General features: G+C 44.3%; 2 protein-coding genes across 3 annotated transcripts; both read left to right on the top strand.

Moving 5' to 3' along the window:
* The first annotated feature begins 39544 nt into the window (after nucleotides 1–39544).
* Nucleotides 39545–44975, top strand: tnfaip1 (tumor necrosis factor, alpha-induced protein 1 (endothelial)). The gene is made up of 7 exons (XM_030109354.1): nucleotides 39545–39798; nucleotides 41234–41565; nucleotides 41819–41988; nucleotides 43016–43099; nucleotides 43428–43480; nucleotides 43571–43766; nucleotides 43873–44975. Exons 2-7 carry the CDS (start codon nucleotides 41343–41345, stop codon nucleotides 44107–44109), a joined length of 963 nt encoding a protein of 320 aa, XP_029965214.1. The 5' UTR covers nucleotides 39545–39798; nucleotides 41234–41342; the 3' UTR covers nucleotides 44110–44975.
* Nucleotides 44976–47223: 2248 nt separating this feature from the next.
* On the top strand, nucleotides 47224–120256 carry sgsm2 (small G protein signaling modulator 2). Of its 2 annotated transcripts, XM_030109342.1 has the most exons (24): nucleotides 47224–47429; nucleotides 61290–61365; nucleotides 85542–85710; nucleotides 93185–93352; nucleotides 94791–94858; nucleotides 96951–97099; nucleotides 97187–97321; nucleotides 98193–98317; nucleotides 98421–98488; nucleotides 98581–98744; nucleotides 98847–98979; nucleotides 99218–99352; nucleotides 103316–103493; nucleotides 104000–104064; nucleotides 105634–105779; nucleotides 106719–106847; nucleotides 107017–107199; nucleotides 114137–114514; nucleotides 115225–115349; nucleotides 115439–115521; nucleotides 117256–117365; nucleotides 117495–117591; nucleotides 118088–118255; nucleotides 119099–120256. In XM_030109342.1, exons 1-24 carry the CDS (start codon nucleotides 47370–47372, stop codon nucleotides 119185–119187), a joined length of 3201 nt encoding a protein of 1066 aa, XP_029965202.1. In that variant the 5' UTR covers nucleotides 47224–47369; the 3' UTR covers nucleotides 119188–120256. The 2 variants fall into 2 exon arrangements, with proteins under 2 accessions (XP_029965202.1, XP_029965203.1); XM_030109343.1 differs by lacking the exon at nucleotides 99218–99352.
* The last annotated feature ends 23923 nt before the right edge of the window (nucleotides 120257–144179 follow it).

The following is a 144179-nucleotide window of genomic DNA, read 5'->3' as shown; positions in this document are numbered from 1 at the left end:
ACCTGACCTGACCTTGTAGCAAAGCTTTAAACTGTTGCTACAATGCACCAAAGTCAGAGGTGCTTGCTGTGGAAAACAAAAGACAAGAAAAAACAAACAATACAATACAGTAACGTAAAACAAACAAAAAACATTGTGACGAATACGCAACTGTCCACAAACGGGACAGAGGATTTTCTGTCTGGTTTCACATAAGTTACAGGGATGCCATCACATCTATCCGACAGTTAAAAATAAACTTCAAACCTGCATTTTCCTAGGAAAATTAAGCAAAATGAAATCTCCAATCATTGGGGAGGGGGGAGGAAACAAACAAAAAAACCACATAAGCTCAGACACCTGAAAGTATGCTTGAAGCATTGCAGCAAAGGTTTAAACTGTTGCTGCAATGCGCCAAAGTCAGAGGCGCTTGCTGTGCAAAACACAGGACAAAACCAAACAAACAAAACAACAAAATAACCTAAAACAATTGAAAAACATTTTCCCGTTTGTTTACAGTTAAGCATCCATCACAGAGGATTTTCTGTCTGGGTTCTCTCCCATATCTAGATGGCTGTCAACGACTCACCTGAACCTCAAGCCTTTGACGAATCTTTCTTTTAAACTTTCGTCAGGACGACCAGCCGCCCACCTCCACAGCCCAGTGTATTCACTGTCTGGGGGAGTACCAGTTTAGTCGCCGGTAACTCGACCCTGAAGCAGGTAGTACTGGATTACAGGTTAACCAGTAGCAGATTTAACAACCTGACCTGACCTTGTAGCAAAGCTTTAAACTGTTGCTACAATGCACCAAAGTCAGAGGTGCTTGCTGTGGAAAACAAAAGACAAGAAAAAACAAACAATACAAGACAGTAACGTAAAACAAACGAAAAACATGGTGACGGATACGCAACTGTCCACAAACGGGACAGAGGATTTTCTGTCTGGGTTCTCTCCCATATCTAGATGGCTGTCAACGGCTCAACCTGAACCTCAAGCCTTTGACGAATCTTTCTTTTAAACTTTCGTCAGGACGACCAGCCGCCCACCTCCACAGCCCAGTGTATTCACTGTCTGGGGGAGTACCAGTTTAGTCGCCGGTAACTCGACCCTGAAGCAGGTAGTACTGGATTACAGGTTAACCAGTAGCAGATTTAACAACCTGACCTGACCTTGTAGCAAAGCTTTAAACTGTTGCTACAATGCACCAAAGTCAGAGGTGCTTGCTGTGGAAAACAAAAGACAAGAAAAAACAAACAATACAATACAGTAACGTAAAACAAACGAAAAACACTGTGACGGATACGCAACTGTCCACAAACGGGACAGAGGATTTTCTGTCTGGGTTCTCTCCCATATCTAGATGGCTGTCAACGGCTCAACCTGAACCTCAAGCCTTTGACGAGTCTTTCTTTTAAACTTTCGTCAGGACGACCAGCCGCCCACCTCCACAGCCCAGTGTATTCACTGTCTGGGGGAGTACCAGTTTAGTCGCCGGTAACTCGACCCTGAAGCAGGTAGTACTGGATTACAGGTTAACCAGTAGCAGATTTAACAACCTGACCTGACTGCCTGAGGGGGAAAAGAATGCAATGGCAAAAAAAACCCAACAACCATTGAATTAACACAGTCAGCAACATTTGCCACGGAACACCCGTCTTAACATTCAGACACATCATGAAGACAAATGTCAACAAAGAAAAGAAAAACAAAGTGGACTGTCATTGACATCAAACAAGACTGAAGACAGCTCCATATCAAAAAAACTAAGTTGAAAAAAAAAAAACGATTGGTCTATGAAATAAAACACACAAAAGAAAAATTCAATAAAATCACATTCAATCTATTGAGGAATACCAACTAAATTCAACAAGCTGCTTTCCAGTTAGGCCTAATTTATGTAACATACACAATAACACAACTAAAGAATCGGCAACGCCGAGGAACCTCAAACCTTTAACCCCTTGCTTAACAGAAAGTACCACGACAACCGAGAAACGAGGAAAAAAATGTGCAAGAAAAAGAGATAACATAAGTTACAGGGATGCCATCACATCTATCCGACAGTTAAAAATAAACTTCAAACCTGCATTTTCCTAGGAAAATTAAGCAAAATGAAATCTCCAATCATTGGGGAGGGGGGAGGAAACAAACAAAAAAACCACATAAGCTCAGACACCTGAAAGTATGCTTGAAGCATTGCAGCAAAGGTTTAAACTGTTGCTGCAATGCGCCAAAGTCAGAGGCGCTTGCTGTGCAAAACACAGGACAAAACCAAACAAACAAAACAACAAAATAACCTAAAACAATTGAAAAACATTTTCCCGTTTGTTTACAGTTAAGTATCCATCACAGAGGATTTTCTGTCTGGGTTCTCTCCCATATCTAGATGGCTGTCAACGACTCACCTGAACCTCAAGCCTTTGACGAATCTTTCTTTTAAACTTTCGTCAGGACGACCAGCCGCCCACCTCCACAGCCCAGTGTATTCACTGTCTGGGGGAGTACCAGTTTAGTCGCCGGTAACTCGACCCTGAAGCAGGTAGTACTGGATTACAGGTTAACCAGTAGCAGATTTAACAACCTGACCTGACCTTGTAGCAAAGCTTTAAACTGTTGCTACAATGCACCAAAGTCAGAGGTGCTTGCTGTGGAAAACAAAAGACAAGAAAAAACAAACAATACAAGACAGTAACGTAAAACAAACGAAAAACATGGTGACGGATACGCAACTGTCCACAAACGGGACAGAGGATTTTCTGTCTGGGTTCTCTCCCATATCTAGATGGCTGTCAACGGCTCAACCTGAACCTCAAGCCTTTGACGAATCTTTCTTTTAAACTTTCGTCAGGACGACCAGCCGCCCACCTCCACAGCCCAGTGTATTCACTGTCTGGGGGAGTACCAGTTTAGTCGCCGGTAACTCGACCCTGAAGCAGGTAGTACTGGATTACAGGTTAACCAGTAGCAGATTTAACAACCTGACCTGACCTTGTAGCAAAGCTTTAAACTGTTGCTACAATGCACCAAAGTCAGAGGTGCTTGCTGTGGAAAACAAAAGACAAGAAAAAACAAACAATACAATACAGTAACGTAAAACAAACGAAAAACACTGTGACGGATACGCAACTGTCCACAAACGGGACAGAGGATTTTCTGTCTGGGTTCTCTCCCATATCTAGATGGCTGTCAACGGCTCAACCTGAACCTCAAGCCTTTGACGAGTCTTTCTTTTAAACTTTCGTCAGGACGACCAGCCGCCCACCTCCACAGCCCAGTGTATTCACTGTCTGGGGGAGTACCAGTTTAGTCGCCGGTAACTCGACCCTGAAGCAGGTAGTACTGGATTACAGGTTAACCAGTAGCAGATTTAACAACCTGACCTGACTGCCTGAGGGGGAAAAGAATGCAATGGCAAAAAAAAACCAACAACCATTGAATTAACACAGTCAGCAACATTTGCCACGGAACACCCGTCTTAACATTCAGACACATCATGAAGACAAATGTCAACAAAGAAAAGAAAAACAAAGTGGACTGTCATTGACATCAAACAAGACTGAAGACAGCTCCATATCAAAAAAACTAAGTTGAAAAAAAAAAAAACGATTGGTCTATGAAATAAAACACACAAAAGAAAAATTCAATAAAATCACATTCAATCTATTGAGGAATACCAACTAAATTCAACAAGCTGCTTTCCAGTTAGGCCTAATTTATGTAACATACACAATAACACAACTAAAGAATCGGCAACGCCGAGGAACCTCAAACCTTTAACCCCTTGCTTAACAGAAAGTACCACGACAACCGAGAAACGAGGAAAAAAATGTGCAAGAAAAAGAGATAACATAAGTTACAGGGATGCCATCACATCTATCCTACAGTTAAAAATAAACTTCAAACCTGCATTTTCCTAGGAAAATTAAGCAAAATGAAATCTCCAATCATTGGGGTGGGGGAAAAAAACAAACAAAAAAACCACATAAGCTCAGACACCTGAAAGTATGCTTGAAGCATTGCAGCAAAGGTTTAAACTGTTGCTGCAATGCGCCAAAGTCAGAGGCGCTTGCTGTGCAAAACACAGGACAAAACGAAACAAACAAAACAACAAAATAACCTAAAACAATTGAAAAACATTTTCCCGTTTGTTTACAGTTAAGTATCCGTCACAGAGGATTTTCTGTCTGGGTTCTCTCCCATATCTAGATGGCTGTCAACAGCTCAACCTGAACCTCAAGCCTTTGACGAATCTTTCTTTTAAACTTTCGTCAGGACGACCAGCCGCCCACCTCCACAGCCCAGTGTATTCACTGTCTGGGGGAGTACCAGTTTAGTCGCCGGTAACTCGACCCTGAAGCAGGTAGTACTGGATTACAGGTTAACCAGTAGCAGATTTAACAACCTGACCTGACCTTGTAGCAAAGCTTTAAACTGTTGCTACAATGCACCAAAGTCAGAGGTGCTTGCTGTGGAAAACAAAAGACAAGAAAAAACAAACAATACAATACAGTAACGTAAAACAAACGAAAAACACTGTGACGGATACGCAACTGTCCACAAACGGGACAGAGGATTTTCTGTCTGGGTTCTCTCCCATATCTAGATGGCTGTCAACGGCTCAACCTGAACCTCAAGCCTTTGACGAATCTTTCTTTTAAACTTTCGTCAGGACGACCAGCCGCCCACCTCCACAGCCCAGTGTATTCACTGTCTGGGGGAGTACCAGTTTAGTCGCCGGTAACTCGACCCTGAAGCAGGTAGTACTGGATTACAGGTTAACCAGTAGCAGATTTAACAACCTGACCTGACTGCCTGAGGGGGAAAAGAATGCAATGGCAAAAAAACCCAACAACCATTGAATTAACACAGTCAGCAACATTTGCCACGGAACACCCGTCTTAACATTCAGACACATCATGAAGACAAATGTCAACAAAGAAAAGAAAAACAAAGTGGACTGTCATTGACATCAAACAAGACTGAAGACAGCTCCATATCAAAAAAACTAAGTTGAAAAAAAAAAACGATTGGTCTATGAAATAAAACACACAAAAGAAAAATTCAATAAAATCACATTCAACCTATTGAGGAATACCAACTAAATTCAACAAGCTGCTTTCCAGTTAGGCCTAATTTATGTAACATACACAATAACACAACTAAAGAATCGGCAACGCCGAGGAACCTCAAACCTTTAACCCCTTGCTTAACAGCAAGTACCACGACAACCGAGAAACGAGGAAAAAAATGTGCAAGAAAAAGAGATAACATAAGTTACAGGGATGCCATCACATCTATCCTACAGTTAAAAATAAACTTCAAACCTGCATTTTCCTAGGAAAATTAAGCAAAATGAAATCTCCAATAATTGGGGTGGGGGAAAAAAACAAACAAAAAAACCACATAAGCTCAGACACCTGAAAGTATGCTTGAAGCATTGCAGCAAAGGTTTAAACTGTTGCTGCAATGCGCCAAAGTCAGAGGCGCTTGCTGTGCAAAACACAGGACAAAACCAAACAAACAAAACAACAAAATAACCTAAAACAATTGAAAAACATTTTCCCGTTTGTTTACAGTTAAGTATCCGTCACAGAGGATTTTCTGTCTGGGTTCTCTCCCATATCTAGATGGCTGTCAACTGCTCAACCTGAACCTCAAGCCTTTGACGAATCCTTCTTTTAAACTTTCGTCAGGACGACCAGCCGCCCACCTCCACAGCCCAGTGTATTCACTGTCTGGGGGAGTACCAGTTTAGTCGCCGGTAACTCGACCCTGAAGCAGGTAGTACTGGATTACAGGTTAACCAGTAGCAGATTTAACAACCTGACCTGACCTTGTAGCAAAGCTTTAAACTGTTGCTACAATGCACCAAAGTCAGAGGTGCTTGCTGTGGAAAACAAAAGACAAGAAAAAACAAACAATACAATACAGTAACGTAAAACAAATGAAAAACACTGTGACGGATACGCAACTGTCCACAAACGGGACAGAGGATTTTCTGTCTGGGTTCTCTCCCATATCTAGATGGCTGTCAACGGCTCAACCTGAACCTCAAGCCTTTGACGAATCTTTCTTTTAAACTTTCGTCAGGACGACCAGCCGCCCACCTCCACAGCCCAGTGTATTCACTGTCTGGGGGAGTACCAGTTTAGTCGCCGGTAACTCGACCCTGAAGCAGGTAGTACTGGATTACAGGTTAACCAGTAGCAGATTTAACAACCTGACCTGACTGCCTGAGGGGGAAAAGAATGCAATGGCAAAAAAAAACCAACAACCATTGAATTAACACAGTCAGCAACATTTGCCACGGAACACCCGTCTTAACATTCAGACACATCATGAAGACAAATGTCAACAAAGAAAAGAAAAACAAAGTGGACTGTCATTGACATCAAACAAGACTGAAGACAGCTCCATATCAAAAAAACTAAGTTGAAAAAAAAAACGATTGGTCTATGAAATAAAACACACAAAAGAAAAATTCAATAAAATCACATTCAATCTATTGAGGAATACCAACTAAATTCAACAAGCTGCTTTCCAGTTAGGCCTGATTTATGTAACATACACAATAACACAACTAAAGAATCGGCAACGCCGAGGAACCTCAAACCTTTAACCCCTTGCTTCACAGGAAGTACCACGACAACCGAGAAACGAGGAAAAAAATGTGCAAGAAAAAGAGATAACATAAGTTACAGGGATGCCATCACATCTATCCTACAGTTAAAAATAAACTTCAAACCTGCATTTTCCTAGGAAAATTAAGCAAAATGAAATCTCCAATAATTGGGGTGGGGGAAAAAAACAAACAAAAAAACCACATAAGCTCAGACACCTGAAAGTATGCTTGAAGCATTGCAGCAAAGGTTTAAACTGTTGCTGCAATGCGCCAAAGTCAGAGGCGCTTGCTGTGCAAAACACAGGACAAAACGAAACAAACAAAACAACAAAATAACCTAAAACAATTGAAAAACATTTTCCCGTTTGTTTACAGTTAAGTATCCGTCACAGAGGATTTTCTGTCTGGGTTCTCTCCCATATCTAGATGGCTGTCAACAGCTCAACCTGAACCTCAAGCCTTTGACGAATCTTTCTTTTAAACTTTCGTCAGGACGACCAGCCGCCCACCTCCACAGCCCAGTGTATTCACTGTCTGGGGGAGTACCAGTTTAGTCGCCGGTAACTCGACCCTGAAGCAGGTAGTACTGGATCACAGGTTAACCAGTAGCAGATTTAACAACCTGACCTGACCTTGTAGCAAAGCTTTAAACTGTTGCTACAATGCACCAAAGTCAGAGGTGCTTGCTGTGGAAAACAAAAGACAAGAAAAAACAAACAATACAAGACAGTAACGTAAAACAAACGAAAAACATGGTGACGGATACGCAACTGTCCACAAACGGGACAGAGGATTTTCTGTCTGGGTTCTCTCCCATATCTAGATGGCTGTCAACGGCTCAACCTGAACCTCAAGCCTTTGACGAATCTTTCTTTTAAACTTTCGTCAGGACGACCAGCCGCCCACCTCCACAGCCCAGTGTATTCACTGTCTGGGGGAGTACCAGTTTAGTCGCCGGTAACTCGACCCTGAAGCAGGTAGTACTGGATTACAGGTTAACCAGTAGCAGATTTAACAACCTGACCTGACCTTGTAGCAAAGCTTTAAACTGTTGCTACAATGCACCAAAGTCAGAGGTGCTTGCTGTGGAAAACAAAAGACAAGAAAAAACAAACAATACAATACAGTAACGTAAAACAAACGAAAAACACTGTGACGGATACGCAACTGTCCACAAACGGGACAGAGGATTTTCTGTCTGGGTTCTCTCCCATATCTAGATGGCTGTCAACGGCTCAACCTGAACCTCAAGCCTTTGACGAGTCTTTCTTTTAAACTTTCGTCAGGACGACCAGCCGCCCACCTCCACAGCCCAGTGTATTCACTGTCTGGGGGAGTACCAGTTTAGTCGCCGGTAACTCGACCCTGAAGCAGGTAGTACTGGATTACAGGTTAACCAGTAGCAGATTTAACAACCTGACCTGACTGCCTGAGGGGGAAAAGAATGCAATGGCAAAAAAAAAACCAACAACCATTGAATTAACACAGTCAGCAACATTTGCCACGGAACACCCGTCTTAACATTCAGACACATCATGAAGACAAATGTCAACAAAGAAAAGAAAAACAAAGTGGACTGTCATTGACATCAAACAAGACTGAAGACAGCTCCATATCAAAAAAACTAAGTTGAAAAAAAAAAAACGATTGGTCTATGAAATAAAACACACAAAAGAAAAATTCAATAAAATCACATTCAATCTATTGAGGAATACCAACTAAATTCAACAAGCTGCTTTCCAGTTAGGCCTAATTTATGTAACATACACAATAACACAACTAAAGAATCGGCAACGCCGAGGAACCTCAAACCTTTAACCCCTTGCTTAACAGAAAGTACCACGACAACCGAGAAACGAGGAAAAAAATGTGCAAGAAAAAGAGATAACATAAGTTACAGGGATGCCATCACATCTATCCTACAGTTAAAAATAAACTTCAAACCTGCATTTTCCTAGGAAAATTAAGCAAAATGAAATCTCCAATCATTGGGGTGGGGGAAAAAAACAAACAAAAAAACCACATAAGCTCAGACACCTGAAAGTATGCTTGAAGCATTGCAGCAAAGGTTTAAACTGTTGCTGCAATGCGCCAAAGTCAGAGGCGCTTGCTGTGCAAAACACAGGACAAAACGAAACAAACAAAACAACAAAATAACCTAAAACAATTGAAAAACATTTTCCCGTTTGTTTACAGTTAAGTATCCGTCACAGAGGATTTTCTGTCTGGGTTCTCTCCCATATCTAGATGGCTGTCAACAGCTCAACCTGAACCTCAAGCCTTTGACGAATCTTTCTTTTAAACTTTCGTCAGGACGACCAGCCGCCCACCTCCACAGCCCAGTGTATTCACTGTCTGGGGGAGTACCAGTTTAGTCGCCGGTAACTCGACCCTGAAGCAGGTAGTACTGGATTACAGGTTAACCAGTAGCAGATTTAACAACCTGACCTGACCTTGTAGCAAAGCTTTAAACTGTTGCTACAATGCACCAAAGTCAGAGGTGCTTGCTGTGGAAAACAAAAGACAAGAAAAAACAAACAATACAATACAGTAACGTAAAACAAACGAAAAACACTGTGACGGATACGCAACTGTCCACAAACGGGACAGAGGATTTTCTGTCTGGGTTCTCTCCCATATCTAGATGGCTGTCAACGGCTCAACCTGAACCTCAAGCCTTTGACGAATCTTTCTTTTAAACTTTCGTCAGGACGACCAGCCGCCCACCTCCACAGCCCAGTGTATTCACTGTCTGGGGGAGTACCAGTTTAGTCGCCGGTAACTCGACCCTGAAGCAGGTAGTACTGGATTACAGGTTAACCAGTAGCAGATTTAACAACCTGACCTGACTGCCTGAGGGGGAAAAGAATGCAATGGCAAAAAAACCCAACAACCATTGAATTAACACAGTCAGCAACATTTGCCACGGAACACCCGTCTTAACATTCAGACACATCATGAAGACAAATGTCAACAAAGAAAAGAAAAACAAAGTGGACTGTCATTGACATCAAACAAGACTGAAGACAGCTCCATATCAAAAAAACTAAGTTGAAAAAAAAAAACGATTGGTCTATGAAATAAAACACACAAAAGAAAAATTCAATAAAATCACATTCAACCTATTGAGGAATACCAACTAAATTCAACAAGCTGCTTTCCAGTTAGGCCTAATTTATGTAACATACACAATAACACAACTAAAGAATCGGCAACGCCGAGGAACCTCAAACCTTTAACCCCTTGCTTAACAGCAAGTACCACGACAACCGAGAAACGAGGAAAAAAATGTGCAAGAAAAAGAGATAACATAAGTTACAGGGATGCCATCACATCTATCCTACAGTTAAAAATAAACTTCAAACCTGCATTTTCCTAGGAAAATTAAGCAAAATGAAATCTCCAATAATTGGGGTGGGGGAAAAAAACAAACAAAAAAACCACATAAGCTCAGACACCTGAAAGTATGCTTGAAGCATTGCAGCAAAGGTTTAAACTGTTGCTGCAATGCGCCAAAGTCAGAGGCGCTTGCTGTGCAAAACACAGGACAAAACCAAACAAACAAAACAACAAAATAACCTAAAACAATTGAAAAACATTTTCCCGTTTGTTTACAGTTAAGTATCCGTCACAGAGGATTTTCTGTCTGGGTTCTCTCCCATATCTAGATGGCTGTCAACTGCTCAACCTGAACCTCAAGCCTTTGACGAATCTTTCTTTTAAACTTTCGTCAGGACGACCAGCCGCCCACCTCCACAGCCCAGTGTATTCACTGTCTGGGGGAGTACCAGTTTAGTCGCCGGTAACTCGACCCTGAAGCAGGTAGTACTGGATTACAGGTTAACCAGTAGCAGATTTAACAACCTGACCTGACCTTGTAGCAAAGCTTTAAACTGTTGCTACAATGCACCAAAGTCAGAGGTGCTTGCTGTGGAAAACAAAAGACAAGAAAAAACAAACAATACAATACAGTAACGTAAAACAAATGAAAAACACTGTGACGGATACGCAACTGTCCACAAACGGGACAGAGGATTTTCTGTCTGGGTTCTCTCCCATATCTAGATGGCTGTCAACGGCTCAACCTGAACCTCAAGCCTTTGACGAATCTTTCTTTTAAACTTTCGTCAGGACGACCAGCCGCCCACCTCCACAGCCCAGTGTATTCACTGTCTGGGGGAGTACCAGTTTAGTCGCCGGTAACTCGACCCTGAAGCAGGTAGTACTGGATTACAGGTTAACCAGTAGCAGATTTAACAACCTGACCTGACTGCCTGAGGGGGAAAAGAATGCAATGGCAAAAAAAACCAACAACCATTGAATTAACACAGTCAGCAACATTTGCCACGGAACACCCGTCTTAACATTCAGACACATCATGAAGACAAATGTCAACAAAGAAAAGAAAAACAAAGTGGACTGTCATTGACATCAAACAAGACTGAAGACAGCTCCATATCAAAAAAACTAAGTTGAAAAAAAAAACGATTGGTCTATGAAATAAAACACACAAAAGAAAAATTCAATAAAATCACATTCAATCTATTGAGGAATACCAACTAAATTCAACAAGCTGCTTTCCAGTTAGGCCTGATTTATGTAACATACACAATAACACAACTAAAGAATCGGCAACGCCGAGGAACCTCAAACCTTTAACCCCTTGCTTCACAGGAAGTACCACGACAACCGAGAAACGAGGAAAAAAATGTGCAAGAAAAAGAGATAACATAAGTTACAGGGATGCCATCACATCTATCCTACAGTTAAAAATAAACTTCAAACCTGCATTTTCCTAGGAAAATTAAGCAAAATGAAATCTCCAATAATTGGGGTGGGGGAAAAAAACAAACAAAAAAACCACATAAGCTCAGACACCTGAAAGTATGCTTGAAGCATTGCAGCAAAGGTTTAAACTGTTGCTGCAATGCGCCAAAGTCAGAGGCGCTTGCTGTGCAAAACACAGGACAAAACGAAACAAACAAAACAACAAAATAACCTAAAACAATTGAAAAACATTTTCCCGTTTGTTTACAGTTAAGTATCCGTCACAGAGGATTTTCTGTCTGGGTTCTCTCCCATATCTAGATGGCTGTCAACAGCTCAACCTGAACCTCAAGCCTTTGACGAATCTTTCTTTTAAACTTTCGTCAGGACGACCAGCCGCCCACCTCCACAGCCCAGTGTATTCACTGTCTGGGGGAGTACCAGTTTAGTCGCCGGTAACTCGACCCTGAAGCAGGTAGTACTGGATTACAGGTTAACCAGTAGCAGATTTAACAACCTGACCTGACCTTGTAGCAAAGCTTTAAACTGTTGCTACAATGCACCAAAGTCAGAGGTGCTTGCTGTGGAAAACAAAAGACAAGAAAAAACAAACAATACAATACAGTAACGTAAAACAAACGAAAAACACTGTGACGGATACGCAACTGTCCACAAACGGGACAGAGGATTTTCTGTCTGGGTTCTCTCCCATATCTAGATGGCTGTCAACGGCTCAACCTGAACCTCAAGCCTTTGACGAATCTTTCTTTTAAACTTTCGTCAGGACGACCAGCCGCCCACCTCCACAGCCCAGTGTATTCACTGTCTGGGGGAGTACCAGTTTAGTCGCCGGTAACTCGACCCTGAAGCAGGTAGTACTGGATTACAGGTTAACCAGTAGCAGATTTAACAACCTGACCTGACTGCCTGAGGGGGAAAAGAATGCAATGGCAAAAAAACCCAACAACCATTGAATTAACACAGTCAGCAACATTTGCCACGGAACACCCGTCTTAACATTCAGACACATCATGAAGACAAATGTCAACAAAGAAAAGAAAAACAAAGTGGACTGTCATTGACATCAAACAAGACTGAAGACAGCTCCATATCAAAAAAACTAAGTTGAAAAAAAAAACGATTGGTCTATGAAATAAAACACACAAAAGAAAAATTCAATAAAATCACATTCAACCTTTTGAGGAATACCAACTAAATTCAACAAGCTGCTTTCCAGTTAGGCCTGATTTATGTAACATACACAATAACACAACTAAAGAATCGGCAACGCCGAGGAACCTCAAACCTTTAACCCCTTGCTTAACAGCAAGTACCACGACAACCGAGAAACGAGGAAAAAAATGTGCAAGAAAAAGAGATAACATAAGTTACAGGGATGCCATCACATCTATCCTACAGTTAAAAATAAACTTCAAACCTGCATTTCCCTAGGAAAATTAAGCAAAATGAAATCTCCAATAATTGGGGTGGGGGAAAAAAACAAACAAAAAAACCACATAAGCTCAGACACCTGAAAGTATGCTTGAAGCATTGCAGCAAAGGTTTAAACTGTTGCTGCAATGCGCCAAAGTCAGAGGCGCTTGCTGTGCAAAACACAGGACAAAACCAAACAAACAAAACAACAAAATAACCTAAAACAATTGAAAAACATTTTCCCGTTTGTTTACAGTTAAGTATCCGTCACAGAGGATTTTCTGTCTGGGTTCTCTCCCATATCTAGATGGCTGTCAACTGCTCAACCTGAACCTCAAGCCTTTGACGAATCTTTCTTTTAAACTTTCGTCAGGACGACCAGCCGCCCACCTCCACAGCCCAGTGTATTCACTGTCTGGGGGAGTACCAGTTTAGTCGCCGGTAACTCGACCCTGAAGCAGGTAGTACTGGATTACAGGTTAACCAGTAGCAGATTTAACAACCTGACCTGACCTTGTAGCAAAGCTTTAAACTGTTGCTACAATGCACCAAAGTCAGAGGTGCTTGCTGTGGAAAACAAAAGACAAGAAAAAACAAACAATACAATACAGTAACGTAAAACAAACGAAAAACACTGTGACGGATACGCAACTGTCCACAAACGGGACAGAGGATTTTCTGTCTGGGTTCTCTCCCATATCTAGATGGCTGTCAACGGCTCAACCTGAACCTCAAGCCTTTGACGAATCTTTCTTTTAAACTTTCGTCAGGACGACCAGCCGCCCACCTCCACAGCCCAGTGTATTCACTGTCTGGGGGAGTACCAGTTTAGTCGCCGGTAACTCGACCCTGAAGCAGGTAGTACTGGATTACAGGTTAACCAGTAGCAGATTTAACAACCTGACCTGACCTTGTAGCAAAGCTTTAAACTGTTGCTACAATCCACCAAAGTCAGAGGTGCTTGCTGTGGAAAACAAAAGACAAGAAAAAACAAACAATACAATACAGTAACGTAAAACAAACGAAAAACACTGTGACGGATACGCAACTGTCCACAAACGGGACAGAGGATTTTCTGTCTGGGTTCTCTCCCATATCTAGATGGCTGTCAACGGCTCAACCTGAACCTCAAGCCTTTGACGAATCTTTCTTTTAAACTTTCGTCAGGACGACCAGCCGCCCACCTCCACAGCCCAGTGTATTCACTGTCTGGGGGAGTACCAGTTTAGTCGCCGGTAACTCGACCCTGAAGCAGGTAGTACTGGATTACAGGTTAACCAGTAGCAGATTTAACAACCTGACCTGACTGCCTGAGGGGGAAAAGAATGCAATGGCAAAAAAACCCAACAACCATTGAATTAACACAGTCAGCAACATTTGCCACGGAACACCCGTCTTAACATTCAGACACATCATGAAGACAAATGTCAACAAAGAAAAGAAAAACAAAGTGGACTGTCATTGACATCAAACAAGACTGAAGACAGCTCCATATCAAAAAAACTAAGTTGAAAAAAAAAACGATTGGTCTATGAAATAAAACACACAAAAGAAAAATTCAATAAAATCACATTCAATCTATTGAGGAATACCAACTAAATTCAACAAGCTGCTTTCCAGTTAGGCCTAATTTATGTAACATACACAATAACACAACTAAAGAATCGGCAACGCCGAGGAACCTCAAACCTTTAACCCCTTGCTTAACAGAAAGTACCACGACAACCGAGAAACGAGGAAAAAAATGTGCAAGAAAAAGAGATAACATAAGTTACAGGGATGCCATCACATCTATCCGACAGTTAAAAATAAACTTCAAACCTGCATTTTCCTAGGAAAATTAAGCAAAATGAAATCTCCAATAATTGGGGTGGGGGAAAAAAACAAACAAAAAAACCACATAAGCTCAGACACCTGAAAGTATGCTTGAAGCATTGCAGCAAAGGTTTAAACTGTTGCTGCAATGCGCCAAAGTCAGAGGCGCTTGCTGTGCAAAACACAGGACAAAACCAAACAAACAAAACAACAAAATAACCTAAAACAATTGAAAAACATTTTCCCGTTTGTTTACAGTTAAGTATCCGTCACAGAGGATTTTCTGTCTGGGTTCTCTCCCATATCTAGATGGCTGTCAACAGCTCAACCTGAACCTCAAGCCTTTGACGAATCTTTCTTTTAAACTTTCGTCAGGACGACCAGCCGCCCACCTCCACAGCCCAGTGTATTCACTGTCTAGGGGAGTACCAGTTTAGTCGCCGGTAACTCGACCCTGAAGCAGGTAGTACTGGATTACAGGTTAACCAGTAGCAGATTTAACAACCTGACCTGACCTTGTAGCAAAGCTTTAAACTGTTGCTACAATGCACCAAAGTCAGAGGTGCTTGCTGTGGAAAACAAAAGACAAGAAAAAACAAACAATACAATACAGTAACGTAAAACAAACGAAAAACACTGTGACGGATACGCAACTGTCCACAAACGGGACAGAGGATTTTCTGTCTGGGTTCTCTCCCATATCTAGATGGCTGTCAACGGCTCAACCTGAACCTCAAGCCTTTGACGAATCTTTCTTTTAAACTTTCGTCAGGACGACCAGCCGCCCACCTCCACAGCCCAGTGTATTCACTGTCTGGGGGAGTACCAGTTTAGTCGCCGGTAACTCGACCCTGAAGCAGGTAGTACTGGATTACAGGTTAACCAGTAGCAGATTTAACAACCTGACCTGACTGCCTGAGGGGGAAAAGAATGCAATGGCAAAAAAACCCAACAACCATTGAATTAACACAGTCAGCAACATTTGCCACGGAACACCCGTCTTAACATTCAGACACATCATGAAGACAAATGTCAACAAAGAAAAGAAAAACAAAGTGGACTGTCATTGACATCAAACAAGACTGAAGACAGCTCCATATCAAAAAAACTAAGTTGAAAAAAAAAAACGATTGGTCTATGAAATAAAACACACAAAAGAAAAATTCAATAAAATCACATTCAACCTATTGAGGAATACCAACTAAATTCAACAAGCTGCTTTCCAGTTAGGCCTAATTTATGTAACATACACAATAACACAACTAAAGAATCGGCAACGCCGAGGAACCTCAAACCTTTAACCCCTTGCTTAACAGCAAGTACCACGACAACCGAGAAACGAGGAAAAAAATGTGCAAGAAAAAGAGATAACATAAGTTACAGGGATGCCATCACATCTATCCTACAGTTAAAAATAAACTTCAAACCTGCATTTTCCTAGGAAAATTAAGCAAAATGAAATCTCCAATAATTGGGGTGGGGGAAAAAAACAAACAAAAAAAACACATAAGCTCAGACACCTGAAAGTATGCTTGAAGCATTGCAGCAAAGGTTTAAACTGTTGCTGCAATGCGCCAAAGTCAGAGGCGCTTGCTGTGCAAAACACAGGACAAAACGAAACAAACAAAACAACAAAATAACCTAAAACAATTGAAAAACATTTTCCCGTTTGTTTACAGTTAAGTATCCGTCACAGAGGATTTTCTGTCTGGGTTCTCTCCCATATCTAGATGGCTGTCAACTGCTCAACCTGAACCTCAAGCCTTTGACGAATCTTTCTTTTAAACTTTTGTCAGGACGACCAGCCGCCCACCTCCACAGCCCAGTGTATTCACTGTCTGGGGGAGTACCAGTTTAGTCGCCGGTAACTCGACCCTGAAGCAGGTAGTACTGGATTACAGGTTAACCAGTAGCAGATTTAACAACCTGACCTGACCTTGTAGCAAAGCTTTAAACTGTTGCTACAATGCACCAAAGTCAGAGGTGCTTGCTGTGGAAAACAAAAGACAAGAAAAAACAAACAATACAATACAGTAACGTAAAACAAACGAAAAACACTGTGACGGATACGCAACTGTCCACAAACGGGACAGAGGATTTTCTGTCTGGGTTCTCTCCCATATCTAGATGGCTGTCAACGGCTCAACCTGAACCTCAAGCCTTTGACGAATCTTTCTTTTAAACTTTCGTCAGGACGACCAGCCGCCCACCTCCACAGCCCAGTGTATTCACTGTCTGGGGGAGTACCAGTTTAGTCGCCGGTAACTCGACCCTGAAGCAGGTAGTACTGGATTACAGGTTAACCAGTAGCAGATTTAACAACCTGACCTGACTGCCTGAGGGGGAAAAGAATGCAATGGCAAAAAAAACCAACAACCATTGAATTAACACAGTCAGCAACATTTGCCACGGAACACCCGTCTTAACATTCAAACACATCATGAAGACAAATGTCAACAAAGAAAAGAAAAACAAAGTGGACTGTCATTGACATCAAACAAGACTGAAGACAGCTCCATATCAAAAAAACTAAGTTGAAAAAAAAACGATTGGTCTATGAAATAAAACACACAAAAGAAAAATTCAATAAAATCACATTCAATCTATTGAGGAATACCAACTAAATTCAACAAGCTGCTTTCCAGTTAGGCCTGATTTATGTAACATACACAATAACACAACTAAAGAATCGGCAACGCCGAGGAACCTCAAACCTTTAACCCCTTGCTTCACAGGAAGTACCACGACAACCGAGAAACGAGGAAAAAAATGTGCAAGAAAAAGAGATAACATAAGTTACAGGGATGCCATCACATCTATCCTACAGTTAAAAATAAACTTCAAACCTGCATTTTCCTAGGAAAATTAAGCAAAATGAAATCTCCAATAATTGGGGTGGGGGAAAAAAACAAACAAAAAAACCACATAAGCTCAGACACCTGAAAGTATGCTTGAAGCATTGCAGCAAAGGTTTAAACTGTTGCTGCAATGCGCCAAAGTCAGAGGCGCTTGCTGTGCAAAACACAGGACAAAACGAAACAAACAAAACAACAAAATAACCTAAAACAATTGAAAAACATTTTCCCGTTTGTTTACAGTTAAGTATCCGTCACAGAGGATTTTCTGTCTGGGTTCTCTCCCATATCTAGATGGCTGTCAACAGCTCAACCTGAACCTCAAGCCTTTGACGAATCTTTCTTTTAAACTTTCGTCAGGACGACCAGCCGCCCACCTCCACAGCCCAGTGTATTCACTGTCTGGGGGAGTACCAGTTTAGTCGCCGGTAACTCGACCCTGAAGCAGGTAGTACTGGATTACAGGTTAACCAGTAGCAGATTTAACAACCTGACCTGACCTTGTAGCAAAGCTTTAAACTGTTGCTACAATGCACCAAAGTCAGAGGTGCTTGCTGTGGAAAACAAAAGACAAGAAAAAACAAACAATACAATACAGTAACGTAAAACAAACGAAAAACACTGTGACGGATACGCAACTGTCCACAAACGGGACAGAGGATTTTCTGTCTGGGTTCTCTCCCATATCTAGATGGCTGTCAACGGCTCAACCTGAACCTCAAGCCTTTGACGAATCTTTCTTTTAAACTTTCGTCAGGACGACCAGCCGCCCACCTCCACAGCCCAGTGTATTCACTGTCTGGGGGAGTACCAGTTTAGTCGCCGGTAACTCGACCCTGAAGCAGGTAGTACTGGATTACAGGTTAACCAGTAGCAGATTTAACAACCTGACCTGACTGCCTGAGGGGGAAAAGAATGCAATGGCAAAAAAACCCAACAACCATTGAATTAACACAGTCAGCAACATTTGCCACGGAACACCCGTCTTAACATTCAGACACATCATGAAGACAAATGTCAACAAAGAAAAGAAAAACAAAGTGGACTGTCATTGACATCAAACAAGACTGAAGACAGCTCCATATAAAAAAAAACTAAGTTGAAAAAAAAAACCGATTGGTCTATGAAATAAAACACACAAAAGAAAAATTCAATAAAATCACATTCAACCTATTGAGGAATACCAACTAAATTCAACAAGCTGCTTTCCAGTTAGGCCTGATTTATGTAACATACACAATAACACAACTAAAGAATCGGCAACGCCGAGGAACCTCAAACCTTTAACCCCTTGCTTAACAGCAAGTACCACGACAACCGAGAAACGAGGAAAAAAATGTGCAAGAAAAAGAGATAACATAAGTTACAGGGATGCCATCACATCTATCCGACAGTTAAAAATAAACTTCAAACCTGCATTTTCCTAGGAAAATTAAGCAAAATGAAATCTCCAATCATTGGGGTGGGGGAAAAAAACAAACAAAAAAACCACATAAGCTCAGACACCTGAAAGTATGCTTGAAGCATTGCAGCAAAGGTTTAAACTGTTGCTGCAATGCGCCAAAGTCAGAGGCGCTTGCTGTGCAAAACACAGGACAAAACGAAACAAACAAAACAACAAAATAACCTAAAACAATTGAAAAACATTTTCCCGTTTGTTTACAGTTAAGTATCCGTCACAGAGGATTTTCTGTCTGGGTTCTCTCCCATATCTAGATGGCTGTCAACTGCTCAACCTGAACCTCAAGCCTTTGACGAATCTTTCTTTTAAACTTTCGTCAGGACGACCAGCCGCCCACCTCCACAGCCCAGTGTATTCACTGTCTGGGGGAGTACCAGTTTAGTCGCCGGTAACTCGACCCTGAAGCAGGTAGTACTGGATTACAGGTTAACCAGTAGCAGATTTAACAACCTGACCTGACCTTGTAGCAAAGCTTTAAACTGTTGCTACAATGCACCAAAGTCAGAGGTGCTTGCTGTGGAAAACAAAAGACAAGAAAAAACAAACAATACAATACAGTAACGTAAAACAAACGAAAAACACTGTGACGGATACGCAACTGTCCACAAACGGGACAGAGGATTTTCTGTCTGGGTTCTCTCCCATATCTAGATGGCTGTCAACGGCTCAACCTGAACCTCAAGCCTTTGACGAATCTTTCTTTTAAACTTTCGTCAGGACGACCAGCCGCCCACCTCCACAGCCCAGTGTATTCACTGTCTGGGGGAGTACCAGTTTAGTCGCCGGTAACTCGACCCTGAAGCAGGTAGTACTGGATTACAGGTTAACCAGTAGCAGATTTAACAACCTGACCTGACCTTGTAGCAAAGCTTTAAACTGTTGCTACAATCCACCAAAGTCAGAGGTGCTTGCTGTGGAAAACAAAAGACAAGAAAAAACAAACAATACAATACAGTAACGTAAAACAAACGAAAAACACTGTGACGGATACGCAACTGTCCACAAACGGGACAGAGGATTTTCTGTCTGGGTTCTCTCCCATATCTAGATGGCTGTCAACGGCTCAACCTGAACCTCAAGCCTTTGACGAATCTTTCTTTTAAACTTTCGTCAGGACGACCAGCCGCCCACCTCCACAGCCCAGTGTATTCACTGTCTGGGGGAGTACCAGTTTAGTCGCCGGTAACTCGACCCTGAAGCAGGTAGTACTGGATTACAGGTTAACCAGTAGCAGATTTAACAACCTGACCTGACCTTGTAGCAAAGCTTTAAACTGTTGCTACAATGCACCAAAGTCAGAGGTGCTTGCTGTGGAAAACAAAAGACAAGAAAAAACAAACAATACAATACAGTAACGTAAAACAAACGAAAAACACTGTGACGGATACGCAACTGTCCACAAACGGGACAGAGGATTTTCTGTCTGGGTTCTCTCCCATATCTAGATGGCTGTCAACGGCTCAACCTGAACCTCAAGCCTTTGACGAATCTTTCTTTCAAACTTTCGTCAGGACGACCAGCCGCCCACCTCCACAGCCCAGTGTATTCACTGTCTGGGGGAGTACCAGTTTAGTCGCCGGTAACTCGACCCTGAAGCAGGTAGTACTGGATTACAGGTTAACCAGTAGCAGATTTAACAACCTGACCTGACTGCCTGAGGGGGAAAAGAATGCAATGGCATAAAAACAACAACCATTGAATTAACACAGTCAGCAACATTTGCCACGGAACACCCGTCTTAACATTCAGACACATCATGAAGACAAATGTCAACAAAGAAAAGAAAAACAAAGTGGACTGTCATTGACATCAAACAAGACTGAAGACAGCTCCATATCAAAAAAACTAAGTTGAAAAAAAAAAACGATTGGTCTATGAAATAAAACACACAAAAGAAAAATTCAATAAAATCACATTCAATCTATTGAGGAATACCAACTAAATTCAACAAGCTGCTTTCCAGTTAGGCCTGATTTATGTAACATACACAATAACACAACTAAAGAATCGGCAACGCCGAGGAACCTCAAACCTTTAACCCCTTGCTTCACAGGAAGTACCACGACAACCGAGAAACGAGGAAAAAAATGTGCAAGAAAAAGAGATAACATAAGTTACAGGGATGCCATCACATCTATCCGACAGTTAAAAATAAACTTCAAACCTGCATTTTCCTAGGAAAATTAAGCAAAATGAAATCTCCAATAATTGGGGTGGGGGAAAAAAACAAACAAAAAAACCACATAAGCTCAGACACCTGAAAGTATGCTTGAAGCATTGCAGCAAAGGTTTAAACTGTTGCTGCAATGCGCCAAAGTCAGAGGCGCTTGCTGTGCAAAACACAGGACAAAACGAAACAAACAAAACAACAAAATAACCTAAAACAATTGAAAAACATTTTCCCGTTTGTTTACAGTTAAGTATCCGTCACAGAGGATTTTCTGTCTGGGTTCTCTCCCATATCTAGATGGCTGTCAACGGCTCAACCTGAACCTCAAGCCTTTGACGAATCTTTCTTTTAAACTTTCGTCAGGACGACCAGCCGCCCACCTCCACAGCCCAGTGTATTCACTGTCTGGGGGAGTACCAGTTTAGTCGCCGGTAACTCGACCCTGAAGCAGGTAGTACTGGATTACAGGTTAACCAGTAGCAGATTTAACAACCTGACCTGACCTTGTAGCAAAGCTTTAAACTGTTGCTACAATGCACCAAAGTCAGAGGTGCTTGCTGTGGAAAACAAAAGACAAGAAAAAACAAACAATACAATACAGTAACGTAAAACAAACGAAAAACACTGTGACGGATACGCAACTGTCCACAAACGGGACAGAGGATTTTCTGTCTGGGTTCTCTCCCATATCTAGATGGCTGTCAACGGCTCAACCTGAACCTCAAGCCTTTGACGAATCTTTCTTTTAAACTTTCGTCAGGACGACCAGCCGCCCACCTCCACAGCCCAGTGTATTCACTGTCTGGGGGACTACCAGTTTAGTCGCCGGTAACTCGACCCTGAAGCAGGTAGTACTGGATTACAGGTTAACCAGTAGCAGATTTAACAACCTGACCTGACTGCCTGAGGGGGAAAAGAATGCAATGGCAAAAAAAACAGAACAACCATTGAATTAACACAGTCAGCAACATTTGCCACGGAACACCCGTCTTAACATTCAGACACATCATGAAGACAAATGTCAACAAAGAAAAGAAAAACAAAGTGGACTGTCATTGACATCAAACAAGACTGAAGACAGCTCCATATCAAAAAAACTAAGTTGAAAAAAAAAACGATTGGTCTATGAAATAAAACACACAAAAGAAAAATTCAATAAAATCACATTCAATCTATTGAGGAATACCAACTAAATTCAACAAGCTGCTTTCCAGTTAGGCCTAATTTATGTAACATACACAATAACACAACTAAAGAATCGGCAACGCCGAGGAACCTCAAACCTTTAACCCCTTGCTTAACAGAAAGTACCACGACAACCGAGAAACGAGGAAAAAAATGTGCAAGAAAAAGAGATAACATAAGTTACAGGGATGCCATCACATCTATCCGACAGTTAAAAATAAACTTCAAACCTGCATTTTCCTAGGAAAATTAAGCAAAATGAAATCTCCAATCATTGGGGTGGGGGAAAAAAACAAACAAAAAAACCACATAAGCTCAGACACCTGAAAGTATGCTTGAAGCATTGCAGCAAAGGTTTAAACTGTTGCTGCAATGCGCCAAAGTCAGAGGCGCTTGCTGTGCAAAACACAGGACAAAACCAAACAAACAAAACAACAAAATAACCTAAAACAATTGAAAAACATTTTCCCGTTTGTTTACAGTTAAGTATCCGTCACAGAGGATTTTCTGTCTGGGTTCTCTCCCATATCTAGATGGCTGTCAACTGCTCAACCTGAACCTCAAGCCTTTGACGAATCTTTCTTTTAAACTTTCGTCAGGACGACCAGCCGCCCACCTCCACAGCCCAGTGTATTCACTGTCTGGGGGAGTACCAGTTTAGTCGCCGGTAACTCGACCCTGAAGCAGGTAGTACTGGATTACAGGTTAACCAGTAGCAGATTTAACAACCTGACCTGACCTTGTAGCAAAGCTTTAAACTGTTGCTACAATGCACCAAAGTCAGAGGTGCTTGCTGTGGAAAACAAAAGACAAGAAAAAACAAACAATACAATACAGTAACGTAAAACAAACGAAAAACACTGTGACGGATACGCAACTGTCCACAAACGGGACAGAGGATTTTCTGTCTGGGTTCTCTCCCATATCTAGATGGCTGTCAACGGCTCAACCTGAACCTCAAGCCTTTGACGAATCTTTCTTTTAAACTTTCGTCAGGACGACCAGCCGCCCACCTCCACAGCCCAGTGTATTCACTGTCTGGGGGAGTACCAGTTTAGTCGCCGGTAACTCGACCCTGAAGCAGGTAGTACTGGATTACAGGTTAACCAGTAGCAGATTTAACAACCTGACCTGACCTTGTAGCAAAGCTTTAAACTGTTGCTACAATCCACCAAAGTCAGAGGTGCTTGCTGTGGAAAACAAAAGACAAGAAAAAACAAACAATACAATACAGTAACGTAAAACAAACGAAAAACACTGTGACGGATACGCAACTGTCCACAAACGGGACAGAGGATTTTCTGTCTGGGTTCTCTCCCATATCTAGATGGCTGTCAACGGCTCAACCTGAACCTCAAGCCTTTGACGAATCTTTCTTTTAAACTTTCGTCAGGACGACCAGCCGCCCACCTCCACAGCCCAGTGTATTCACTGTCTGGGGGAGTACCAGTTTAGTCGCCGGTAACTCGACCCTGAAGCAGGTAGTACTGGATTACAGGTTAACCACTAGCAGATTTAACAACCTGACCTGACTTTGTAGCAAAGCTTTAAACTGTTGCTACAATGCACCAAAGTCAGAGGTGCTTGCTGTGGAAAACAAAAGACAAGAAAAAACAAACAATACAATACAGCAACGTAAAACAAACGAAAAACACTGTGACGGATACGCAACTGTCCACAAACGGGACAGAGGATTTTCTGTCTGGGTTCTCTCCCATATCTAGATGGCTGTCAACGGCTCAACCTGAACCTCAAGCCTTTGACGAATCTTTCTTTTAAACTTTCGTCAGGACGACCAGCCGCCCACCTCCACAGCCCAGTGTATTCACTGTCTGGGGGAGTACCAGTTTAGTCGCCGGTAACTCGACCCTGAAGCAGGTAGTACTGGATTACAGGTTAACCAGTAGCAGATTTAACAACCTGACCTGACTGCCTGAGGGGGAAAAGAATGCAATGGCAAAAAAAACCAACAACCATTGAATTAACACAGTCAGCAACATTTGCCACGGAACACCCGTCTTAACATTCAGACACATCATGAGGACAAATGTCAACAAAGAAAAGAAAAACAAAGTGGACTGTCATTGACATCAAACAAGACTGAAGACGGCTCCATATCAAAAAAACTAAGTTGAAAAAAAAAAACGATTGGTCTATGAAATAAAACACACAAAAGAAAAATTCAATAAAATCACATTCAACCTATTGAGGAATACCAACTAAATTCAACAAGCGGCTTTCCAGTTAGGCCTGATTTATGTAACATACACAATAACACAACTAAAGAATCGGCAACGCCGAGGAACCTCAAACCTTTAACCCCTTGCTTAACAGAAAGTACCACGACAACCGAGAAACGAGGAAAAAAATGTGCAAGAAAAAGAGATAACATAAGTTACAGGGATGCCATCACATCTATTCTACAGTTAAAAATAAACTTCAAACCTGCATTTTCCTAGGAAAATTAAGCAAAATGAAATCTCCAATAATTGGGGTGGGGGAAAAAAACAAACAAAAAAAACACATAAGCTCAGACACCTGAAAGTATGCTTGAAGCATTGCAGCAAAGGTTTAAACTGTTGCTGCAATGCGCCAAAGTCAGAGGCGCTTGCTGTGCAAAACACAGGACAAAACCAAACAAACAAAACAACAAAATAACCTAAAACAATTGAAAAACATTTTCCCGTTTGTTTACAGTTAAGTATCCGTCACAGAGGATTTTCTGTCTGGGTTCTCTCCCATATCTAGATGGCTGTCAACGGCTCAACCTGAACCTCAAGCCTTTGACGAATCTTTCTTTTAAACTTTCGTCAGGACGACCAGCCGCCCACCTCCACAGCCCAGTGTATTCACTGTCTGGGGGAGTACCAGTTTAGTCGCCGGTAACTCGACCCTGAAGCAGGTAGTACTGGATTACAGGTTAACCAGTAGCAGATTTAACAACCTGACCTGACCTTGTAGCAAAGCTTTAAACTGTTGCTACAATGCACCAAAGTCAGAGGTGCTTGCTGTGGAAAACAAAAGACAAGAAAAAACAAACAATACAATACAGTAACGTAAAACAAACGAAAAACACTGTGACGGATACGCAACTGTCCACAAACGGGACAGAGGATTTTCTGTCTGGGTTCTCTCCCATATCTAGATGGCTGTCAACGGCTCAACCTGAACCTCAAGCCTTTGACGAATCTTTCTTTTAAACTTTCGTCAGGACGACCAGCCGCCCACCTCCACAGCCCAGTGTATTCACTGTCTGGGGGAGTACCAGTTTAGTCGCCGGTAACTCGACCCTGAAGCAGGTAGTACTGGATTACAGGTTAACCAGTAGCAGATTTAACAACCTGACCTGACTGCCTGAGGGGGAAAAGAAAGTAATGGTAAAAAAACAACCATTGAATTAAAACAGTCAGCAACATTTGCCATGGAACACCCATCTTAACATTCAGACACGTCATAAAAACAAATGTTGACAACGAAAAGAAAAACAAAGTGCACTGTGAAGACAAAAATATTATGAGGCTGTCACTAAGTTTTGCAAAATTTTAGGCTAGGAAAATTCAAAAACAAAATTCAGACGGCACTATTTACAAAATTAAAGATCCAATTCCAAAAACTCTATTATATAAAAGTGAAGACATACAAACAGCTTTTCAAAAATATTATAGTGAACTGTATGCTCAACCACTACGAGAAGAGGACCAAAATATTTAAGCTTTTTTAAATTCTCTCAATCTGCCCACCTTAACAGAGGAACAAAATAAAAAAAAAAGTGGTGGTTGATATCACAGAATACGAACTTGATAAAGCAATTTCTAGGTTAAAAATCAACAAATTGCTAGGACCAGACGGATTGTCATCTGAGTGGTATAAGACATTCATGGCCGGGGGGGGTAGGGCCCCAGAAAACAGTGATACACACCTGGCCTGCACCTAAACAGCCCCTTCTCCGCCTGCAAATGGCTGCGCCACCCGCCGGAACGGGGCTGTGCCCAATACACCAGAAGCATGTAGCGGCTGGGGTACGTGGGGGCGGTGCCTCCTGCGCGCAACACACATCACTGACCAGCCACTCAGCCGAGTCGTGTGCTCGCGGCCACATGCTATCACCTGCCGTGGACCGCGCCCACCGCGGTGGTGGCAGCAACGCCGGTCCCCCAACCGTCCGCCAGCGACGACGTCACCCACCAAAGTGGGGGTGCGCACAACAAAACAGAAAGACACACAGCAGCCGGTTGCAAGAGGCGGCTGGGCTCCTACACTGAAACACACATCACAGGCTGGCTGCTTAGCCGAGCTAGCGGACGTATGCCGCCACCCGCCATGCTCCTTGCCAGCCGCGGCGGCACACTCGTCAATACATTTCCCTTCAACACACAATCTGGCTTAATAAATGTAATTAAGAGGCACAATGCGGTGTGACTGAATTTATCCTGTATTCTCTGGCTGAGGGTCGGAGACATAATGAAGTTTGAGGAAGTGTGCGCTCATAAGAAACTTCCATTTTTCATCTGTTTATGACTTGGTTGTGACTTGGTTTATGACACATGAACACAGAACTGTGTCAATTACCTGTTGGTTATCTGTGATGTCTGCTGATTATTCATGTCTAATTGAATAAACAAACTCGTTCTTGAGGACTTACTTCTGGTCATTATTCATGTAACACACACATTTTGAATGGCCTCGGGAGACTTCAAATGACCCATTTTAATCGCGATTCATCTGGATTAACTCCAGGATTGGGGTGCGATTAATCACAACTTAGAAATTTAATCATTGCCCAGCTCTAGTAAAAACTAACAGGGTTTAAATTTGACGAGTCGCTTCTATTTTACAGGCGCAGCTTTTCTGGATTCTCGTGTCTTTCTAGTATTTGTCAGCTCAGAAAACACATAGACCAATTACGTACGAGTTCAGCCATCCCACGTGACGCTACTCAGCCAATGAAGTCTCTGTATTACAGGTGCTAAACATCGCCGTTCTGTGCATTCCGGCAACAGTTGAGAAGCAATACCGAGAGGAAGACGAAGGGATGTGTGAGCCAGATAGGGATATCTTAAAATCCAGTGAAACTGATGAGCCTTAAACAACACCTGAAAAATTACAAATGGCCCTATCTATAAAAAGAAAAGTGGATGGCGAAAACAAAGCCTTCAACCCGGAGTGGACAGACTCGTTTGTGTTCATTCTGCCCTGTGGGAGCACAAAACTGTGTCTGATATGTTGAGAGACTGTGGCACTCATTAAAAGTGGCAATGTAAAATGCCACTATGAAACAAAACAGAAAGACTTTGACCAATCGTACCCCATCAAGTCTGAACTGAGGGCGCAGAAAATAAGCAGTCTTAGAGCCCAGTATGATCAGTCCACCAGGATCCTGACACAGTCATTCACTTCCCACCAATGTACAAACGAACGTTCCCTCAGAGTTGCTTGGATTCTGGGGCAACACAAAAAACCATTTAGGTTTGGGGAGATTGTCAAGGAGTGCATGAGTGCAGTAGCTAACACCTTACTTGAGGGAAATCTAAAAGAAGACCTTTGCAACAAAATAAAGCAAATACCTCTGTCAGCATCATCAGCTACAAAAAAAAGTGACATATTAACCAAAGATGTACTCGCTCAGCTAGACGAAGCTCTTCATAAAGCACCATGTGTAGCCTTGGCTGTAGATGAGTCCACTGATGTGACCGACAATGCTGAGTTGTTAGTTTATGTCAGTTTCTTTAGCAATGACAAGAACATTTTCTGTGAAGACCTGTTAAGTCTGACTCCCCTTCAGACCAGTACCAGAGGAGCGGACATCTGCCTGGCCATTAAGGAAATGTGAATAAAGAGAGGAATAGAGCCAAAACAAGTGGTTTCAGTGACTACAGATGGAGCCCCTGCCATGATAGGGAGAGAGAAAGGAGCTGTGGTGAGACTGAAGAAAGACAATCCTGAGCTCATTGCTTACCACTGTATGATTCACCAGTCTGTCCTCTGCTCAGCCCTGTCAGATGAGCATGCTGAGGTGATGAACACAATGATGAAAATGATAAACTTTCTCAGGGCGTCTTCGTCCTATCAGCATCACATGCTTAGGGAATTCCTCAGAGAAGTTGAAGCAAATGCTGATGACCTTTTGCTGCACAACAATGTGAGATGGCTCATTAAAAGCAGGTTGTTGGAGCAGTTTTGGTCCATCAGAAGGGAGGCAGCAGCTTATTTGGCAGAGCTGAAGAGTCAAAAGGCAAAACAGTTTTATCTCTTTTTAAAAGATGAGAAAAAGATGGATAATGTGGCCTTTTTGCTTGATATCACCTCACATCTCAGTGAACTGAATTTGAAGTTTCAGAGCAAAGGCAATTCCATTTGTGAACTGATTACAAGTGTCCGCTCCTTTCAGAGGAAACTTGAGGTGTTCAAGGAAGACTTGAAGGGAGACTGTGTCCACTGCTCAGCATTGCAGCAACAAGTTCAGGGACAGAGAGATGTGTCTTCTTTTGTTGAATTTGTAGATTAGTTGATTGTGAACTTCAGCAAACATTTTGACAGCTTCAGCTTTGGACAGCAGCTGACCTTGCTCATTCAGAACCCATTTCTCCTCACAGATGTCAGGGAATTCTCAAAGGAGGCCACACAGCACTTCAAGTGGGTAAAATGCTGGGTCTCTTCAGATGGAACTGGTTGATCTCCAGGTGGATGTGGCCCTTAAAGAGCAGTTCAGAGGAACTGACGCTGCCACTTTCTGACTCCAAATGGTCTTGGAGACTGGTTTCCCATGTCTGGGGAAAATAGTCCTGCACATGCTGACCATGTTTGGGTCAGCATACAGTTGTGAGGCAGCTTTCTCAACGATGAACATAATTAAAACCAAATACTGTTCCAGATTCACCAACGAGCACCTCCAAATGTGCTTGAGAATGGCCCTGACACCATTCAGGCCTCATTTCAAAGCACTGGCAGGGCAAGCTGCAGCTCAGTTCTCCCACTGAGCAGGAGATTTAAGGGAGTGATGAAGACATGGAAAAAGTGTAAAAATGTTCAATTGCTTAACTTTTTTCAGATGAAGGTAGTGTTAAAGAAGTATAAACATTGGTTCTGGTTCTTCAGTTAGAGATTATTCCACTGTTCCTTGTCTGTATGAAAGCCATTAAACCATTAAATGATATCTCAACCGTTTGGTAGAAGTCAATATTTTAAAAACCACAAGGTCTGTTGAAATTTTTAAAACTTATTTTGCTTATGACACCCCCATAGCCAAAAAAAAAAAGTAAAAATTTCTCCACAGTTTTTATCATGGTGGGGTAGTTAAAGCTAGGGTTGGCGATCTTGGAAAACTAGCATGTAGCACGAATGTAGCATCTCCCCAAGGCTCCGCCCAGCTCCCACCCCATTGGAGGAGCTCCGTTGGGAGCGGAGATGCAGAGACGTTCAGCGTCCAGTGCGTTCCTGGCTTAACCTGTCCTCAGCGCTTCGTTTCTTCGTTTTTCTTTATTTGCACTATGCCAAGCATGGCGCACTCAGCGGTAAGTAAAGCCCCAAACATTCTTCTCCGCCATTCTGCAACGACGCTCCGTCCTTCTACGCACGCACTGAATCAGGGTCAGTGCACGCCATTGACATGTACGCGCAGGGGGCAGGTCGAACGGCGAAGGGATTTGATTGGTTTAAAAAAAAGGTGTCCCGTCAAGACGATTGGTTGCTGTTTTTCCCGTTTTACTCCTGCTGTAGATAGCGGATATTTTCCAAACTACTTTAAGAACACGCTATGAATTGTTTCCCATCGGGTCATAAAGATCATTTTAACCAGTATTTAAAAAAATGTATCTCATTCAAATCGCCAACCCTAGCTTTAAAGGGTTAAATACTAGGGGCGTAACAATAACCAATTTTGGATTGGTTATCTTTTTGTAACATAAAAGATCCGAGTGGATCGGACCACGGCGCCAAGATCGGTTCAGATGCATAAAGAACGGTCCGATGGCCTGGATTTCTGCCCGCACATCGGTTTATTACATTCAAGTACATGTTGTGCCCAGTATGTATACAAAAACGCTGCCTCCAGTGCAAAATGGCGTATCACGTCACTGCCATGTTACTGCTTTCTATTAAAGGGGCTGTATCATGCTTTTTTAGCTAGTCCACACCCTAGAAATGGCATTAACATGGTAATAGTTTATTTTTGGCGCTAAGGAAAAGTCATTTTGTGTGAAAAAAAAAGATTTTCTGGGGCTAATTCTGAAACCCGGAAGAGAAAACGCTCTGTTATACTGTAAGTCATAAGTTACAATGATGCCATCAGATCCACCATATGCTTTCCAGAACCTTTAGTCTTAAAAATGAACTTCAAACTTGCATTTTCCTAGGAAAACTAAGCAAAATGCACAGTCCATTATTTGAAAAAAAACAACAAAAAAACACATAAGCTCAGACACCTGAAGGTTTGCTTGAAACATTGTAGCAAAGGTTTAAACTGTTGCTACAAAGTGGTTGTTCACAGCTTCAACATGTAGATCACAGAAAAAACTCAATTCAGGTGTCTAAAACCACTTTTAAACCCAAAACAACCTCCCTTAATGTACATTTTAGGCTATGTTAGCCTAGCTTAGCCTTACCTTCGGTGCATGTAGCTGGGAGTTGGGCATTTCACGCTGTTTGGTCCCGTCGCAACTCTCGGATATGATTGGAGAATGTTCATTCTGAGGGCAGGGTTTTGCAAAGGTTGAAAAGCACGGTGAAAAAGCAGAAAAAGCTGTAAACTTCTGTGTGGCGAAGCAATGCTGCCATCTTCCGTCGAACATTTGAAAACTGGATGACGCAAGCATAATACACCAGAGCCTGGGATAAGGCGAGCCCATTTTGTAGGGGTGCTCATGCTGAAATATTTCAAGTACCCCTAAAATAATTGGCAAAAACAGAAAAATATACATTGAAATTGTTATTAATACTATTATTCTGACATACTTTCAGTATTAGTAGCAGTACAGACCAACTGTAAATATAAATGGTCCGAAGCATATCCCCCCCTCCCCCCCCGGCCGTTGTCAAGTAGTTTGCTCTTCATTCTCCATCCCCAAAGGTGTGTTGAGTGTGTGAAAAGCAGCGTGGTGTCAAAGAGACTGAATATGAGTCAAATTCAGCTCTAAGTATTAATTTAATTTTTGTTATTAAGTATTGTTTTTAGTTATGGTATTAACTTATGTATTATTAACCAAAATTAAATAAGGAGAGGATGTTCCCTTTTTCTTTGCCTTTTTTTGGCACAAAGGACCATTTTACATCATGTTTTCAAGTAGAAGCTTTTTAATTCTACCCCTTCTCCAATATTCAACATTATATAATTGTGTCCTAATTCTATCAAAAATGTTTAATAAAACATATCTGCATACCTATGCAGTAAGAATGTCATCTAATATAAATGCAATGTATAAAGATGCAATACAAACACATACTTATATATATATATATATGTCAGCCAGAAGATGCCACACCCCTGCAGTTTCCTCACAGTTGATTTAACAGATCCTGGTGTAAATCACACTGAGGAGGTTACGGTTAGGACGGAGGCTCAGACACAGACAGCACAAGGAGGCGGATCTGGAAGGGTTAGTTTATTTATAGGTCCAGAAGTCGTTGAGTCTGGGCAGCAGGTCAGGTGGTTCGCAGTACCGAGGTGGTCCAATCTGTGGTTCGGGGAAGCAGTCCAAGATCAGAGTTTAGTTGTCAGTCCGGGGCCGGCAGGCGGCTGGAGAGGCAGGAAGCTGCTCGGCGAGGCGGTGAGCAGAGTGGGACTCCAAACTGAGGACGAGGATAACAAAGTTAACACGAGTGACAACAAATGCTGAAACGTACAAGCGCACATCACACACAGGAGTAGATGTTACGATCCCGCGCTGACTTCCAGCCAGGATGCCACTTAAATCATGATGGAGACGATAGCAGCTAAAAGTCATCCTGCTGATGACCTGGTCCCAGGCCTTTCCAGCACCACCCACCTGAAAAACAAAACAAGAAAACACCCAGCACCCCTAAGAGGATGATGATGTGTGGGACATGACAGAGGCATCTCTAAAAACAAAGATTAAATATAAAAACATAAAATAAATCAGTGCAACAAGAGTGAGAAAGTGTTGTCATTATGAATTGGAGAATATACTCACATTTATTACCTACTTGGCAACACAAAAACATGACATTATTCGCGAAGAATTGTATTTTTCAACAATATGGTGTCATTTTCACAAAAATCGTTCTGTTCTTGGGGCTCGTGTCATTTGGAGTTGTTTCTACTTGGACAATTCACTTGTATTGCATATTTCAACAAGAAGGTAAAAAGTTTTTCAATGACAAACTTGGGCTTTCATATTCAGTGTGTGTGTGTGTGTGTGTGTGTGTGTGTGTGTGTGTGTGTGTGTGTGTGTGTGTGCGTGTGTGCGTGTGTGTGTGCCTATATTATAATAAAATGTATGTAATGAATTTGGAAAGACCCCAGGAAGAATAGCTACTGAGATTTCAGTGGCTAATGGGGATCTTAATAAACTAAACTAAACTAAACAAACACCAACAAATGCAGAAGAATACTCAGAGAATAAAATGGAGGGCATGGGAATGACTTCTCCCCCAAAATGTAACACCAAACTATCAGCAGCTGAAGAGGGAGTGCACAGTGAAAATCCAGAGGGCATCAAGCCATATTTAAAGAGCTGAAATGTTACAGTTCAAAGGGATTCTTGTAACGCCAGAAGAAAATAGCTGCCATGTGAATAGCTTCCACACCACCATCACATACACTGGTATGAAGAAGTGTCTGAACCTTTTGGAATTTCTCACATTTCTGCATAAAATCATCATCAAATGTGATCTGATCTTTGTCAAAATCACACAGATGAAAAAACAGTGTCTGCTTTAACTAAAACCACCCAAACATTTATAGGTTTTCATATTTTAATGAGGATAGCATGCAAACAATGACAGAAGGGGGAGGAATAAGTAACTGAACCATCACATTTAATATTTTGTGGCCCCGCTTTTGGCAGCAGTAACTTCAACCAGACGCTTCCTGTAGCTGCAGATCAGTCTGGCACATCGATCAGGACTAATATTGGCCCATTCGTCTTTACAAAACTGCTGTAGTTCAGTCAGATTCCTGGGATGTCTGGCATGAATCGCTGTCTTGTGGTCATGCCACAGCATTTCAATGGGGTTCAAGTCTGGACTTTGACTTGGCCACTCCAGAACGTGTATTTTGTTCTTCTGAAACCATTCTGAAGTTGATTTACTTTTGTGTTTTGAATCATTGTCATGTTGCAGCATCCATCCTCTTTTTAGCTTCAGCTGTCTGACGGACGGCCTCAGGTTTTCCTGCAAAACATCTTGATAAACTTTTGAATTCATTTTTCCTATTAATGATTGCAAGTTGTCCAGGCCCTGACGCAGCAGAACAGCCCCAAACCATGATGCTCCCTCCACCATGCTTCACGCTGGGGATGAGGTGTTGATGTTGGTGAGCTGTTCCATTTTTCCTGCACACGACGTTGTGTGTTCCTCCCAAACAATTCAACTTTGGCTTCATCAGTCCACAACATATTTTGCCAAAACTTCTGTGGAGTGTCCAAGTGCCTTTTTGGGAACATTAAAGGAGCAACAATGTTTTTTTAGACAGCAGTGGCTTCCTCTGTGGAGTCCTCCCATGAACATCATTCTTGGCCATTGTTTTACAATGTGCACAGAGATATTGGACTGTGCCAGTGATTTCTGTAAGTCTTTAGCAGACACTCTAGGGTTCTTTTTTACCTCTCTGAGTGTTCTGCGCTGAACTCTGCATTGAACTCATCTTTGGTGGACGGCCACTCCTTGGGAGAGAAGCAACAGTGCCAAACTCTGTCCATTTGTAGACAAAGTCTCTGACTGTCGATCGATGAACATTCAGACCTTTAGAGATGGTTTTGTATCCTTTCCCAGCTTTATACAAATCAAATATTCTTGATTGCAGGTCTTCAGACAGCTCTTTTGAGCGAGCCATGGTGCACATCAGACAATGCTTCTCATCAAGACAATTCTTACCAGGTGTGTGTTTTATAGTGGGCAGGGCAGTTTGAGGAAATACATTTGATCTCAACATGAATTTAACATTTTCTTGAATGGGATGAAGATTTTAAATGGGTGAATTGGAAACATAGAAATTATCTTTTCTACATAGACTCTATGGAGATTTTTTTTTACAATTTAGACAATATTTCAAAATCCATTAATAGTGGTGTACAGTATTGATAATCAAATGCCATAAACTGTTGTATGACCTAGCTCAGTTTAAAACCACTTTACAAACATGAATAGATATATATACACATGCAAACAGTAAATGCCACAGAACACTTTCTTCAACAGGAAATACATCCCCTCCCTTGAGATTTCCTGCTCTTTTGAGTGCTGCATCTTTGGATACTTTATTAAAATTGGTGGTTCTAAAATTCCCATATCTGTTCTGACCCTCTATATTGCTGTGAAGGACTATTGTCCTGATAAAGATACACACCTGAAAACAACTCCTCCCTCACTGTGTGAGGCCACGGCTTTGTTGAAGCATTTTCCTCTTGTAGACTGTGGGCCACTTCTCCAGGAACCTTGCAGAGATGGCATCACCAAGCATCAGACTTCAGTCTTGCTCAATCTGCAGACAAGAGTGATTAAGTAAAGACAGAGCATTATTAATACTATTGGTATGAAGGATATTCAGTTTCACACTAATGGAGTTGAAGGTCCACATACCAATCCTGGAATGTGTAAGAATAAAGACTGTGAAAATGACGAAGACTTCATCATGAACCATTTCTTGGCGATAGGTGAAGGTCTGCTTCATCGTCTCCTTGACAACTTCTTCATCTGCTGTATGCTTCATCGGTTCAATGGCCTCTGAACAAAGGACGTCTGTGGTTAGCCAGCTCTCTTCTACAAAGGACTCTCTATCACCTTCAGGACCACCTGTAACAGTTTTGACGTTTTTCGGATTACTGTCAAAAATATTGATAAACTTGACTTTTAGTCAATGTACAGTTAAAATAAACGGACCTGTTTGTGTGAGTGACCGTTGGCGGGTCCTCTTTGGTCCCTCTGATGCTTCTTTTTGAACAAATTTCAGTCTCCATGAAAAAGTCTCATATTATTTTATAAAAATATGTCTTAAAAAGTAACACAGAAACAAGGTAACAGTCTTGTAATAACACCATGCTTGAAATATTTCATGTTTATTTCAATGAGTGCCCAGTGAAAGGTTAACAAGGATTGGCAAATGCTGTACAGTAAAACGTGTCAACACTTCAATTTACCTCACTGGCAACGTTTAAGTCTCAAATTTTGTTGAACCATTCTAAAAAGATGCAAAAATATCTGCTGAACTTGCCTGAGCGAGAGAAGCGCTCTCATTTGCATGCCTTTGAGTAGAACTTGGCTGCAGTACGATGGTGCGATCAGAGTCCCCCTCATTGTCTCCACTGAATCTTTCAAAGGAGCAACTTGCAGAGAGGAGCTCACTGAATCTAGCAAACATGTTCAGATTTGACAGGTGTGATTAATACAAACATTTACACAATGTTAGTCCCATTCAGGTTTGGAATAGGACGTGACAGGTTAACACAGAAATGATAACTTTAAAAGATCAGGCTCAACTCACCATCAGGATTTTCTAGCAAACAGACCTCCAGCATTCCATTATTGAGACCATTTCAAGTGTGTGGCGGCGTACCACAGGGGTCAGTACAGGGACCTAAACTATTTGTATTTTACCTCAATGTCGTATGTGAAGTATCTGAACAAATGAAATTTGTATTATTTACTGATGACAGAAATATTTTAGGAAGTGGATTTCCAACAAGATTTGAACTTAATCACTTGAGAACTGAAAAACAAAAATGAAATGATGGTTTGCCAAAGATAACTTATCATTAAATCTCTGGAAAACAAAAATCATGATTGTTGTAAAATGCTAAATAATTGATAAAGATAGGGTTTAGATATAGAGCATTAATTTTCTCGGAGTAATAATCACAAAATTTACTGTAAACCTCACATAAACCATGTTCAAAACAAACTACAAACTATCCAGAAGCATCTCAGTTGTAAAAAAAAGTCAAAGAATTGCTGGAAAAAAATCCCTTATAATTCACCAGTTTTACCTTATTTAATTGACTGTGTGGAGGTATGTGGAAACATATTTCAAAAACATTTTATGTTGCAAAAGAGAGCAATGAGAATTATTCCCAATTTTGGTTTTTGTGAACACCCCAATCCATTATTTTGAGTCTACACCTTACAGTTCATTGACATAGTGGAGTTCAAAACTATTCATATAATGTATAAAGCATAGGATGACTAATTATTGAGTAATATTTGGAAATTGTTGTTTGAAAGAGAGACAGCTTATGATTTAAGGGGAAAGTTACACCTAAAAAAAATGAAAAAGTGTGCACTGTTTTTAAATGGTGCAGTCTTTTGAGCAAAACTATGGATCCAGATATTTGCTTGTTTGAATTGTGTACTTCAAGACAAACATAATTCTGTCAAGACATTTGTACACAGGATTTATAGTTAATTCATAGACAGTATGTTTATTTTGCTAAAAGTAGTGCAAAGATCAACCTGATCACCTTGAATAAATCATCACTCATTTGAGCTGTCTTTGTTCTTTGTGTCTCCTGCAGACTCTGTAATGTTCTGCCACAGCGGGTGCAGTTCACATACATGAACAGTAGGTGGCAGCAGCAGGACGGTCTACTACAGAGAAACAGGAAGTGTACAGAATATGTGAGATTTCATTAAATTTCTTGAAATTTAAGATTTGTATCAAAGCTGTTTTGATGTTAGTGTGCTCATTTTCTTAACATGAAGCATTTCAATGCTAATGAAAGATAAAAACATGAGCTTTTGAGAGAAGTCATGACGCTATAGACATAGTAGTCTCACTAAAATGTTACTAATCAGTTTTTATTGTACTCTTACGTTGTGTATGTGAAGAATTTAAAATCATGGCACAGTGCTGTTTGACAGACCATAAACAGCTTGGTCCTCATGCTTGTGTGTCCAGGACTGCAGACACATCCTTATCTGAGGGAATGGTCACTGAAGACTATACCTGAAGCAGGAGCAGAGGATGCTCACTGAGCAGGCTGGCATTCTGGAGAAAGAGAAAAGCACTGAGTCCCAGGAAATGGGGTAACTCTGAGAGACAGAGGAGTTCCAACATGTGGAGGCGAAGTTCAACAGAGAACGTCAGAATGAATTCCCAAGGCTGGCCTGGACAACAGGAATAAGTGCCAGAAAAGCTCTGCCACACCAGGCCACAGGACCAAACGAGCTGCACAGCAGAGGTGTGAACCACTGCCTCACACTGGATCACACCAGTAGCCTCTGTCGCAAGGAATTCCCTCTTGGCCTGAGCCACGTGTATGGAGGCCTTCTTGGGGAGTTCTTAGCCTCCTCGAAATTGGCCATCAAGTCCACGAGCCACTGTGGGAACAGGTCATTCTAGGGAGCATTTCAAAACAAAAAGTCAGTTGATAAATGAAATCCTCTGACAACATTTCCAAAGAAAATGCGCGTTTTTTTTTATAGTTCGGTGTCGACAGTGGAGGACCAAAAGCAAAGATGATGCAGCAGCAGCAGCAGCAGCAGCAGAAGAAGAGAAAGCTGGACTTCCGGTTTTCTAGCAGCGCAAACTTGAGAAATGGTTGAATTAAAGGTGCATTAAGGAGTTTGCACGTTTTACGCGAAACAGCGCCCCTTGCAGGCCTTGGGCGTAATGCAGCTTAGTGAAACATTTGTCCCTGTGGCTTGCGTGCACGGAAGAGGGGAACTCATTCCTCGCTCTTGTAGTAGTGCTTGAGTAAAATTTAAGTTTCTTTTACCTGGTGGAGTCTGTGCTGGAGCTGTGGCAGTGCTAGAAGACATTTGAATCATTTAGATTAATGTAGCATTTCCTGGTTGTAATTTATTCTGTCTGTTTATTTCAATAATGCTGTATTGAATTTTATGATAAATGATAGAACTTGAATCTTCATGTTCAATTAAGACGGGATCCAAATTCATTGACATATTTAAACTTGTTTTTATTGAGTAACACAGTAGTTCGTTACTTTTAAAATATTGCAACTCAGTTACTAACTTAGTTGTTTTTTGAAGAAGTAACTTGAAACTGTAACTAATGACTTTTTCAAAGGAACTTTCCCAACACTGCTTGCTCTCTCTCTCTCTCTCTCTCTGTCTCTCTGTCTCTGTCTCTCTCTCTCTCTCTCTCTCTCTCTCTCTCCTGTGTAGCCTCTGTAGAGTTGTGTAACACAACTTGTGTTATACATATCAATGTGTCATAATGATTTAAATGAAAGTGCATCTTGTGAAATAATGACAAAATGTACAATGCGTAATAATTAAATGCAATGACATATGATGCACTTTGTGTTTTGCAAAAAGAAAAACAAAACAAAACAAATGAATTCTGCTTTGGAACTGATACATTGTTGCCAACTCCCCAGTCAGGAAAATTCTAAATGATCTTATCATCTAATTTGCATATCTGCTCATTTGCATATATAGGTCAAATTTGACAATGATGTCATTTAAAACTGATACATTGTTGCAGATTCCTCAGTCAGGAAAGTTCTGAATGACGTCATCATGCAGAAGATTGAATCAACTGTATTGTTGAAAAGTGCATCACGTGACATGACAGCAACCCACAGAGCCCTGATCTTTCAAAGACAGCTTAAATAGAAGCGTGGACATCTATTGACATGCATGTATTTTGTTTCATTATTCTTTTACAAATGTAGATATGCTATCTACAATTACACATCAAATTTGATTTGTGTCTTGTCTCATGTCATTACACAGCAACATCTGAATAATTTAGATAAATGTATTTTTTTTAATAATGTAATAGTTACTTTTCATAGTAATCGGTGACTTTTACAATTACTTTTTTGAAGAAGTAACTTGTAAACATCAGTAAATCAATCAATCAATCAATCAATCAATCAATCAATCAATCAATCAATCAGTTTTTATTTGTAGATAGCTTTCATATTCACAAAAAAAAAAAAACCCATAAAGTACTAAACAGCAAAATCAGTCATGAAAACAAAAAAACAAAACCGCACCATCAATCGTAACGAATTACCTTATATTATACATATAATATAATAACTTGTTCTGTTCACTGTTCACGACCTATCTCTGTATGTCTATGTTGCGTTTCTGGGCTGGATCTAGTTTTTCTTATCTATGTTTGGTGGCTTGAGTGCTTTATGCCTATGCTTCAACTTTGGCGTGTCTGTGGACCTTCGTGTGTGTTTGTGTCCACAGTCTGTCAGGTTTTTGCTGGTCTCCAGCTGTGGGATCTGTCGATCGCTGTTAGATTTGTGGAGTTCCTCGGCGTTTGTTTGCTCCAGGGGACTCCTGCTTCTGAACAGAGTCGGTGTTTGCCTCCCTGGCCTGAGCGAGGACAGCTCCGGAGGGGTCGATCGGGTGGTCGGTAGGTACTTTCCGGGGTTTTAGTGTGGGGAAAGCCCCGGGCGGGTCTCTCCTGATTGTCCGGGAAAAAGTCTGAACTCTCCGGGGCTTGTCGGTACTCCTCTGCGGGGATAGAGCTCCGGGCGGCGGCGCTACGCACCGATAAAATCCTCGTCTATCGGACTTAAGTATAACAGTCCATATTTTAACAACTTTACGTGTTTGTTAAGTCTCCAGCGGGGTTAAAGTGGCTCCGGATGCGTTAAACACCACACACACTCACCCCGAAACAACTTTAAAGCGTCTTTCTCGTGTTGTGTGTGAAGTTTCAACGCAGATTCCTCTGGAGCTAACAGGCTAACGTTAGCATCACAGAAGGCTGTGGAAACAGTCTGGAAAGGGAAATAAACTGATTTCCTTTTCAGCCTAATGAATTACAATAAACTATTTTGAGCTTAAGAAGTGAAAGTGGCTTTACTTTACATATATACCATAAACTGCATTATATTACATGAAATTGAGTCTATTTAAAACTACTTTATAAATACATTACACTAACAGAACATTATTACTGCTTACTTGATAATTACAGGTTAGGTTAGCACACATTAGTGCCATAGAATGTATGCTATTTAAGTTGAAAATTTAATTAAACATTTTTAAGTTGAGATTCAAGAATAAAATCTTTAATGTGGCCATAAATCACTATACCTCCTCTCTGTGAATCGTGTTTGCTGTGTTTTGGTTCATTTCATCCTTTGAGTACTTTTATTTGTCTGTTAAACCTTGTGCATATTAATATTTAAATCCTTTATCCTGTCTTATTTGATATTCAGCTTTCTATCTATTCATTCTGTGTGGGGCAAGGCTTACAGGATTTTTTTTTGTGGGATTTATGAAGATGTTTTAGTCTTCTCCATTCTAAAAGGTCAAAATTGTTCGAAAAATGCTGGAAAAGAAAAGCAAAATGCCAAAAATCAGGTACAAAAACATCCGAAAATATAGTGAACTGTTTGCATTATAAATTGGAACTCAGCCCATCTAACATCCGAACATGAACTCACTGCTCTTTCTTCAAATCCACACTCAGAATGCATCTGTTCATATCCGCCTTTCAACCATAATACACTTAACTCTGTTTTGGTTGTTATTTACTTGTATCTTTGTACAGCGATCTTGAGTGTCTTGAAAGACGTTTTGAATTAAATATCTTACTATTATTATTATTATTATTAAATTGTAATTGACACTTCATCAACAGGTAAGTTTGATATGGTGGGAAAATCAGAAAATCACAGTCATAAATGTTGCAGATGGAATGAAAACATACTCCTCCGTCATATCTGAGACCTGAGGAGCGTTGGGTGCAGTGGAGGCATGTCCCCACTAGATGTCCTGCTCCTCCGGCTCCTCCTGTGCTCCTCCTCAGCTCTCTCTGGACCTCCTCCGTGTTTCAGGCATGATCTGGAGCAGTGAGAGGTTGTGGCGGCCTCATCACTAGCTGCCATCACGGCGGGGGACCTTCGGAGCTGTGTGTGCAGGGTGGTCATCTACCTCCAGAAGGACATGTCCGGGGACAGCTGCCTCCCCACCTCCCCGGCCCCCCCGCTGGCCTGTCCCAAGACCAAGACCTGCAGCTACCGAGGAGCGGTGGGCCTGGGTAACAAGTACGTCCGGCTGAACGTGGGCGGGACGCTGTTCTACACCACGCTGCAGGTGCTGACCAGACACAACTCCATGCTGAAGGCCATGTTCAGCGGGAAGAAGGAGGTGTTTACTGACAAAGAAGGTGAACTGCAGCAACACAGACTTCCTCATTGAATTCACAACATCTTGTCACAATACTAAGCATCAATTGAGCAGGTTGAAACTCCACCGTCTACCTGAGGATATCATCCCTTCATGACCATCTTCAAGCTCACACAGATCAAATAATCTCAAAAGTGGTTTCTGAAACAGGACTGTGTGTGTGTGATTATAGGTGAATACATCAGAATTAGAGTTAAACATGAGTGTCTTCATTGTATCTGCTGTTTCTGCAGGTTGGATCCTGATCGACCGCAATGGGAAGCACTTCGGCAGCATCCTGTGTTTCCTGCGCGACGGCACGCTCACCTTGCCCAAAGGCCGGCAGGCGGTCCTGGAGCTGCTGGCTGAGGCCAGGTACTACCTGGTCCAGGGTCTGGTGGAGCTCTGTCAGAACAGCCTGCAGGTCAGTTCCTCCTGGATCTCTGAGAAACTCCCTGCACTGAAAATGTCTGCATGCAGATATAAATCATAGTCATTATTTTAGTGATTTCATTAGTATTAGATAAGTGATGAAATCTCGAATCATTGTTCTATTGGAGGGTGACCTGATTCATGTGCGAGAGGCTGAGTTGAATCTCTCCGCTTCACGTCACATTCACTGCAAGCTAAAAGTAAACTTTTATTTAAAAACGAGGGGCCGTTTACACCATTTCAAGTGAAAACCTCAAACTTTCATGGTATTTTGGGTGTTAGTTTACACAACAGTGCTTTTTTTAAAACAGCTCTCAAGGTGGAACTTTGCAATAAGGCTCCAATTCTGTCGTCATGGAAACGGGGGAACTTCATCTCCCATGTAGTTGGCAGAGACGCTGCTACTTTGGATCTGCACCACAGTCATTGTAAATAATTTCTTGTGCAAGTAGGTGAACAGTCACTACAATAGAGGCCTGCAGGGTGTCGTTACTGCCAGTCCGTGTTCTCCTGCACTTGGTAGTCTTAGAGTTGAGGGTCACTGTAAAAACAATCCAACTGGCTCGACTGTCCATATGAATGTCTATGTGAACACCCATTGTTAAATTTGGTAGTGTATTTTTAAAACAGCACCCACTAGTGGCCCAACATGAAAACAACATTTTCAGTGTTTATGTAATTTTGTTATCAAAACATTGCCGTGTGAATGGGATATTTTCCTGAAACGAAAATACAAATGGATGCGTTTTGACTTGAAATGATGACGTCGAAACTTTGCTGGAACCTCAGGAGTGTCTTGAGTTTTCAAGCTTTGCTTTTGTAAATCAACGTGTGTTTCAACTGAGCAAAAAAAACCCAAAAACATCAAGTATCTTGAACACAGGGAAAAATAATGGATGAACGAAAGACTCTGATCTTCCGTTTTAATGTGAAAGATCTTCTTATCCTCTTGTTTCTTCTGAATGGTGAGTTAAAACTGGTGAAATGTTTGAGGTGATGAAGTGTGACGTGTTGGACAGGAAAACAAGGAGCAGCCGCTGTGCGTTATACCTGTGATCACCTGTGGACAAGAGGAGGACAGACTCATCCAGTCCTCCAGCAAGGTGAGGAGACGCACGCACGCACGCACGCACGCACGCACGCAGACAGCAGGGAAATAACTTGCATTTAATATTTGGAATCCTTGAAACAAGGGAAACGTTTTTTTTTCCGACTTCACAGTTACTGCTGCTTTTAAAATTGATTCTGTCTTCGCGTTAGCCTCGTTTGCAGTATGTGCTGCTGTGATACAGGTTTCTTGCGTTTGAATGTTTATGTACTCCAACTCTTCATCAGCGCTGAATTCGTCAAAGTATTTGATTGGATGATATGTCAAAGCTGGCTTGTTTTAAACAAAAGCTCTTCTGATTGAAGTGTAATGTCTGTGTTTAGCCTGTAGTGAAGCTGCTGTACAACAGGAGCAACAACAAGTACTCCTACACCAGGTGAGGAAACCCCGCTCCTCCTCACCTCATTCATCTCTGTGGCTTTCTGTCTCCTGCCGATTGAAGTAAACCGTCTTTTCATCCCGGCAGCATGTCGGACGACAACCTGCTGAAGAACATCGAGCTGTTCGACAGGCTGTCGCTCAGCTTCAATGGCCGCGTGCTCTTCATCAAAGACGTGATCGGAGACGAGATCTGCTGCTGGTCCTTCTACGGTCAGGGCCGCAAGCTGGCCGAGGTGTGCTGCACCTCCATCGTGTACGCCACGGAGAAGAAGCAGACCAAGGTGAGGACGAAAGTTCACTTTGAACTTCAGCTGGGAAATGTTGAGTTTTGAGTTCAGCGTCGAGGATCTCCGGCGGATCGTGACTCGTCTTCGGTCCCGTCTGCAGGTGGAGTTTCCCGAAGCCCGGATCTACGAGGAGACCCTCAACACGCTGCTTTACGAGACCATGCCGCTGCCCGACAACTCGCTGCTGGAGGCCACGCGCCGCAGCTACAACAACAGCGGCTCCCACAGCGAGGAGGAGGAGGGGCCCGCGGGGGGCGGCGCCGAGCTGCGGGAGCGGGTGCGGCGGATCCACGTCAAGAGGTACAGCACGTACGACGACCGGCCGCTGGGACACTGAGTCCTCTGGAAAACTGACTGTCCTCCCCTCAATCTGAAACATCACGCGTCAATATTTATAGATTTGCCTTTTCTATTCTGTACACATTAACATCCTGTTTGATCAGACGGAGTGTGCCTTTTATCATGTTTTAATGCAGTGTACCCGGATGCCTTTTACCAGCTGTGAAGATAAAGTTTTATTCTCCCACTTTCCGCCCGAGTCCAGTGGTCTGTTTGTTTGTTTGGTTGAACCTGTTTGGATCTTTGGATCTTGGATTGAATAACCGTCACCCGGCTTGATTCAGAGTTCAGTGTGTGGTGCTTGTTGAGACCAGAAGCTCCACACTGTTCCAGATTTTCCGTCAGATGTTTTGATATTTGACGTGTTTCTTTTTTTCCACTCATCAGTTTTCTCAGTGAACAGGGAATAACAGGCAGCTTTTCAAAACACTGAAGTCCTCACTGATCGGCTAATTCATGTCTCACTGGATCAGGCAGATTGTCACAGATGATTTTCTACAGGTGAGTCATGATTTGTTTTCATACTGATTTACAGCAAAGGGCCAATATCAGTGAAACACCAAGCTTTAAGTTTTTTGTTTTTTTTTTAATCCTCTCATATTTTAATGCTTTATTTTTTCCGTATTTACTCTTTTGCATTGTAACACCATTTCTTTCACTGGGTTCATTTCTTTTCAGGAGATACTCCACATTATGTACTTAAACTTCAGGGGCACCAATAATGGTGAGCAGGACTGTACGTGTGCAATTTGAAAAAAATTAAACTAAATCAAAATTCTTAAAAAAAAAAAAAAAAAAATTAACAATATGAGTACTTACAATGTTGAAAATGGGCTGAGGAAGAAATAACACCATATAAAGAAATAAACAGGATTGTCACAATGAAAAAAAAGTTTGAAAAAGCCCCTAAATCAGTTAACTTTCCTGTTGTCGGTGTAAACTTGATTCACCCCTCCTCCCTCCTCCCTCCTCCTGGGCTTCTGTGACGATCTGAGAGTCGTGTGACGGGTTTGGTTCTCCTCTCCGACTCCTCGGAGCGTGGGACGTCTGGGGTGAAGACGGGAATCGGATTGAGTGTGGCGCATGCTAACTTTCTGTCTGTACACCCCCGGTTTCTATGGCAACCGGGAAGGGTTCAGATGAGGACGAGACGGCGAGCGGTGGAGAAACTCCAGTTCATTTGACACATCGCCGTTAGATTCACCATCTGAGAGTTTTTTGCGGCTCACAGATTGTGCATGTCGGTTCACAATGTTGCCTTTGAGGTGTTTTTTTACTTCACAATAACAGTGCTCTTTCTCTTTTCGGACCCAAGTTTAACACAACTGCACATTGTTTTGTTTTTATTTTCATCTGTAGTGTTTTCAATCCGGTTTTAGCCCATTTTCTACTTTTCTGCCTTTCATTTCTCCCCTGTAGCCTCCAGGAAGTGAAACACAGAGCATCCTTCACAGCTCGTGTCTGTTAGCATTTGTGATAAATTGTACAGGATGTCTTCTCAGATATCATGTCATAGCAATCCATTAAAAAGTCAAAGGTAAAGCGACAGACCTCTGGGAATTTTCTTTATTTGGATTTACGCCTGTTATTTTACCCAAGAACCAGACTTTAGAAAAGCATCCATCTGATGTGGTGAAAGCTGCATCTGACCCCTGACCTCAGCCTCTGGAATCGTGTGTGTGTGTGTGTGTTTTCTGTAGCTACTCGCAGCGCATCAGTCCTGCAGCAGACCTGCGTTCTCACCGTGACGCGTGATGAACCGCGGGTATTTGTGGCTGCGGCACGAGGCTGAACGGCGGCGAGGAGCTCCTCCTCCGGTGGGGAGACGGAGCGGTGGCGTGTCCGTCGGAGGAGCCGAGCTCCTCCTGGTCTCACGCTGCCGTGACGTCATGCTCCGTGCAGCAGGCCCAGCCCGCCATCATCGCCGACAACGGGCAACATGTGCTTCACTCAGCTCTATATTTAGCATCCTTCTTCTCCATCTGCTGCAGCTCCTCCCGTGTGTGTGTGTGTGTGTGTGTGTGTGTGTGTGACTGCTGTGCCAAGCTTATGAATGAAGTCATTAAAAATCAAAGGTGCATTAAATGAGCTGATTAGGTTTTCTCACTTTGGAATCCCTCGACAGTCCAGCCCCAGAGGGGAGACGTGTATGGCCTCCAGCCTCTCAGCCCGGCAGGGTGGTGTCTGTCGGCGTCGTCCTCCACCACCGTCCGGGGAGTTTGACTGTTCTGTGCACTGTCTGAGCTGTTCCTGCTCTCTTCCAGACCGAGGCGTCAGACGCTCCTCCGATCTGCTGCAGACACTTTCCTAGTTTCAGGGATAGAAAACATTCCGGATTCTGAGATTATAGTTGCAATTCTGAGAAAAGCATAAAAGCGAGATTATAAAATCACAATTCTGAGAGGGGGAGAAAAAAAAAAAGGAAATTTTGAAATTAAAGGTGTTTTTTTTATTACAATCAGAAAAAGATTGACATTTTAAGATATGGATCAGAATTCTGAGATTGGAGAATGATCAAAGGAAGGTGTGAATTTTGGGGAATATGGTCCTTTTAAATACTGAGATTAGCATCAGAGTCATGTTGGATGAGCACCACGACCACAGTTAATACGTCTTGTGCACACACGTGACTTGACGAACAACAACAACATTAATGCTTGCCTCCAGAGAGCGTCCGTGTGTTCTCCCATTGTTCATGTTTATAGCGTTGTTCTTGTGTGTGGCTTCAGTTATAAAAACAAACAACAGCACCCACTAGCGGCCCAAGACGAAAACTACTTCATTGTCACTTCTGATCGTTTGAACAGACATTTCAGGAACGTTCTGAAATTAAATAGTTGCCACATACAAATGGATCCGTGTGAATTCTGGGATTATAGTCGGAATATATTTATATTTTTCTGTATTGGGGTGTTGAGCAGAAGTTTGAGGCTCCACAGGTTGATGTGTGTGTTTATGGAGGGGGCTGCGGGTCCGGGCGGGGCTGCTCCTCTCCTCCATTGATCCGTGCGGAGGGAGGATGAGGAGGAGGAGGGTGGGGGAGGGGGAGGAGGATGAGGAGGGGGAGGGGGGGGGGGGGGGCGGATCCTCTGACGTCCCCGTGAAGCTGCTCGGTGCGTCAGAGTCCAGCTGAGCCGAGGAGGAAGGAGGAAACGCGGACTGGCGCGGAGAGGAGCGACAGAGCCGGGCACGCACACCTGTTCAGGAGCTCAGCGCGCACGGACCGCGGACGCACGCGACCCCACGGGACGCACGGACATGGAGGGCTGCACGGAGGAAGAGTACAAGGAGAAATTACTGTGGAACGTCAAACGGGAGGTAAGCAGCGGCGCTCCGGGGCAGATGCGCCTCTCACACCCAGACACACACACACACACACACACACACACACACACACACGCACAAACACACACGCGCATACAGACGCGGCGCGGCGGCTGCGGTTCTGAACGCGTACACGCGACGAGCTCCACAAAGTCCACTTAGACTCCAGTGGTCACGCGCACAGCATCCTGCAGCTTTCTGACGATACACAGCATCTTGTCATCATCCAAACTGCAACATGTCCTCCTCCATTGCTATTATTAGAATATGCCTTATAATAACCGCTATTATCAGGATCAGATGTTTACCTGTAGCCCCCCCCCCCCCCCCCCCCCCCCCAGGACTTTTCCATTGTGACTGATTGAGGTTACTGTAATATATCCTAAAATGTTCCACATGCGCAGTGTTTCCGTGCACTGTGCCTTCATGCTCTGCAGACCCGACATGACAGCGTTCTGGACATGAAAGAAAAGTTGGATTAATCCCAATAAATCCACCTGAAATCGTTGATTAAACCAAGAAAAATGACCAAAATCGGGTTACAGAGGAATACACAAATAAGACTGATTGAAAAATGTGAATATAATTGACCAAAGTGTTCGTAATAATCCCAAATCGTATGGTTATTAAGAAAACTGCATCACACGTTGACCCGAGAACATTTAGACCTCTTCAACAAGATCTCATGCTAATTACTCAGAAGAAATATTGATTTAAACCTTGCATATTTTCATATAAAACAGATATTCATGACTGAACTCATTGTTAGTGTGCCAAAGGATTGTTTAGATTAGAATAGAAATAATTAATTATTCTTAGAGGGAAATTCTTTGAGTTTGGACTTGATTCATTGTAGTTTGTATGTTCTCCCTGTGGCTTGACTAGTGTGCGTGTGTGTGTGTGTGTGTGTGTGTGTGTGTGTGTGTGTGTGTGTGTGTGTGTGTGTGTGTGTGTGTGTGTGTGTGTGTGTGTGTTCTTGTATTTCTATCCTTGTCGGGGCCAAATGTCCCCACAAGGATAGCAAAACGTGGAACGACGTGCCTTGTGGGGACCTTTTTCCGGTCCTAAGTAGGAGAAACAGTGTTTTCTTGACCATGTTGTTGTTACTGAAAAAAGTAAAAGTGCAAAAACATTTCTTTAGGGTTAGGCTTTGTTGTGGTGTGGGTTAGGGTTAGGGTAAGGGTCAGGGTTAGGGGCTAGACATGAATGGGAGTCAATGGACGGTCCCCACAAGGATAGAAATACAAGACTGTGTGTGTGTGTGTGTGTGTGTGTGTGTGATGAACTGTGAGTTGTTATTGTCAGCTGGATTAAGAGCTATAATAAAATGGAACAAATAGATAAACCAGAACATTCTAAGTCACAAAGCACTTCCTCACAAGAGGCGAGTGGAACACTCATTTTTTTTGTCATCTTCGTTACCAACACTCAACTTTTCTAATGTTTTATCATGGTTGCTTTATTTTCATGATTAGCCTTGGGTGAAGTAAATGCATGAATATGAAACTGTATGGATTTATATTAGAAATGATCATTTTAGTGTCTGAAGGCTTTTGGTTCAGTCCTTTATTCTGTGCTTTCTATTTTTCCTTGGTGAGATACGAAACTCAGAAGTTTCTCCTGAAAACACAGTGTGTGCATGAATGGATGAACATGACCGGCCTATAAAGCGGCACATTATTGAGATATCTGTGCTCATTTAGTTGCATTTCAAACATCTCGCATCCTTTACGTTAGTGTGGTTGTGGTATATTGCATCCAGTAGAGGGCAGTGTTTGCTCTCAATCTCATTTAAAGGTGCTGTAGGCAGGATTTTGCTAGTCAATGCTAATTTTTCTGTGTTTTCTTTGGATTAAATGTTAGAGTATCCATTGATAATCCTTTAGGAGTGTAGCACAATTGCGCTACCGCGAGGGCGCAGCGTTTCCATCTGTCTCTGTTCTGAGCTGAAAAGGAATCTTGACAGCTCCAGGTATCTTTGACCAATCAGAAGAACCCCTGAGGCTCTAACCGTGATTGGTCGAGGGGCATTTGTCACACGTTCTTGTGGGAGTGGCTTAACTTGCGTAAGGGCGTGATGTCAGAGAAAACAGGACAGGATTGGCTGTGCTGGGTTTCAAATCGCCATCTTAGATGGGTCAAATCGCCATCTTGCTTAGGTAAACCTAAGCAAGATGGCGGAGATGCTGAATCCTGCCTACAGCACCTTTAATTTACTTCTTTTCTATTGCTTCTTTGTTCCAGTGTCTTGGTAATTTTGTAGATTTGTTTCATGTAACATTTGCAGTCTTTCCTCGAAGACATCTAACTTTTCTATCATATTTGTTAATATTACTGGTGGCATAGAAGCTGTACTGCTCCACACTGCCCCCTCAGGTCATCAGTGGTATTACCCTGTTTCATACACATCTTTAACTTCAACAGACTTAATAAATGCAGCAGATGAACAGAAGGTCTGTTTTTGAACTTAAATTATCTTTGAGACTGCGTAAGTCGTAAAATTGATCATATATGTGAAGTCTTTCAGGGCTGTATGAGATCAGGTAAACGTGAATATTGCTGTAAGATTTGTGACTTAAAAAAACAAATGGCTGATGCTCGTTGGTTTGATTCATTAAATGAGGTTTTCACCTAATTTTTCTGAATTTATTACAATTTTTTACACATTTTATTTACATTATACTTCTTGATTTTTTTTCATTCCGCTTCAATCCTGAGTGCTCTTAATAAAATCCTACAGATCTGATTTCAGAGCCGTTTCTTTATACTCCAAAAAAAAAGGGATGCAATGATACTAATACCAGTATTATACCTGTTTGGAGATTCTTTAATATTAATGATAATGACAAAAGTAAGACTGACTAAAAAACCTCAAACTGAAGCTCAGATTTGACCTGGAATGACTCATGTAGGCTCACACGTGACGTTGAGGTTGATCTTTTGGGGGGGTCTTGTCCCCGTCGCAGGCCCGAGCTCTCCCTGCAAGGTAATATTGCTGCCTATGTCAACCAGTCACACCCAGCACTCAAACACCGATGAACGCCTGTTGATGAGGAATAAATCATCACTCCTCTAACCGCTCCCATCGTCCTCCCCGATCGGTGCCGTGGCTGAAATGTCAGCGGACACCAGGAGGAGGATGATCAGGAGTCTGGACGAGGCAAGGTGCCCCCCCGCCCCCCGTCTGTACCTCAGTCTGTGCGAGCGTGGACGTCTCATGGCCACAATAGAGAGGAAAGGTCAAGCTAAAAATATCAGGCCAAAAATCCATGCGCCAGTCAAACAGGGGGAGGAAGTGGTTTTCATCATTGCCGCTTTCGCCAAATGAAACCTTTTTAATGTTCCGTCAGTGCTTCATTCTAACCACAGCCAGGAGCTCGTGTCCATATGTTCATACGGCAAAAGACTGACGAACTGCGGTCAAATGGAGTCAGTTGGGTTGACGGAGCGAATTTCACTTCATTTTTTTAAACGTCACACTTTGAGGAAAGAAAGCAAAGGCACAAAAACACAAAAATGGTGTGTTTTCACTTTAAAATGTCATGTAGAGTGGGCCTTAGATGTGGAAACTGCGCTGTTATGCTGTAAAACCTGCTTTAGTTATTACACCGTCGTGAGACAAGTTAGTTTTACCCGACCGATGGTGTGTTGTTGCAACAACACACCATCGGTCGGGTAAAACTAACAGGAAAAGAGTCTTCAAGTGAGGATTTGTTGTTCTATTCATGCAGCAAATCACACAAGTGCTCTCATTTCCACTGATCGATCTTTAGTGTTGTTAGTACAAATGTACAAACTCAACAATTTTTCCCTGCTACTAAAATAGGTCTGTAAATCTTCAAAATGAAAAAGAAGCACTTCACAGCATTGAGTCCAAACACCTGCTGCTTCACCGAGTTTAACCGACTCAAACCAGATGAAGACGGGTAAACGTCTCAGCGCTGCTTCTCTTCGCTCCTTTTCAAACAGGGACTTTGTGCTCTCCTTCACTTTTTGTAGAGATTGCAAATGTGGGCTTCTGAAAGAGCTGAAAGGAGAAGCGTTTCTGTGGATCGTTGCGGTTTTGTTTGGGGTTCATTTCTCCCCTCCCCCGCAGACTTCCACGGCCTCCCACAGGTTCGGGTCTTAAATAATTGAATCCTTGCTTCGTCTGTAAGGCTGGAAATAGCTTCACTTCAAAACATGGCAGAGTTTTGTCTCCCAAATTCGGGGCACCGGGGAAATAAGGTGGAACGCGGCACTCCTGCCTCGTGTTGATGCTCTGGGCGGCGGCTCTCCAGCACACCTCCGGTTATTACCACTTGTGCTGCAGTGGCATCAATTCTTAATGGCGCTTTGCTTGTTAACATTTAAAGCGAAACCCCTTTTGTGTGTCGCCGGAAAGATTTGCGCAGACAGTTTTTAATTTGCTTGGTCAATAATCAGCGCTGCGCAGCAAAAAGACCCAGGACATCAGGTTCTATCAGACTGTGTTTTATCACACCATTTTACATTGTATTGTATTAAATACCAGTTGTGTCATATATCATAGATCATATCGCAGCAGATCCTATGGTATTGTTTGCCTTGCATTATATTATATTCCATTATGTCTCATTGTCTTGCATAATAACTGAATATATCTTAATGAAGCTTTATTATCGACCGTAATAATCAATTGTAAAATCATCCTTTGTGTATAACAGTGGGTAATTTGTTGAGTTTACAGAGGCAGCGGGTGTAGGTGTGTGCATGGCACTGAGGATTTCTGAATGAAGCGGCGTGCAGAGTCTGACTGCTCTGATGTGAACAACACAGCTCATAAGTTGTTGAAAGCAACTGTTGAAAAGTCGAGTCACGTCAGCTCTGTTTTCGGCAGAAGCTTGCAAACCTCCATGAATCTGATGGATTTTTGCTTCTTAAGCTCAAAGCTTAAGCAGCTCGATGTACTTTAGTGATAAAACTAAACCTGATTAAATAGTCTGAAATTTGCATTAGTTTTTCTTGGAATAACAAGCTGGTTGCAGAAACATCAAAAGATTCCTAAAATCCACAAACGTGTCTTGAATCCTTAACTGTCATAATATCTGCGTTGTTGTTGAAGAAAGACCTTCAAAATGTTTGTATTCCGTCGTGCTGCTGATCAGTGAGGAGGCAGAGTTGGATCACTGGGCCGGTGTCTGCGCCGCAGAAGCCTTTCTCCTGAACCCACCGGTGGATGGCAGAGATCCTAAATCAGATAAGTCAGCTCATCGGAGGTTTAGGCTTGAATCGATACGTCCTAACATGAAGGCGCCGCCGCAACTTAACAACAGTATCGACCTCTTGTTTTGCAGCTGTATTGTCCAAAAAAATGCAAGTCGCGGCTCACTGTGCGCCGCTGGGTGAACGCGTGAGTATTGTGTATTTATCCAGCGTGGGGATCAATGTGTGACCGTCCTGCAGCTGGTGTGTGAGGCGCTGGCCGGTGCCGTGCGGTTCTGCCTGAAGCGGTGAGCCGGGCTCCTGCTCCAGCGTTCCCTGTCTCTTTAAGCGGCTCTCGGCTCTCTCTGCATTGCCTGGCAACTGAAAGCTGTAGCAGCTCCCCGAGAAGTTAAATTGCATCAGTAGGCGATTAATATCGCAGCAGCGAGCGGCCCTGTCAGGTGGTCGCTCGCTCCGGAGGAAAAAGTGCCTCTCTCTTTTCACCTGTTGCAAACAGGATTTTGAGTCATTTCTTCTATGTGACACCACAGAGGCTGCAGCGGGGAGAGCGTTTACCCTTCTGTTCTGGGTTAAAAATCCATCCTGCCATCCTTCCAGGTTAGGGCTCTCAGCTTTGTGAAGGCAGAGGGTTGTCTTTTAATCATCACTAGTGTGTGAGCCCTGAAACTCTGTAGCATGTAGTGCAGCTCGGAATCAAACACTGGTATCGGTACCGCTGCTTCCTTCGTATCGAAGGATAAGGAAATGTTCCGTTGTTGAATTTCTTTTTGGCTGCAAGTCAACAAGTGGAAGCCACGCAGAGAAGGATGGGTTTCACTAAGTCATCCCTGCGAGTCTGCTGTCACCACAGCTCCCCGGCAGCCCTCCTCCTCGACCACCGGCTCCGCCAGGCCATGAATAATTACACCATTAATGACCGTCTCTGCTGCGGCCCAACAGTAGCTGATTAGGATGAAACCAGATTGCGCTGCAGCGCCTCACGCTAATGGGTGGGGAAAGCACCACCGCTCACAGGCTGAAGGGATTCCAGGGGAAACAGGCTGCGCTGTGACCGTGAGGCGTGTTTACACCTTCACTGTGACTCCAATCAGTGCTGACACCTGACACGAACAGATTCTGTTTTCGCCCCGAGTCGGATGAAAAACGCAGCATCTGAAGATCCGACAGGAGAACAACAGAAAATATTTTATTTTTTTGTTTTTTCTCCTACAAACCATTTTTTAAGACTTTAAGTGACATTTGGATATAGCATCTGTGACCACTAGATGTTCCAGTTATTTTCCTCTTATTCCTGCTGAAAATGAAGATAACACTTTATAAAGAGCACAGTGATAAAACGCTGTGACAGATTTTCTGAATTTCCTCTCCTTCTTTCCCTGTCTCCAGATGTGTGTGTGTCAGCCTGCACTGATCATTTCAGCTGTTTTTCCTTGATTAAAACTCGTCGGCAGACTGTGTGGGCGAGAACTTCACCTGACGTGTTCAGAGCGACTTCTACTACCACTGCCGCCACGGATGGATTAACTCTTAATGACATTTCCCTTCCCTGCTCTCTGCCTTCAGAGCTTCTTGCTTCCTCCGGTGAATGCTTCACTCTTCCTTACATAACTGCGCCTCAGCAGGAAGCGAGCGCTCCGGTGTGGCTGTGCAGCCTTTAATGACTCACACTCGGAGCTGTGTGTGTGTGTGTGTGTGTGTGTGTGTGTGTGTGTGTGTGTGTGTGTGTGTGTTTGTGTGTGTGCGCACCCAGCTTTACTATCAACTTCTCCATGAATGAAGAAAGAAACCAGCTCGTCATGACGAGGCGAAAATAGGCAGACATCGATTGTGTTCGTCTATTTTTGAGCGCTTGAAAAGCTAAAAACGGAGAATAATGTTGGAGGCTTTCTTCCAGCTTGGGATTCGGTCCTCCACCAGATGGGATGGCTCTCCTCGGTCTGGTTGGACCGCGGCGTTGCTCAGTTCAGTCCCTGCTTGGCGGCGTTTCCCTGTCCTGTGGTCGGAGTACGTCTTGTTAGCATCTCTCTCTCTCTCTTCTTCCAGCGGGTCAGGGCCAACCGTTTCCAGTGAAAACGCTAAACTTTCATTGCGTTTTCGGTGTCCGTTTGCATGGTGACGATGCAAACTCTGCCTCATTGTCTCAAAGTGAAGATTTCAAAACTGTCAAGTTATTTCATTACTACTTTACACTTTAGTCTTCTATTGCCTCGACATCGATACGCGTCTCTTTTTAATCACAGTTTTCCGATATCCAGGATATCCAGCTACGGCAGGAAGCTCCTTCCTCTGGCAGCACATAATCTCAAACCCTCCGACGCTCCGTGACAGGCGGCGCTGATTAAAGTGCCCCTCTGCTAATAAACAACGCGGCGTCAGTTCCATCCAGGCGACGGCATCGACCCCTCCGAGCGGCTGCCGAGTATCGCATTACCCTGATTTACCCGGCCGAGCTGCAGCTGGGAGTGAATATATGGATTAGCTTCATATGAGGGGATGTAAGGCAGGGGAGTTCAGCGTGACCTCTCACTGCATCTGGACCGGATTCATACGTCTGAGGGAAACTCGCCGCTGAGGAGTAAGTGACAGGTTCTCCTAATTTTCCTTTGTACTTCTACATATACACACAGCATCCTGTTAATGTTGTTTTTTTCATTTGGAGGGGGGGGGGGGTTGACTGCATTTCAACTGCACATTTTTTTTTAACTTGTTTTAATAAAAACAGAAAATAAAAGGAGAGCTCTCATAAATTGTCGTCCTGCTTTAGTATGATTAGAAAGTGCAAAATGTGAACATCCTCTTGCACGTACTTCAAATTTGTCTTTTTCAACCTCAGTCTCATTGTTTTTTTCTGTCTTTTTGTCAGACTAACTTAATAAGCTCTTTTAATTGAATTCCAGTTTATTTCATTTGCATAAATGTTTGAACAGCAACAATGTTTCCAAAGCGCAAAAATGCAAATTGTTGAAATGTCTGGATGGTGCACAATACTTACAGTGAGAATTAAAGAAATAAACATGAATGAAGTTAATTTTTAAGCATTGCTGTTGATTCCATCCATCCACCGAAAACATCAATTGAAAAATGTTGCTTTGTTTCAAACAATTGGATGATGAACTCCTACTAATTGTAATTATTTGTAATTCTACAGAAGAAGTCTTCAAAACTGTCAAATTTATATATTTGAATCATTCTTTTGAATAAAAAAAATAGGATTTATTTGTGTTAATATTTGTGCCCTCTGTCCCCCGGACGCCCTGGAAAAGCCCCTCCGGTCTTTAGGAATGTTTCAGTCACTTCCTTGTTTGTGCGGCGCTGGTGGCTCTGGGTTTCTGGTCTGTAACAGGAAGAGAACAGAGCCAGTTCAACCTGTTCTCTGGCCTCTGGAATGTGCTTACATTTCTCTCCGTTTCATATTAAAAGGCTCGGGGTTGTTCTTCAGGACGTTGGCACCGTGTCACCCATGGATGAGATGTCAGAGTTGTGAAAGCTTTTTGAAAACTGCCAAATGAACCTTTGTGCGAGAGCTTTTTAAAAGTATTAATTGTGAAACACAGAAGAGTTTTATTATATATACACTTTTTAATACAATATTACCATTTTATTCTGTTTCTAAATTTCTAAAAACTTGATTAGATTGATCAACAATTTGATTCCTTTTTGGGATCTGTTTATTTATAGATGTCAAGAACCCAAAGATTTTCAAAGAAATGACAACCGTCATGGTTGTCTAGATTCTTTCTGCATTTGAAAGTAAAATTGTGAGCCTACAATCTGATGAATGGATACTTCTTGTATATTTTCTGGTTGCAGATGATTTATTGCCTTCCACATTATTTGAGCTGTTGAACATTTCACAGCGTGTGTAAATGTTAATAGTTGTTGTTGTGCTCCTGATGACTAACATCATAAATCTAATTTTCGCTGGCTGGATGGTTAGCGGAGACAGCTAAGTCTGCAGGGTAAGATAAGGGAGTGCGAGTATGAAATGTGGAGGGATTTAATATCTAAAACCTTCCGCATGTTAAAGAGTTTTGAACATCTTATCATATTAAGATATCTGACTCCAGCGATTGAGCTCCTGTTGTCTCTCGGTGGCAGACTGACCACTTCCTCATTCTTCATCTCCGGCTTCCCTCAGACAAGTGTTTGGCTCGTCTCTCTCTGCTCCAACACATCTGATATCACCCAGGGAGTCTCTTAATTTCCAACCTCTTCATTTTTATCTGATTTTATCAGTTTAGTTTTAAAGTGTTCCACCAGAGCTGAAAGGTTTTCTGGTCCTGCTCCCAGCAGGCACTTAGACTTAAGCATGTTTGAAAAGCCTCTTTGGAGAAACAGCGTAGTCCAAGCTGTAAGTTCCAGCTGCAGAAACATTGAAAACACTGTGATTTTCCTGCAGGGCCACTAGTGGGCTCTGTTGTTTGTTTTTGTAACGAAACCACAACACTTATGAAGAATAAGCTATAATCATTCACAATGGTGAGCATGAGGACGTTTACATGGACAGACGACCAGGTTGGATCGTTGCCCTGAGAGACGTTCTGCTGTGAAACGATCAGGAGAACATGGACTGGGAGTCCAGGGCACTTTCATATGTGGTCCTAAATCAGACATGTATATGATGTTTTTCCAACGCAACCTCAATCACATTTAACCTGACTTTTACATCATTTAAATGAGATATTAATCACAGTTCTGAATCAGAGGAGGTGAAAATCATAAAGATCACACTTTTCTGCATCCACACATGCGTCCGATGCAGCGATAGTGGCCACCACTCCACACACCCGCAGAGGGTGGAGTTTCTAGCAGCTGGGTTAATAATTGAGCTGTTAAAATTTAATAAACAAATGTGAGAAAAACAAAGGAAAGAAGATGATTTTATAAAATGAGCTTATGTTTTAATGATGGCTGTGAGTGAAGCAGTGGCGGCCTCCTCTCAACAGGTGACATGTCACTGTGGGGTTTGGCTCATTGACAGTGGACTGGAATGTAGGGGAGATCAGACTTTTGTGTCCATGTATTCCTCATAATGGCATGCTGGGATCCATCCAAGTCCAACGAGTAAAAATGTTCTGTAGTGTATCATGGTCTTTGAAGTACGTTCATTTCAGTCCCTCATCGCAGTCGTTTCATCTCTCACCTGCAGCTAATGAGCCATTTAATGTTGCGCCATGAAGCTCCTGCTGCACATTTTATGCTGATGTGTCTTAAAGCAGATTCATTACGCTGCAATTTTAAAGTCAATGATTTGGATCCGAGTTGTTGTGTTTGCAGAGCTCTTGATGGCGATGGAGGTTGGTGGGGGTCATAGGACACACGGTGGAAACCGTGTGGGTGGATTAGTGATCTGACAATTCTGACCATCGTTTTCCCGGTCAACTCTCCGTTAGTTGTCATGGCGGTGCTGCCACATGAATTGACTTTGTAGACTCATCAAGAAGCCGTTTGTTCCTGTAATCTTCACACAGACCCACACCCCCACCCCACACAGCTTCATTGACTTTCTCCGTTTTTAACTTACAGAAACCCTTTCATCGTATATTGCATGCACAGGGAGAACATGAATACCTAAGACAGGGAATCCCCTGTCTCTATTCCATCAGTGATTGATGGCCTGATGCATTAATCAAGATGTGGGGCCTGTTGACAATACCACGATCAGGGATTAAGCCGGGATATCTTGGTTATCTTGGATGAACTAATCCATGATCCAGTTGCATGAAAGTAGGATTGAGTAAAGTGAGGTATGTTTTGACATACCGCGTGGGGGGTGTGGAGGAGCGACAGAGTGGGTATGGACATCATCAAAGGAGACTGCAGAGCTCCGCCCTCCTCATGTTCCTACATGAACTTCCTGTTCTGCTGGAGAGAAGGACGCCACTCTGGTTTTCATGATGAATCCATGAGTCTGTGATCAATCGCAGGGGTCTGTTAAAGAAATTGTCTGGACTGCACACAGTTGCTGCGACACCTTCTTGTTTTCTATGAAGATGTTTGACATTGAGCTTCACTGAAGAAGGAAGTTGGCAGATAAGTTGAGTTTTTGCCATTAGAACTGGTTGAGAAACTGCTGAATGAAGGCACATGCGTTAAAAGTGTTTTGTTTGGGGACCAAATACGCTGAGTGGAAACCTCTGGTTGCAGACTGTATAGACCTGCTTAGTAATATAATGCAGCTGGAGGCTTGAAGGTGTTCCTGTAGTGGTTACTGGGGACAGCTGCACAGTTTTCTATTGTCAACTCTGCACTGAATTTTACCTGAAAAAGTGTGATTGAGCCCACCTTTCACGGACAACCCCAATCAGCAAAGCTCATGTTGGGTGATAAAGTTTTCAGCAGCAATCAAAACTTTGTTTTTAATCATCACACCTAGTGAGCAATTAAAGACCTTCCTGTTTATGGACGAGACCCAAACAAGACAAAGGTGTCAGACAGGTCCCAAAATAATTACCAGCGATAATTAATCCTTCGGAGGGAGCGAACCCAGACAGGCGAGTGGAGTTGAACTCAGTCAGCCTCTCTCCCCGAGAGACACCGCAAATCACAGCAGAGACTCGCTCGCATGTTCCTGGGATGCAGCGATAATAATTGGAAGTTGTTGGTGCGGATGTTTGGGGGAGGCTGTCGGAGGTATTATTAGAAACAAACTGTGTTAACTGCAGACTGCATCACTTTTTAAAAGGATATTTTTGCCTTTAGTTACATTATGAATATGAATCCTAGATATTCAGTCTTTTGACATTAACTTAAACAAAAGAAGTTGATGTCCGAGTCTCTCGCTCTCTCTCTCACTTTTGGTTTCAGAGACTGTGTTCACAGCTGTTCAGCAGATATCTGGAGAAGAATGGAGTTTAATAATTCCTTTGTCGTTCACAGATTGAAGTAATGAATATCTCAGAGCTCTAATGGAGTTGCTGTTACCAGAAAAGATAGTATTTACCATAGTAGAGATACTGCTTACCCTGTATCCTGAACTGAAAGTCCCACTTTTGTTGTTGTTATTCAGCTGGTCATATGACTTACAGTGCTGGCCAAAAGTATTGACACCCCTGCAATTCTGTCAGATAATGCTCAATATCTCCCAGAAAATGATTGCAATCACAAATGCTTTGGTATTAATATCTTCATTTATTTTGCTTGCAATGAAAAAGCACAAAAGAGAATGAAAAAAGTCAAATCAATTATCGTTTTACACAAAACTCCAAAAAAGGGCCGGACAAAAGTTTTGGCACCCTCAGCCTAATACTTGGTGGCACAACCTTCAGAGAAAATAACTGCGAACAACCGCCTCCGGTAACCATCAATCAGTTTCTCACAATGCTCTGCTGGAATTTTAGACCGTTCTTCTTTGGCAAACTGCTCCAGGTCCCCGAGAATTGAAGGGTGCCTTCTCCAAACTGCCATTTTGAGATCTCTCCACAGGTGTTCTATGGGATTTAGGTCTGGACTCATTGCTGGCCACTTCAGAAGCCTCAGTGCTTTCTCCCAAACCATTTTCGAGTGCTTTTTGAAGTGTGTTTTGGGTCATTGTCCTGCTGGAAGACCCATGACCTCTGAGGGAGACCCAGCTTTCTCACACTGGTCCCTAAATTACGCTGCAAAATTTGTTGGTAGTCTTCAGACTTCATAATGCCACGCACACGGTCAAACAGTCCAGTGCCAGAGGCAGCAAAGCAACCCCAAAACATCAGGGAGCCTCCGCCATGTTTGACTGTAGGGACCGTGTTCTTTTCTTTGAAGGCCTCGTTTGCTTTCTTCTAAACTCTTTGTTGATGCCTTTTCCCAAAAAGCTCTATTTTTGTCTCATCTGACCAGAGAACATTCTTCCAAAACGCTGTTGGCTTTCTCAGGTAAGTTTTGGCAAACTCCAACCTGGCTTTTTTATGTCTCTGGGTCAGAAGTGGGTCTTCCTGGGTATCCTACCATAAAGTCCCTTTTCATTCAGACGCCGACGGATAGTCCGGGTTGACACTGTTGTACCTCGGACTGCAGGACACCTTGAACTTGTTTGGCTGTTAGTCGAGGTTCTTTATCCACCATCCGCACAATCTTTCGTTGGAATCTCTCGTCGATTTTTCTTTCTCGTCCACATCTAGGGAGGTTAGCCACAATGCCATGGGCTTTAAACTTCTTGATGACACTGCGCACTGTAGACACAGGAACATTCAGGTCTTTGGAGATGGACTTGTAGCCTTGCCTTACACAATTTAGAGAAGCATCACATGATTTGTCAAAGGGTGCCAATACTTTTGTCCACCCCTTTTTTATGTTTGTTGTGGAATTATATCAAATTTGGCATTTTGGCAATTTGTTTAGTGGTTTCTATTGAAGAACAAAAACAAATGAACATTTTAATAACAAATCATTTGTAATTGCAATCATTTTCTGGGAGAAATTGAGCATTATCTGACAGAATTGCAGGGGTGTCAATACTTTTGGCCAGCACTGTATACTAAGAAATGATTTGCAGATCAAAATATTGTATTTCGTAGGTTTTGTCCAAATTGTCTTGATATGCTAAAGTTTTCAGAGTTCTTTTCACTGGACCTAAGGTGTCGTATTTTCCGACCTGATAGTCTGAACATACGGCGCTGTGTCCGTCTGACTGTTGTCGGCAACAGGCGAGCGTGGAGACAATGACGGCGAGTCTGACTCTTCTGTCTGCAGGTGAAGCAGATCATGGAAGAAGCCGTGACTAAGAAGTTTGTCCACGAGGACAGCAGCCACATCATCGCTCTGTGCAGTAAGTACTCACTGCTCTTCTCTCTCCCAGCGCGCGCACACACACACAAACACACACACACACACACAGACGCTCTCATTGAACTCCTCAGCAGGTGACTTGCTGCTGCTTCACCATCAAGGACGTGGCTTGACGTCACTGCAGCCACATCAATGGAAAATTAGTAATCGCAGTGCAGCTAATGGCTGTACAAAACCCAGGCTTTTTAAGCTCTGTGTGTGTGTGCGTGTGTGCGTGTGTGCGTGTGTGCGTGCATGCGTGTTTTAAATGAGTAGTGATACAGCAGTCTGTCTCCACCAGTCACGTCTGATGAGCCACAACAGAACAAACATCTGAAATGTGATCATTTAGCATGTTTCTTGTTGTTGCAGTGATCATATTTCTCAGCCTCTTTTCCTTTCTTTCATCACTGTGATTTGCGTTTTTTTCTGAGTTTTATTATTCGTAACTGTTGGAAAGAATCAGTGGGATTCTGTTGCAGTAGAATATTGATCATATCGTTCTCACTGGATTCTACTGACATTCACCTCTGTCTGGATCTGACCGTGCAGACCCATCTCGAAATATCGACCAGTCCGAGTGGCAGTGAGTTTGAGGAGGTTTTGAAGTGAGCTTTACCTGCTTTATGAGTCCTTTAATGGAGACAGACAGCGTCCAGGCACACAGAGACTGTGAGGTTATGAGAATTTTCTCCCTGAATGTGTGACATTGATCCTCTAATCTCGTGAGAAATTCAGTGTGAAGAGATGTAAAACTCGAACTGCGACCCTGATTCACAGCTGTGCTCAAACAACATGAACTCAAAACATGAATATGGCACACGGATCAGATGGTTAAAGGATGATTCAATTGTTTTCCTCTGTCAGGAGAGGTTTAGTTTTCACTTACAACTCACAACATATGGACAGGTTTAGAGTTTAAACTTAGGAGGTTACCAGATGCTGGGATATTTAAAAAGTGATTTAACTTTCAGTGAGATCCAGATCATGTTTTAGATCTGAAATCCAGAAAAGTAGATTTGTCGAATATTCTCATGAATTGGAATAAAGCTCAAAATGTTGGCAGGTTGCATTTGTCCCAGTACTCTCTGTGTTTTATACACTGAGCAGTGGAATTTACTATAATTGAATGAGTCTGACTGCATTAAAAGTGGGTCAAGTTAAGGTATTTTATTCATCCAAACACCAGTATTCTTTCTCTTGCCTCACTGTACATCAGATTTGAATGTTCCTGGTAGATCCATTAATTTGAAATGCACAGAAATATAATTTATCACAGATCATTCTTTTTTTTATTGATATGTGTGGAGACTTAAAACCACACTTTTTTATCAGTTCTTTGGCGGGTCATGCGATTTTAAGCTTTTGGGAAGCGTGTTGCATGTGAAAATATGGCGGGACATATAAGGGATGCGCCGATACCGACACCAGTACGTAAAAACGTACAAGATCCCAGATACACTCATTCACAGCGAGCTGGAGTGTGTGGCGGCACACAGGGAGCTCCGTGTCTCCATCAGCAGCAGTTTATATGTGTTCTCTGCTGTGCTGTGAAAAAGTGGCATCGGTTCATCCATAGACGTTCATCCATGGGATGTTCACCAAGAGATGCATTTGGAAACTCGACAGCGATCACCTCTACTGCACGACTGATGGGGGATTTAAACTGCAGCCTTCCCACTGACAGATCCTCCGGAGGGGGACGTAGCCCTGGCTGCATCGGGCAGAAAACGTCTCATTGGACGCTTCAAGAGCTTCCATCATTTCTCACTCTGATAGTAAATGTCAGTGTCCATGGAAACGGCTTATTGTTCTTCACAAGTCAGCAGTTGTGTCGGCGGCGCACAGTCAAGCAGGAAACCATAAACACATGCCGAGTATGGCTCCATTGTCCCGGCTCGCCCCTCAGCCATCAGTCAGCAGGATTGACGCCGCTAATCTGGAGCTTTCAGCTTCTCACCTGGGATGATGGGACACTCCTGCTCCAACAGGTGGACGGTCATTAGTGACTCCGAATGACCCTTCAAATCAATAAATTGTTGGTTTCACAGGTGTCGGCAGGAGGAGGTTCATCTGAACCGAAGTCGCACACTCACACAGCCACAGTGTTTGACCCGGCTGCAGAGGCGAACATGCACCAACATGTACAGAAAAGCAGGCTGGGATAGTCTGCTGCAGCCGGGCGCCCTGCTTCCCTGTTTCCGTGGACATTCACATCTACACAACTTTTACTGTTCCAGCTCTGTGAGCTGCTCACGTTGGGTCTCACTGGCCGGCTGTGGTAAAGCAAAGTAGTGCAGCGGAATGGAACACACACACACAGGCCGAAAACCGGAGTCTCTCAATTGGATTTAATTCTTAAAGGTGCTGTAGGCAGGATTTTGCTAGTCAGTGCTAATTTTTCTGTGTTTTCTTTGGATTAAATGTTAGAGTATCCATTGATAATCCTTTAGGAGTGGAGCATAATTGCACTATTGCGATGGCGCAGCGTTTCCATCTGTCTCTGTTCTGAGCTGAAAAGGAATCTCGACAGCTCCAGGTATCTTTGACCAATCAGAAGAGCCCATGAGGCTCTAACCGTGATTGGTCGAGGGGCGTTCGTCACACGTTCTTGTGGGAGGGGCTTAACTTGCGTGAGGGCGTGATGTCAGAGAAAACAGGACAGGATTGGCTGTGCTGGCTTTCAAAATGCCATTTTAGATGGGTCAAATCGCCATCTTGCTTAGGTAACCCTAAGCAAGATGGCGGAGATGCGGAATCCTGCCTACAGCACCTTTAAGTCAAGAATTATGATTCTGCATACGAGGACAATTGCCATGTACCCCACGATATATGTTATGATATGATATCTTGTAAAACCTGCGTTTTGAATGTGGCTATACTGTAGTCGCTACACCACAGTGTTCTACTCTGACGACGAGGCGGCCACAGAATGAGTCTGTTCAAAGACTCAGACTAATCTAAATGTGGGTTCATCCTGTGGGAGATGAAGGCACCTTTAGTTCCCGTGAAGGTACGACTGAATGTTCCAGACCCTTCTGACCTGAGATTAGCCACCTGCACTGACATTCTCCCTGTAAATCTTAACAAATGTCTTCACTCTCACCCAAATGTCAGCTTTAATTACTCAGTTAGAAACACACACACGTGATGCTCTCCATTAGAAATCCATCTGATTGGGATTTCTCAGCGCTGGGGTCAAGCGACTGCTCCAGAATCCACACCCAGCCCTCTGAAGCAGTTGGTTTTAATTCTGCTCACTGTAGTGGACATTTCAGTTTCCTCCCTGACGTTTGCATCGGCTTATTTTCGTGAGACAAACAGCTGTGAGTCATCAGACAAATCTTGCAGGATGTCCACATGACCCCCTCAAGGAAATTACAGCGTGGCCCTGGTGAACTTTCAATGTGTGTGCTCGGCTCACACACGGTCAAATTAGACTGTGTGTGCGTGTGTGTGTGCGACAGAGGATGCCAGCTCATGGAGGATGTCGTCATCCTCTGCTCCATCCCTCATCTTCTAAATTCCCTCCACGAGTACAGATCTGAACGGAAATCCGTCCGTTATCTCACAGTCACACTCAAAACTCCGTCAGATGTGACTCCTTGTGGTCGGCCATGTTGTCATCTCCATCTTGTCATTCTTTGTGCTGTTAGCCTGCAGGCTAACTCAGCTGTGGCGTGAGCATAATGCTGGTTGATCATCAGCCTCCAGAGCTTCAGAGGGGGTGAAAGGTCAAACGATAATGTTAACCTTTGATGTGAGAGCGGAGATGAGTCCCGAAGCTCTGGCTTACCTTTCAGAGGCGCTGTTTCAGCAAAGGAGGCTCACCTCTGGAGCCAAACGTTGTTGTTGTTGTCCGTCTAGTCACGCAATGATTTGCTACGACTGTGGTGCTTTCTTCAAGGAGACGGGCTCTGAGCACTTTCTGAGTTTTGTATTCGCCTTTCTACGAGTCACAGCGTTTTTGAAAAGTTCTATCTTGGGAGCCGTTTTCGAAAAGGTGCATTTTCAGTGTCTCCTTGAACCCAAAACTCACTCACTTCACTTGAAGTCATGTTTGCCATGTTGTAACTGAGTTTCTCCTGTAAGTCCAGCTTCAGCCCCTCTGCTGTAGCTCCCTGAAGCTTTCATAAAATTACTAGTGCTGTCAATTTTAATCGCGATTAATCCATTGAGGTCTGCCAATTGGGTCAAAGAAAAGAACTAGAGGATAATAGTGTTTTTTCCTGACATTGGGACTGATTTATGAGGATTAGATTCTTCATTGCAATTAATCTCAACTTTAAAAAAGTTCATTGTTGACAGTTCTCCATGAATTAATCACGATTAAATTGCGATCAATGCGATTAAAACTGACAGCACTATAAATTACCTGTAAGAAAACATTTTCATTGTGTTTTTAACTTTGTTGAATTTCAGAACTAAACACATTTGAATCTTTAACAACGGTCTAATCTGCTGAGACACAAATAGCTCTTCCTCCTTTACGTTCAGGCAGCTGCTGAGACACACCAGGCTCTCCTCACTGTTGGAGGAGAGAGCTGCTCTTTTTGTCTGAATGATGAGGCCACTCAATAAAAAACAGTTTTTCACAGAAAAAATTTAGTGGTGGAGCTGCTCTACCACGTGCAGTAAATTCAAGTTCAGAACCAGCAGAGAACCTTCCAGTAACTTTTTATATGGAGGAACTGCTCATTTGATAATGTTCTTTAACATTGTCTCAGTTTAGCATTAGCTACAGGAAATGGAAACGACGGAGGTGGCGGCCGGTCTGTCTCTCAAAATAATGCTTCGTTAAAAAATTATACCGGAAACATTAACGCAAATCGTTAACTCGTCATCTTTACCAGCACACGTGTGAATGAGTGAAATGACAGACACTATGAAGCTTTTCAGTCCACTTAACTGTGTAATAACAAACAAGCAAACAAAGAATTAATGTCGAAAAACTGCCAACAAAACAGAGTACCAGTGAAAATAGCCAGGGTACTGATAAAAATGTTGATACAGCTGAACCTGGGAAAGCTGCCAACTGGGAAGACCCCATTTCTCAGTTTACAGTTTTCATGTGACAAAAACCAAACAGCAGTGCAGCCTAGAGGAAGAACAAAATGAGATCATCAGGTGTAGTTTCATGCATAATTCCATGTAGTTTCCAGTCAGTCGTTTTATAGGTCACAACATCAGCGTGCATTGTAGAAGATGTAATTGACGGTTAGTTTACACTGTGAAACACATTAGATTTCAATTATATACAGGGTTTAGGTTGAGTTCACGCTCTTGTTTTCATCCAGGGAGTGATTCATGTTGAGAAAACTACCCCAAGCTGCGTTCATGTCTGTTTTTATTTTTACACGTAGTTGACCATGCAGTTGTTGTACTACTGTTTTCTGTTTTACAAACTGGTTAAAGGTATTATGCAACACACAACACATACTGACTAGTAGATTAGCAGTCCTGCATCGGCACTGTCGAGGCTTCCTGGAGGTCGGCCAATGAGGAGAAAGTAGGCGTCGAGTGTTTTAAAGAGACAGAAGCTATTAGAGACCGGATGGACTGAGAGCATAAAGGAGCCGTTTCAGATAAATAAGGACTCTCTCTGAACTGGAAATGATAAGACTCTCTTCTTTAATCCTGAAAATAGTCCGATTCGCTGCTCTTTAATGAGCTGCGCAGCCCGGCTGGTGGAGGAAACCTCAGTGGGAGTCGGTGCCACCCCTGTTATTCGCAGCAGTGGTGGATGGGAAGCGGCTGCGTGCTCGCTGGCCCGTCCCCGTGCGTGGTCGGAGTTAAACTGTTGTGTAAGTCTGTCTCTGTGTAGGAGTCCAAAACTTCTCCACGGCGTTCAAACGGATCACATAACTCATTAGCCCCGTGGACTGAACGGGGGAGTCGTGTTGTGCAATGTGTGAGTTTCTCCCATTTCTTGTTTGTTGCTGCTTCAAATCGTCATAAAAAAAATAAAATGAAAGCTGTCAATAACAGTTTGGAAATAGTAAAGAGCCATCATGACGGTCATGGTTCATCTGCAGCATTTCTGCAGCAGAAAGTTTCTGCTTCATGTGTCTTCAAATTCTTCAAATGATGCAGATGAAAAGATGCTTTAAAAAAAAAAAAGAGAGACAGAGCTGAAGAGAAGAGGCTCTGAAGATTTGGTTTTAAAGAGACAGGAAATCAACGATAAGGAGTGAAAACTGAAAACACAAGATTTGACAGTGTTTCTGCTGACATGGTGGAAAACATCCCAGACCAACAAAAGAAAGCAAAAGTCTTTGCTTCTGACGCTCTGTCTGTCTTCTCCCTGTCAAGGTGCAGAAGTTGTGTTTCTGACATGGCTTTCTGTATTTCCGTTTAAAGAATTTGTCACTTTCTTTTCTGCACACTGCTTTATATAGTTGATTTTATTCTTATAACTCAGCGCCACAATATGTCTGCAGAGAATGTCGCTGGCTCTGTTTGTCCTTTCTCACTGTGAAATAATCTAAAACTACACAATAATCCAAGCACTAATCCTGTATCATGTGAGAAATAGTAATTAAAATGAAAAAAAGCATGTTTGGGATTTCCAACAAAATGTCACAGACAGCAGCTGCTGTGTGCTTCAGGTGCAACCTCGTACGTCAGAGGACTGCGAGACGTGGCGGGATGTGAGAAGCAGGGTGATAATTAGCAATCGCGCCTTCGGAAAAGTACAGGATTTAAAGAAATGGGAACGTCTGTAGGAGTAGCGTGTTGCAGAGGTGGGGGAGTGAAAGAGGAAAGGCTGGTCTGAAGTCGCTAATGGGCTCATTAGGAAGCCGGCGGTCATGTAATGACCTGCCACCCAATGGACTTCTGGGACTCGGCGCTCTGCTGACGGATGAACAGACTAAAATAGAGGAAGTTGGCGAAAGACAGGAAAAAAAAGTAGAGGGGAGAGGTTTTAATCAACACGTCACAGGTAAAGTAGACACGGGTATAAAAGGATGTGATCATAAGGATGAAGAGATCACAGTAATTATCACAAAAGTTCAACATTTTTAGACGTCGGGCGCTTTTTCAGGCTCGTCTCAGCAGATTTATTGGACTTTTTTTTTTTTGGAATTCATCAGTGATGATCCTGAGAGAAGAGCAGCTGAGATCAGCTACACTCCAGTCGAATGTTTCCAAACTAACTCAAATCCTGTCATTCACACCAGTGTTTACAAAGCACTGAGTGTCATGGTGGTTTGTTTCATTGCCCAGCAGGAATCGGAGAAAAGCTGAGCCGGAGCGGCAGTGATTAGTTCAGTTTTCACTTCGTTCGTTCGCAGGATAAAACAAGATTTTGAAGGATCAATCTCGCTCTTTCAAACATGCTCAGTAATTCTCTTCCTTCTTCAAGAAAATAACAGACTAACACACTGTCATTTACATCATTTTTACAACACTGGAACATGAACCAACCGCTTCACAGAGCATCTCATCCGTTCCCGATCGTCGCCCTTCACCTGTCGTCTTCGACCATCTCAACTCTTCATCTTGACGTTTACAATCATCCGATTAAGAAGTTAAACTTTCAGATCATTGCTGCTCCTGTAGGATTCGTGTGTATAATATATTGTTCGCCAGGAATTAGTGGATAAAAGCTTTACGGCTGATGCACGAAGCACTCGTATGGGTGATGATGGACACTTGAGGTTTCTTTCAGCAGCAGAACGTTCCCCGATATAAAAAGGTTTAACAAGGACTTTGTAATGCAAATGTCAATCAGAGAGTTCATGTTCCTTCCTGTCACAAGCTGGAGCTCAGTTAATCACTGGAGAAAATTAGGTGGTGTTTTTTTTTCCCGTCCTTAATAGAATCCAGATAAGACAGTGAATTATCTGAGGCCGCGAGACCTGAACGGCGGCAGATTTCCTTCACGGTGTCACTCCTTCACGGTTAATTGAGAATGACAGGAGTGGGAAGTCACCAGGGACTGTAGTGAAGCGTCAGGTATTTCTCTGATTAGAGCCGGCGTCCATGGCAACCCCGCCACCGCTCAGCGTGAATGCTTGAGCCCCGGACCGGGAGACGGAGCTCGCGGACCGGGCCGTGTCTCTGCTTGTGGTCGTTCTGACGCTGATTCGAGGAGACGTTGCGCGAGCCGTGACGCTCGGCGGCACCAGGCATTCGCTGGAGTCGCTGGGTTTCTGCAGCCTGCGGGGAAAGTCCCAGCGGAGTGTTTTTTCTTTCTTTCTTTCTTTCTTTGTTTCTTTCTTGAAGCTATTATTACACCAGCAGAAACACGTGCTCCACTGCGTGGCCGACTCACCTGCTGCCAGGATCCAGGATCCAGACTGGTTCAGCGCTCATCCTCTGTATGCATCCACTTCCTGCACCTGTTCAGTTCACCTTTTTAGGTCCAAATTGAGCCATTTTAATATTTGGTAGCAGTAAACATAACCCATATCTAAACATTTCAGCTTGAAATTTGATGGTCTTTTCCTGATTTCAACCAAATTACAACAACTGTTTTGAATTAGTAGCACCTGCTGCTCCAAATGTATTTATGTTTTTTTCCATTTCTTAAGTAAGCCAATGCATTACTTTGCGATAATAGTTTTTTCTCCAGGAACGTGTTATAAAGTCTGTAGCCCCAATTTCCTCCTTGCTCCCCATAGTCATATAAACGGACGCCTGAAACGCAATCAGTGTTTTGCATTTTCACTTGAAATCGCAGTTGTTAAAACACTGTCCCCATGCACTCTTTCAGTTTGACTAATGATTCATCATTCATTCATAAATGTCGAAGAGGCATTCATTCATTTTAAATTGATCTGGAATGACTTACGAAGATATTTATGAGACTGACGTTTCTGTGAAGGCATTAAATATGAATAGATTGTGAAGGTCACCAACCTAACGTGTGCACACATATACATACACACACACACACACACACACACACACACACACACACACACACACACACACGTCCACATGAATATTTCGGAAGAAATCCAGAAGAGTATCAGAAAATCATTCTTAAACAGAGACAACATGCAACTCACACCAATCTCCACAGAGCATTTATTAGATTTCTCATAAACTGCTTCTTGTCACCGAAAAGATTAATTAGATTATGCTGCAGGTTAGTAAAGTACACTATGTTGATGTACCGGGTTGTAATCGTCGTCCATTATCATTAGATCTAGCGCAAGCGTCTTTGTCCAGAGACAGATCTGTGTGAAATATTCGCTCACAGCTCCGCCGTGACCATTGTTTGCAGATAAAAGAATCATGAGTCTCTCTATCATTTACATGCAACGTCAACATCTTGATGTTTGGAGCCATAAATAAGCCGAGTGAACACACAGTGTTCCCGGCGACTGAACGTGACAGATGCTTTTTGGTGTGCCGGTGAGACGGGAGTTCAGGGAATCGCCCTCCGTCGGACGGCGGTGGAGTCTTCATCATTCAAATCACATTTATTCGTAAGATTTTCAGATATCTGGAGCGACTCTCCGGCTCCTGGGAGAACAATTTCACAGCAACAAAAGGAGCAACTTTGAAGCTGTTAACTCCGTCTGAAGGGCTGCGTGGGCCACTTCCAGGCTGGACGTGTTTTGAGATCTGAATTCTGTGTTGCGAAATCAGAGCTGGTCATTCCACCCGGAGATAGTCTCCCAGTGCTACTGCCAGGTTTTTTTTCCCTCTCTCTCACTGCTAAAAAAACAGAAATAAGTATCTCAATTCCTGAGCAAGTTCAAACTGTTGAGTCGATGTAGGTTAGAAACTACAGTATGATTTATTTAAGAAAGAATAAAGAAATAATTTTTGCAAACCACTGTTTTACTGCAGATCAACTGCTGCCTTTGACTAAAGGCAGCCAGCTTTCCACTTCCGTATTGATGCAGCAGCAGACTGACGTCTATGCTTTACCTTTCATTTCCTTGAAATCATGATCCATATGTTTTATGTACTTTATAGATGCCGAGTATATGAATTTAGCAGCGCTGAACTCCTAATGAAAATGCAAAGTGAAGAGGTAACAGTACAAATGTGTGAGGCTCTCCCAGTCGCAGGGCAGTGGAGCGAGCATCCTTCTGCTCTCCTGTCAGCTTGGCACGCAGGGAGATTAAATATTGATCCTGTCAGTCCACACTTCACCTCTTCAACTGCTCATCAAATATATAAGACGACTAGTGTGGGGTTAAAAAAAAGAAGAAGAAGAAGAAAAAACACAGAGGCACAATGCTGAGGTTTATTTCCTCCCACTAATGGGACCACAGGGGCCAGAACAACATGTACAAATAGAAGTCAATGACAAACACACACACACACACACTCAATGTCGGTGGATTGGGGCAATAAAATGATGCACTGATAGCGATATCAATCTCAGGACCGATGTCGACAGACTTGTATTCGTACTCACTGGAACTCACTGATAAAACCCTGCGAGTATGTCCACGGTTCAGAGACGCTTTCATATCAATGAGAACAACAAAAGGAAGACTGTAAATCAGTCGGCACTGAGCTGATCGTTTACAGAAATTGTCCTCTTTGCCTACTTGTATGACGACGGAGCGTTTTCAAAATGTTCCACCTTTGAAGCCGTTCTCTCGCAGCCATAGTTTCATGTTTTCTCTTGTTCTCACGCAGTTATGTCACGAGCCCTCCGCCTGTCTCCGCTCACGTTTCCTGGTGCGTCCTGCTTCCTCCGGCTCTCCCGTCAGAAACGGACTCCAGGAGTCCCTGAACCCTGCTGGGAGACCTGCGGGAGAGAGGGGGGGGGGTTGTGAGAACCGATACCTGCCTTCACCTCTTGCTCGCTGGCCTTAATCCCTCCATCCCTCACGCCTCCTTCCTCCTCTCGGCAGGCAGCCAACTGCAACCTCTCTCACTCCCACGCCAACAGCCTGGAGCCTCCGCGGTGAGCCGACCCGCTGACGGAAACACGGCATGAGAACGGATTAGAAACCCCGAAGAAGAGAAAGCAGGCTATAAAATGATCCCGTCACAGTGCTTGCTTCTGAATGTTTCCACGGAGAGCGTCACTTGGTCAGATGATTCACAGATAGGGGCTGCACGGGCAGACGGCTCGGCTCGTCAAACTCGGCTTTTATTTATGGCCCGGCTGTCATTCACAAACTTCCCGTTGCATCCCGGCTCCTGTCAGGTCTGCTGGTAAATCGTACTTGAATCAGAGCGCAGACGGACACGCTTGCAGCTCTCGGCAGTCGTGCAGCACTGTTCAGGACCGGTGACAAAGACAAAACAAACGTGCTATCCACGGGAATAAATAGCAGCAAGTGGGTGAGTGTTGGGACAGAGCTGCGATGTTACGAATGTGACGATAATCACGTGCGCGGTTCGGTCTGTCTTCTGTTGTGTGCGTCAAAGTGTTTATTTAGCCGGCCGTTTTCGGAGTTTCATCGATCAGGACTGTGACGTCAGATCTCTTCATTTGGCTCAGGAAGTTATATGAAAGCTTTCAGCGGGCTTCCTTAACACAGACTCGCTATCCGTGTCTTGTTTTTCATGGGCTTTCGCTGCCTGCCGCGCTGACAGACACACTGGCATCTATGCACCTCGCAAAGCTTAATCAGGCCCAGCTCTATGTGACAATCAGCATGATTAGCGCGGCACTCCACCCATAATGAGCACATCTGTCTCCTCGCAGGGCAACTTATTGATTCTGTTTAATGTGAAGCGATGCCAGTTAAGATACAAGCCGCCATGACGAACGAGGGCCTGCTGCTGGCAGCTTATTGATGGGAGATAAGAAGGGAAGAATCAGTTGGCAGACACAACTCGCATAGATGATTCTGGAGAGGCACATTTCACAAGGAGGTATTTATCAGAGTTGTGTGGAGCAGTCTTTAGGAGTACCAGTCAATGCCAATGTGAGGTATTTAACCGTCGCTACCGTAATCATGCAAGGAGCTTCGCTGAGTTAACTGTGGAAAACATTAATTTGCGCCATTAACTGAAGTTTCCCAACTTTCAAGTGAATGATTTTGTCTGTTTTCTGCATACTTAAAGCACCAAAGAATGTTTTCCAGATTTGCTGTCTTACCCTCAGTCACTGAAATGTTCTCATTTTGTCGAGAACCCTGCGTGTTCAGGGTAATCGTGCTCATGGAGTGTGTTCGATTCCCGCATGTTGTGCGCTGATGGTGAAAGACAGCTTCTTGCCAGAAGATTAGTGTGGAGATATGACTCTGATAACACTCTACTTACTAGGTAATAGTGTAGAAAATATCAAGAAGCTGCAGTACCACGCTGAGCTGATTCCAGGTTCAGTTTTCCCACATAGAGCGACAGGATAAGTCGTTTAATGGAATTTTTTTTTTCTCGAGCTGTCATGGACAACAAGCCTTTAAGACGAGGCTCTGCCGCTCATTAGACACTCCTGATCTCAGATTTTGCTGTTAGCTTTGGGTCATAACTGCACACATCGGATTTAGGGCTCAGGTGGTTGATATGAGTCTTGCTGGGTGTGAGGATTCACCCTTTGTGATGACTGTGGACATGAGCCAGTCCAAACACTCCTCCTCCTCCTCCTCCTCCTCATTGAGAGAAACTAGTTGGATGGTTTTGGCTCCTGGTTAAGACGGCCCCGGGTGCTTACGAATTGCAGTTTCTCCAGGCACGGCCAACTGGCAGCAGACCCCGAGGCTGGCAGAGGACGACACAGGCTGCTGAGTAATGGAGCAGTGTCCTCGGATGGAGATCCCGAATGGAGCTGGCAACATGGCGCTTCCAGGTGGCTCTTGTTTACTTTTAGTCCCGAAAAAGCAAAAAGACAGAGTGATTTATATGCATGATTTTTTTAAGCTTTCAGAGTGAGGTTTATCAGCATATATGGAGACTGTAGAGTTAGCATGACCCTCAGACCTAAATTTGCCAGAGTAATGGGCAGTATGTCACATTTTAATGAACCAGCTTCAAAGAGATTTTATGTATTAAACAGGAGGTTGTTTCCACTGGTGTTTGTGCAAGCCAGTTCTCCAACCTACATGGATTGGAAGCAGATATAAGCTTTTCTTCAATGCTTTAATCTTCACAAGTCACCATCAACTGGAAGAATTTAATATAATTATCAAAACTTCGGCGACTTTATCTCCAAGTTCCCACGTTGTGGAAGAGATGACTGCTCGAAATACAGAATACAAGCGTCTTTCCTTCTCTAGACGACCTGGAAAATAAAGAAACTGACGAATCTGTGACTTTTAGAGTTTGGTTTGGAATGATTTGAAGGGTCAACATTTGGTGAGGCTGGAAATAAGTATAGAATGGAGAAGTCCAGCCATTCCTCTCCTGAGCAACTTTAGGACCCTGATCAGTGAATAACACTGGCAAGGTGTTGGATCTTTGGATCCATGGTTCAATGGATTCGTCCATAATGAGGATATTTACAGCGTCATTCACAGCTCAACTTCAGAGGTCAAGGGGCATTCATCTCTGCCTTGATGGGTCAAGGCTGTTTAGAGTAATTCGTAACATTAGTGAAGTGGTGATGGTGTTTTGGCTGACCTGTGGCTGACCTGTGGATATGGGTGCCTGCATGTTGGCCAGTCTTTCAATGACAGATAGTTATAAGTGGATGCTGCTGTGTGAACATGACAGTAGAGATCGTCTGGGCATCGGAGAGGTGTTGCATGTCACAAGGTGAGCAGAGAGACCATGAGAGAGGAGAGGAAGAGGCGTGAACCGCCTACACACATGCACACGCACGCACACACACACACACACACACACACACACACACACACACACACACACACACACACACACACACACACACACACACACACACACACTGCTTGTGTGTGATCTTAAAGGCCTAGGAGGTGTTCGTCTGTCAGGGGTTCCCTGCAGAAACAGCTCTGCCTGCTGTTTGTGTGATTTATGAGGGAACAACGACAGATGGAGACGGTGACGGAGTTGATGGGAGACATATCTGCAAGAGGCAGGCTGAGAGTTAATTTCATGAGCACTTTTTGTGTTTGTGTCTTGGAGTATCTGACTTGACTGTGATAAATGAGTCAATAGCCCTGAACTGGGTAAACCCTGCTTTCATCCTGAGGATCAGCACCGGTATCGGAGTCCACCCACTCACTGCATGTGTCCTTCTTCTCTCCTCCTCCACTTTACTCCCTGCCTGACTTTTTTTTTTTCCTCAGCCTGTGTGCCCAACACCTTTATTCCCACTCTGACTCACCTCAGTTATAATTACATTTACTAAGCTCTGCCCCGAACCCACCAATCCTCCACCTTTTATATGGGCTGTATCATGCGAGAGGGGGGCTCCGGCACTGCAGTCTTAGTCATAGCAGATGCTGATTCTCCCTCCCTGCGAAGCGTTCGTCGCTGCTTCCTACTCAAACAGCCAAGGTTGCAGCTGCTCGGCTCGGAGCGGAGCGGCGAGGCTAAATCGGTGCCGGTACGGCTTTGCGTTCTGCACACAGCTGCCACACTGCTAAATTTCCTATGGCAACCGAGAGCAGATGCAGACCGGTCACCATGACAACCCGCCTGACCTCTTGACCATCTCTGCTCCTCCTCGCACCCCCCCCCTCCTTTTTCCGTCACATTTGACAGAAGGGAGCAGAGAAAGGTGTGAGAGGGGAACAAGCTCAAGGGACCGAGTCAATTTACACCAGATCCTCCCGAGCTGATTCTCAGCACCCAGATCCTCTTCACAGGTTTCCCAGCATTCATTGCCTCCATCCACACCTGTGGGAAGGCTGCCTGCGCCTCACTGTCGATAAACACGAGAAATGTGAAAGCGACCGTTCCCTTCGTACTATTTCGGTATCACCTCGTCCTTCCGTTAATGCTTTCCAGTTTTCAACTGAGTTGAAATATGAGCTCCTCTGTTCTCTACAGTTTCTATCATTATGAATCACAGAGGCTGGTTCTACCTGGACAGGTGAGCAGTCCATCGCACGACAAACACAGGGAGTCAGACTCACAGATTGACCAGTTCTATAGTCACCAAATTCCAGGACACGGGAAAAAACTCCTGCATGCTCAGGAATAACATGCAAACTCATCACAGAAAGCTCATACAGATATTCTGCAAGGAGACAAGAGCACAGACCACGACACCACCGTGCAGCACCTGGAATCGCTCAGTCAGAAGACCGTGAGTTCAATTCCCCATCTCCCAACTGACCATTTGTCGACGTCCTTGAGCAAAACTCTGAGCCCCAGACTGCTCCAGTTGGATAGACCTTTGATGTGGCAGCCACATCCATTGGTTTGGCCCAGCCGTGACTGATTGTCTTTCAGTGGAGGATTGCAGGTTTGATTCCATGTGTCGAAGTGTCCTCGAGCAACATTTTGAGCCACAAACTGCACTCGATGGTTGGAGTGAGTGCCTTGTACGGGACCCACATCCACTGGTTAAAGAATTTCCCTTTATAATAAAGAATGTTTTTCTATTGTATTCTCGTATTCAGAATGGTCATTTATTCACCGCCTGCTGATACTTGTGAATTCTGCAGCTTTTCAGTGTTTGGGGCCGTACCAGGTGAAGCGAAACCTTTTGGTTCTGAGTGAAACCTGCTTTTGTGAAAGACATATTGTGCTATTTGCTGTTTCAAACCCCTTCTCCTCATCTCTGCCTGGACCTCAATATCTTTTTCCTACACTGTGACTGGATTTCAGCTGGTTAAACTGCTGCAGAAACACTGCTGTGTCACTTGTTTTCAAGCAGACTTTCTCAGTGGGGAGCAAGTGGGAGGAAAAAGCAAGTGGTTCCCATCTTCTCTGTTAAAATCAACCTGCTCTGGGCTATTTTTAATCTCGTCCGTGAGTTATTTTTTGCCTTCATCTCCTCCGTCTGTCTCTGGACTGTGCTGCTCTGTTTGCGTAGCCCCTCTGCTGTTTCTATCTTCTCTTCTCCTTCATCTGACTGCTTCAGGAGCAGCAGCATGACTCATAAAGCCAGACAGGTATAGACCCTGCAGAAAGAGGTAAAAGTAGTTCACGGTGCGTTGCAAGCAGACACACAGTGGGAAAATAATATGACGGTTCTATATTTGAACAAAGCCTAACTATAGAATCATTGCTGGGGCTGTTTAAGACTCTGGCCATTCATAAATCCCTGCCAATCCACTTAAGAACTTTTGCTTTACAGTCATTTTGAGCTTTGCTGCTTTGACACGTTGAACTTTAAAATAGATTTCCTGGCTTGTAAGGTCATCCAGCTGCAGGGGATGAGACACGGCTCAATTCTCTGCAAATGAAAGCCGCTGCTGCTCCAAGACCGAATCAGGCACAGCACACACAAGGCTTCACCGTTCAGTCTTTCAGCACAAGGGTGTGCACAGTTATTGTATTTGATCTGATCAATTAGCTTTTGAAAGCAAATCTAGCATTTGAAAGCGAATTGTTGAAGGATTGATTGGAAAGTGAAGTTCTGCCTTATGAAACTGCAGTCAAAAATAGATTCTGTGGAATAAGACTTCACATGAGACACAGACACACACACTGAACCAGCATGACTAACACAGCGTCCTGCAGTGACATGCCATTCGTTTCAGCTTCTATTTAGTTGGACCATCACTGATTTTCTATAACAGGACAATGACCACAAACACCCCTCCAGGCTGTGTGAGGACTCCGACTGAGAAGGAGAGTGATGGAGCGCTGCCCAGAGTCTCTGGCCTCCACAGTCACCCGACCTGGACCCCGTCCAGACGGTTTGGGATGAGATGGACCACAGAGGGAGGGCAACAGGCCCAACAAGTGCTCAGCATCTGTGGGAATTCCTTCAAGACTGGTGGAAAAGCATTTCAAGTGATTGCCTCTTGAAGCTAATCCAGAGAATGCCGAGAGTGTGCAAAGCAGTAATCAACACCGAGGGTGGCTCCTTCAGAGGATCAGAAACATAAAACATGGTTTGAGTTATATCTTTTGTTTTTGTTCACTACATAAATGTGTTCATTCATTCTTTTTAATGAAAATAAGGAAAAAATATTGAATGAGAAGGTGCGTCCAACCTTTTCACAATAAAAAGAATCTAAAATTAACATGTTCATTAATTTAAGCCTCAATATTTAACGCTCCATTTATACAACGTTTCAAGTGAGAACGCATTGCTTTTGCATTTTTGCTTTAGGAAATGTCGGTGTTTATACATCAACTTTTTAAAGACAATGGTCGGTTACACGGCAACAACAGAAATGCTGAAAATGGTGCAGTTTTCATGTTGGGCGACTTCTTTGTTTTGATGTTTTTATGGTAAAACCACATATGCATGCAGAGAACATACTTGATGAACATTAACAATGGGAGTACACAAACATTTGTATGAACAGACAAAGAAGCTGGATTTTTATTATGGTGACTTTAAAACTACCAAGTATAAGAGGATAAGGACTGGGAGTCATGACGCTCTGGAGGAAAATGTTGTTATTGTCCACCAACTTGCATGTGTTGAAAAACTATTTACTGCAGCCATGGTGTGCACGTGTGGTAGAATCTCTTCTGTCATCTACTCAGAAATTGAGCCTGAGCTTTTCCACAAAATGTTGTATTTCCGGAAAATTTTGTAAAAGCTCTACCTTGGGAGCAATTTTCGAAAAGTAACGTTTTCAGTGACTCCGAGCACTATCGTTGTGCAAACGGACACCCAAAATGCTTTGAAAACTTTGTTGTCTTGTAAATGAACCCTGAAAATCTGTTTCAGGTTTTGGCACATCTCCCAAAAATTGAAGGTTCCAACATTAGGAAGTAGATTCAGATAGGAAAATATATGTTGAATAATCACATGTTATAAATTGATGCTAAGTTTATGGAACAGGATTTGATGTTACATATTTCAGATGAATGAAAAATATATCATCTTTTTAAGAAAAAAACATGCTTAATTTTTAAAGTGCTCTATAAATTGATCAGGTAATGTTATTTTTACACTGTTACAACAAACTAACGCCTAATGCACCACCTTATGGGGCGAAATGGACAAGACAAATACAGTAGGATGCTGTTTGGTTAGCCCAGAAACTTCAGTACGAGTCTTTGTAATGTAATGCGGAGGCACCTCTGAGATGATTTTTATTCAATTTTGGTTTTTTCAGCATTTGTGAAACATGACAGGTGCGAGTCTACCGTCTAACAATCCATCTCAGTTTACGTCTCTGTGTGACACGGTAATAAACGGTTTTGTGTGGAAGGTGATATGTGTAAATGGAGCACAACAAATGCAGGTTTATGTCAGACACAGTGGAGATGCAGACATCAACCCGGTGTCTGTGTCGGCTGCCAGTGCCCGCAGCTACCTGCATTATTAAAAACATCAATCACAGTGTCTCCATGCAGACCCATCAGAATGATGTTTGCACATATCTGGGGATCAGCACAGAGGCTTTGTCTTCTCACTTTCCCCACCTGACACGTGTCATCCTTTTATAGTAAATATAGTTTGATGTTTTTGTGCTGCTGTCATTTATTTCTAAGCTGGAAACTTAGTGTTCCTGCAGCTGATTGGTTGCTTGAGAATGAAGCCAGTAGCGATGTGACTACATTGGGTCAAGTGATATTTAATTTTGCATGGACTTCATACACCGATCAGCCATAACATTAAGATCACCTGTCTAATTACAGAGAATCGAATAGAACACGGTCACCTCAAAGCAATTTTTTTTTTTTTTTTGAAAACCAAACAATTGTTGGTTCAGATAAAGCCACAATCGACAACTCTGTCCAGCTCTGTTTTTAGCTGCTAAGACCTCCCAGACTCATCGGTGCTTGAACTCCACTTGATCTCTAAAGGTCTACGAAATCTTTTCTCTGGGCCTCCCTGAATCAGACTCAAACCATCGAGTGGGACGTAGGACTCACACACAAAGCAAGTCAAGGCTGAAGACGATGAAAACTTACAAAAGAATCATATCTGGGCTGGACACAAGGAAACTGAACAGATTGCTATAGAAAAAAGACGAAGGAACTAAACAAACAGATCATCAGAGACACATGAAGGACTGAGTCAATACTCCCACACACATGGACGGGAGCTCGAATTCAGCATCGCCCACAGCAAGAAACATGAATGCAGACCAGAAACCTTATCTTAAACAGGAATGATCAAGAATCACAAAACCAGAACCATGAAGGGACGACACAAAAGTAGTCCTGAATTCCTCTGACACGGAACAAAACTATGCCTGAAACATTTTGGCTTTGTGGCAGGCTTTCTCTGGTTGAAAGAGGCCGTCAGAGGTAGCGTGCTCCGAAAGGCTGTACAGCAGGTTGATTCACCACGAGGTAAAGAGAGTTGAGACAGAAACTGCCTAATTGTGAGAGTTGAAACAACGTGAGAGCAAACACACCGCGGTAGACGCGAGCAGAAAGGACGAGCGACAAGTGGCGCTGCTTAATTAGCTTTGTCTTCATCAGATCTGTTAATGAACTCAGTGGAGACGCACAACGGATCCACCTGTCACTACCTCAAAGATTCTGCTGTATTTGGTCTGTCAGCACAAATTTATTCCAAAGCCAACAAATAGTTTTCAGCGAAATTATGACAGATTAACACTCCAGGGGATGAAATGGTAATCAGCTATTGCGAGCACAGCCATTCTCCCACAATGAGTTGCAGAGCTGTTAGGAAACTGAGTAAAAGGACAGTCAGTAGTTACCGCTCCGGAAGCTTGACTGTATGATCTGGATGAGTTCATTATGAATGTGAAGCATGTTGTGGTGCTGCTGTGATGAGCTGCACCTCTGTTCCTCGGGTTTAATCAACTCCGTGTCCCCGGGTGGCCAGTTTCCTAATGCTCGGAAGCGGATTTAATCAGCGCTTTCAGGCTCCGTAGGTTTCAGTTTGAGTAATCTGTGTTTGTGATCCTTGGCCCTGTGTTTCCAGTCAGTGCTTCAAGGCTTTAAGTTTGGTGATACAAATGCTGTTAAGTTTTTTTTTTTTTGTTTATTCACCCTCAATGATTACGTATGATTTTGCCAGGGTTTTCACTTTTAGCAAGCGTCACGGTGATCATCAGTATCCCTCGCTGAGCTGTGAAGAAACGGTGCTGTCGGTGTAATTCTGACCCCTGAGCAGGTCTTCAGGACAGAGACCGGGGAAAACCCTCCTCCGCAGCTTCACTCAGTCGTCCTCCAGCCGGGTTAGTCACAGCGCTTTGTGTCTGGACTGCTTCATTCACTGGGACTGCGGATAAATCTGAGGCGCGCTCAGATGGTGAAAGTGAGAAGAAAAGCATCTGTTTTCTGATTCATTGTCTCAAATGTACATCAGGACTCAATCATTAAAATTTTCTCAAACTGCAATAGAGTAGAAGTTTGAGCCAACAGTCAGCACCAGTAAAAGAATCAAGTCTTTAGTTTGGGCTCACTACTTTGGAGTCTTTTTGTTGGCTGGTTTGTTTCTTCATTTCAAGACCTAAATTCAATCGTTTTGCCCCCCAGAACCTTCTTGCTTTTACAGACTCACTGCTGCTTTGCTTCACTCTCTATTTAAACCACCCCCAGCCGCCACAAAGTCCTCGGAATGTCTCAATTAAAGCATTTATTTCTACATGTTTTCTCCCTCAACTCCTTAATGAAGGTAATCTTATGCATAATGGAAGAGATTGGATGATTCATTCACAAACACCCAAAACATGAATTAGCAGGCCGGTGGTGAGCAAAGGCTGCAGAATGACTCTGCCTGATTTTTCGATTGTGTGGAAGACTGTTTTAACACAAACGACGGAGTATTAATGTTCCCCTGCGTGACTCTTCTTCATCCACTCCGGTTTGAATTTCTGCTACTCCTGGCTTTCTGCTTCTAATGGGATGAAACATGGTTTTACACCAGGAAAGCTTTACTGACAGTCCTTCTTCATCAGTTCATGTGTTAATCTGGCAGAATGAAGCTGCGGTGAATAGACTGTACGAGCAGCTTTCTGAGCTCAAACCACAAGCCTCTCCATGCTCCTCCAAGGCTCCGAGAACAGCAATAAAAGTAAGACTATTGTACCCATAAAACACCAGTTTTTCCCAGCATCACAGAGGATTATGTTGATGTTGGTCATTATATTGCACTTTAATCGTATCCCCCAGATTCTCCTTCCAGAGAAATGGCGGGCGGGCTGCCACAGAGGTCTGAGATGAATGAATGAGATCCAACAGATGGGCTTTTCCGCTGAAATTATCAGGAAGCATCTCTGCATGTTTACACAGAGAGCAATTTGCATCAACAAAGTCTTGTACAGGAGCACTTTGCACATTATTAAGCTTGTAAAAATGAGTTGTTCATTAAAAGCAATTCCAAAACAAGCAGAGCAACGGGTGCCAGGTGAGTTTTCTGTTCAGCAGACTAATCATTCCACTGTGTTGCTGTCGCCATCATATCCCGAAAAGCTCATTATGACTGAGCGTTAACACAGGAGTTAGTAATGGTTGGGTCCCCAGCTTGAGAAATTAGTTTTACCTCCGTTTCTCTTGGCTTTTCTGCATTTCGGCTGAATCATTTACTCAGATATATTATCCTGTAAAAGCCTATAAGGCTAAAAATATCAAATTTTGAACGACTTTATAACAAGTTTGTTCTTAAGCTAATGAAACACTGCCACTTGCATCTTTGTCAAACCAGCGTATTAATTAATTAATACTGTGATGCATGGACAAGGACCAAAAAATCAAGATGAAAAATATATTTTCACTCACCAAAGCTCAATTCCTATGAAGAAACGGCTACATTAGCAACAGCTAATCGGTTCTTAGCTTCAAAATGACACCGTAGTGCGGGGCTTCAGTCTGTCAGCCCTGAGTGTACTTATATTTTTCCACATGCAATACATGTCACATTGTGGAAGAGTGACTACACTGCAACAAATCCAAATCTGAGCAAGTTTTTTCAACTTGTTTTGAGTGAAAATGTCTCATTTTTCTTGATTTAAGATAAATTTACTTAAATATTATATTTGATCAAGATAAAAAAGACTTGATTTAAGAGAAAATTCTCTGAAATCAAGAAAAAAAAATTGCTTGTTCTATTGGCAGATTTTTTTTTTACTAATTTCAAGTAAAAATTTCTTAATTTAAGAAAAAATATCTGCCAATGGAACAAGCAAAAAAAAAATTCTTGATTTCAGAGAATTTTCTCTTAAATCAAGTCTTTTTATCTGATCAAATATAATATTTAAGTAAATTTATCTTAAATCAATTAAAATGAGACCTTTTCACTCAAAACAAGTTGAAAAAACTTGCTCAGATTTGGATTTTTTGCAGTGTATCCCCAGTCATGCAGCCATAGGTGTGGATCAGAAAAACACAACCTGAGGCGCCAAGACGGAGATCAATAACTACAAACTGAAATCCCGACACCTTTCTGGTGACACCAGGTGACCAGTCACTCCTGACTGTTACTCGTGCATGAGAAGAAGAAGTATTCCCTGCAGCGGTGGTGCTCATGTGCATTAGTCTACTCTGGACTGAGCTCCAGTGTTTCCACAACGTGTTAGTTTGACCTGTTTCCACGACAACATACTCGGAGCATTTTCGAAAAGTTCCACCTCAAGAGTTGTTTCCAAAAAGTTCTGTTTTCAGTGGCTCCGAAACACGGTCGTTGAGTAAATGGACACCCAAGGCCCGTTTTCACTTGAAATCGTTAAAGTGTAAACGGGGCCCAAGTAGCACCTGCAAACTTCGATTGGCACATTTTAAGGAGCTCAAACTCTTGAACCCTGAATGTGAATATCCTTAAATTAAAATGAGAGTCTGTACATATAACGATAATTTGATGTTGCTTCAGAAAGCAGGAAAAAAGTTTGTGTCGGAGTCTAAATATTCATGGACCTATCTGTCTTGCGTTGGACTCAGGCAGTTGTTGGCATTAGCTGGGATGGGCTTCAGCATCTTAGAAACGTGTATAGAAGATAAATGTCGGGATGATCATCAGTATAATGTGATTACCGCCCTGCAGTCATGTAAATGGATCAACATAATTACTTCATATGATTACTTGTTCTTCAGCTTCAATGCTCTGAATAAAAATGGCCGTTCCTCGGACCAAGTGGTCGTTTCGCTGCCGTTTCCTCGGTTCTCTTCTGCCCCGAACACATTTCAGAGATCATTAAAGTTTATATGATCACGGCTTCATTGGTAACGAACGGAGAGCATAAAGTGAGAGTAAAAGGGGGAGCTCAGGGAGCAGCTGCACAAAAGTTACAACCTCCAACCCGTTAAAGCATTTTAAGGGTGTCGCAGGCGGCCAGCGGTTGTACCACTCTCCAGAAAATCACATTTCAGGTGACTGCGTCGATTCTGAATTTAATAAGCGCCCGTCATCCTTCCACTGGAACAAGAGCCATCGAGCAAAGTGTTCACTAATGACATTATGTCCACACACACAAGTCCATTAGCAAATCTCTGAGAAACCCTGCCATTGGAATGAATGTTGATGTTTGTGTACACACAGAAGAAGTTTGCTCCTTTGTCCGACTCATTGGGACATGAAAGACTGATTCAGCGTGTGAGCTGTAAAGAAAACAGATGTTTCAGTAGAGAGGGGTGTGGTGTATGGAAAATTACCAGGATCCCTTCTTGCTTATAGGTTTTCAGAGGAAATATAGATGGGAAAGGGTTATGAAGATGTGTCAAACCATGAGCACAGCAGGTACTTTAGCCAAGTGCGAAAACATTAGCTGTTTACCCCTCAGTCTAGAGTAAACATAAGGCAGTGCTTAGAAACATGCTGAGCACTGCCTTATGTGTACTGTAGACTGTAAGGCTGTTGGTAGCGTTGACGCAGAGGCTGTGCCGAAGTGATTCATGACAACGCATGTCTTTACACATAATGTTTGCCAATAGAGTATAGGCTTCATGGCATATCTGGACTCGGTATCTGCAGTAAGATAATGGTTTGTTCTCGTACTTTTACTCGTCCTGTAAATAAGTGATATCTCTGCATCTGTCGTCCACACACTCAGGAATTCTTTGCAGTCAGATGCTACACTGGCACAAGTGGTTCCTGTGTGTGTGTCTAAATGTTCAATCTCTCCTCCAACAGATTCATCCACTGCCCCACTCTTTCTGTTGAGACAGAAAAAGTCCCCATTGAAAGTCGAGTCTAGTGTTTTGTATGATTTACAGGTACTGGAGCTGAAAAATCAACACCCTCAGTTTGCCCGACAGCAAATAACACTCTGAGCCTGTTTCTGAAGTGACACATTAACCCGGTCATGTGTCCCACTCCTGTTCTTGTGTCCTCAGCTGCCATCGAGGCCTGTCTGGGCCACCAGCTGAAGAGACGGGCGGCCGGCTTCCTCCGCAGCGACAAGATCGCGGCCCTCTTCACCAAGGTGGGGAAAGTCTACGACACGGCTGGGGAGGTGTGCCGAAAAGTGCAGGAGCAGCTCCAGCAGCAAGCCGATCTCACCAGGTGAGTCACGCAGATACACCCGTCACCCCCATCCTGGTCCTCACTGTTCCTCTGAACTCGCTAAATGTTGGATTTTAGTTACCGCTCTGCGAGGCTCACCAGGGACCGCACCTGACACAGCGCTCCAAATTAAATTAGCACAAATTGAGTGACTTGTCCGTTATAATGAGAGTAGAAAAGTCTCTCCTCTCCCTCTCAGCCCGCTTTGTGATGGAGGATAATAAGACGGGTGGTGTAGCTTTAATTATAGCCTGGAACAACTAATTAGCATCAGCTAGAGTAAAAGTGGCTTTGGCAAACAGTTTAGACGGCGTGTGGACTCAATAATCAAACTCTGAACTCTGCTCCTGGGGTGCACATTTAAGAAACTTCATTAGATCAGACAAAAGGAGAGAAAAGGACAGGACAATCATTCTGTACGACTAAACCAGATCTCACTGGCATGGAGGTGGTCAATAAAATAGACAAATACGAGAGACATTGTCACTACCTATACTTGGCTCCACAACAATGAAAAAGTTTTGAGTGTAGATTTCAAAGGCCGGGGCTAAGTTGTTGAGGTTTACGATTTAGGTTCCTGAATAATAAGGTTGGAATTCACTGATAGAGTCTGCAGCTTCACAACACCACTTTGTTGATGCATCAAAGATGCACTGAGATAAAAATACATTCATTAATTAAAACAAACAGAATTGTTCCCAACTGGTCCACATGCAGTTGTTTTATTTCCCGCCTGTAATTTCACATCTGCCACATTATATTGCTGATCTTCCATTTCTTGGTCCCCATCAACCCACCGATGAGTTCCCTGTGACCCTCGAACACCACAGCAGCAGGTCCTGGATCACACCCCTCCTCCTGCCCCGCTCTGCTGAGTGATGGCTAAAGCTCGGCAGGCTGTGTACTCACCTTGTTGAGCCTTGGGCCCGTGCGCAGGTGTGCGCAGGATATATGTGCACACACACCAAGGACGAGAAACTGCAGGCACTTTGGTGTGAGCTGAGCTGTTTTCAAGCCCATTAATTGTCCATTAGCACAAGCCACACGGCTACCATGAGTCTCTGTGAGGCTGCAGACAAAGCTGTGGGTGTCGGACACACACACGCACACACACACACACACACAGTCCAAGCAGGAGAAAGCATGCACAATGCGGCGCGCGGCCGCTGTCTGATGCGATGTAAACGAGAGTGTGTGGATGCAGCCAGAGCTCGACTCTCGGTCTTCATATCAGAGCGCTGTCTGCCGCTCCTCCGTCACATCTCGTTGGTCTTTATTTCCCCTGACGCGGCGCACACAACATTAAAGCCTATTATGGCGCGTGAACGTGGCTCTGCTCAAGTCTCACCCCGCTGCCGCCTCACGAGCATTCAGGCGCACTCACACTAAACACACACACACACACACACACACACACACACACCCTACTGCCTGTCACCCAACCTCAGGGCTGCATCTCTCATTTACCCAGGTTGCCATGACAATGAGATTTGTGCCACCAGCGGTGGGGAAAAAAAACAAAACAACAGCGAGCATGATGGGACATGAGAGACAGAAAGACATGGAGAGTGGAATCACAACAATGAAGTAACTACGTGTGTGTGTGTGTGTGTGTGTGTGTGTGTGTGTGTGTGTGTGTGGGCTGACGGTGACGGTGCCGTCCCTCAGCTGCCAGTAAACACTCTTCCTCCCTCTCGTCCTCGTGCCTGTAACGCCTTTGTTTCCGAGCGTCTTTCTTCAGCCTCCATGCTTTCTTCCTGCCTCGGACAGCTCGCTGATGAATGAGGAGCACAGCAGCCTCTCTCGTGTCTGCGGCCGGCGTCTTTCCTTCTGCTGCTCCACAGGGTGAAGAGCAGCATGAAAACTATGTTGTTTTCAAAATGTGGATGTGTAAACTCAAAATGACTTTTTTTACTCAATGACTTTTCACTTGAAGAGAGGTTTATTTACAGTTTGAGTCGATATTTTCACCTTTCAGATGATGTGTTATTGTAAAAATCAAGCCATTTGTGGAAGAAACCTAAATATTGAATTAAAAACTATGCGGGTCTTTTACTTCTCTAAAGTAGTTCCTACCTGCTCTGTGCAGGGAAGATCTGTGTGCACTGAAAATGCAACTATTTTCACAAATGCACATATATAAAAAAAACCTAATTAGCTTCTAAATCTTTGGCGGAGACACTGATCACAGATCTGTGCATGCACATATTTATCACTGACACACAAATTTCATTTTGTGTGGCACAAATCTAACTCTGAATGACCAAATGACACTGACGGCACAGTGATCCATGTGTGCACGCACCAAATTCATCCCACGCATGAACCCTTTATTATGCACACTTGAATCTGTGCAGGCACTCACTTGATTATGCACATATTGATCCTGTTACAGAGACCAAGCCTTCCGATGAGCAAGTAATATCGCACACACACACACACACGTGCACATAAAATACATGTAAGTTCAAACGGAAAAAATACACAAATAACACCACACACCATATGTAAAAGCACAAAATGCATATTACACATGTAAATAACGTCATCTCCCACACATACGAATTATATTTACACACTCAGGATTGTGCACAAGCCTCAATCTCTTCATGCACAATCAAATTTCTCCACGCACGTGCTGTCGCACGCACAGCAACTTCAAAAAGCCGATGCAATTAAGTGATTGCAAATGCACTCATATGGACAACAGGTGTATACACACACACACACACACACACACACACACACACACTAAAATCCAGTTATCCAGGCACAAACGTTTAATCACACAGGCTTAAGCGAAGACAGAAATCCATCATTCACACACCTAAATGTCATCACACACTCAAATCTCTGTCCACACAAATCTGCTTGATACTCACGTTACCACATGCACAGTTTATATACATTCAGTTTGTATTTTCACTCCCTTCCTGCATGACGTGAGACTGACCGCCTTCTAAGGAATCGTGATCAGACCCCGTCCCGACGGAACGCGTCGGCCATCAAAGCGAAAAGCTGGAAAATGTCAGCAGATCATCCGAGCCGATGCAGCCCGGAGATGTGAAGTCGGCCTCATGCAGATGTTAATCGTCCTGACATATTCCCTCTCACATTCAAATTCATCAGGCCGCTCAAAATGCAATCCAGGTGGAATCAGATCAGTTCTCTGCGTGTTGACATTTGTTGACATCCAAAGTTCAGAAAGGGAGCAGCGAGGAGGAGGAGGAGATCAAAAATAGTCTCAGACACAGTATTACATTTAAATGAACTCAGGAACTGCTTGTGGCTGAGGTGAAACCCTTCTTCACCAACGATTTATGAGGCGTCACGACATTCATGTCTTACAAATAGATGACTCAGCATAAGGAGCAGTGGAAAAAAATGGTGGTGTGTCCAGAGCAGGTGACTGGGGGCTGGACCGAACTGGCCCAGTTATTGACCAAGTGGTTTCAGGTTCTGGTGGATTCCTCATCTGGGTTGTGTGTCTCTTCATGTCGCTGTGCTCTGGCCACCGGTCTGTCTGTAACCCCCCCATCCGACTGAACTTTAACAGGCCGAGACCCCGGCTGGGCCCCAGGTCGGGCCCTGGTCTCCTGGACTGTCCTCTCATCTCTCGTCTTGTCCCTCCCTCTCCTATCTTCTTGTCTCTTTATCTTTGTCGTGTCTCTGTTAGGCCCCGGCTACACCACAATGAAAACAAGTGAAAATGGTGATTTCTCAGTGCATTTCAAATCTCCAAAAAGTCCAGCCGACGTGGCGATTTATGAAAAACTCCATCTTTACATTCAGTTTTTTAATTACCTGGCCATCAACATGTGACGGTTGGAATCTCGGCTTTGTGTAAATGTGTACTGAGAGTCCAGTGGTGTGTGAATGTGTGTGTGAATGGGTGAATGTGATGAGCAGTGGCTCTGCTCAAGCAGTGTAAAAGCACTATATAAGGGTAGTTATTTTACCCTTGAAACCTCCCAGTGTTTGCTGCCCGATTCCAGCTTCCTCCTTGGTTGCTACTTGTCGATCAGTGTGTTGGTTGCATTCACTGGCAATAGGAAAACAAAAACACTCATAAAAATTGATTCCATAAAAATTGTGGTTAAAAACACACTAACTTAAAACATAATAAAAACATTAAAATATGCAGCAAAGTACTTTAAACTTCAACACTGGCCATGTCATATAAAGGTTTGAATGAACTCTGATGTAAAATTAGAGGCTCGTGTTTTCATGTGTCAGATTCACTGTGAAACACTGAGAGACTGTTTGGAGTCTTCTCTTCGAGTTTGTCTTTTCTGACATCATCCTGGTGCTCCTCATTCCCCAGAGTATTGGCAGCACACACAAACACACACACACACACACACGCACAGTCTTGTATTTCTATCCTTGTGGGGACCGTCCATTGACTCCCATTCATGTCTAGCCCCTAACCCTGACCCTTACCCTAACCCTAACCCACACCACAACAAAGCCTAACCCTAAAGAAATGTTTTTGCACTTTTACTTTTTTCAGTAACAACAACATGGTCAAGAAAACACTGTTTCTCCTACTTAGGACCGGAAAAAGGTCCCCACAAGGCACGTCGTTCCACGTTTTGCTATCCTTGTGGGAACATTTGGCCCCAACAAGGATAGAAATACGAGAACACACACACACACACACACACACACACACACACACACACACACACACACACACACACACACACACACCCTTCTTGAGAGCAGTAGGGAACCACAGAAATCGTGACTTAGCTGAAACCCATCTTCTTCACAGACGTTGGGGGATAGCTAACATCGTGACTGTTTCACTCACACACACACACACACACACACACACACACACACACACACACACACACACACACACACACACAGTGGCTGGTTTCGTCTGATTGCTGAAGAGGAGCTACTCAGTCTGGTGTATCAGTCTCATAGCATTCAGGAAACACTTCAGCATGCTGATGTCTGCTCGCTGTGCCACGTGACGTCCATTCACTCCAAAATCATTCTGTGACCATCTCTAACAAACACTGAGGGATGCTGGACTGCAGCTCTCAGAACACTGCCACATGCTGGTCACAAGCAGCTACTGGTGTTTATCAGCTGAACTCCAAGACAAGTGACCCGAGACACAAAATACATATTTTAGAAATCTTTTTTTTTTGTTCTTGTCATCTCTCCGGATATCCTGGAAGAGTTTCACAAAAATTTAATTGACTTAAAGCTCGTGTCCGGAGTTTCCGTTCGTTTCCAACGTATGTATCATTTTTCAACAGAGCTTAAATGTGTCAGTCTGGTTCGATACTACAATATAATAATAGCATAAAGCAATATAAAAATTTATTTATGAGCCCCGCCTTCGTCTCATAGACCCCCATGTTATCCGAAAAAGCGCCGGTCAGCTTCAGCCAATAGATTTCGAGCTTCTGCATTCTCGTGTTGTCAATCAAAGTGTGGCAGCCAGAGAGCACGGCCTCGCCCAGGCAGAGGTGAGTTAGCTCCGCAGCAGCCGCCGTGCTTACCTCGGATATATCCATGGTCTGCTGAACATCCACCGTAAACAGCTAAACATGTAGGATGCTGTAGGACTCGGAGGCTCTCATTTTCACCTGACAGATAATAGCGTGCACAATTGAAGGGGCGTGGCTTGGTCGCTCATGGAAGCAGAGGGAGGGCGGAACCTCCATGCACTGGATTGAAAAAAAAAAAAACCTCTCTCTTTCAAAACTCCGGACACGAGCTTTAAAGGTGTCGTAGGCAGGATTACCTAAGCAAGATGGCGATTTGACCCATCTAAGATGGCGATTTGAAAACCCAACACAGCCCCTCCTGTCCTGTTTTCTCTTACATCACGTCCTCACGCAAGTTAAGCCCCTCCCACAAGAACATGCGCGCAAACGTGACACAATGCCTGCCGGTATCAAAACACTGAAGCACTCAACAGCTTTACAACGACGAGCAGGACAACTGTTGCAACGATGTCTGATTCTGAGGTGAGTTTCCAATGCAGTACCATAACTGCAAGTTGTGCTCATTAGGGTTTATCCAGCTTCCTCTTGTGCGTTCACGAGAAGCAGAGCTTTACAACCAATCGTGATGAAGGATGAAGCGCCGCCCCTCAACCAATCAGGATAGAGCCTCAGGGGCTCTTCTGATTGGTCAAAAATACCTGGAGCAGCCGAGAATCCTTTTCAGCTCAGGACAGAGACAGATGGAAACGCTGCGCCCTCGCAGGATTATCAATGGATACTCTAACATTTAATCCAAAGAAAACAGAAAAATTAGCATTGACTAGCAAAATCCTGCCTACGGCACCTTTAAAGTCAAAGAAATGACACCCCTTTATTTTTTTGAAGTCATGTTCAGAACTTGTGGAGAGAGATTACTGGTGTGTCACTGGCCCATCGGATCGCTGTGTTTAGAGAAATGGAATGAGATCCTATAGTGAGACACCGAAGCAACTGAACAGTAACATCAGGAGCGAGCTAGCAGGTTAGGAACATGTTGTCTGACTTCTGGGTCATACACAAAATTTCTTAAATGTCTTATTGGTCCAATACCATTCTTCCATCTTCTTTCTGGCATATAATCAGTGCAGGGTAGAGGCACCTGCAGCTGATCCTAGCTAACTGTGAGTGAGGGCAGGTACGCCTGGACAGGTGAGGACAGGTGGGGACAGGTGGGGAAGGGTACACCTGGACAGATGGACCCACTCTTGTCTCACTGTGGAAGAGCACTGACCACTGTGCATGTTACACCAATGAGTAAATTCACATGTTGACACATTGACACGGTGACATGTTGACATGATGTCATGTTGGTATGACATGTTGACATGGTAACATGTTATGTTGACAGGATGGCGTTAACACGGTGACGTTATGATGTGTTGACACGTCGACTTGTTGACATTATGACATGTTGACAAGGTGACAGTCACCCGATGACATGTTGACACAGTTAATAATTGTTTAATTTACTGATTGTTTCCATTGACACAATGACTTTATGACATGTTGACTTGGTGACATTTTGACAGGTTGAGACATTGACATGTTGACATGTTGACATTGTGTCAGTTACACTTTCATAGCTTTTTTGTTGTCATGTGAACATACTGAACTGTCTGTTGATATTTGTTGCTAATTAATATTAAAAAAAAAAAAAGCAGCCTGACTCATGGGAGCATGTGTTGACCATCATGGTGTGGATGAAAGCGCAGCTTGACGGGGTTTTGTGTTGGATGTTTACCGAGTGCTTCATGCATATATCTGATAAATAATCCTACAGCAAGGTGTTTCTGTCAATTTTTAAAAATGAGTTTTTCATTGGAGCTACAGTATTCCTAAGTTCTTATATGACAAATTAAGATGACTCAATGTCCCTGTGTCTTTTTCTTGCTGTAGATTTCTCTCTTCCTGTTGGTGCTGTGAAGTATGGCGTTAACAGAAACATGTTTTGCTGTTAACAGGAGAGCACAGAGTGTGGGCCACGAGCCCCTGCGGAGACAGGGCTCGTCCACCACCAGCCGGCCCCCCCAGCCCCTCTCTGCCCAGGCCATCAAACACATCTGGGTCCGCACGGCCCTGTTCGAGAAGGTCTTGGACAGGATGGTGCAGTACATCGTGGATAACTCCAGGTGAGTGGACTGACTGTGTGCAGGACGTGAGTAAAGAAGGATGTTCATCACAGTCAGACGGAACCTCAGAAGACATGAAGTGGGAGTAAAATCCTCCTGGATCCACAGAGCAGACAAACTAATGAGCGACACCGGACCAGCGCTGCTGCTCCAAATGTCACCAGTGATTAAGTTGCTGCAGTTGTACCAACCAGCTTCTGTCTCCTCTTTATATTTTGGTGAATATTGATATATATTGGTATCAGTGCATCCCGTACTTCAATTCTGAGGCAGGATTTACACCCTCAACCACCACTTGTCAGCTGTACATTTCAAATTAATTTCCAATTTCCTTTTTTTTTTGTCATTCATAATAAAACTTTATCATTGTTCATCATTGTGCATCATAAATAATGAAAGGAGTTGTTCTTGTAATTTAAACGCTTTGATTTGTTTATGTCTGTGTGTTATTAACTGTTTTAATTCATGGTTGTGCACACATTTTATCCATTAATTCATTTCAATTTGGCCTATAAGATATTCAGTTAGACATATGAATGTCTTCATTAAGTAAAGAAGAGCTTCACCCTCTATGGACTGGACGGACATGAGTCATTTTTAAGCGCTTTGTATTCATGAATATTAGGCTTGAAAGAAAATTCTCACTAATTAGGATTTAAGTAAGTTTTTTGAGCACATAAAAAAAAAAAAAAAAACGGCAACTGTATTTTAATAATTTCAAGTTCTTGTGCCATTTCCTTAGAGTCTGATCAAACATCTTGTAATTGTTAGATTTCAAAATGTTTCTGACGGTATTTTCTTCAGTTTTTCAGATATCAGGAGCAGAGAAAGTGCCCGTGTTGTGCTCATCACAATGAAATGCTGTAGCACCTTACCTTCACCCTGAGGTTTATTTAGGGCAGAAACTGGACCACCAACTTTATTTTGAACAAATCCACAATAATGGGAGCTTAAGCCCGTTTTCCTGTCTGCAGGATATTAGCTGAACATGTGATTATGTTTTGACAGTGATCACAAAGCACAACCTGACAGTGTCACGCCGTTAATGTCACTTTTTCTGTCAGGTTTAAACTTGAATGAACAGCGCAAGGAACTTTTTTAAGTTGATACCAACTTAAAACTAACTAATAAATTGTGCATTTCTAAAACCAGTTCACACAACAGTGTTTTCAAGTGAAAACACAAAACTTTCGTTGTGTTTTGTGTGTCCGCTTACACAGCTACAATGCTCAAAACCACAGAAAATGTAACTTTTTGAGAACAGCTGAAAAAAAAACCAGTTGAAATCATGTTGCTGGACTCCTAATCTGAAGCCACAAGCTCATTTGTTTAATGTAAGAATATCTGTGAAGAATATCTGTCTGTTATTGTGTTTGCTGTGAAGCTTCCAGGTGCATAAATAAGTGTAACGGCCCATCTGCTGGTTTCTTCTCTGCAGTAAATACTATGAGAGGGAAGCTCTGATGCACGACTCGGTGTTTGGACCCATCCTGGCAGCTTTACTGGGTGAGTCCATCAGAACCAGCTGGAACCGGCTCCGCTTGCATTTACCAGACATCTCTCGAGTTCATTCAACCCTCTGGAGATGTTTTCTACCGTTAACAAGCAACTAGTCAAATTTCTTACAGTACAGGTTGAATTTCAAGGTGAGTAATGAAGGACAATCAGTCTTAACATCAAGCCCAGGGATAGAGGGAAGATGTTTTTCAAAGGATAAACTAGGAATAACACAGAGGGGGAAAAAAAACCTTTAAGAAGACAGGTGAACATGATAAAATATTCAACTGAGGTTAAAAAGACAAACATAAATTGTTAGAGAAAGATGTTAATATTCCCAAGGTACAGGTAAAACTGACAATGTAACTCAAGTTAAATTTAAGTACCGGTACATTTAATATGTCAATAATATGTTCATATGACAAACCAAAGATGAAACTAATTAGCAAAAAATGGTAAAAGTAAAACTTTAAACTCAATATATTGAGATAACCTGTCTATAAGACAAAGGGAAGATCTGACATATAAAATCCATAATATGACAAATGAAAGTCAAACTGACAATGAAAATTTAATGAATATGTCATGAAGTACAAATGCAAAATCAAAAAAATGAGGGAATAAAGGTTATTTTACTTTTTTTAATAGTCATATAAGAAACTATGAATGTAAAAATGCCTTTTGTTGTTCCACTTGAACACTAAAGAGAGATTAAAACTAATGTTGCTGATCTACACTAAATGCTGTAAAGCTTTACCGTGTTTACTATTCATTCGAGAGGTGTGAAATTAAAGCAGTCAGCAGAGACTTAAAAGTCAAAACAAGACCCAATCAAAGTTAGATTTGAGTGTTTTTACATGGCAGCTTCAAAATTGAGCATTAAATTTCTTCCTTCATGGCAGGTTGAAATGTTGTTCACTTTTGTATTTGCAGAACAGCGCCCTCCGGTGGCACTGGAGCAGATTCCTGCAGTTAAAGGAATACTCCACCCAAAAAACGATTTGGCCTCATTTTCTACTCACCCTCATGCTGAGAAACACTCTGGGGCACTTTTTTGACGTTTCAAATGCAGTTGGAGATGTTTTGGGATTTTCGTTGTCAACAAACAGGGACCGACAGAGCCCGACAGAAAAATGGTCCATAAAGTCCACAAAACGTTCCCATTTTCCTTCATACTGCTCGTCCGCTGTAATCCAAGTGTCCTGAGCGCATAACGTCCATAATTAATTCTTAACGAGGTCATTTAGTACATTTTAAGAGCCCAAACAGTGCGCTCTCCTACAGCTCAGGTGCATGTCTGCGTGCGTACCCTGAACTACGGAAACCACGGCAGACCAAGCCAGACGCTTGCACGCTTTCAGCGACTACTTTTCTAAATTGCAAGCGTAGAAGAAGAAGTTCCGCTGTTTATATTCTGCTGTGAGTGACCGAGCTGTGGACAATCACAAAAGTGATTGGCTACTGTTTTAAAGCTTTGAATTCGGTGTCCTGCTGAAAGGGCACAAGCGTGTTGCTTGGTCTGCCGCGGCTTCCGTAGTTCAGGGTGTGCGTGCAGACATGCAATGGAGCTGTACGAGAGCGCCCTGTTTGGGCTCTTAAAATGTACTAAATGACCTCGTTAAGAATTAATTATGGACGTTATGCGCTCAGGACACTTGGATTACAGCGGACGAGCAGTATGAAGGAAAATGGGAACGTTTTGTGGACTTTATGGACCATTTTTTCTGTCGGGCGCTGTCGGCCCCTGTTTGTTGACCACGAAAATCCCCAAACATCTCCAACTGCATTTGAAACGTCAAAAAAGTGCTCCAGAGTGTTTCTCAGCATGAGGGTGAGTAGAAAATGAGGCCAAATCGTTTTTTGGGTGGAGTATTCCTTTAAACTCCATCAGTTCCTTCTTTTTCATGCCCTGGTTTGATGTAGTAAACATGACCAGGTGGACCTGTTGATTGCAGCGTGAAGGGTTCACGAATAGAACGTGCAGCACAGAAAAATTTGGAAATCCAGAAGACGGAATTAAAATGGATTTCCCTTCATTGGGTTGTAAAATCCAGCGAATGCTGTCGACTCCATGGCTCTGTCTGTGTCTTTGTGTCCTCAGTGGGACCCTGTGCGCTGGAGTACACCAAGCTCAAGACCTCCGATCATTTCTGGACGGACCCCTCAGCCAACGAGCTGGTTCAGCGCCACCGGATCCACGGGGCCCACCGGGGCCAAGACGTGTCGGCCGGCCGCCGGCCCGCTCTGGGGGTGAGCGCCGAAGTTCGAACCCATCCAACCTGGAGACTCGGCTCGGCGCATGTGGCTGTCTGTGTGACCCGATGTCTTCTTCTGCAGATCCGTAAGAGGCAGTCCAGCGGCAGCATGTCGGAGGACAGGTTCGCGGCGTCGGCGAGGGAGTACGTGGAGTCTCTGCACCAGAACTCCAGAACGCACCTTCTCTATGGAAAAAACAACGTGCTGGTGCAGCCGGTACGTCTGACGAGCTCCACACCAGGCTGCGTCAGTTTGAACGTAGCAGTTTAGCAGACAGTAGACGGTGGAGCTGTCACACAGACGCAGTTTATTTGTGAAACTGCAGCTTTGAGCAGATAATAACTGTAGATGTTCTCCTTGAGATGTGGCGCTGTGCCGCGTTCATAAGAACTCTGGGTAACTTTGTAATGAGGACTGAGAACCCTCTGAACCGTGCGCTGGACTCTGCCCACAGACAAACCCACCGCTAAAGCACATCCAAGTGAACTGTGCCGGTTATATCTTCGCGCTGAGCACTCCCACTTGCCTTTATGTAAATTCTTCGACGAAACTTTAGCGAATATAAAGTTTTTCCGTCAGAAGTCTCGGCTTCCCCGAGGCTGTGATCGCTGGAGAATCCTGCATGCGTGCAGCACCCACAGACGGCTCTTTGTACTCTCGCGTTGTAACATGAGGACTATTTTCATCCACGTGCACGTGCGCACGCACGTGTGTGATCTCTCTCCGTGCCGCCAGGCGTCTGCGGCGGCCGTTTAATGAGTCCGTGTTCGACTCCCACCGTGCACACGCAGACGAACGGTGGAGCGACTCTTTAACCGTGAACGCTCAGCATTATCTTCAATCAGGATTCTGTTGGGATGAAGGGAAACTCATATTAGAATCAAACAAAGGAGATATTTTTAACACTTTCCACCCCCACAAAATATTCACCTGGAGACACAAAACATGTTTAACCCCGAGACATCACGCAATGAAAACAGCACTCTGTAAATACAGTACCAGAATTTCCGTCACATCAAGGAACTTTGAGCAGTTTGGAATGAAAGATGTAGGTTCAGACTTTCTCTGTCTCTGTCTCTCCGGGTAGAAGAAGGACATGGAGGTGTTGCGGGGCTATTTATCCCTTCACCAAGCTGGAGACACCCTCACCCTGAAGTGGACTCCCAACCAGCTGATTAACGGCACGCTGGGAGACTGCGACCTGGAGAAGAGGTGCGGTTTGACAACCAAGCCCTCACTCAAACACGGAGGCTTTTCTCTTCTTTCTTTCTTTACTTATTAAAAAAAAAACACAACACCTCTCTCTGTCTTTCAGTATCTACTGGGACTATGCACTGACTGTTCCTTTGCGTCAGATTGTCTGCATCCACTGTCACCAACGCCGTGAGCCCCCCCTCGAGAAAAACATTTTCTTTTTACAGGTCTTGTGATTGTTTTTTTAATGTCTGTCGGTTATTTTCTCCCCCATGTTGCAGCTGATTGTGGAGGAACTCTGGTCCTGGTCAGTCAGGATGGGATCCAGCGGCCCCCCCTGCACTTCCCCCCCGGCGGGCACCTGCTAGCCTTCCTCTCCTGCCTGGAAACAGGTTTATTACCCCGGGGTCAACTGGAGCCGCCTTTATGGTCCCAGAAAGGAAAGGTAATGACAGCACAACAGGGTGCATGCGCAAGTGTGTGTTTGTGTGTGTGTGAAGGGGAGCCAGTGCTGGGAGTGTGTGGTGTGACTGCTGGTGTCCTGCAGGGAAAAGTCTTCCCCAAACTGAGGAAGAGGAGCAGCTCTGCCCGGCTGATGGAGCAGGACCGGAACGGGGACGAGCAGACGGCCGCCGACTACGTGTTCCGCATCGTGTACCCGGGATACCGATACGACGCCAGTGAGTACACATGCTCATGCTCGTGTGTGTGTGTGTGTGTGTGTGTGTGTGTGTGTGTGTGTGTGTGTGTGTGTGTGTGTGTGTGTGTGTGTTGGCTCTGAAGTGTGTGCACAGTGTTTGCAGTGTACAATATTTGTCCAGTGTGTGTGTGTGTGTATACAGTGTGTCTCTCCCACAGTCGTCCACAGGGAGCTCTTTGCTAACTGCATTCTCTGTTGCCCCCTTCTGGTGCGAGCAGTCACAATAAACTACCACCACACCACGGGCAGCCGCGCGCCATCGCTGGACGATGACGAGGAAGAGGAAGATAGGCTCCATGCTATGATCTCAATGATCTGCTCGCGGAACCTCACAGACCCTAATGTCATGAAAGGTTTTTATCACCTTAACACACCCACACCCCGCCCACCCCCACCCCTCCTGTCCGTCCACCCTTCCTGACCCCGGTAAAGCTCCTTCTGCCTGCTGTGTGTGTGTGTGTGTGTGTGTGTGTGTGTGTGTGTGTAAGAGGCTGAACACAACAGTGAGGAGTCGGCGGTGTTGACATGGATGACTTGAAGTTTACATCCAAATTAAACTGAGAGCATAAGAATAACTAGAAGATGACACACACACACACACACACACACACACATATATAGTGCATACCGCCAGTGACCACTAGATGTCACTGTATGACAGCAGAAAGCTGCTAAGGTTCAGAAACAACTCTCACTTGTTCTCTGGTGTCACTCATCGTCCAGAAAGTGCCGTACTCAAGGAATTTAATTGAGTATGATTTTATTCAGACATCTGAAAATGATGATTGCAATGCTAGGATTATAACGTGCTAATGTAGTTAGTTACATTTTAACTGAATGATTAGCCATCTTAGGTGTCTTTGCTTTGATATTATGGTCACGCCTAAATGTAAGAAACACGACCAACCAAATAACTATGAAGTGGGTATGGAAAATACAAAACTGCAAAGTAACCTTGCTAGCATTGTTCAATTAAGTTACACATTAATAAAACAAGGTCATTTCTTAAAATTGTAAATAAATATACCTGCTTATTGTCTTTGAAGAAAATCACAGCGCCCAAATGAGGATGTATAAAACGGCGTAGTGGGGTTACTCATCAACAAACATTTTCCATTTGTAAACTTTCACTGCTTTTCCTTCAAAATAGTGTGCCAAGGCTTGCAGAGGAACACTATCTCAAACCCTGTTTACACATTCTTTCAAGTGAAAATGCATCCTTTTTGCATTTCTGTTTCAGAAAGGTTGCCAGTTTACATGGTATCATTTGGAAAATTATGTAGTTTTCAGGTAACACCACTTGAGGGTGCTGCACACATGTGCAGAAATGCACTATAAACATTAACAACAGCGGATACTCAGACATTCGTATGGACAGATGACCAACTTGGATTGTTATTCCAGGTGACTCTCAAGTATTTTAAACTATCACGTCCAGGAGAACATGGACTGAGTCACGCCACTCTCAGGCTGCCATTGTTGCTACTGTCCAGGAACTATTTACTAAGGCCACAATGACCATCGGAAAATACTGTTTTCGACCGTCTGCATGACAACAGAGTCAGGTCATTTTTGAAAAGTTCCACCTTTGGAGCCATTGCCAAACAGTGGCTCTGAGCAGCGTTGTCTTGTGACCCAAAACACATCGAAAGTTTTTACTGCAGTCCTGTGCACAATTTGAGAGATGGAGGCTTTTCCCTCAGATACTATGAGACATCTAGTGATTGCACGTGTTAATTAACCCCCCTACCTCGTACCCTCAAAGCCTTTGTGCGTCTTTCCCCTCCTCCAACCCCCTCCTTCCTCCCACCCCTCAGGTCTAATGCTGTCAGGCATTGAGCTTGGCAGGGATTCTTACACAACCCACACACACACACACACACACACACACACACACACACACACACACAGAGTCTTGTTGTGACCTGTTGAGACTCATTCTGAAGATGGTTTGGCTGAGTTGGTTCAATATTTGTCATGTGAACCTGACCGTGGTCGTGATGCTGATTTGACGCGTTCACACTCAGGGGCTTTAGGATTAATGGGTTAACCCTAACGCAATGATGCTGTTATGTTATTATAATGTGTGTTGATTGAGTGTCTGGCCTCACTGAAATGGTGAGGAACCTCAGTGATTCTCAACTGGTGGGTCATGACCCAAAAGTGGGCCCTCAGCCTGTGGGCTAGTAATCTGATCAGACTTGTTCACCTGAGGTGACCATAATGCTTTGAAACGTGACCGGACAGGTCCCTTTTCACACTGCAGAAGAAGACCCGAGAAGTTGATTTTATTTTACACATGCTACTACAGTCCAGTGGAGGCCAAACACAGAGTCAGGTGTTTCCATGACAATCACTTCAGAGGAAAAGACAAAACTTTCATTGCATTTTGGTTGTCTGTTTACACGACAATCGCTCGAAGCCAATTAAAAAAAAAAAAAAACTTTTTGAAAATGCTGACAACACATTCACACATCAGCCGTAATTAATAGTTCTTCTGCAGATGTGTGAGATGGACAGTAGCAATGTTTACCTCCAAAGTGTCATAATTCTCATATTATTCTTCTGGGGCTTGATAGCTGAGAGTCACCCAGAATAGCAATCCGACTCGGTCCTCTGTCCACACGAACGCACATGAAAATGCAAAAGCATGTTTTACTCGGAACCTTGTTGTGTAAATGGGGCCTTCTAACTACTATTTTCAATATATTGAAGACAAAAGACAACAACATTCGTTTTTGTTTCATTCAAAAAATGAAATATTCCTCCATCTGCTGGACATTATTTCATTTTTTTTTTGTGTTTGCAAAGAGTGATATTCTTAAACCGACTCAAGAGGTGAAAGATTGTTCCTGATTGGCCTCGTCTTGTCTTGAGGGGTGATGATAGTTTGGACAGTGTGTTGACCTGCCACCTTCCTATAGGTCCAGACCTTTCTGGCTGCTTTGCATTGTGGGATTTGCAGTTGTGACTGTCTCATTGTCGACTGGCCAAAAATCACAGTTTAATTTTTTTCCTCTGTGTGTTCTTTGCACTCCTTTGGTTTCCCTGTATATTCTTGTATTTTGTCCTTTCATTTCTCACTTGCAACATGCTTGACAGTTTCTGCATGGGGAGTTTGCACCCGTTCTTGATTTGTTTTTTTGTTGTTGTTTTTTTTGTTTGATTATTTTAAGAGCGACTTTGTTTCTGCATCTGCTTGGTTTTTCTCTCGTCCCTCCTCTGTCTGTGCAGTGGTTTGCTGCGATGCTGTTCACTGTAATTCTTCACTAACCCCCAAACCCCACCTCCACCTCCTCCTCCTCCTCCTCCTCCTCCTCCTCCCCCCTCATCCCGGTCCTGTGGGGTTCCGCAGTAGTAGAGACGTGGAGTCCCTGTGTGAGCGGGGGGTTTGCCCAAAAACACTAAATAAGAATAAAATCCAAGGAGGCCGAGTGTATGGTCTCACTCCAGCATTATTTGTTGGTTTTCTTTTTGTTTTTTTTTTTGTTTTTTTGGTTCATAATCTGATTTTTTTGGTGGGGAGGGTGATTAAACAAGCAAAGCTTCATATTTATGACAGGTCATCAGCTCCAACCTGAAGAATTAAGGTGAAGAGCATTTCTTTAATGTTGAACTTGATCTGATTTTTCTTTCCTTCCCCTCCTTTCTGTGAACCTGTCGTCCTGGTGTCCATTTTTTTCTGAGCTGAATCCTTTCAATGTGTCTCGTCTTTGTTCTGGGCTTTTGTTTTGTTTTTTTGTTTTTTTCTTCTTTTCTTTCTTTCTTTATTTTTTGCATCCTGCACGGCCTGAGCGTGAGCCTCGTGTGCCCCCCCCAACCTCCCCCCTTCACCCACCGTCCTCTTCTCTTCTGTGTTCACCCCCTCTGTCCTCCTCACCTCCCGTCTCTCTCCTTCCTCTTCTTGTTTTGGGTCGTCCTCAGCTGGCTGTCTCGTCTGCCTCCTCCTACGAATGAACTGGACCAGCATGGCATTCCCTGCATCCTCTCTGCCTGTCCCCCCCCACCCCCCACTCCCACCCCTCCCTGCCACAGCATCCTAAAATCCACAACCACTCCCCGACACCCCCTCCCTTCCACTTTAATTTCCTCTCTGTATCCATTTTTCCAAGTCTAACATGTAACACGAGTGTCCATCCATCTCATTTCTTAATGTTCTGAATTCAAGCAGGGATACATGGGAAGATGTGTTTTTGGTTGAGCTGAGGGGCCTCTGTCATAATATGTAAGATTTATAAAGGTGGGGTTCAGATGACCACAGTGTCCATTTTGAAATGACGCCCTCTGTCCTCTCGCCTGCGCTCTCTCTGGCTCAGACCACGGGGACATGATGGAGATGCAGGGTTTTGGAGGCAGCCCGTCGTCGTGGCAACAAGCCGAAGGAAGCGCTCACGAGTCCCTGTGCCAGTCCTGCTCCGCGGCCGCCGGGGCCACGCTGTCCTTCGACTACCCGGCCGGTTGCACCTGCATCCACGACACGGCCGACATCCACACGTACGTACAGGACCTGTGGTGATGTTCACACGCCAGCCTCCAGACGCGAGTCACACCTACGGAAAAAAACTCTGCATGCTCTTTGAAGTATGTTGATTTAATGACTTAGTTTTTCCCAAAAACTTCAATAAATGAAAAAGCATATATTCTCAGAAACAAGTTGTTTTAATGCCTTTATTCTGAAAAATGTCATTGTTCTTACTTTGGGTAGCTTTTTTTTTTTTTTTTAGGGGTTTTAAGGTAATATGGGCTTTTATGTTTTAGAAAAATTAATGATTTCATTTTGTAACTATCTCCAAAGCTTCGGCCATGTTGACGGCTTCTGCCATCAGCCCAAAACTTCCTACTTTCCCATTGGGAATCTCCCTCTTACACTTTGTCCAATAGCGTTTGTCCCACATGGAACAGGAATGGAACATGAATTCCGTTCAACTAAGAACACACCAATGCCGCTTTTACTTCACTTCTAGTGAAGATAATAACCGATGATCTCTCGTGTTCCTCAGAGTTCCTCTGAAGATGCTCTGTCAGAACATGAAGAGGCAGATCGTCTCCAGAGCCTTCTACGGATGTAAGTCCTCCCTTTCTTTATAAAGGGCATCTCCAGACACCGTGCTCACACATCTCATTTTGATTTGATTCACCACTTTGGTTAAACACAGCCTTCAGATATCAGCAGCTCCCACAGAGAAGAAATCTCAGTGAATACATTCACATAGAAGAGCAGCGAATCATTGATTTTAAAATCAATTAAAGTGGGATTGAAATTATCTGTCTGTATGATTATTATTATGGTCTGTTCATTTCTCTGTAGAATTCTCATGTTAATGAATCAAACACTTTTCAAAGACTGTAATCATGTGGAATTATAGGAAGTGTTAACAGCTTTTAGTTGACTCAATTTGTTATCACAAAGGCCACCAACAGAAAAAGGTGAACAACCCAAAGAAGTTTGTATTTACAAAGAAAAATAAGCTCAAATTCAAAGCTTCCTTTTGCAAACTACAGTGAAATGTTGGATACTTTGTCCTCGATTTGCAGCATTTCACAGCTTGCATCCATATCTTTGCTTTTGCCTCACTCTGAGTGATTTTATGCCGATGATACTACACTATAAGTTTTCACCGCTACATCTCTGAACTTAGTCAGCTTCGTCTTCTCTTAAAGCTCGTGTCCGGAGTTTTGAAAGAATGAGAGTTTTTTTTAATCCAACGTCTCGAGGTTCCGCCCTCCCTCTGCTTTCGTGAACTACCAAGCCACACCCCTTTAATTGTGCACGCGCATTACCCTGGGGTGAAAATGAGAGCCTCCAAGTCCTACAGCATCCTACATGTTTAGCTGTTTACAGTGGATGTTCAGCAGACAGTGGATATATCCGAGGTAAGCGGGGCGGCTGCTGCGTAGCTAACTCACCTCTGCCTGGGCGAGTGGCGTGCTCTCTGGCTGCGTGCACACGTTGGTTGACAGCATGGCAAAGCAGAAGCTTGAAATCTATTGGCTGAAGCTGACCGGTGCTTTTTCGGATAACATGGGGGTCTATGAGGCGAAGGCTCAATATAAAATATAAATTTTTATATTGCTTTATGCTAATATTATATTATAGTATCAAACCAGACTAACACATTTAAGCTCTGTTAAAAAATGATACATCAATTGGAAACAGACGGAAACTCCGGGCACGAGCTTGAGGATCCCTAACTATAGTTACATTTATTGAATAATTCCAGTCCAGTCTTGGTTGGATGAGTGAGCAAGTGGACTAGTTTTGACCCCAGGCCATATGTTTGACACCCATCAGATATTGAGCTTCACTAAGTTGGTTTTATAGGAAGTTTTATGATGCAAAATTTGTCCCGGAAATGTGGATTGCAGTCCTTCAGTGAAGATAAGTGTTATCAGAGTCCACTTCTTCTACCCTGTATTCTCTGTGTGGTCTATAACAGCAGCACTACAGTGTCGGCTTCAGTTTGTGCTCTGTGACTGAATAATGAAGGCATATCGTTCATTCCTGCAGTTTTTTTTTTTTGTTTGTTTGTTTTTTTTTCCTTTTTGCATCTTCTGAGGGATGTGCAGTAAACCTTTATGGCTCTAGGAAAACACAAAGCGCCTGTCCTGACTGTGTATCTCACCTGTCCATCAGGGCTGGCCTACTGCCGACACCTGTCCACGGTGCGCACTCACCTGTCAGCTCTCGTCAACCACAACATCGTCCCGCCGGACAGACCCTGCGAGGCGTCCGGAGGGCTCAGCAGAGAGGTGTGGAGCAAGTACCAGAAGGACTGCAAGGTGGGTGCCGGAGTCCCAGCAGCTTCAGAACATCGGCCCAGTCATCAGAGTGTAAAGTGTGCTGGAAAGTGGGATTGTGGTGTGGTCCATCAACAATAACAGCAACGGCGGCCTCCAGAGTGACATGACTCCCAGTCGGTATTCTCCTGGGAATTGGGAGTTTTAGAGCTGAGAGTCAGTCAGAGCAGCTCTGCATCATCCATGCACTCACCAGCACTCGAAGTGGGACCCCCAGCAATGGACTTGCTTGCTTCACCAAATTAAAATGTGGAGAATCTAAAGCCCTGTTTATCCAGTGTTTCATATGTTAACTCATCATTTTGTCGTTTTCGTTTCAGAAAAGTTTCAGGTTTACATGACAGCATCCAGGCCACAAATTAGTGCTGCTGTTTTTGTAATGAAAGCACAAACACAGAAAACTGTACACTATGAACATTGACAGTGGTGAAGACACAGATCATTATCGTTTAAACGGACCACCAAAATGCAATGCAGGTTTTGTGTTTTCACTTGAAATGGTTGCCCTAAATCTCCGAGACGTCCCTGTTGTTCGTATGAAAAAGACCTGATGCGTCTCTGCTTGTTTTTCTTTTGTCTCCTCCGGCACTCACAGCTGTGGACTCCTTGTGATTTGGAGATGATGTGCCACCCCTGTCTACTCCACTCTCTCCTCCGCTCCAATGAAAATTTAATGAGTTTCTATGATGTGAAGCCTCATTACAGAGTGCAGTGTGATACCACTGTAATCGCTCATCAGCTCCAACAAAGCCATCATTACTAATTTACACTCTATTCATATCTCCGTCCTTTATCTCGCCTGTCTTCCTCTGTACAGATCACAGTCCTTCTTTTCCTTCATGCATTAATGATGCACTTCCTCGTTTTCTTCAATCACAGTCTTGTCCTCTGGCTATGTGCTCCTGTTCTCCTCCCTTCCAGAACTATAAGGAGCTGGAGCTGCTCCGGCTGGTGTATTATGGTGGAGTTCAACACGACATCAGAAAGGAGGTCTGGCCTTTCCTGCTCGGACACTACAAGTTCGGCATGGGCAAAAAGGATATGAGCCAGGTAAAACATGTGCACATGCACACACGCACAGGTATGTAGCAATTGCAATTGGACATGCAGCAATATTGCCCGATGTGCTGTAGACGCAGGAGGGTGATACCAGCTGGATTTTACCCATGGTTTCTACTGATCAGGCACTGATAAACGTGTTTTTCGTGTCCCTGTGAAGATCGACTCCAAGATCAGCGAGCGCTACCAGCAGGTGATGCGGGAGTGGAAGGCCTGCGAGGTGATCGTCAAGCAGAGGGAGAAGGAGATGCAGTCGGCCATCTTCGCCAAGCTGTCGTCGGGCAGCAGCATCGACAGCCACGTCCTGCGGCTGGTGCACAGAGACTCCACGCTCAGCAACGAGGTGAGGCAGCGCCACTCTGCAAACCGCCCCGTGAATCCTGCCTCACACCTTCGAATCCACAGACTCCTCAAACGTTTTTCATTTTTCATTTAATTTCTCTGTTGCTGCAAAGTTTTGAGAAGATGTTTTAAATCTCAACTGAAGGAATAATTAGTAGTTACTGGATGTAACTCCAGTTCTACGAGTAAGTGCGTGCCCGCCTACGGGCTTCGCTAGTGGCACACCTCCAATCTCTGTCCAATCCACTGAGACTATACAAAGCTCGACGCACCAATCCCCCGCACGCGATGGCGCAGCGCCACGCCCCACACCGAGGGTACATAACCTCGGATGGCGCTAAGCAAACCCTTCTTCTGACGTAGCAAAAACAAGGGAAGCAGACAGCTGGGCCAGCAGGTAGGCGGGCACGCACTTACTCGTAGAACTGGAGTTACATCCAGTAACTACTAATTCTACTTCGTAAGTGCTTAGCCCGCCTACGGGCTTCGCTAGTGGTACTCACCAAGGCGAAGGCCGTAGGTCGATGAATGTACTCCCAGCTGGCCTGCTGACGGGATTGGTGCATAAGACGGAAGTAAACAAACCGTACGTCCAGAACGGCCGTAGAACTCCCGAAGGACGAGGCGGGCACCTAGCGATGTAGCGCGGCCCACGACGTACAAAGCATCGCCACAGCGACACACACACACGCCGGCCGGGAAACCACAGCGGCAGGCGGTGAAGGGGGGGACCCCTGGCCCGCGTCCCACGCACGGGGAGCGGCAGCGAACCCAAAAACAGCAAGCGGCAGAACTCCTGCCCCTGCAACACCGTAAACAACATCCGCAGACCGCGGCAGAGCCGAGCGGTAGGTGGGGAACCCCTGGTCCGCGAGCCCACCCGGGACGCGGCAGCCAGGCCAGAAGGACCGAAACGGTTAGACGACTGAACTCCTGTTCTCGCCGAAAACCGACATGGCCACAGAGTCAGTGCACATATCCAACAGATACGAACGCACGAAGGTGGACGCAGAGGCCCAGGAGGCAGCCTGGCAGATGTCACTCACCGTGACCCCTCTGCACAGGGCCGCAGAGGCAGCCACACGTCGTGTGGAATGAGCACGAATCACTGCTGGTGGCGAGAGATTCTGTGCCTCGTAGGCAGCTGCAATAGCGCCCCCCACCCAGTGGGCGAGACGCTGAGAGGTCAGCGGGGAACCACGCCCCCGGGCTCCAAACCTCACAAACAGCTGGTCCGTGGTGCGAAAGCCAGCTGTGCGCTGGACATAAAGACGCAGAGCCCTGACCGGGCACAGTGACCGCAGGCGTGGGTCGTCCCCAGACGAACCAGGCATGGAGTCAAACGTCCTGACCCGGATCACTCGCGACCGGAAGTCCGAAGTGATCACCTTGGGATGAAAGGCCGGGTTAGGCCAGAGGTGCACGAGTCCCCCATCCTGGCTGAACACCATGCAGGATGGGTGGACTGACAATGCGCAGAGATCCCCAACTCTCTTGGCGGATGCTAGCGCCAACAAGATGGCGGCCTTAAAGGAGAGAAAGCGGTCCTCCGCCTGCTCCAAAGGCTCGAAAGGAGGTCCCTTAAGGCCCTCCAACACCACATGGAGGTCCCATGGAGAGACCACATGCCTGGGGGGCGGTCGCAACCGACACGCCCCGCGCAGAAACCGCTTCACAAGCGGGTGGCTGCGTGCAGAAAAGCGGCCGAAACCGCCGTGGCCCGCTGTGATGGCCGATGCAAACACCGCCAGGGTGGATGCAGCGCGACCGCTGTCCAGCAGGGCCTGGAGGAACTCCAAAACTCCACCAACGGTGCAGGAGACCGGGTCCAAGCCCCTCTCCGAGCACCATGATGTGAAGAGCTTCCACCGAGACCTGTAGGCCTTGACAGTAGAGGGGGCCCTGGCACTCTGGATGGTGGACACCACCGCTGGGGGGAGGTCTAGTTCCACCAGCCTCACCCGCTCAGCCTCCAAGCCAGGAGCCTCCCGCCCAGGAAGGGGCGGGACCGAAGGGCGCCTCCTGCCTGCTGCAGTGCGTCGGGCCCGTCGGGAATCGGCCACGGGTCCCCGACTGCCAACTGAACCAGGTCCGGGAACCACCGCGCACTCGGGGTGTCCGGAGCCACCACGATCACGTGAAGATTGTGCAACCTCACCCTGCGCAACAGCGGGGTCAAGAGGTGGACTGGAGGGAACGCGTACAGGATGCCCGACGTCCAGCTCCTGTGTGCGAAGGCATCTACCCCTAGAGGGGGGGCGTCTGACAACCTGAGCGAGAACCAGAGTGGGCACTGTGCGTTCTCTGCACTGGCGAAAAGGTCTGCCACTGGGCATCCGAACCTGCGCCAGAGTCGGGCTGCGACCCACGGGGACAGGCCCCACTCGTCGTGGAGTGGGCCTCCCCGGGACATTCTGTCTGCACCGACGTTGAGGACTCCGGGCACGTGACGCGCCCTGACAGACGCGAGGTGCCGGTCCGCCCACCGGAGGATCTCCGCCGCTATGCGATGAAGAGGGGGAGACCGGGTCCCCCCCTGCCTGTTCAGGTACGCGACCACCGTAGTGTTGTCCGTCCTGATGAGCACATGGCTGTCCTTCAGCCTGGCTTGGAAATGGAGCAGGACCCTCTGCACCGCCGTCATTTCCAGCACATTGATGTGAGTGGGAGTCAAATCCCAAGCACCGCCCACCGCGTGGTGGTCTAGGGTGCCTCCCCATCCTGCGAGAGACGCATCGGTGAACACTTCGACGTGATGCGACACGCAGCCCAGGGGAACTCCTTGCATTAGGAGAGCAGGATCCATCCAATAAAGGAGATCCTGGCGTGCTTGGGGCGGGATCGGGAACCGTTTGCATCCGTCCCACTTTCCCATGCAGCGGAGGCGTGCAAACCACCGTTGCAGCCTGCGCATGTGTAGAAGGCCCAGCCGGACCACTGGGTGGGCCGCGGCCATTAAACCCAGGACGGTCCTGATCAAACGAACCCCGACCAGGGGTGTGGTCACTGCAGACCTCAGGGTCGAGAGAAGGGAGGTCCGTCTCTCCTCGGAGAGGCGGGCAGTCATAGAGAGCGAGTCCAGCTCCAACCCCAGATAAGCCATGCTCTGAGCTGGGGTGAGTGCGCTCTTGTGTCGGTTCACCGTGAACCCCAGGAGCTCGATGTGGTGCAGGACCTGGGTCGTGTGCAGCACAGCCTCCTGATGAGAGGACGCCAGTATGAGCCAGTCGTCGATGTAAGTGAGGATCCTCAGACCATGACGACGGAGGGGCTCCAACGCTGCTTCGACACACTTGGTAAAGGTGCGAGGGGCGAGAGAGTAGCCGAAGGGGAGCCGGTTGTATTGAAAATACCTGGTCCCCACGGCAAAGCGGAGGAAGGCTCTGTGCCTTCTGAGAATGGGGATGTGGAAGTAGGCGTCCGTCAGGTCGATCGAAGTCATCCAGTCCCCAGGTCGAATGCTCTCCAGGAGGTGTTTGACCGTCAGCATGCGGAACCTCCTGGTGGCTATGTGAGTGTTGAGGACCCTCAGGTCCAGAATGGGTCTTACACCCCCGCTTTTCTTGGGGACCAAGAAGTAGGGGGAATAAAAAACCCGAGTGCGCCTCTGTCGCGGTCAGCTCCGTGACTGCACCCCGGCGGAGGAGTGAGGCTACTTCTGCCTCGAGAGCGGCCGTCCCCGCAGGGCATGCGAGCCGCGTACGAAGGATGCCGTTGAAGAGAGGCGGACGACAGGCGAACTGCAGGGCATAACCGTTTCTCAGCGTCCTGGACAGCCAGGGAGAAAGCGGTCCCAACATAACACGCCACGTGTGAAACCGGAGCGTGAGTGGCTGTACCACGGCCAGCGGGGACGGCCCACCCGTCCTCCCGGCCTCGGGAGACGGGGGCCCCCGGCGAAAGGGCTGTGGAGCAGGCGTCCCCTGAATGAGAGCGGGCGGCCGCCAGGCGGCCGCGGACCGGCGCTTTGCTGGGGACAACCCGAGCAGAGGCAGCGCGATCCCGGAGTTTTCCGGGTCGCTGTCCTCGGTGCTGATGTCGGAGCCTTCCGGATCGCTGGCCGTGATGCTGAAGCCGGAGCCGGGACGCTCAATAGCGGGAGCCCGGGACGGCAGAGCTCCGCTGCTCCGAGGCTCCGCCGTGACAACACACGGGGAAGCCGAGGGAGCGCTGCCGGGAGCAACACCAATAAGGCCGGGATCGGGGCGCTTTACGGCGGACACCCGGGCCGGCGTGAGTCCGCCGCTCGGCGGAGAAACTCCGCTGGGAGCGGCATGAGTGGCGCCGGGGCTGGGGCGCTGCACGTCGGCAGCCCGGGGCGTAACGGCACCGCCGCTCTGACGCCTCGTCATGCTAACACGAGCGGAGGTCGGCGGACAGACGCTGCTGAGAGCGCTATGGGTGCGGCCGGGGCCGGGATACCCCACGGCGGGGATCCGGGCCGGGCCGGAGCCGACGTCGCTCTGACGCTTCGAAATGCTCACTCGAGCCGAAGCCGGTGGAGAGTGCAGCCTGAAGCGTTTGCGGGGCGCTGAAAGGACATCAGCAGCGCACCGCTTGCGTGACGCACACAGCGGGAAAGCTAGCGGCTCCAGCGCGCTGCTATGCCCCGCGTCCGCAGCCGCATTGCGGCCAGAGCGCGAAGAAAGCGCCGGTGAAGAGGCGGTTCCGTGCGCATTCCGCTCGCCATCCTCAGCCGCCTTATCGCGGAGCGGGAGGAGGGAGGGAGAAGGGCCCAGCCGGGTTTTGCACTTTTCGATCATGCTAACACGGGGGAGAGGAGGGACTGCTGCTCTTTGGAAGATGTAACGGGCCTGACGGCCTTTATTTGCATGTTTGCTGGCAGGTGCGGGTCGAGCGGACGGGGCGCTCCGTGTCTCGGGAGCGCGGGACCGTCTGGGCTGATCGGCGCCCCGGGAGGATCGGCGGAAAGACGGTCCGGTCTGTCCAGGTGCCGAGGTGCTCCAAGGAGCGGGACGCCGCTGGTCCGCGGAGCGGCGGCGCTGCGGCGGCGGCTCACGGCGGGGCTGGAGGTGCGGGGCGAGCTGCTGCGAGCCTCGTGCTGCTGCCTCCAGGCGCTCGATGATCACCTGTATATCGGGCCCAAAAAGAGAAGAGGTGGACAAGGGGAGTCCCAGGACGCCCCGCTGGTCCAGCTCAGATAAAGAAGACAGACCAAGCCACAGGTGCCTCATGGCGAGCTGTGCGTTGGCCATGACGCGGCCTCCACTGACGGCGATGGCTCTGCACATGCGCATCAGGACTTCGGCCGTATTTTGGACTTCCACGATGTCTTCGGGGGAAAACTGGGACTTCTCGTGGCAGATCTTGTCCACAGAGCCCAGGAGGAAGGTCATGTTATTGGCTAGGGCGAACGTCAGGTTGCCGCTAGCGTAGCCACGATCCAGGAAGCTCGCCATGCGCCTGTCCCTTTCAGACGGCAGCACGGGCTTTCCGCCGGGCCAGGCGGAGGATCGGGGAGGAGGCACAGCCGAACGGAGTCCTCAATGGCAGGCACTCCGGAGACCGGCGGCCAGCCCTCCACACAAGAATACTCTCGGTAGCCCTTCACCGTACCCTTGGCGGCAAGTGGCGTACCCCAGTCCCGCTGCACGTGAGCTTGAAACGACGGCACGGCGGGACATAGGACCGCAGTCCGGGACCGAGCCCGTGACTGGGTTGCCAGCCCGAGTGCAAAATCACGCTGCACCGGCTCCGGAGGCTGCGGCGGCAGCGCGAGGCCAGTGCGCTCGGCGGCTGAAGTGAAGAGCCCCGCGAGGTGCTCCACAGGCTCACGGGGGAGACGGGATGCGGTGGAGGCGGAGTCGAACCGAGTCGAACTCCGTGACACAGACACGCTGCTGCTGCTGCTGCTGACGCTGCCGCGGATCTCGGCCCAGTCGTAGGCGGCGGCGGCGGTCTCCTCGGCGTCGTCCTCACCGGCAGGAGCCGGGGAGGTTGTGCCCATGAAGGCTGCTCGCCGCTGGCTCTCTTCGAGCGGCAGCGCGAGGCAGGCCGGGCAGGAGGTCCGCTGGCGGTGATGCTGCCAGCCAAGGCAGAGGAAGCAGAGCTCGTGACAGTCCTGTACGATGAGCGGAATGCCGCAGGAGCGGCAGGAGAACGGCCCGACGCCCGATGGCGACTGGTCCCGGGCCGGCGAATCCATTTAAGTCGAATCTTGATCCGTAAAAGAGGCTTCTAAGTCTCATGGAGATGCTGAGAAAGAAGAAGGGTTTGCTTAGCGCCATCCGAGGTTATGTACCCTCGGTGTGGGGCGTGGCGCTGCGCCATCGCGTGCGGGGGATTGGTGCGTCGAGCTTTGTATAGTCTCAGTGGATTGGACAGAGATTGGAGGTGTGCCACTAGCGAAGCCCGTAGGCGGGCTAAGCACTTACGAAGTAGAAGTAGTTGAGTGAGGTTCTCTATGCCTTCAGCATTTAGTTCTTACAACATAAACACACCATCGATCCACACGTCAAACTGAGATGTGTTACGCCTTCGTAACACCAGCTGAGATTAAAACACGCCATCCGACACCGTTGGGTGACACATCGGATGTGACCAGTAAAAACATGAAACAAAGCAGGCCCAAAAGTTATGCTGAAAAAATGTTTCATGCCTGAACAGACGAAAGACAAAATTTCTGAAAGAGTAAATCAGTCGATCCGATGTTCAGGGGTCGGACAGTGATCATCTTAATGAAAGCTTCTCTTTAGAGACAACAGGTGCCGTTTTAACTTGATGGTGATTCAACAGATTTATCATGTTTCTCTGTTTGCCTGTTTCTTCAAGAGGTGAACTCTCACTGATGTTTGACACTCTTGCGAAACGTATTGAAGTTTCTGGGTTTTTTCACACCCTGAGGTCCAATATTGACCCTGCTGGTGGGCAGGTTTTGGCCCCCGAGCCACATGTTAAACACCCCGCTCTGCTCTCAGGTGTTCATGTCTGTGGACGAGCCGGACGCAGGCAGCCAGGAGACGCCCAGCGGAGAGGACGGCACCCCCACCATGACCACCCTGGTGCCACCTGCCGCCCCCCAGGAGGAGCGCCCCCTGGTGGAGTTCGACTCGCCCGACTCGGGTCTGCCCTCCTCCAGGAACTACTCGGTGACCTCGGCCCACTCCCAGATCCTGTCCAGCATCGACGACGGGCAGAGCACGGAGGAGGAGGGGGGGACCGGCGACGAGGGCCGGACCCCCGGGGGGGCCGGGGACGAGGCCCTGACGGAGGACAGGCTCTGCAGTCAGCTGGACAAACTGGTGACCAGCGGGGGCGCCACAGAGGGGACGTCGCCTTCACTGTCCTCATACACAGTACGTAGAAAGCGTCTTCAATAACCTACAGGACACCGTCAGGAGCAGAATATCATAAATATTTTATTGATTTGGGATTTCATAAGATCACAAAAGCAATAAAAACATCCCAGAATGCATTTCACCAGATGATGAAAAACACGTGTGCCTGCAGAATCATACACCAGCCGTTACATTACAATGACCTGCCTGAGTGACGAAAACAGAATACAGTGGAAATGTCCACGAATTTACTGCATGCTCTGGACTATAAGTCAGATGTTTGTCATAAACGTATAATTGTGCATATTGTTTTTCTGTTTATCTCTTCGGACACATTAAAAGTGCAAATTGTCACTTTTGCCCTCACTGATGATCTGGAAAGATGTCACACAAAAAAAAAACAAAAAAAAACGGGCAAAATGAATATTACATCTGATCCTAGTAATGAATGTTTTAATATTTCATTAGTTTAGATGTATTACACAACAGGCTGAAACATCTACATTTTTAAATTTTCATTTTGTTAGTCCGAATTTAACTGTGAATTTTCAAATATCATTGTATCCATGTTAATATACAAAAAGAGATATATGTATAAAGATTGGAATACAAAAGAAAGGAATCATCCAGGGACAATGTGAGCAGCGTTTCCTAATGTCTCCCAGTGTCCATGATCGTCTCCGAGTGTCCCAGACTGCCTCTGAGCCTCGTTGGTGTTGTCTGTGCAGATCGAGCTGTTGGACACGGTCGCTCTCAACCTTCACCGGATAGACAAAGACGTGCAGCGCTGCGACCGCAACTACTACTACTTCACCAGCAGCAACCTGGAGAAGCTCCGCAACATCATGTGCAGGTGCGGTGTCAAACATACGGCTCATGGGCTGAAACAAATGATTAGAAAATATTGATCAGCTCTGGGTTGTGTCTCTTTATGGTCTGCAGCTACGTGTGGGAGCATCTGGAGATCGGGTACGTGCAGGGCATGTGCGACCTGCTGGCTCCGCTCATGGTCATCCTGGATGATGGTGAGCAACGCATAAGTTGAGATATGTGATCACAAAACATTTTTGACACTGATATCAATCCGATCATAATGGCCCTCATTTATCAATCTTACGTAGAACTGTGTGCAGATCTGAGCGCTGATCTCACCGTATGGCAGGACACGTGTGAGATTTATGAAGCTTTCGTATCTGACTGATCTCAGTGTTCGAATAATCGGGTTTTCATAAATACAGTTACTGAAATCAATCGTCATTAACATGTCACACCTTTAATACTCATAGTTCAGAAGCCCCACCCAAATAGGTCAAACACAGAGAGGAGAAATCTTGGTAAAAGAGAAACTTTTCCAAGTTGCGGTTGAGGTAAATAAGGAAGAATATCTATGGAATAGAATTTGGAAGAATATAAACTAGACTTAAAGGAGAGTACAAAAACTCTGTCCACGGAGATGCTGTTCACTGCCGCTGTGATCTTCTGCCAGACAAACGGACACTTGCAGAGGCTTCAATCAATTATAGGTTTGTTAATTCAAACCTCATAGTATTGTCTTTACAAATATTGAGGCTGACTCATGTTACACGGGGCCCATCTTTATTGTTTCCCTTAATGATGTCTGAGAGCCAGACAGTAGCGGCACCGCGGCCAGGTCTCCTCCCTCACAGTGGTGATGGTCCCACCGTGTGCCATCCGCTCCTCCCTGGACCAAGATCAGCCATCATGGCAGAGATCTTGGACAGACAAAATGAAATCTGCCATTTATCGGCCACAGTAGTGACCACGCTTTAGGGTCTATAAGACACTAAACAATAAGACACTGAACAAAATTAATGACAGTTTCAAGAAGTCCTAATGAAATTTTTGACTAAACGTTGTTCATTGTCTGTATTTAATCTCCCTTTTGCCAATAGGCTATCTCTGGGCTACTGACATTACTGATTAAATAAATCATTTGCTAAACTTTAATGTAGACTAAAAGGAAAGTAAAGTCCATTTCAGAAGTGGTTCATCAGCTCCTGTCTCCTCCGTCCAGCCCCCAGTAGAGGCTCTGCTGGTTCCCTGGTCATCAGGTCCTCTCGTGGCATTCGCACATTAAAAGACACTCCATTGACCAATGCAATATTGTGTAAAACTGCACAGGCCAAACTAATGTCTGTATTCTGTAATGGAATTTGTTTTTTTTTTTACTTCACTTTTGAATCTGTACTGAATATGTGGCTGCTTGTGCTTTGTGTCATGGTTGAAGTTTGCTTTATAATTATTCTCACGCTCCACCAGGTTTTGCTGCCTCACTCCAAATCCACACTGACTCAAACTTGCATACATGATGTCAGACCTGTCGTGATATCTGATCGTACCGTACGCTCATGTCCATATTGATAATTGCCGATCCTAGCGTGGATATGGCCGTACGCTCAGTTTTCTGCCGTTCATTTGATAAATGAGGGCTAAAGCGTTTAAATAGCTTTAGCGTTAGCATCAGCCAGAGGTGTTCAGATCGAGACAGATGATACAGCATCTTCTTCTTATTATCGTCTAGATTATAGAGCATGTTCCTCCCACTGACTGATATAACTTAACTGACTGACAGCACCGTCGATGTGTCACAGCGTTTCGAGTGCACATTATTTCAGAGTGACAAATTACTTTTTACTTTCTTTACGTCTTAATTAACACCATTGCCATTTTCCTACAACTGATAATTGTATTCACAACTTGTGTGTGTTTGGGTGTGTGTGCGCGTGTGTCTCTCCCAGAGTGCCTGGCTTACAGCTGTTTCACTCAGCTGATGAAGAGGATGAGTCAGAACTTCCCTAATGGTGGCGCCATGGACACACACTTTGCCAACATGCGGTCATTAATCCAGGTGATGGATAACTCTGTGTGCGTGTGTGTGTGTGTGTGTGTGTGTGTGTGTGTGTGTGTGTGTGTGTGTGTGTGTGTGTGTGTGTGTGTGTGTGTGTGTGTGTGCACGCTAACTGTCTCCTCTGTGTAGATTCTGGACTCGGAGCTGTTCGAGCTGATGCAGCAGAATGGGGATTACACTCACTTCTACTTCTGCTACCGCTGGTTCCTGCTGGACTTTAAGAGAGGTGAACTCCACAGCCTGCATGACACAGCTCTGTCTCAGAGGAGGAAAGCTGGTCAACCTTGTCAAGTCTTATTTCTATCCACAGATCCATTTTGTATCTTAGTCACACAGACGCGCACACACACACAAACACGGAGTCAAACTGGGCCCGATCTAATGAAAGCACAAACTCGATCTGGTGGGAACACACCTGATCTGTTAACGGGACCTTAAAGTCTGGCTGATTCACAAATTGAAGTTCATTTCCTTCTCAAATCTTTCTGTTTTTAGCACTTTCCTTCAACTGGCCCCCCACTTTTATTTGAGATATTTTCATTGATGTGCTCCTTCTCATGTCTGAGGTCTTGCTTACACAACATTTTAAGTGAAATCGCATCGTTTTGGTGTTTTTGTTTCAAAAAGTCTTCTCTTTTCGCTTGAAATACCAAGATATATTGTTTCATGAGGGCTTTGGTGTGTGTGTGTGTGTGTGTGTGTGTGTGTGTGTGTGTGTAAAGAGCTCCTGTATGAGGACGTGTTCGCGGTGTGGGAGGTGATCTGGGTCGCTCCCAGGATTTCCTCCCAGCACTTCGTCCTCTTCCTGGCTCTGGCGCTGGTCACAGTTTACCGAGAGATCATTATGGACAACAACATGGATTTCACCGACATCATCAAGTTCTTCAACGGTAGCACACACACACACACACACACACACACACACACACACACACACACACACACACACACACATACACACACATACACACACCAAACAACATTCATGATGCAGCTGGTCTAAGGATGAGAATTTCAGAGTTTCAGAAAGTAAAAACAGAGTTTGTTGATCATCATGTGTTATTAAAACACAGACCTGCTGAACCATGAACATGAACCAGACTCAGTTCCTGATCTTCAGACATTTTAGAGAAAACTTGCAGCCTGCACCAGTGAGCTGTCTCTGCCGTGCAGAAGATGCTCTGAAGACCAGATATGATAAATCCCATGAATCCAGTGAGGGAAACCCTCCACACAGCTGGACACAAAAGCATTAGATTCTAGAGTCTTTTTTCTACTGTTTGTTGGACACGTGCTGTAGCAACAAATAATGCTATAAATCAGGTAATTTTAATTGGAATAAACGGATATATATTGATAAAAATGAATTTATTTATTTATATGAGTTACCGTGTATGATTGCAATACTGCCTGCATTTTCCAAGGATATGTGGAACTTTCAGGTCACTGCTCCTGACAGAATTACTATGTTTTCTTTGCATAATAAGATTAGATCCCATCTCTTTTATGACAATAGAAGTGGTAAGTTTCCCATTTGTATGCTACTGATGCTGACTGTGTGATTGATTTAGATATTCAGTATGAATTTTGTTTCTTTTAAGAATTACTGGAATTATTGGAATTTCTGTGTGAGCAAACCTCAGTTTGGGAACCTCAGAGGAGGAAAAACCTTTGTCGGACCTGTTAGCATACAAGGTGTATCTGCCTCTCTGATTGTGTGTTTGGACCTGCAGAGATGGCGGAGCGTCACGACGTCCAGCACATCCTGAAGATCGCTCGGGAGCTGGTGCACAAAGTCCAGTCTCTGATGGACAACAAGTGACTGCAGAGGAGGAGGAGACACGGTGTTCCCCACCTCTGCCCCACCAGCAGGAGGGCGTCCAGGGTCCAGGGTCCGGGGTCTGGGGTTCAGGCTCCAGCTCCAAAGTGCAACTCCAGGGTCTGGGGTTCAGGGTCCAGCTCCAGGGTCCGGCTTCAGGGTCTGGGGTCCAGAGTCTGGCTCAGTGGTTTGGGCCTGGGAGCCGGCTCTGGGGTCCAGGTTCCAGCCCCGGGGTCTGGTTTGGGGGTCCAGGGTCCGGCTCCAGGGTCCGGCCTGCATCTGTTTACATTTCCTTTGACATGGAATGCTGTCGTGTCTGTTCAGACATGTGGATGTCTGCATGCTCGTGAGTTTGATCACCACTGTGAGCGCATTCTCAAGTCTGGAGGCATGGAAACACACACACACACACACACACACACACACACACACACACACTGCAATGATGACACACACCACAGTGGATGATGTGGAGACCTGAGGTCCTCTCCTGCACTGCCAGCAGAGGCCACCAGAGGGCAGGCCACACACACGTGAGAGGAGCAGAAGACTTAGCCACGAAGAAGTTTTCATTAGTGACCAAATGGACTGTGCCAACGACCTTTTCATGAGTGTTTTCTACTACAAGCATGTGTGTTTTTACCCCTTTTCTTCTCCTTTTTTGTCCCTTTGTCGAGAATTCATTCGAACACAAATGTTGCCTTTATCAGTAACAGCCCAAGTACTGAGTTGCACTTTTTTGTGAGGGGCTCCATCACGGCGCCCGTGAAGGCCGCCGCCAGAGGCGCCGGGAGGGCCCAGACCGTGTGGGGTCAGCGGGGATCAATTGCAGCCAGCTTTTCTGAAGTTTCATCAGCAGAAAAACTGTAGAGCACAACCACAAAAAGCAAGAAGCACAGCGGCCTTTTTAGTCACTGGAAGATATACGGCATGACGGTGAGGGCCGCAGATACCTTCAACCTCATCAGTCTGCTGGAATTACACCGGTTTTCATTTGAAAAAAAAAAAAAAAAAAGTATTGTCATCCGAGAGTCCCAGCTTAAAGTAAATCAAAGTATTAAATATATATTAATGATATATCGTGATATGACTGACTTGTCATGGTCATCCACAGCAGCAGTACTTCACAAGAACTCAGATAGCTTTTTGCTCCAGGTCTCAAACGTAGCTCACGTTTGCATTGTGAATTCCAGGTTTATCATATTTCAGTTCAATTCAACTTTATTTATATTGCACCAAGTGCAACACAGTCATTTCTGTGCACTTTTACAGAGAAAAAGTGCCAAAGAGAAACCTGGCCTTGTTGTTTTCTTAGATTAAGGAACAATAGTCGAGAGTTTAAGGTTATGGAGAGTATTTTTGTACAGATTAACAGACTTTCTCTCCAGACAGTGGGAAACACTTCGAGTTGAGTTAGAAGCTACTTCTTCTCTAGTTTCCTCCTCTGAGTTGATGCTTTTATCTTGAAATAAAATCATGTGAGGACTGTGTGGCTGTGATATTTTGCACCACAGACACCCTAACAGTAGTATTTCAGTATCTCCAGCATTATGGTCAAGCTAAATCTTCCATAAGACAAAAGTTTCCACCTAAAGATTTTCTCTGTTTCCCCCCTGAATATTGTATTTTCCAGACTATAAATCAAATCTGTCAAAAATATCACAAGAGAAATCTGAGCCCCTGTTTACACGACATTTCAAGTGACAACTCATCGTTTTTCTGTTTCCATTAAAGGATTTACATGGCAATATGACAATGATGTACATTTCAGCTCCCAATGATAAAACCACTAAGTCTCAGGAAAATATGGACTATGGGAGTCATGACTCTGGAGGCAGACGTTATTTCCAGCTTCTTCTATTTACTATGGCCATGCACACGTAGCAACAGGCTGGGCCCAAGTGTTCCCATAAAGTTTCATTTTTGCCCGTCTGCACCACGACTGAGTCGGAGCATTTTCAGAAAGTTACACATTGATTTGAAAAAAAAATTTTTTTTTTCAGAAATTCCAGACACCCGAAAGGCAACTAAAGTTACGTGTTCTCACTTGAAATCCCTGTCCTGTAAGCTGAGAGAAGTGTGATTATAGTCCAGAGAAAACGGTACTTTGATCTGGTTTTTTTTGTTTGAAAATACCTTGAAAGAAAATGCCAAATGTATGGAGTTATCATTAGACTTTGCTGGAGTAGTTCTTATGAATTCATCACAAGGAACAAGGAAATAGAAAAAAGATGGAAGAATCTCAGAGGTAAATATTGTGTGGCAGCCAGAAATGATGTCTGAGGTTTTAGAGTGTTAGGTAAAAGTGTTCCCAGAAAGCTGAGACTCAACACTCTGTGATTAAACTGAATCACCTCATGGAAATGGTACTTTGAGGTAGAAGAGAATGTGAGACTGGGCCTTTGCATTAATCGTACACTCTGTAGTTCCAGAGTTCCAGTTTTCTCTTCGTAGGTGGGCCTTGATGTGCTCAGTGATCTGAAGGCCTTCGCAGTGGAAAAGTGGCTGCAATTGACCGAGCTGTAGAGGTGATGTGGGTGGGTGGATGGATCAGTGTTCCAGTCGGCTGGTTTGGGGCTTCAGCTGAACAGCACATTCATATTTGTATCTGAAGAGCGGAGCCCCGTCTTTGTCGGTGTGACCCCCCCCCCCCCCCCCCCCCCCCCCCCCTTTATGTCCTCGTCTCCTGAAAGTGTCCGACACGGCTGCATACGATTGGTCATCCAGCGTGGACCTGCACCTGTGATCCAAGTGCCAAGAGTCTTCCCCAATCCTGAAGTGTACTGTAGTCACCCGGCTCTCTGACTCCATGCTTCGGCGCCAGGTACGGGTGGTGGCGTGGATGTACCTCGCTACAGCCTCCCGTCCCCGCCCCGTCCCCCCTTGCCGCCCGAGGAGGTGGGGGAGGCGGTATGGGGGTCTTGTGGCGGAGCTTTTTTTCTTCCAATCAGGACATTGTGTACCAAAGCCTTGAAACAGCCCCCTCTGTGGCATGACGACAATGTGCAATTTCATACTGCATCTTGAAAACTGACTGTTTACTATGTGTGTAAACTATTTTTGGAAAAACGGTGTTCTTGAATCCTTTAACTACTGTGCAATCTGCAATCTGTCTTTTGAGAAATCCATCATCTTTATCGCTGTGTATATAAACCAGAAGCGCAAAATTTCTATAAAGAAAGCCCACACACACACACATCCATATATACATATGTATATATATATATATATATATATATATATATATATATATATATATATATACATATATATATACATATTCATATGAAAGTAATTTTCAGATCTATTTTCTATATGTTGGTTTTAGCGCAGTCGTTGATCCCGTGCCGAAATGCAGAATGTGTGCAGACTATGTTACACGTTGACTGTTAAGTGTTCTTTCTCAATGTCGTGCACTGACTTCAAGATTTTAAATTTCTATTTATTTAGAGAGCCAATGATTGCATTGCTGAATATGTATTGGTAAAGATATATCATTTGCCTTGAATGTAATGTATTAATAAATAAGAGGTTGTTCATTATGAGGGGCTGTTTTTTTTTCCCTCAGAGTTTCTTTGTGTTTCCAGTTCCATTTTCTTTGAATGTTAGGGTTATATACAGTAATATGACAAAGGAAAGATGCTCAGTGCTGTAAAGCAGTCTAAACCTGCAGGTTATTAGTCCTTAAAAAAAACCATGCATCCCTAATGCAAATCAATAATCACACATTTGGAGAGAAATCCATGGAAAGAGACCAAAAATACATTTTCTGATGTATTTATTGTGTCAGGTGGTTATAAGCTGCATTCATCAGAGATCAGACTGTTTATGGTTAAATGTGGTACAGGAAGTTGTCCTGTTGGAGATGCTGACTCCGTCTCAGAATGCAGAATATCTGAGGAACACGTTGTCGCCGGGGCAGGGCTGGTACTGAAGGCCTGTGAAGACACAAACACACCAGGAAGTTTTTTTCATTCTTTCTCCAACATCTTACAGCGCTGCTCGGTTGAATAGAAGAAGAAACTTGATTGTTTATTTTTTAGCTGGTTTGTTGCACCACAAAAAACAAACAAAAAAAAAAAAATGCAATTTGTGAAGAAATGGATTGAACAACCTGCTGAGGTTAGGAATGTCCTAACTGTTAATGCAGTTTTTGTTATGAACCCATACACACATATATGCAGAGAACAATACGCTACAGACATTAACAAGGCAGAACAAAGACGATCATACGGTCAGGTGACCAGTAACCTACCGATCGGTATGGCTTCTCTGGTGGATTTGTTGTAGAGAACAGTGTTCCAGAACAAGTCCTCCTTATTGGGCCTCCCGTTCACCTCCACCAGGTAATTACCAGAGGTGGGGAGCAGTTTGGTTTTAAAGCTGCAGAGGGTCAAACAAACGCAGCGTAATGGGAATTCTCAGTTAGATCCGTGTTTCTCTCACACAGCTACAATGAAAATCTTGTGAAAAACAATGCAAAAGGTCAGATCTGGTTGAACATTTCAGGAAGCCAGGATATTCTAATTTAGCAGAAAGAATAAGCAGAACATTGATATTTCCATTAAATTCTGTTTTAAACACTTAAAATATTCTTTTTTTTTTAAAAAAATATATCTATTTTCATCACTCACCGGAATTCTGTCTTATGCTCGTCCTGATAACCTTCCATCGCCTGCAGGAGAGTGCTGCCTTCCAGTGTCTCCACCTGAAACTCCTCATTGGGTTGAGGTTCAGGGGCGATGACCTTAATGGTCATGGTGAATTTGATCGGGACACATCCGACTTCTAAAAAAGAAGGCAGACTTTAGATGACAATTAAAATATGTTTGTGCCACTTATATGGCATACAAATTCCTCACATTCCTGGAATATTTTTTCATCAACCAGCTTGGTCTTCATGTGACTGATTGCACAAGTCAAGCGTCTGCAGCCTTCCTGGTTCATTGTTTCATGTCATCTGCACTGGATGTTTGGCTTTGTGATTCTGGGTTTCCCCCGTCCATCTATCAAAAGAATGCTGTTCTTGAAAGGCAATATCTTCCGGGTTCAGGTCCATGCACTCTGGCAGCACATTTCATGTCTGCAATGACTTCTTATATCAAAGAAAACAAAAGATAACTGTTGATAATTCCAAATGTTAACCTGGTTTTTGCTACTGATGATCACTTGTGATTTGATTTAGTCAAGTAACAGTTTGTGACAGTCCACTCGACTTCCTTCTCACTGTGCAGAATTTGATAAAACAGGCTTCAGTTTACCTTTCAAGTGGGGCAATTTGTGAGTGTAAAGCAGTTCCGTCACCTGGTCCTGTTTTTCCTGTGCTTTTTCAAACCTTCCTGTCTTCGTTCGCCTTCTGCTTCACTGCCGTCAGTAAACTTACCTGGAACTGAGGGTGGTCTGGGACCTGCATGTCCCTTTTCTTTCGTTTCTCTTCACGTGGCTCTATCTGCCTTCTCTAACAATTGTTTCTTGACTCAGTTCCTGGTTTACTTGAAACGTATCTGTATTTCACAGATTCACCATGCCAGCACAACCAGGCTCCTAATTCAAACCTGGACAATGCAGTTTGTGTTTGACCTGGCAACGAAATCAGATCAGTTCACTGTTATCACAGTAATCCCCTGATCTTTTGGCTTTGTTCCAACTCTGGATACAATTCCTGAACCTTAAAACTTGTTTTCCAATACTAAATACTGCGAATCAGCTGCAAAAAGGAAATTGTTCAGTTAAACCACCCACACATTTCCCATGAAAAAAATATAACTCATCTGTGTCCTGGTGGGTACGGTTCCCGGATCTGTTCAACATTTTGTTAATCTGGTCCCTGACAACGCTCAGGTTACCTCTGTTCTAGCTACAGAGATGCTCCCAGGTGAACAGCCTGTTTCCTAAATGTTCTTTCTGTAAATTATCATCCATTTAATCACAGATTTGCAGAGAATTAATATAGAATCATGATTAAATACAATTAATTTTTAATCTATATTAATGGCTTTTCATTTTTCATGCGCAGACTCGATTAAAAAAGGAATATAGACATGCACTTTAAACGTTCATATTAACAAAAAAAAAAAGCCTTTTTTTTATTTCAAAACATTTATCCACGATAAAGTGGTCCTGTAACTCCTTTTTTCAGGGAACTACTGACAAACTAACTTTTTGAAGTGCACCACTGGAGTGCATCTCCTGACCGCAATGAGCTGCTACATCAGTGAGGATATAAAATATTTTGAACGTTGTAGAGTATAATTCAAGCTTTGCAGCATCAGTATATAATAATGACTCGGTACTCAGAATTGTCAAGTATCTACAGGGTATTTCTCATCCTTTAAAAAAGTGGTATCAGTCAATCAACATTTCAGATCGTAAAAAGACTTCATTTTGAACGCTGATGTATCTGAGATGGTGCTAACGCTCATGTAACTCACCAGTCTCACCACCCTTTTCCATGGCTGCCTGGTTTTCTCGGTCGAGCAGGACAGAAGTGGTCACAGTGCAGGAGTACCAATGTGTGTGTCAGGCTCTCACACAGCCCAGAGACAGAATACCAAACCAACAAAGAAGCTTCAAAGCCTCACCTGGGATTAGACACCTCCCTAAGCTTTGACTGCAGTCCTGGAAACGTGCACCACACTCACCCCCACCTCACCTGCTTTCAGACTCACATCTCTTTCTTCTCTGCCAACTGCTACTAAATCATTGCAACTTCAAAAAAAGTTTTACAATGCCATAATGAAACATCTCAATTCAGCTTGTTGTAATTAAATTCATTATTATTTTTTTCCAGCCTAGTGTGTTCAAAAGAAGCCCAGTTGGGCAGAAACCCGCCCAATCTGACAACACTGGTCACGAAATGTCACGCATCATGTCCACCGACTTGTAAATGTGGAAAAAGTGTTTCCACTACACTTTGCGATATAGTTGCCGGAAAAAAGCTCCTTATGAGAGAGTAAAAGTTATTTAGAGACATTTGGGAGGTTTTCACACTATACATAGGTTTTGCACATTTCTTGGGGTAATGGAAACAAAGCTAGTGACTGCATGCAACATAATAAACACTGTTTTTATTTTCAAATTACAATGCAATCTTATTTCCATAAAACCCATATTTGTCAAACCGTTGGGGGGGGGTAGGGGGCGACCCTGGTCCTACCTGGCACCGAGAAGCAGTCGATGTCATCGTCTTACGACCAAAGAGAAGTTGCCATAAAATTCTGACTGTGTGAGAAATTTGGGGGAATCATCTTCAAGAGATGTCAGCCACCAGCTGAAGTAGATGATCAAACTGTTCCACGTCCATTGAGCGTTAAACCCTCATCCCATCCAAACCTCACTGGACTGTGTGCTTTCCCAACCAGCTTCTCGACCACGATACATCCACCACCCAGGTCACTGAGTGATCATCACAGTTTTAAAGAAAGATGTGGTGAAGTGAGACGAACCAAAGATGATTCCAGGTACTCCTCAGCGTCTGCCCTGCACCCTATAGAGAGTCACTGACAGAAACCTATGGAATCATGCCAGCCAGTGCCCAAGAATTACAATGCAAACCCTGAACTCTTTGTTTTTGTGCTGTTAGAAACTGTTGCTCAGGTGAACTCCACTATAACTGACTGGCGGTTTTGCAGAATGATGGAATGAAAATGTCCTTCATGCACAGGGAAATTCATCTGAGTCTCATGTCCTAATCACACTGTGAACCGAAACAACACCTAAATTCACTGAGATGGATGTGAGACAATAAGCTGCAACTGAATTTAAAAAGAACTGAACAGAGTAACTTTAGAACCAACTATTTCATTGATAACCTCAATCATTTTACCTTTCGTAGTAAAGTAGCTTAAACATAAATACTGCAAATACAGGAGGATGAATTTATACTTAAATGACTCACCCAAGGTCTGAAATCTGAGCTGCAGCAAGCAGAATTAACAAACTACTTCCTTATGCGTCACCTCCAGCTCTTTCCAGTAATCCCAGGAGGAAACTGCAAAATTTCCTCTTAAAGTTATTACTGATTACATAACCTCAGTAGGTGACTTAGGTTCCTTGCCGTAGTTTTCCATCATGTCAGTTGTGATACATGTGCACAGGCACACACACACACACACACACACACACACACACACACACACACACACACACACACACACACACACACACACACACATTGTTTACTTGACTATTTAAATGACTGGACTCTAGTTTTTACGGTTGCTTCTTGATTGTGAGACGCAAGTTGAAAATGCATGAAAAACACAATATAAAAGCTATATGTGCTTTTTAAAAAGGTGAAATAAGTATTCAATAACCAACAACTCCCCCAGAATTCCGGCTTCCACAGATCGGCTGGGGCCCACGTGGCGTGCAGCTGTTACCAATCCCCCTGATTATAACTGTCACGTGGATAAAGCACACCTGCTCCAGGAATCACTTTGTGACGTTACAAATTCTTGAGCACCAATTAACAAGACCAAGCTGTCAAAATATGTCAGGGATAAGATGGCGTACCGGCTCTGGAATGGGTCAGAAAAACATCAGCAAAAGGCTCGATGAGGAAGTGACAACTACTGTGGAAGACACAAAACAACTGCCCACGGTCTGGAGCTCCCTGCAAGATGTGGCCTGACGGAGTGAAGACGATGACGAGAAAGGTGAGGGAGCAGCATAAAACTGCAGGAGCAGGAGCTTGTTCATGATCCAGAGGCAATTGCGACCTCTGTCACCAAGAAAACCACTGGTAACACACTGTGCTGCAGTGGACTGAAATCCTGCCGTTCTTTCATGCCCCCCCCCCCCCCTTATGTGCAGGCCATTGTTGCAGTTAAACTGTGATTATGTTTGACAGTTTGGACTGACCCCTCTTCGAGGCCTTCTGCTGCTGTGGTCCAGTTTTGGAATCGAAATGACGTATAAATCCAAAATATTGTGAATTATAAGATTCTTCTGCATAGACTGAAAACCCGTGGAGAACGTAGAGGAGAGATCATCCAGCCACAAGCAAGTCTTTGGGTCGTTATAAAAAAAATAAAATAAAATAAAAAACTGCAGTAGCAGAATCTAAACCACAAGAGGGAGCTCAACACAACAAAATGGTTCTATCTGAACGTTGGAAATGGCTCTACCTTTCTTATTCAACATTAAAACGTGGACATCCCAGGCTCTGTCATTAAGAAACAATTTAAACCAACACTTGTGTCCTGTGCGGTATAGGGTGCCATTTATACTTTTTTTTTATTTTTGACACAAATGGAACCCCATAGTGCGTCAACGACATGCCTGCAGCACGTGGATATTGCTCCAACACAGTATATGGTCAAGAGCAGATCTTCTCAATAGATTATAATCAAAGGTCGAACTGTCCCTTTACTCCAAACTGGACTTTCAATTGAAGCCAGAGGTGACAATTAAAGGGACGTTTGTTCGAAAGGACCCGCATGCGCTCCATTTACAGTAAAGGTAAGACTTCTCTTATTGGGATGAAATGCGCATCACTTGCTCTAGAATTACTATCTTAAACCTTTTTCATCACTTTTGGTTTCTTTCTTCTAGTTGTGATTCTGAGTTTTACACTGTTCTGTCCCACATGGCGTTTTTTCTCAGACTTGACAGTTTATAACATTTTTTTAAAATTATTATTGACATTTGCTTGCTAGTTTACAGCTGGGTGCCTCGTTTTATATTTTTTTAATTGTGAATCCGTTCACTGTGTATATATTTAACAGTCATTTGCCTTGTAATTATTAATATTTGATACTTGATTATTGAATATTTTAATGTTCTATTATATTCTGTCTTCTATAGTGGGGTGAGTGGTGCTGCAGCAGATGGTGATCTCTCAAGAAAAACGATACGGGTTTAGATACTGGCTTCACTTCTGCGTGAGGTTTGCGTGTTCTCCATGTGTGCCTAAAAGCACAAGTGATCGGTAACCTTCGGGGTTTCCCCAGGGGGTTAGTGTGTGTGTGCGTTTGCTCAGTGACCTGTCCAGGTGTACCCTGCCCTCATCCATAGTTCACGGGGATTGGCTCCAGCGACCCTGTACAGGATATAGTAGAATAGAAGATGGATCAATAAAGTATTTTCTGTGGAAAATTTGGGAAAAAAATATATTTGTAAATGTGATTCAGATGGATCAGTGCCTCACTATGTAGGAGCTTTTCTGCTGTTCACTGGCATCCACAGGTTCATTAAAAATGATGATGTTACCAGTCCTCAGCTGAGTGAACCTCAGGAGATTTACTGTAGCTGTGGATACCTGATCCCTCCTCATGGCCTCAGTTCACCTCCGTCTGCTCAGAGTCTGTTTTCATGTTCAAGTAAGAGCTTAGTGACTTTGAAGGGTTATAGCAAATTAAATACACAAAGATGGCACAAAGTCAAAGCTTTGGGGAAAAAGAGCAAACATTGTCCCAGGACTGTCCGCTACATATTACAAATACATGCTTACAGTTACAAAATAAAATAGAACTACATTTAAAAAAAAAAAGAAGAAAAAAAGGTATAGACTTGTGTCTTACTTGGGGGTTTTGGCCTGGGTTTTGTCATTTTTCTTGCAGTCAACCTTTCTGATGAGCTGCAATTTCTACATCTACTGTTATTGACTGCAAGAAAAACTCCCTTTTAGCAGGCAAAAACCTGCAGAACCAGAGTCAGAGACTTTCTAGAACCAGACTGAGAGGACGAGAGTGAAAACTGGAACAGTAACACAACATTCCATATTTATGAAGGCAAATCTGCTGAATTAACAGTGTCGTCGTCAGTGTGTCTTGTTAGCAGATCAGCTTCCATGTGTGTTTATGCACAAGCCCATTTCTATTCATGCAACCCTGATATTTGTCAGGAGATTTTTTTTTAATTTTTGTTTCTCCAACTTCTCGGCAAGTTTCCTTCTCTGCCACAGATTGGCTCTCATAAATATTGAAGACAACCAGCATCTATATCCAGGAGTAATAGTGTTTATTTTGTTATATCGAAGAGATGATATTTCACTGCATGAATAGAAATCACTGAAGCGGCGTAATGTTTATTAGAATGCAGCGATCCATCTAGGATCCGCATGGCGAAGAGTCGTCGGCTCCGCTTTACGGCCCCGGAAAGGACACCATGATGGAACAAACCAGAGCACCACACTTTCCTGTAAAATCCAAAGCAATTATTGGAGAGCAGTGAATCTTTGCGATCTAATAGTGCTCTTGGTGTTCTTTTCGAGCTTTTAAACTAATTCGTGATTGATCGCTAATTATCGGTGACGGGGCCCCGGGAGACAGCCGGGCCCCTCCTTCCTTTTTTCACTCTGCGATAGCAGCTATAACTTTCAAACAGTCGACTCTGCTGCTCCCTCCCGCAGCTCAATAGTCTTCCAGACGTTTGAATAATCATTGTGGCCTTTTTTTTCCCCCCAATAAAGAAGGTGGAGCCTCCCGACAATAAAGCACCGGAATCCCAATGACACCTGGTGGACTGTCGCAGGTAAATGGACTTAATGATCAAAAGTAGTTGGAGCGGATCATAATTTTCAGGGATGTGTCCATACCAATCAGCTGTTGGGCTTTAATCCTGAGGTCCAGCATCAGATAACTTGGGTTGCACTTTTTCTCGGTATCGACTGCGCTGCTGAATCAGAAACATGGAATTGATAACCTTCTCCATGTAATGACAGGAGTGTCTCTTAATAGCGCGCCGATTGATGTTGGCTGTTGGGATGTGAATCACTCTGCTGGCCCGCCAACAAAAGCATTAACAAAGAGCGTCATCGATGACAATGTATTTATTTCTTTCAAGGTCGGATCAATGGAGGCGCAGGTTTTGTCTTGGAAATCTATTCCCTCAATTTGGACTGTGCTGCAGCATCCAGGCTATAAAAGTGGAGCCGGCGTGGTGAAGCTGCTCAGAGCTGCTGGAACAACAGGAACGCCGAGGGCTTGAAGAGTCCTGCTGAACTCCTGCAGGTAAGGTCGCACTGCTGGGCTTCATGAATGGAGACATTCAGGGTGAGCTGAGGGAGAAGAGGTTAGATTTATCTCAGAGTGTTATTGAATATTCTTTTTTGAGTTGCTGCCGGTTTGCAGCATGCTGGATTATATAATAACTTTGATATCTGCTGCTGTTCCACATTTTCTATCAAATCAAATAATGGGTAATGTGGTTTGAGCCACAGAAAATACAACTTTTTGAGAAGGGCTTCCGAGGTGGAACATTTTTAAAATGATCCAAATCCATGTCAAGTAGACGGAGGAAAGCAACACTTTCTGGAAACACTGTAATAACAACCCAACTCGGTTTTCTGTTCATACAAATGTTGATGTACTCCCATTGTTAACGTTTACAGTGTCTTTTTCTCAGATTTCAGTTGTGTGGTTTCATTACAAAAACAACCAACAGCTCCCACTAGTGGTTGAACATGCCGACTGCATCATTTTCAACATTTCTGCATTCAGACTTTCAAAATATGGCTGTGTGAAAGCAATGCTTCTCTGAAACTGAAGCGCAAAAAAATTACCACTGAGTGAATAAGTGTGTGTGTGTGTGTGTGTGTGTGTGTGTGTGTGTGTGTGAGGGAGAGATAGACAGATAGTTCTCAATGACAAACTGAACACAGCTGTTCTTTAATTGAGATTGACAGACAAAAATGATTGTTGTGCGTGCTTCTCTGCTGTGCTGCATTGCCCTCCTCCAGATGGAAAGGTCACAGGTATACAGAGTTGATTCGAACTAAAAATTCCGTATTTAAAATGAAATATGTGCTTTGAACTCGGAGAAATGAATCCAAAATGTTCATTCCGAGACTCGAGAGTTTTCAGCTCATTATTTCAATGCATGAATGAAGTTTCAGTGTGGAAGAATCACGTCAAAACTGTAGAAAACCTGCAGGAGAAGGTGGTTATATGACCTGTAATACATCTCAGATGCAAGTGGGGGTGCTGGTGACTTGTGTGTGGGTTTTAGATGTGCCGTCTGTTAAACAGTCCCTGCAAAGCACAATGGAGCTGCTCACTGAGTCCATCTCCTTTCTTCATAGCAGGCAGCATGAGACGGATTCACCCTTCGGTGCAGCACACCCTCTGTGCTCATGTGTTGTTCGAGGCGGGTAGAAGCAGTGCCGGTATAGTGTGTGTTATAAAAAGGGAAGGGTTTCGATATTTACTGCTAATGATGCTTCAAACGCGTTGTCGATACAATAGCTTATAACCACGTCCATCAACGCCTGGCGAGGACACGTCGATACTTCTGCAGGATCAATTAACTGCTTCATCAATGACTGAAAATGTTTCAGGGGGCTTATTTAAATTTCACAATGAGGCCCGTCTGAACAGCGACGCCGCTCTTTCTTACTCCCGCTTTCTCCTCACTGCGTCTCTCAGACGTTGACTACAAGCTGAAAAACATATATCAAAACCCTAACTGAACAAAGTCCCAGGCTAATTGGTTTAATTAAAGCAGCACTGCACAAAATCCATAGATTGTTCCAGCCTCCTGTGTGGGAAGCCGTTTTAATGGAGGCCCTCCTTTGCCAAAATTGATCCCAAAGGCCTGAAGACGTACTGTTTACATTTCCTCCTCAATAATTTGAAGTTTGTCTCCGAGGAAACATCAGCGATATAAAAACTCCTCAACTTTTTCAGCATTCTGACAGCGGCTGCGGACCGGGATTCTTGACCTGCTGGTTCCTTCATAGTCTTTGATGGCTTCGTTCTCACTCATGAGAAGAATGATCATAGTGAGCTGATCCTCAGCACCATGTATGGAATTCATTTCCGACCTGGCCGCAGAACGATCAATACAAAGCAGCAACATATAAACAGACAGCACGCTGCTTAGCAAGTTCAACATGTCTGTGTGTTCTTCAGCTTCTTGTTATCGGTTTATTGACTGTGGGAATGAGAAAACAAACAACTGCCCTGCCACCATTATTGCTTTTAAACCCCCTTCACCAGGCACTTAGTGTTGGCTAGCTGAACATCTGTTTGCACAGGAGCAGGTGGATGGACCCTGTTCCTGCAGTGCCTGCAAACGGCTTCGCGGGGCGGGTGGGTGGTCGTCAGAGACCGAGGGTTAAAGTTGATGAACGCCACGTTGTGTTTGTGTCTGACCCACTTCATCTCATGTGAGACGGGCCGCAGGTCGCAGGCTGAGAGGGCAGCCCCGGCTGGAGTTAATGACAGGGCTTTGTTCGGCGTCGGGTCCCTCGTTGGGATAGACCCCAGCCAGACAATAGCCGGGGTCGCAGGTCACCACAGACGCAGGGCAAGAGGGCTAATGTGTCAGCGTTGAGCTAAGAGGGGCAGGCCGGCGTGGTCTGCGGTGCAAGACCGGGATTGTTCTGACACGTCCAAGGCCAGCCTGTCTGCTCCTCTTCTGGCTGGAGGCAGCTGATCCACCGTGTTCCTGTTCCTCCATCAGACCTTTTCCTTGAAGCAGTCACCATTTATAAAGTTAAACCTGGGTGACGGCGTGAAGATCAATGCTTCTGTTGTAAGTCTTGAGTTCTTGAGTCTGTAAGAAAAAATACTTTATGGATAGTGGCTCATCCAATTAGGAATCCTGACATCCACGAACCAACGACAACAGTTCTACTTGATTAGACCAGGATTTTGTTTACTCTGGCTACCTCATCCATACCAAAATGAAGAAAAAAGAAACATTCTATTCAGTCCTATTCACTTTCCAGTTTCACATGTATTTTAACCACTGTTATGATGATTATAAGGCATATCTTTAAAAACATCCAACACAGTTTGGTACATGCTAATATGGGATTCTTATCATGGCATTTCTACCAAATATAAACTCCCTATGCCATGTAATGCGTATCATTTTCACAATTCTGGAAATCCAGAGTTAGTCTGATGACAGAGACGATCCTAATGAAAACATTGCAGTGTGATTGTGAGCACCAGCGTTCAACTGAAAGCTTTCATACTTTCTCAAATGAACTGATCCAACAGAACAAGCAACCCAGAATTTGTTTTAATCAGATCCAGTTCAGAAGGACTCCAAACATCTGTGTCCTTTGAAACTTCTAGATGGCTTCTGTTACCAGACTAGACTGAAAATGGATCACACAGTTTAACATTCATCAAGGCTCAGTTGAACAAGCAATGACTTTAAGAGAAAATGCTAAACTTTAGTTGCATTTGGGTGTCTGTTAAAATGACAACAGTGAAGGTCTGGAAGCGTCTGGGCTCAGCCCTGTGTGGACTGCCGAAGTGCTGCTTCTTTGCGCGTATGTGTGTGTTCTGATTAGAAAAAACAAGCAATAGCACTCACTAGTGACCCAACATGTTTGCCACGTCATTTTCTGTGTTTCTGTCACCGTCATGACGCCTGACCTCATGTTAAAACCAAGTTTTCGCCTGAAACATTGTCCTGCAAACAAGGTCTGATGCTGGAATCTCTCGTAGGTGTTCTCACGTTCTTCGTTGTCATGTTCCAGTAGCGAGGGTGACTACATGAATGCCTCCAGGAAGTGTGGGCGACATTAGCATTTGCGTGACTGATCGAGTCAAAGCAGCAAAGACACACAATGGATGCAGAGTTCTGGAGAGAGATCAAGTGCTTGGTTTGCAGGAGGAAGTTGAGCGTGAGGTTCAGGGCAGGTAGAAACACTTTTAACTTTCATCAGGAGCACGTCCAGCCACTTTTAAAATATATGTGAGCAACTGATTGGACGTCCTCCTCCCGCTCGTCTCCCTTTAGTTTTGTTGTGGTCGTGCTGCCGTGACCCTGGCTCTCCGTCCCTCTGTCAGCCTGCTCTCAGCCCGACACATGCGGCTCTGGCTTATCCAGCCGTGGCATTGACCTCTCATCTTCATATTGACCTGAAGGTTCCCATGATCTCTGACCCTGCAGGGTCAAGCCTCCAGCCGTCTGGACCTCCTCTTCCTCCTCCTCCACCTGGCTCCTATCTCCACACTTCACATGCTCCAGATGGATTACTCTCCCTGCTCGGCACAAATAGGGGGATTAATTGTTGTCTTCTTAGACAAAGGTCTGAGAGGAGCAGCCTGGAATCATATATTCCCATCGCTTATGGAAATTTATTTAGTTGTTTTCCAAAACATGTTCAAATGACACCAACAGATTGAATTAAAGACTTTGAGATTAATCACAATAACCAGGTTTGAATGAAAAGGTCTAAGGGATCAGAAAACATCACAATAAAAACTCTAAAAGCAGCAAAACTTTTAGACGTGATGGTTTGAACAAAGAAACAGAAAGGGCTCCTCCGCCTTGTTATCCAACAGAAGGAAAGAAGGTAAAAAGGATGATTCAGGTCGACGTCATGAGATCCCTCCATTGTTCCTTGCTGATCTGTTCTATTCACATTGCTGTTAAACTGAGGTCTCTTTCAACAACATCAACACTTCATGTACAATCCTACATGTTAGGGTTAGGGTTAGGGTTAGGTCCATCTTTTCCAGTTCAAATGGCTCCACCCCACCTCTGAAGGTGTGCTGTGCTTTCTGGGAAGTCCTGGAAATGGTGAGGTTGGACCTCGATGGGACCAGACTGCCTACAACCACTTTTCCTTCATGGCTTTAATACGAACTGACCACTGCAGACTGGAAACACTCCTTTAGATCTGCATTAGATCTTTTGGAGATGTAGTTGCTCATCCACACTTTCTCACTTTCCTGGTTTTAGCATTTTAGCTTTGAGGATGAAATGTGAACTTGCCGTCTGAGGCCCCCGTTAACCTTTGCAATGAGTTCAGGTGAAAATGAAAACCTGTAGTGGCATTGTTGGGTGTCCATTTACATAACAACTGTTTTCTGACCTGCTGACATAGGATAACAACGAGGTAATACCTGAAAATGCTCTGGCTTTGTTGCCATATAAATGGCGAAAATAACTCTTTATGGAAATGCTTTGGCTTCATCTTGAAGCGGAAGCACTGATACGCAATAAATACTTGTTCTGTACGTGGGCAAGATGACAATAACAACACTGCCCATAATCAAAACCAAGTCGCAGTAATAATTATCCAGCTTGGTCGTCTGTCCAGGTCGAATTGTTAATGTCTGTCGTGTTTTATTCTCTGCATGCATGTGTGGCTTCATTAGAAAAAAACAGCACCCACTAGTGGCCCAACGTGAAAACTGCATCATTTTCAAACATGGAAACAAACATGGATTTCAAAACATTGTCGTATAAACATGAAACTTTTGTGAAACCCAAAAATGAGCTATCACTTGAAACACGACTGTGTGAACGTGGCCTAATAAATCCCACCTGCTAACAAATGAGGCGATCTGCCGCTGAGCAGACTCACCAGAGGCTTTGTTCTCATCGCGTTTATTATTTTGAAAGTTCCAGCCCTGGAATGACCCTCCTCCATGTAAAACCATGTTCTGAATGTGTCTGGTCCCCGCTAGCGCCGTTTCCTCCTCAGTCTGTCGCTCCCTGAACTCGATGTCCTCATTCCGTAACCTGCTTTTGATACACAGCGTCCTGATAGTTTGCTGGGTGAGAATCTGGGTCAGTGTGGGGGAGATAGCACAGGCACGAGGCTCCGCTGAAGGACTGCGTCACAGCCGCTGTGCGAGGAGCCGGGAAAACAATGCCGATTCACACAATCTGCACATACCTGACATACCTGAGGGATGGAGTCCGGCAACCGTTCGGCAAATTCAGCGTGTCCACCGGTGGGGATCGGAGATAAGACGCTAGAGGCCGGAGTAGACTTTAAACGGGATGCTACGAGGTCCGCATCGTGTTTTTATCTCTCCAAAGCAAACGTTTCCTCGCATGAGTCTAGATCAAAACCACAGCTTAGTTTTCCTGACATTTCATGGACGCGTCCATCCAGCCTGCGCGTTGGTCAAGCTTACTGGCTCAGAATGAGCAGAAGGGCTGATGTTTTGGTATTTGCAGCAGTGAAGTGAAGGCAGAAGGTCAAAAAAAATTTTATTTATTTTTTTAAGTTGCTTTTCCAACACTTTTTTTTTTTTTTTTTTTTTTGTGTCCCTTGAAGCTGGGTGGACTTTGGTCCAGCGGCAGCGGCATTCCTGATCCCTGCTGAACTGAAAACTATATGGAGAGGGAGGGAGGCAGGGAGGAGGAGGAGAAGGAGGAGGAGGAGGAGGAGGAGGGAAAGAAGAACAAGAGAGAAGGAAGTGAGTGTTCCATTACAAACTGCGCCTCTCGTTGTGGGCATGCCCAGTAGAGTTTCGCCTCACAGCCTAAAATTTGAACAGGAGGGAGACGAGGTGACTCTCGCTCTCTCTCTTGCTCTCCCTCTCTCGCTCTCTGTCTCTCTCTCTCTCTCTCTCTCTCTCTCTTTCTCTCTCCCTCCTCTCAGTAAGACTGAGATTTTTTTTTTAATCTTTTGCCATGGAAGAGCAAGAGGAGGTACAGAATTTAAGGGAGTGCAAACACAACAAGGGGGAAGTAAAGAAAATAAGACCAGAAGAAGAAGGAGGAGAAGGAGGAGGAAGAAAAAGGCTCCCCCCCACCCCCCCAACCCCCCCATCTTCCTCTTCCTCCAACGACTTCAGAAAGAGCAGAGGGACCAACTTGAAAAGGCAGTTAGGAGGCAGCTGGAGTGTGAAACAGGAGCTGTTTGTCCAGGTCAGTGCTCTCTCCTCTCTGCTCTTTACTCTGCTTTCGGGTTTGTCTGCATGCGTTGCCTCTTTTTACATATTCCCTGAGTTTTTGACGGATCTGTAACTGCTGAGCCTGAATGACAGGCAGCACACACACACACACACACACACACACACACACTCACACAGACACCACCTTGCATCTCGGCACCATCCCCGCCGTGCCCTGCTCCAGCTGCTCCTCCAGCTCGGCGCTCCAGCCGGTCAGCTCAGATGTTGTGTAGAGGAGGGCGAGCTGTGCGAGCGTGGCCACGTGGTTACAGTACGCAGGAATGACTGTGGCGGGCTGCTGGCTCCGCTCACATGCTGAGACGGGACCTTTAAATGGCTTTCATCTGCGTGAATTTGCTCAGAACGAAGCTTCTGGTTCACTTTGTACCGTGTGATAATAATCCAATATAGATTAAAACAGCAGACTATCAACAGGGTTTCAATCTGTTATGTGTTGCTGACTTATGATATGATTTGCTCAGATTCATGTCTAAGACTCGATATCCAGTGTGTTTGTAACTTTATCACACTAAAGCAAAATCTACAACCTGTCAGAATGACCAACAGTAGAACCAAGCTAAAGTTGATGTTTCCTAAACTGAAGCAATTCAAGTCATCTCTATTTTATTCTCTATCATTTTAGTTCATAGGTCTGAAAAAGAAACAACTGTCTTACAATGTGAAGATCATGTTCTTAGTATTTTTTAAGCATTGTTGAAATAATTGAAAAAATATACATTTTTCAATTATATTAATTGGATAGCATTTTCATTAATTCATTCGTTGATTGATTGATTCATTCATTCATTCAAGACGAGCCTCTTTATTTCTCTGATGTTGAAGTGCAGGCAGATGAAGATGATTGTTGTGATTAGTGGGGCAATAAAATGAACATTTCAGTGTTTTTTTTACCTGCATGAATTTGATCAGACAGATTGAAATAATGTGCTCACTTTTGCTTGAAACTATCAAATACGTTTCAAACCATTTCTGAAATTCAGCCTGTAATGCAAAAAAAAAAAGAAAAGAGTAATAATAACTAATATTTTCTGTTAGTACATGAAGTATATATTTGTATTTTGAGTGAATCATTAATGATTTTAAGAATTTGTTTTCACTGTTGATCTATAAATCATATTATTAGCAATGATTTAATAACAATAACACAATAATAACACAAGTAACACAATAATCTGAATTAGCTTCAGCAGCGATGATGAAGACATGACTCAATTATAACTTTCAGCTAATTTCTTTTTGTATTCCACTTTGATTTTAAGGCTACATGGAAATTCAGGATGTTAAATGATTGATATTAACAAAAATATTTTAATTTTGAGAGTTTCTATAATGAGATGATTCTAGTTTTGTGCCATGAGCTCAAAGCATTTCTTATTTGTCTGATTATTCCTCTCATTCAGCTTAATTATTATTTCCCCCCCTCATGGTTGCAGTGTGCACCAGGTGTGGGGGTCCTGGTTGTTATGGAGCCTTTAAGACTGGATTCAAGCAGATATTTCAGGCACTGAATCACCTCAGCCTTTGTGCAGATGTCTGCAGTAATCCACTTTATAGGAGCAGATACTCTCCAGGATTAAAAGCCTTGGGCCTGAGCTTCGCTCTGTGTTTTCTCCTGCTGACAGAGGATGTTTCGGTCCTCCAGGACTGTCTCCTTCATGTTGGGGCTGCTCCGCGTCTCACCTGCTATCCTCCGTCCTCGGCCCGTCCCATTAGCTGTCCCAGCATGCCTTGCTGCTGACAGCCGGCTGTCGGTGGCGGGCTCCGGGGAGACCCGCCGGTAAACAGGTTTATTACTCCTGAGATGTGGACGTGGGGCTCAACACTGATGCTGTGGCACTGAAGGGGCCAGACTGAAGGAGGACAGGGCGGAAGGGGGTCTGCGGCCTGTAGTCTGGCTTTCACAAGCATTTTTATGTGACTGGTTGTGATTTTTTTTTTTTTCAGTTGTTGTTACACCACATTATTATTAATCTTTAATCAAGTTGAATATATTTAAGATTATGCCTTTAATTTTCAGCAGTATCTTGTTATTTTGATAATCTATAAACCCTAAACAAACCTGAGATATTCCAATAATCAGATTATGGCTTGGGAATGTAATAATGTTTATAATTATTATAACATCGTAATCATGATTATTATAATTGATTTTATTGTATTAACAAGATGTAGTAGAATTACCACAATTATTACTACAACAGTTGTAGCTGTCGTAATATAATTTTGTGATGAAAATTATTTGCAATTTATTTTTACTATTTTTATTCCGCTAATAATAAATGGTGTTCCGAAGTCAAGATTTCTTGACTTTTTTGCCACATTAACAAATGAAATGTTCTTACCACCAAACAATAATAAACACGAATGCAGTACATTACGATACACCTGATTTTATACTGGAATTTATTTTTTAAATTTATTTTGATGTAGCAACATAAATTCGCACTCTTTCCAGATAATTTTTAAAAATATATAGTTTAGTTTTGTAGAATATCTTTGGTTGGTGGAATTGAGTTGGACACAACCCGGAAATCTTGTCATTTCGTTGTTATTTGGATTTTTCAAACGGCCGACCTAAAAACAGATATTCATGTCAGGAGGATAAATAATGCTGACATTTATAAATCAATAAAACCGGAATCAATTACGGATTTAAACTGTGCAAACATAAAACGGTTTCAAAGAAGTAATGATGTTAATCTTTAGCTGTGACCATGCTAAATAAGAAAGGCACGGTGAATCACAGAGAGGGAACCACAGCTAGCGAAGTCGACCCCCTGGTGATCTGTCAGAGCGTCCCAGGACCCCTAGTGAGAGATCACCAGGGGTCCTCAGGCTTTTCCTGCTCTGCGCTTGTCAGAATTAGATTTGCACACATCCAAGAAAACCATAATCAGACACTTTGTACAACTCAGGCCCCATTTACAACATGTCAAGTGAAAACTTACCGTTTTAGCGTTTTCATTTCAGACATTTTTTTAAATTTACACGGCAACTCTCTGAAAACTATTTTTGGTATTTACACAAAAAATGTAAACGGAAAAACCAATGTAGTTTGCATGCGAGACCATGGGTTGGTGCTGTTGGTTCCTTTGTGTAATGAAAACAAACGTGTGTGCAGGGAACAGTATGCTAACATGAACAACAGGAGTTTGTTCAAAGCCCTTTACTCAAAGCACTGCTGATAAATCAGTCCCATGATGGAAATATATACATTAACTTCCCTCTGTTAAAACAAACATGGAAGCCAGAAACATGCATCACCTGAATAGTTATTAGACAAGTTTTATTGTTTATTGCTTGACTTTAAATTGTGTAAGAATAAATTAACTGACTAGTCAACTGGTTGAAAATGAGTCGACTAGTGGGCCACTAGCTATTAAGACAAACTGTCTCATTCTTAATTACGTGTGACTCTTAACTATAACACTACCAAGTTCCAGGAGAATATTGATGGGAGTCATGACTCTCTGGAAGCAAACATTGTATTGATCCACTCGCGCATGTGCAGAAGAACTATCTAATATGGCCGTGGTGTGCATGCGCAGTAGCAGTATTTCTGCCATCCACAGGCAGACGGAGCCCCAGCAGTTCCAGAAAATGGCGTTTTCAGTGGCTCCTAGAACTGTTGTCGACTAAACATACATCCAAAACTCAATGATAGTTTTGTGTTTTTGTGCTTAAAGCAGACCCAGAAACTTAGCAAGTGCTTCCAGTGTGCTGGTGAGAGTGGGCCCGTCCACAAGTTTGTGACAAATCATAGATCAAAGAAGGAGTTAAACCTCAGTGAAAGATGTACCTTCATTAAAACTTCAGTATTGTTTCTTGCCTTCTTTCTGGTTTTATTTTTGCTAGTAGTCAGAAATAACTCACTTTGGCTGAGTTCTGCTTCCCAGCTTCATCACACTCTTCAGTTTGAACCCACCATCCCAGTTTAGGGTACGGCTCCTCTCCATCTGGGTTCAGGATGAAACCGGTGGTCTTGCGCTGTGGGATACTTAGAGGTCTTGGAGGTTCTGTCTCGTCCTTATTTAGACGTCTGTGGCTGAGAGGGAACACATGAGAAGCCGAGGGTTTATTGTTGAGGGCACAAAGGTGTCAAAAGCATCTGTCTTGTCATTTCTCAGTGGCACCATTGTGGCTCCATATGGGGCCGCTCACATCTCGACAGTGAGGAGTTTATTTCTGCGAGCGGCACGATGAACTCCCTCTGTCCCGGGCGAGGGGGTTCCCATGAGTTCCTGCGCCCGGTCCCACCCCTGACGGTCCGTCGGAGGCTCTGCGATCCATCACCCAGCAGGCGGCCGTGTTCCCTGAAAGGGCCGTGAACTTGTTACCTCCCTCAGCCGCCCGCCCGAGTGTCAGACTCATTTTTCTTTTCTCTCGCTCTTCCCCTTCCCAGGACGGCTGCTGGATTGAAATAATTGGGCCGCATTCAGAGCGACCAGGTTGCCAGTGCAGCTTCTGAATAGAGATATCAAGTTTGGTGCCACCATTTCCCCCCACTGACCTCCTTTTAGGGCCGCTTCCTCCGCCTCCCTGCGAGGTCGAGGTGGGTCAGCGTCATGACTCCTGCCTCTCCGCACAATGACCCCACATCCATGGTACATTATCTACAGTGAGTCAGCTGGCCCCGAGCTCCATCTATAGGCCTTTCTTCCCTGCCAGGTTGTCTCGGGAATCTCTGGATCCGGCCCGTCCGACGTGGCACACATTCAAAACCTTTCATTCCTCGGGCAGAATTCAATCACTTTTCTCTCTCCCTCGTCTTTCTGCCTCTCCGCCGAGTTATTCACAGTTTAATGAGGGAGTGAAGATAAAGGCCAGCTTATGGTTTGCCGGATGATGGAGAGCCTGCCTTTTTGTTCCTGCTGTAGGAGCCACACAGTGAGCGTTCATGTGAATTGTGAAGTGACCAAAACGTGCAGGAATATAGGGATGTCTGAAAACACTGGGACTCATTAAAGAGATGTTAATGGTGCCGATTATTAGTCACTTCGAATGACTGGTTGCTGATCAGATTATCAGTCATGCCACAAATTATTTCTTAATACAACAATGAGGACTTCCAGAGCTGCTAAAGTAAATCTTTCATACCAGAGTGGTGTGGGTGAATGCTCATCTTCCTCTCGTTTCTTAGGAAGAGACATTGGAATAGAATATCCACCTGTAAGGTGGAGTCATTTGAGTGGAGTTGATGATTTTGCTAACTGGTAATAGCCACTGATTTCCGTTTTCTGAACTGTTTTTTTCTACATTTCTACAAAGAAAAGCTCTTTAAACTAATGGTATTGATGTTTTAAACCTCTTCAGATTTAAAGCAGCTCATGTTGGAAGAGTCTGAGTGAGAAGAGCTGTTATCTGTTGTAAAATATCACTCTTATCAGACCAAATCCACCATAAATGTATGTGCCTGCACACCTCCAGGGTGGGCGTCCTGGAGACGGGTGGGCATCGTACCAGACCGAAGAGACATCGGGCCTAACGCTGGATGACGAGGCTCTGTTGTTGTGAGATCCAGCGAGGGTCAGAGTCCGCACAGTATATCAGCTGTCAGAAAGCGTGTTTGCTTTAGCGGCGGCCGCCGGCGTCAGCAGCAACGCAGGCTTCTTCTGCCTGACATCAGAGATCAGAGGCAGCACTCAGAGTGAAGAGGTAGAAGAGTTCAGCTGGCGCGCACACTCCGGCTCCGTGACGCTCACACACAGTGACCGAGGTCACGGCTGCTTCGGCTCTCTGGAGCTGTTTGTTAATTTTCCCCCCTGAGCGACTGGAGCAGCCAGCTGCCGTGGACCGGCATTTCCCAGAAACCAAAATTGCATTCATGGTACAGAAGGACAGTTTCCGTACATCCTCACAGGGGCTTTGACAGGTGAGGCCCGTTTTTAAAGCACTGCAGATTATCTCAGCATTAGCATTGACACAGGAGCCCCGTTTCAGAGTAGCAGGGCAGATTGGGTTCCAATCAGGGCAGATCGCTCTCGGACGCTTCTGTGCCTCCCAGTGTTAGCAGGCTGACGGGGTTAGTGTCTCTCTTGAGGCTATAAATTGTAAATGAATTGTGAATTTGGACCATTTAACTATTGTTCTTAGACATACAGTACTTGTCAATACTTTTGCAAAACATGAAAAAAAAAATCTCAATAGCCTTCAGATGAAATCGATCATTAAAAATTATTTCAATGAAGATTTTGTCCCTCTGTTAAAAAAGTGTTTCAAAGTGTTTCTTTACTTCAGTACCCTCTAACCCGCTTTGAAAATTCTTTAACAATTTGTTAAAAATAGCATAAGGCTGAAATTGCATTGGATTTTTGTTGAAATATTCGTTTACTGGGACAAAGACTTCAAAGAGTTCAAGTCCATTTTGTGGCT

The sequence above is a fragment of the Salarias fasciatus genome, chromosome 14 (assembly GCF_902148845.1).
Source record: "Salarias fasciatus chromosome 14, fSalaFa1.1, whole genome shotgun sequence".
In the NCBI taxonomy this organism is placed as follows: Eukaryota; Metazoa; Chordata; class Actinopteri; order Blenniiformes; family Blenniidae; genus Salarias; species Salarias fasciatus.
The sequence above is the reverse complement of the archived record's forward strand: the minus strand, read 5'-3'. Positions and strand labels throughout refer to the sequence as shown.

What these genes read in the sequence shown, in the direction of transcription:
- tnfaip1 (XM_030109354.1), top strand. Translation starts at nt 41,343, where the DNA reads ATGTCCGGGGACAGCTGCCTCCCCACCTCCCCGGCCCCCCCGCTGGCC. An exon ending in TCATCCAGTCCTCCAGCAAG is followed by an intron (nt 43,100 to 43,427) that starts GTGAGGAGACGC and finishes GTCTGTGTTTAG; the next exon opens with CCTGTAGTGAAGCTGCTGTA. An exon ending in CGGAGAAGAAGCAGACCAAG is followed by an intron (nt 43,767 to 43,872) that starts GTGAGGACGAAA and finishes TCCCGTCTGCAG; the next exon opens with GTGGAGTTTCCCGAAGCCCG.
- sgsm2 (XM_030109342.1), top strand. Translation starts at nt 47,370, where the DNA reads ATGGAGGGCTGCACGGAGGAAGAGTACAAGGAGAAATTACTGTGGAAC. An exon ending in TATGGTCCCAGAAAGGAAAG is followed by an intron (nt 98,745 to 98,846) that starts GTAATGACAGCA and finishes GGTGTCCTGCAG; the next exon opens with GGAAAAGTCTTCCCCAAACT. An exon ending in CCTGCTGGACTTTAAGAGAG is followed by an intron (nt 117,592 to 118,087) that starts GTGAACTCCACA and finishes GTGTGTGTAAAG; the next exon opens with AGCTCCTGTATGAGGACGTG.